The following is a 144,179-nucleotide window of genomic DNA, read 5'->3' as shown; positions in this document are numbered from 1 at the left end:
ATAATTTTTATATAAATCATTCACATAGAAAATGTTTGTCCCCTTAAAGTTCATAAAAAAATTGCAACTCTAGTAGTGCAATCCGTGATCACAATAAATATATATACATACAGACTTGCTGATGCATCACTACCAAAATTTTTTGCTCTTCCAGAAATATTGAAGAGGTAATTATGTGTAAGTGTCCAATAGCAAGTGCCAAGACTTGCACATGAAATTCCTGATTGGCCCTTTTGCTATACCTTAACTGTCAGTATTTAATTTCACATCAAGGGGTAACCTAAAAATAGCACACTTGTTTTTACTTCTCATCCTGCAGTCTTCATGGCCCCCACAAATACTTAGCTCTTCCCAGGCTTTTCAGAGGTTTCTGTGACTCTCAGGAGAGGCTCTTAATTCTTGACTAATCTTGCCTCTATGTCTCAAAGGTGCTGAAGCCTCATTTATCTTCTTTCTCACTGGAGTTGTACAACCAAGAACTGTCACACCCACCAATAAATCTAGCCATAATTGTTTTAAGAGCTGGAACTCAGCTTCAACTTCCCACGAAGTCCATTTTATTCTCACTGTCCCCTGGGGGTAAGATGAAGAGGAATGTAGTCAGGAATTTACCGAATAAGAAGCACATCAATTTTCCCTCCAAAATCATAAAATGTGAAATGCAGTTTCCAAACCCCTTATGCCTCTGATTAGAAATGAGAGATTAATAAGGATTGACATTGAAATTTTGCAAAGAATCTCTAATTATATCTGAAAAATGAACAGGAGGAAAAATAAAAAAGAAGCCAATTGACTATGATGCCAGTCAGACCTTTCTCAAAATTATACAGAAATGCTTCCCATTTCATTTTCCAAAGCTAATAAAAAATGTGCTCTGCTGGAAAGAAATTGAATGACAGTACATAAGCAGGTTTCCAATCTGCTATTTGCATTGTGACACCCACACACACTCCACTCTGATCGTGTTTTTATATTTTTGATTGGAATGAACTATTATTAAATGTGAAAAGGCTGAAATGCATGCATAATAGCTATTAATTATCACAATTTATTAAGTGAATAAAGGCAGCTGGGACCCCAGTTTGTCCCTGGCACGACATAGATGAAGCCGTAAATGAACAGTACACACAAAACGGCTATTTCTAGTTGTTTTGCAGAGCTTCTCATACATCTCAAGCTTTTACTCTTTGTTGTCATATCATGATTTTTTTTTAATCAGAACTCTCCATCCCCAGGAATCTTATCAGTGTCACATGTATAAACTAATACACACAGCTCAACTGATCTTCTGTTTCCGTTGTTTCCTCACTGAACACACTATTTAGGAGGAAAAGGGCAGTATGAGGAAAGTTGGACAGAGAAGCACAAAGCTATGCAAATGCTTCATCAATTTACTTTTTAAAAGGGCAATATTAAGTAATATCTTGAGGATCAAATTATGACAAAATGGTGGCTAAATTGGTGGCTAAAATGGTGGACACAATTTTAGGCCCTGTTATGGCAATGCTCTACGATAACTTCATAGCACCTTTGTGAGACAGGCCAGCACTTTACCACTATTTCCCTTTAGCTACCAGTCCTGACTATGAGGAAAAATAGGCATTTTACTCTGTCATTGCAATCCAGCTCATCAATTACAATGGGTGAAAAAACAGTGTGAGACACATAAAGATTGTATTTCTTTATAGGCAAGTCTCCCTGTATTGTCCGACTTAAAGTTGGAGTGGGCTTTTCTGAGAACTCTTCTACCACCATTTGTGAAGATATAGCCTGAAATTAAGTAATTCTCACCTCTGGGTTCTATCATGATGCTCAATACTTCACCTATCAGTCTGCCAATTACCATATTATTTCGTAAAAGTATCTTTTCCTAAATTTTCTATTAAATTTAGGTGTTACCTAAGATTCTGTCTCAGTATTTTTCCCATTTTGTATTGCCATCCTTCTCATTCATTTCTTTCTATTTTTTCTTTTTTTTTTTAGTTATTTTTTAATCTCAGAATATTACAGGGGTACAAATGTTTAGTTAAAAAATTGCTTTGTACAGCTTGAGTTAAAGTATGCCCATCACCCAGATAGTATACATTATACCTGTTAGGTGTGAATTTACCCATTCCCTCCTCCCCCCTCCAACCTGCTTGATTCCTGTCAAATTTTACTGGCATGTTCACATGCAAATGCAATTACACATGTATAAGTCAAATCATTGCAGTTTTTAATAGTATCAAAAGTTTAGATGGTGAAAAAATGCCTAGTAATAGAAAACATTTTATGGAATATTTATATAAAGGAATATAATGCATAAAGAAAAATCACTTTATATGCACTACTATAGAAAAATTTCCACATAATATTTCAAGTGTATAAAGCAAATTGCTGGAGTATGTATAGTATGCTACTAATTTGACATAATAAAGAAAAACTATACACATTGACAAACTATACACATTGACATACATGTGTGTTTATATATGCATATAGATACACAAAATACACACACACAAAGGAAGACATAAGAATTCACTAGTAGTAGTTGCATTTTGGCATAGGGAACTAAAAATTTAGGAAAGAGGACAGGGAGAAATACTTAATTTTTTGCTTTTTGAATTTTGTACAGTGTGCTTAATAAAAATGATTTTAAAATAAAAAGAAAAATATATCATTTATTAACTGCTATTGATATACAGCACAAAACTGGAAATTATAGCAAGCAATTTCATATACTATGCTCTCTGCTTTCCTTCCTTGTCTTAACTATTAGTTTGCCCAAAATAAATGGAAAATGAGAACTTCTATTAAGCGTTTTATGTGGGTTAGGATCTCTTGGGCTCTGCAATGTAAAAAAATACTTCCAATTTGTTTTCAAGCTTTAAAATGCTAGCCTTAACAATGAATTCTATAACTTTCCTTAAATGTCTCCTGCAAGCACTATAATAAAATCTGGGATGAAGTTTGGATAATCAATGCTTCTGGGGATTCTGTGTCCTAGTCTCATTTCTCTAAAGGAAATTGCCAGTAGCTTGTAAATCATATTTGTTTCTTTGTTTAATATTGTGCTGGGTTCATTTTCACATTATACATATATATATATATATATATACCTTTAAATGATATTACAGAATTTGGCCACAAAGTGATTTACTTCTGTATAAAAGCAACATATTTACAATTTGTTGAACACCTTTTTTGTTGTTATTAATACATGTGTTGGTTTTTAAAAACAAAAAATAAGCTTTAAACAACTCATGCTTGACATAGAAGCAGCAAAATAAATTTAAACAAATATGGTAAGAAAAAATAGCATGGCAATTTCTTTTTTACCAGGTGGAAAAAAAGACTATGCTAGAGTCTCTTTGCTATTAAAGAAGATAATTAATCCCTATGCATAGATACCTCTCCCAAAGCAGGGATAAGTTACTTAAGATATTGGAGTAACTGGTACTATTTTATTTTTGAGAGCAAGATAAGAAATGCTTCTTCCATTTATTTATAAAATACAAAGTATTTATGTTCTTTTTAAGGATTTTATTTTATATATTAATACATAGTGTGGTATGAGTCTTAAAGGTAGAATTAGAGATATTAGGGAATTTACTTATAAATACGTTGACCTTAATTTCCCTTTAACCAATATCTGCATCTGTTGCAGTACTATCTATTGACTCCTCTGAATTACAAAACTGTCTAAAGTAAATGTGATTCAATGAATGAAATCCCTGCCTATCTCCTTTGCCTTCCTAAAACAAGAGAATGGGTCAAAAAAATGATGCCTAACCTAAAAGCTTAATTAAGTCAATTAATGAATTTAAAATTTATTACATTTTTAGTTTGATACTTTTGTTTGGTTGTTTGTAATGTTAGGTGAAGGAGCAGACATTAAGGTACATAGGTCCCAACAGTTTCCATTAGGGTATTTATTGTCTTTAAGAATTAATTTTTCTAGGTACTTATATATGCATGTGCTGGGTGTGTGTGTGTGTCTGTGTGTGTGCGCGCGTGCGCGCACATGTGATGCAGCAGTCACAGCAGGGCACCAAGTGCTTTTCTAAATTAAATGAGCTCCACCTGATGAATGTGCTGGTGTGTGAAGAGAAACAGATTTGAAACAAAATGGGTTTCTTTGGGTAAGGGAGGAATTGATGGAGACTCTCACAGTGAAGTTTCAAAGAAAGTGGCCCTGTGGACAAGGGAATAAATGGAAAGACCAGATAAACTTTAGAAGAAAGGCTTCGTGAATAACCTGTAAAAAGTAATATTAGAAGCTGTTACGTTTCAGTCTGAAACCGTTGATTCTTGGCACGCCCATGGTTGAAGAATGACCAGACACGCCAAAGTTAGGCAAGCACGAAAATGAAGTTTATTGAGGAGACAAAGATAGGATTATAGGGCAAGAGCAAGATGCAGGTTTAAAGAACATGGTACACACAACACAGACAGAGATGACAACTGGACCCATTGTCACAGCAGGGAAAGCAAAAGGAAGGGCCAAGAGAGAGGGACAGAGAGAGCGCGCGCGCGCTTGGCTATGGTTTGCATCCTATTTTATAGTGTCCAAATAAAGACCTCCCTGTGGTTCAGAGGTCACCATAGAACCACTTTGTTTAGACAGCTGGGAGTCCCATGACCTGAGCCTTAACTACACATGTGGGTTCTAGGTCACTTTCTGGACTTTATGGTACCCATGTGGCTTAGCCCATGGGCTAAAGCATCCCTACATTCTTTTGCAGCTGGTGTGCCAAGTTCTGATTGGCAGATTTATAGGATATTTCCTCCTCCCCCAGGTATGAAGAATCAGGGTTGGGCATGACAGGACTAAGATGGGGGCAGTAGCACCCACTTTCATCCCTAGGAGACCCGGAATCCTTCACTATCTACCTAACATTCACTATTCCAAAGTCGCCACCCTAGCCCAAGGGCCTTTGGAAAACCCCACAGCCTTTCTGGATCGGCTCCAGGAAGCACTAGAGAAACACTACTCTTGATCTTAACTCCTATGAGGGGCGGGTGATATTAAAAGACAAATTCTTGACCCAAGCAGCAGAAGATATTTAAAAAAATTCCAGGAGCTTATCCAGGATCCTACCACCTCCCTGGGTGACATGGTGGCTGTTGCTAATTCTGTTTTCTGTAACAGAACTTATGAGCTTGAGTCTCAGGCTCAAGAGAAGGAGCAGAGGAAGGAGGCTAGGCATGCCCGGTTAATGGCAATATTAGTGCCCACATTCGGACCAATGGCCAAAGCGTTCACCAAAGGAAAGGATCTCTAGTGCCTCATCTGCTAACAGGAAGGGCATTGGGCCAAGAATTATCCCAACAGGGACAGGCCACCCAAGGCCCGTTGTCATCGGTGCCATCAAACAGGTCACTGGACCGCACTCTGTCCTTTGGGATCATCCCAGGAGGGGAGTCAGTCCCCAGACCAGATCATGGTACAACAGTGAAGGAGCCTGCTTTTCTCAGCCCCCTGGCAGATAACGGTCACAGGACTGAAGCCAAGGGTAACCCTCCTGGTGGCAGGTAGGCCAGTAAATTTCCTTCTGAACACTGGGGCTACCTACTCTGTCCTCCTCACTTACTTTGGAAAACCTAGCAGTCAATCCTGTATGGTCACTGGAGTCTCCAGGGTCCCTACCAAACAATTCTTTACTCTCCCTTTACTTTGCTTGTGGAAGGATGTGACCATTGAACATTCATTTCTGTTAATTTCCATTTGCCCCGTCAACCTGCTAGGACATGACTTACTTTCTAAACTGTGAGCATGGGTTTCTTTCTATCCTCAAGAGGAACCCAGCCTCCTGAGCTCCTCCAGGGAGGAGCAATAAACTGGATCTCAGGCAGCCGCTTATTAAAATTCCAGGCCATGTTAATAGACACCCCTGACTTAAAGATTGAGAGCTGCTCTGGACTTAACCCTGCCACTCTTATTCCAGAAGAAACAATAGGGAAATCTAGTAGGCAACTACATAATTGTGAAGAGGTTATACTCCACCATTGCCTTCCCCCGGCAGATCTATCCTCAGTCCCCATCCCTCAAGCCCATCAGTGGTTCACTGATGGCAGCAGTGTCAAGGATGGGGAATGGCATGCAGGCTACTTATTGGTGTTCACTGACATTTTTACTCACTGGGGTGAAGCTTTTCCTTGCAGGACTGAAAAGGTCCCTGAAGTTTCCGGAAGACTTCTGGAGGACATCATACTTCGTTTTGGCCCCCCCCAGTCCTTACAGGGTGATAATGGTCCTGCCTTTGCCTCACAGGAAATGGCTGGACACCGACAGACCCTTCAAGTAGCTCAGTTCTTGCAGACATTACAAGAACACAAGCTACTGCCTAGAGACCCTTTTCCCTCTAGTCATTTCTGTCAGCTGGGGAACTTAGTGCTCATCAAACAGTAGAAGGATGGGTCCCCCACATCCCAGCCAGCCCTGGTGTAGAAAGGTCCCTATCTAGTGTTACTTTCTACCCCAACTGCTATCAGGGTTCCATAGATACCCACTTGAATCCATTGTTCTCAGGTGAAGCTAAGGAAGGACCAAAATGAAATTCATCTGGCCCCCAAGGATGAGGACTCCAACACCAGAGGCAAATATTTGTGTACTCCCTAGGAGGATTTCAGGAACCTTTTTAAGCAGACTCCTCCTCCTGTGTCTCCTTCAGATAAGTAGCACAACCTGTTTATTCATTGGCAAGAGACATTTTGCCCTGGCAAACTTAAACTCCCACTTTTTGCCTTTATGGGAACAGCAGCCGCTGCTGGAGTAGCACAGGGCCTGTAGCAGTCTTTGGCTACTGAGGCAGCATGAGCTCTGCTGAAAACTAGCCATACACTCACCCTCTTACAGAAACAGTTAGATTCTTTGGCAGGAGTCTCCTTACAAAATAGGAAGATTGTGCCCTCAATCTTCTAACTGCTGCAGAAGGGGGCACCTGCTTCTTAAAAGAACAGTGCTACTTCTCTGTTAGCTAGTCAGGATGGGTTTGGGACAGCATTGATGTCATCCTAGAGTCTACTTCCAATCTCCAGACATGAGGCAAGACCTCTAATCCCTGGTGGATGTCTTTAATAATTCCCTTGGTCACCCTATTACTCTACATTCTGGGAACTCTTATATTGGGACTGATCCTCATAAATTTTCTAACTAAATTTATTTCATCCTGTCTAGAAGCCATCAAGTGGCAAATGATCCTACATTCTCTGCCAGCCCTGGCGCCTGCCTCCTCACCTACAACTACGAGGATCTGCTGAGACCATATACTGAAGTCCCCTGGAGAGACCCCCAGAGAACCTAGAAGAGGCCACCCTAATAGGAAATAACTGTCCCTTACTCAGCACGAAGCAGCCAGATGAGTCAGTGCCCCTACCCAATGCTTTGGGCCTCTAGAATAGAGAGTGAGGAATGTTAGGTAGATAGTGCATGATTCTGGGTCTCCTAGGGATGAAAGTGGATGTTATTGCCCCCATCTTGGTCCTGCCCAACCCTAATTCTCCATACCTGGGGAAGGAGGAAATACCCTATGAATCTGCCAATCAGAACTTGGCATGCCAGCTGCAAAAGAATGCAGAGGGCTCTCTAGCCCACAGACCAAGCTGCATGGGTACCATAAAGTCCAGAAAGTGACCTAGAGCCCACATGTGTAGTTAAGGCTCAGGTCATGTGACTTCCAACTGTCTAATCAAAGTGGTTCCATGGTGGCCTCTGAACCACAAGGGAGGTCCTATCCAGACACTGTAAAATAGGATGCAGACCATAGCCAAGCTCTCTCTCTTGGCCCTTCGTTTTGCTTTCCCTGCTGCGACAATGGGTCCGGTCACCATCTTCGGCTGTGGCGTGTGTACCATGTTCTGTAAACCTATATCTTGCTCTTGCCCTATAATCCTATCTTTGTCTCCTCAATAAACTTCATTTTTGTGCTTGCCTAACTTTGGCGTGTCTGGTCATTCTTCAACCACGGATGCGCTAAGAACCAACGGTTTCAGACTAAAACCTAATACAGCCAATTCTGAATGTGTTTTATAAATATGGTAATTTAAAAAATTTTTCTCTCAACTGTTCAGTAAATTTAGGTATAACCATGCCAATACAGTTGGACCTTATATCATGAAAAAGGCTTTCTGCTTTAATATTACATATAGATTTGGCATTTCATTAACTCCTTTACCCCGATTTGATTAATATACATTGTATGTCTGTATTAAAACAACATATATACCCTATAAATATATACAACTAGTACGTATCTATAGCAATTAAAATTTAAAAAAATTTAAAAAAAGAAGAAAGCTAATAGGAGAGATATAGGACAAGTACTAAAGTGGATAAATGTAAATTGATACAATTTAATTTAAACTAACACTCTTTGTGACTGAACTACCTATATATTTTGGGCAAAATAATATTTACTTTCTTATTTATTAGGCAACTCGCATCCCTCAGTTCTTCAACCACCATGATTAGAAAGACACCAATCTGAGTAAGGTGTCGTATGTGCATTATCATTATTTATGTTTTAAAGCCAAACTTAACTGAAAATAGGTTGACGTGTACCCTGCTCATAGAACTCTTATGGTGGTAGTTATATAAAAAGCCCTGAGTCAAAGAACACATTTAGTCAAAGAACACATTTTGGTAATTGTAAATCAGAAACAGCTGAAACAGAAAAATTGAAAGTTTCCTTGTAAAGCAAACTGTAAGGTACTAACACATGTACTGCTAAACAAGTGCCCCCTTTACATGGGTTAAGAAGTAGGAGAAGCTATTTTTCAGGACACAATGTTATTTATTCAATACAATTTCAACATTTTTTCAAAACTTTTATGTTTATGTTAAAATTTTGGTGTCTCTCATTCTATTTGTATTAACTATATTTTTACCACAGGAATTTAAAATTTCACCTTTAAAACTACCTTATGTATGCATTTTACACTAGCTTCCAAAAGATATCATGCTTTTTCCAGAGCATTGTGGCAGCTCTTTTCAGTGAAAAAACCTCTAGTTTTAAAATATCAGTCTAGCTGAGAACATTGCTATATTTGGCTAGTGGTTAAAACTTTACTGGTGGTCACCCAACCATTTACACTACTTACTATGGGCTACTCAAGTTAATAATTTAACAGTTTATGGTTAATAAAATACAGTTACTTTTAAGAGATAAATTATTGCTAGAACAAAGAAATTTATCTTTCAGATATTAAATATAAAAGACAGTTGTAATATAAGGTACAATGAAAAGCTATTCACCTTATAAATACCTCCTTTTTTCAATACATTTTCTTTCCCTATGATGGTAAACTACCCTTTTGAGAAACTGCTATAAATCTTGTTTCAATAGCACATTATACATATTCCTAGAAGTACAAATATGCCAGTGTATAAATATATATTTCAAGTATTTAACTCATGCCAATTATTTTTTCATAATATAGTTATGTTCATAATATAGTTTTTTTCATAATATAGTCTTCTCAAATTGTTGGTTTGTTCACAAATGAGAGGCTACAAATTCTAATAAATTTCCCCAAAATAATAACATTTAACCAAAACTATTTTAAAACTACTTTGATCATTTCTTTTTTTTTTTTTTTTTTTTTTTTTTTTTTGAGACAGAGTCTCACTCTGTTGCCCAGGCTAGAGTGAGTGCCGTGGTGTCAGCCTAGCTCACAGCAACCTCAAACTCCTAGGCTCAAGCAATCCTCCTGTCTCAGCCTCCTGAGTAGCTGGGACTACAGGCATGTACCACCATGCCCGGCTAATTTTTTCTATATATATTTTTAGCTGTCCATATAATTTCTTTCTATTTTTAGTAGAGATGGGGTCTCACTCTTGCTCAGGCTGGTCTCGAACTCCTGAGCTCAAACGATCCGCCCACCTCGGCCTCCCAGAGTGCTAGGATTACAGGCGTGAGCCACCGCGCCCGGCCTACTTTGAACATTTCTATCACACATCTACTTGCTATCTTTTAGGTTATTTTCCAATGTTCAAATGAAGTCATGTCCCTTTGTTTGTAATGTCACTGTGTCTTGACAGTTGTTTTGATTTTTTTTTTTTTTTTTTTTTTTGGCCTGGGAGACCCTATTTTCCTTTGCATTATTTTAATTGACGAAATGTGAATTCATCAATTAAAATACAATAAAAAGTAACACTTGTTATTGTCCTAGTGGTATTCTTAGGATGTAGGAATCTAAGTTCAACTCCTCCCAGTTATTATCAGCAACTCTATGTTATCATAATTTAACATACAGTAATACATAATTCTCACAATATTTACATTATAGTCTTTAATAAAACAGGATGCATATGTCTGATAGAAGGGAAAGACTTAACTACCAAGGACAGAATTTGCTAAAGCAGCAGGAATCATAATTTAGAGTGTTCTCTTTCCAGAAATATGGCCTATTAGGTATTCTGACTGACCCCAGACTATTCATCTGAGCAAAAACAAAAATTTGGTTAAACTATATCTGCTTAAAGCAGCAGTGACCTAATAAGTGAGCAATGCTTAAAGCTCAAAAATAATGAAGAAACCAAAAACTAGAACTGAAAAGAGGACTAAAGCTGATCTTTATCTTGAAATAAGTTTTAGGGCCTCACAGTGCTTAAAGAATAGGAGAAAGAGTCCAGGGCCTGCCCAAGATCTAAAATCTATAAGAAGCACCTCCTATAAACTCAATCTTCCCCCTGCTGAAAGCTATGATTCCAAAGTAGTGTGCACATGGCGTATGTTAGAAATAGAGATAAATCCAATTTATTAAACCACTGCAAGGGCAATTGCCTGGCAAATACCTTGGTGCTGGGGTAGAGGGGAAAATGGGACTCAGTATCAATATTTCTAATCACATGATGGATTAACAAATTTGTCATAGAAAATCATCTAGATGATACTAAACAAACATAAATGAAACAAAATGAACCAAACTAAAAAAAAAAAATGTCAAAACAAGCATTTAAAATGCTCAAAGGGATTCACTTCCAATATAGCTAAGTAAGTTCCTACCAGACTCATCTCTCTTGCAGGTAACAACTATTAACCAGGAAAAAATAGGCACACAGTAAATTGAGGGCCCTGAACAGTAAAGCAGAGGAAAGTTGATATTATTAAAAGGGAATGGCATGGCATGGGTTAGTTATACATTTTTACACTTTTAGCTACAGCATTCCAAAGATGGCACTGTGTGGAGAAGCCCAATTTCTGATAGAAAGCCCACCCATATTCCAGCTTACAGAACCAGAGGGCAGATTTCAGGGCAATTAGAGCCACTGGAAAGTGAAAGAAGCCCCAAATGATAAACACTGCTCAAATCTTAGGCTGGCTACTGAATCACACATATGTGAAACAGACTCAACCAAAGGAAAAAAACTTACTTGAGACTTGAGCAGCTGCCCAAGAAATGGAGTTTGCAGTCTGAATGTGACCAAATTAATTGCTTGCTGCTATAAAAGATTTTTATTTTTCAAAATATTCTTCTAAAGTGTTCTTTAGAAGTGTTCTTTAGAATATTAAAGAATCCAAAATATTTACAATTACCAAGATTAAATTTGAAATTACTCAACATATGAAAAACCAGAAAAATGTGACCTTTTAACAAGAGAAAAGACTGTCAATGGAGACCAACCACAAAATGACTCAGATGTTGAGATTGGTAGATCAGGATTTTACTGAAGTTATTTGCTATGTTGAATGATATAAAGAGAAATATGCTCACTATGAATAAAAATGTAGGAAATAGAAAAATAGATATTATAAACACAAAGCAAATAGAAATTCATTTTACTAGAAAATATTTATCTGAATTAAAATTTAAAAAGAAAATCTGGGTTTCAGTAGTAATGAATGCATCTAGCAAATAGATCTTGGTTTCTTATACCATTCTTCAATAAAAGGAGCCATAACTTCTTGGTGAAATGGCTGATACTAAGACTTGGAGCATCTTGTAGTGTCAGAGAGAAAATGTCCAGAGGGGAAAAACAAAACTCAGTGATGGGGCATGTCAAAAGGACAGAGAAGCCAACTGAAAGAGCTCCCAGTGGCTAAAGGTGGATGAATTTGGAACAACAAAACTATATAAAGCAGTATTATATTATAACCCAAAGTATAAAATAAGATCTGTGAGTTCACGAGTATACAAATAAAGAATTAAATCAATATATAAGTAAGCACAAAGACACAAATATCACATATAGAGGAATTCCAAAACTGTACATAAAGACTCCACCCTCAAGGAAGGTGAGCATAATCTCCACTCCATATTGGGGGTTGCATATAATGTCTTCCTTCTGAGAATACAGTGTGTAAATGAGGAAAAAGAAGAATAACTGTTCAATAAGGGAAACCTGACATATACTACCTCAATCAGGTGATCAGGCCAACATTCGCAATTATGTCATGTTGATAGAATATACCCTTGCTGTGATGTAATGAGAATGATACTTTACCTCTGTGTTCTTCCTCCCAAAAGCCCATTAGTTCAGTCTAGTCATGAGAAAAACATCACACAGATCCTAATAGAGGAAATCCTACAAAATATATGACCAATACTCAAAACTGTCAAAATCAAACATAAAAAAAAAAAAAGTCCTGAGACACTGTCACAGCCAACAAGAGCCTAAGAAGAGCCTAAGACATGAGCACTTAGTATATAATAGTATGGAATCAAGAATAAGATCCTGGAATAGATAAAGAACTTTATGCAAAAACTAAGGAATTATGCTGAAGTTTGTGTTCTCTGTGGGATCTTCTATGACTGCCCGAAGGTGGAGGACCATTTTCTTTCTGAAACCAAGAAGGCTTCTCATCATTCAGCAATGAGCATATGCCTGTTGTATCATTTATATATCAATCAATTTTTCTTTTCTGCAATTAAAGTGTTTGTCAGAGAGCCATGGATGAGTTATGTAACTCTTTGTACTGACGCTGTTGACCACAGTTTCTTGATTAAGGGGAAGATCTTAAATATTGTTCATAATGTTGCATCCAAAGCATAGATTTTTTAGATTAAGGAAGTATATAGCCCTGTTATTAGGCTTGATGAAACTGGCTTAAAATAGTTCTAAAGAAGACCTCTCTTAAACTCATCTTTTCATTAGAAATGGCAGGACAATATTTTTCAGTCAGGAGCTTATGTTCCACATTACTTTGTTAGTATTCCTCATTAATTCATAGTCTGTTTCTTCCAACGAGTAGGTTACAAACTCAAATATTAGCTATCTGAAAGTAGATTAGTTTTTGTAAATAAGTTGACAAATCAATGTTAGATAGTGTTAAACAAAAACAAAAATAATGGCTAACAATTTAAACATTAAAAAGATTACTGGCCCTAGGGCTATGACAAGAAAGAATCTACAGGAAAACACAATATGAATGAAATAAAAATTACCCAGAGACATAGTTAGACTGTTTTAAAGTAGGTGATATTTATTCAACCTTCTTAGGCCATGAGGAATCATTTTTCTAGCACTACTGTATATATTCATGTCCATTTCTGTACATAAAACTAAGGGCAGTGATCTAAAATGAGATCACTTTCTCCCTTAGACAATGCTAACAAAACTCACACATTTTCCAATATTCATTTCCATTTGATCTATCTCCATCCCATTTTTTTGCAATTTCCTACGTAATATTCTTATAGCAAATTTGATATGATTCCCTGTTCTTGTGAGTGTGTAGAAGGAGACCACTGTTTCCTGCTATATTCATATTGGATTCACATATCCAAAAGCAAAATTTCTTAGTCACAAGTCAAGCTATCAAAAATGAAAAAAATAAGTTTGCTCCCCAAATATAGGACTTTAAAAAAAAAAAAATCATGGCAGAATGCTGAAAGGCTGTCAATTTCAGAGATCCTCAAATGGTATCTGTGCACGTAAGGATTGCTAGCTTCTGAGTTGGCAATGTTTCTTGCTGCTATTACTAGGGATCAACAAAGAGAGAGAACAGAGACATTACTAGAAAATTAAAAAAATAATTGGAGAAAATCTAGCCTATTGTTATTCAGGAAATGAGAGGCAAAGAGGAATTTAGGGGAAGTGAAGCCATATAAATCACCTAATTTACAATTTTAATTCCAGGATCTATGATCTAATTCATACTGAGCAAAGGCCTGATCCAGAGGGTTAAAAACTTGGGCAGAATAATGTGGTTTGAATAATTTTTAATGGATCAGAACCTGACTTTCATTAGTTTGTTGAGGACCAAATGGTTAAGCTTCAGTTTGTGTAACATGACATTAATGCCCTTTTCTAGAATTTGCAAGGGATAATGCAGTAGAGTTCAACAGTTACATTTCTTAAAAACGCACAGAGTCCCACAAATCAGTTTTTAAGAAGAAAGAATGAATTTGGCAAGACAGAAGCATATGTATTCTCTTGATATGAAAATAAAATGTTAAGGAAGTTTTCGAAAATGTCCAACTCATCACAGTAACTTAAGCTCTGAAATTATCTGGCTCATTAAAAAATTAAGTCCTTTTAATGAAAGCCCACGACTAACCAAATAATCTTTACTTTGTGTCTTTATTCATTTATCTGGCATAAAATTAAAAACAAAAGGAATTTCTTTGACTAATGACCTCTGCTAATCATTTTAGTAGAATACATGATGACATTTTTTAAATTTTATTTCACTAACAAATTAAGTTTGTGTTAATCACAAATGTCACTCATATGCAAATTTTGCATAAATATTCTGAGTGATCTATATTTTATCAGTAATAACAGAAAGCTTGCCAGTCAGTGTAGGTTTAAACAAGCAATTAATGCATAAGTTATTAAACATTTTAAACAAATGGGCTGTATCAAACCTAAATTAGTAGAGTTCAAAGAAATTTCACAGCATCTTGATTGCACAGGTGTATGAACTGCTGAGAATGTCTATGTTCATAAAAGATAAAATATGTTACTTTTACATATGTTATAATCCTCTTTTCAACCCTAGTCTCTTCATAATCATTTCTGAAAACTTATTGTAACTTATGTATGTCTTTGCTGTCATCCCTCTTCTGATGTTTATATCTTCTGAGGAATTCAGGTAAATAAGGAAAGTCCAAGGGGGATCCACTTCTGAACTAGAAAGCATAAACCAGGATTCTTCAGACCTTCCAATTAAACTAGGGTTACTTCTCTTAGCTGAACCTGTAGGACTCCTGGGAGAACAGGGTTCGTTGAACGATAGCATTGTATCGGAGTCTCACAATCTGAGTTTTTATTTCTTTACAGATTCCTTTTTGTAGAAAGCTTAATTCAAAATACAAATTTCTTTTTGTTCCTTGGCAAATTTTTTTTTAAGAAATTGCTCATGTTGTAAAAAACATATAGCAGGGAATGATGATTCAGGCTTAGAAATAGCTAATTGTGACAATTTCCCTAATGGTTAGAATAGTCATATTCATTACTCCAAAATGGGACAATTTTGAGAATAAAATGGGTGTGAAAATTTTTAGGGTGAAAATAATTTTAATATATTTATTAATTGCAGTAATTATTTGTTGGCTGACAAATATATTTACATTTATTGGAGAGCCCTTAAGATGTGTCTATTCAAAATTAAATTATTTCTAAAATAATAATGATATATATGTTTACCTTTATGCTAAAATTATGAGTTGATTACACATTAAAAATTACATGAATAAAATTAAATATGTAGTTTAAGCAGTTTCTTATTTGTTTCTACTACTATATTGCTTATGTTTTTCTGATATTATTTTTAATTTTTTGAATTGCATGTTATGGTTAATGCATTGAGATTATGAACACCTTTAATGTACTTTGCTCTATATTTTAGATATGCTGAACTTCTAATTATCCATGTTTCTCCTTGATCTCCAAACTGGGAGTATCTCCTATGCCATAGCCCACTGGTTCTAACACCAATAGGCTACAGGAGGAGCTATATTAAATAATTCTCCCACCACCACTCAAAATGAGGAGTTATTTTTTCCTAACCACACCTGTCCAAAACCAATTTGCTTTATCAACAAGTGACCTTTATGTTGTTCTTGAAATGGGTGTAAGTCGTTACACATGGGAATAGTCAGAATATGAGGAAGGAGTTACTGCTTTTGGGGTTTCAGATTTAACCATATGAAACAACTTTACTTCCCTGTACATGTATTGAAATCCAAAGAAGTAAGGTCATGGCAAACATATGGAACTAAAAAGTATATGTCTATCATAATCATTCTGGATTATTTTACTATGATTGTTAACAATACTTTATTAAAAATGAAAGGAAAAAAACCAAATGCTAAGTTGGATAGGACAACAGAACAAGAACAGGAACTGGGACTCTCACAGCTAAACTGGAAGTGCCAGTTGTCCTGCAAATAGTTGTGTGGCTGTGTTTCCAATAAGCAGCTGTAGCACTTCAGAAGCATGCCTGACCTCTTTCTTTAATAACAACCCATCCTGATTGAGTGAAGATTTAGGAAAGATTATGCTACCCTACAGCAAGCAAACATCAAAAGCTGCATGTTATTTTAAATGTGTTCTCTTTTCTCATGTTTAACATCCTATATGTGCACATATCAAATTAACAAAATACCATGCCCCATTTTAACTGTGATGAAGTTGAAAAGAGATACAGATACAATTATACAAAGTCTAATTATCAAAACTTTGTTTGATATGTACGTAAGATTATCTTTTAACTTAGTAGCATTGTGTCTTAGTTTCTTCGCATGGCTATAAAAAAATACCTGAAGCTGGGTAATTTATGAAGAGAAGAGGTTTATTTGGCTCATGATTCCATAGGCTGTACAAGAAACATGCCACCGGCATCTGCTTGGCTTTTGGTGAGGGCCTCACTCTGCTTCCATTCATGGCAGAGGTGGAGGGGAACTGGCAAATGCAGAGATCACATGGAGAAAGGAAGTGAGAGAGAGTGAGAGGGGAGGGAGGTACCAGCCTCTTTTTAACAACTCTCTCTTATGGGAACTAATAGACAGGGAATTCACTCATTACCATAAGGACGGCACCAAGCCATTCATGAAAGATTTGCCACCTTTACCCAAACACCTTCCATTAGGCTCCACATCCAATATTAGGAATCAAATTTCAACATGAGATTTGTAGGAATCAAATATACAAACCAAATCAGGGTGTAATGGATTTTATATTTTATAAGTTGAATGTTTGAATTCATTATATCAGATGTAATAGGGCATGGTGTTAAGGAACTTTAATACATAAAAGGGAGGCCAGTAGAATACACTAAAGCACAGATGGCCGGATATAGATGTGTCCACATCCAAGTAGTCTTTATATATTGCAGTACATGCTATTTTGTTTTAAATGCATATGTTTTTCTTATATATTAAAGTATTAAATTGATTTGTTTAAAATTATGTGTAGTAGATTAAACTATTATGTATGAATTTCATCTCAGCATAGTAAGTGGAGGATTGCAAAATACTTGTAATATTTTGTAATCAGGGCTTTAAATCTGATATGGGCAAAAATCACTACTTTAGCCAAACTCTATTTTTTTTAATTTATCCTTTGATAGTTCCTGCTTCTCTGACTTTCCATATTTCTCTCTTTTTTTTTAACCTATTAGTCTCTTTTATTCTTTACTGTCACATTGGTATAAGCCATGTCCTACTGCTTCTTTAAGACACACTTAAATTTTTTTCATGAAGTACACTGGAAGTCACAATTTTGCTTCTGAACTCCTAAAGTTCTTTATTTGAATTTTTTACATGTATCTATCATCATCTAGTATATGTTCTAGTTATTAATGTTATTTCTTTTTAGTCCCATAAATTCTTTGATGGCTGAACGAAAGTTGTGTTTATCTTTAAATATATATCACACCTTTTTCTTGGCATGTGACAGATGCCCCAAAATTTTTCCTTTTTTTTTTTTTTTTTGAGATAGTCTCACTCTGTTGCCCTGAATAGAGTGCCCTGGAGTCAGCCTAGCTCACAGCAACCTCAAACTCTTGGACTCACGCAATTCTTCTGCCTCAGCCTCTTGAGTAGCTAGGACTATAGGCACGTGCCACGTTGCCTGGTTAATTTTTCTACTTTTAGTAGTGACAGGGTCTCATTCTTGCTCAGGCTGGTCTCAAACTCCTGAGCTCAAGCGATCCTCCACTAGGATTATACGCATGAGACACCTCACCCGGGTGATGCCCAATAATTTTGATTGAAGGAATAAAAAAAATTTATGGGATACATGTTAATTTTGAGTTATATGAAGAAAACTTGCATTGCTGAAGAAAGACAGAGGAGAGTACTCAACATAGAAACATCAGGAGGGTAAAAACATACCCACAAACAAAGAAAAATTTCTGGGCATTGGAGAGAATCTATGAGTTTAGTAATAACAGAAAACAAGATGGAAATGTGACTGTATACCAGATTGTGGAGGGCTTTGTCTGCTAACGTAACAAGTTTAAAAGATTTCTGTAAGTAGAGGGAGTCTTTGGAGGTTAGATTACAATGTACAAAGTGGACTGAAGTGGTGTAAAGTACCAATTGAGGTGACCAATTAGCAGGCAGTTATGTTAGTTCAAGTGAGAAGTAATGACCTTGGTCAGTGAGATTAGCATAAAAATGAAAAGGAGACAATAGATGTGGAAGATACTATATGATGTCGACAAACATTTATGACTATGTAGGAGGTTTAGGAAAAAAACGCATTATGAGGTTTATTGCTTCATAATGCAATGGCATTTTAAGAGAAACAGATGCTTGAGGGGAAAGAACTCTTTTAATTTTGAAAATGAAATTTCATCATGAGTTTGAGGAAACATCTAGGTGGAGCTGTCCAGCAGGCAGATAGATCTCAAAGATTAGAAGATGGATTCATCCACATAGAAGTTATTAAAGTTTTGACCATGGAGAGGAAGACAAGGAATGTGGTAGGTAAAATAATGCCCTCCCATCAAAGATATTTGAATTCTAATCCCCAGAACCTGTGAATATGTTGCCTTACATGACAGAAGAATTTAAAGTAGTAGATAAAATTGTTTGCTAATCAGCTGAGTTTAAAATAAGGACATTATTCCGGATTATCTGATGGAGTACAATATAATCACAAGGGTGCCTAAAAGTGAAAAGGGAAAGCCAAAGAATAGGAAAAGTGATGCAGACTGTGAAGGTCATGGCCTAACTCACTGACTTTGAAGATGGAGGAAGGGGATCATGATCCAAGGAAAGCAGGTGATCTCTAGAAGGTAGAAAAGGTGAGGAAATGGATTCTCCACTGGTCCATCTTTATAAGGAACATAGCCTAACACCTTGACACCCAGTGAGCCCATTTTGGATTTCTGGCCTCCAAAAAGTAAGACAATATATTTGTATTGTTTCAAATGACAAAATTTGTGGTGATATGTCATGGTAGCAATAGGAAACTAATATAAGGAAGAGCAGTAGGAATGAGAGCTAATCAGAAGCAAATACACAGAGATAAGCAAATAAAATCTGAGAATGTGTCACAGGATTTGACAATTAATATATCGATCACAGCCTTTTTGAGAAGACAGTGGGAAAAGAATCAGTGTCCTAGTAATAATTTGAAAAAACATTTTCTTGGCTTTTTCATATTCCAAAAGATGGGCTAGACTTGAACATTAATTCTCAAAACAATTTTGCCAGATAGGTATCCCAACTCTACTCATGGCCACTGTACAAGGGAAAACTGGTTTTGACAATTTCTCCATGTCCAACATGGTACCTAAAACACATAGTAGTGTTTTATCAAGTGAATAAATAGTTTTTAAGTAAATGTCTAAGACAATTTGTGGATAAGTGAATGATTCTGAATAAAGAAATGAATGACTAAATACATAAAGAAATAAATTAACTTAAGCACTCACTTTATGCTAAAATCTACGTTGACCAAAAAAGTACCTATCTCAGAGTGCATCTAGCTCATATTTAGTAATGTATAGGGACAGTCATTAGTAAGGAGATTCAGGTGGGAGAAAACTTAGTCCATTGGTTTGAACAAAATACATGAAACTTAATAAAAAGAAATGTTTGAAAGAGCAAATATCTTAATGGGAAAATGAAAATTAGGGTATGATAAATGACAATTTAGACTTCACAAAATAGATTCTGTGGAAGAGTTTATCTAGGTCTTTTTAAGCAGATGTGGTTTGCTGACTTTGTTTTCCTTATATTAAATATGTAGCATTGTCATATTCTCAGATACTTAAGAATATTGGCAGGCTTATTTCAAGTTATTAAGTGTCAGAAAAGTGTCCATGACCAACATGAGAAAACAGTCTCTTCATGCTTTTCAATGCTCAAAACATATTCAAATGTAAAAATCCAATAATTTAATTGCAATAACAAACTCAGTGATGTGTGTTTATCTTGCTTTTACACACAGGGATTTACTAGAAATCACCTTATGGAAAAGTAGTTCTATGTGCTAAAGCCCAAACTCAATGGAGCACTACACATAAAAGTTATTAAAATCAAATGGTTCTTTTAAAGTTTAAATTTAAACCCAGAGAGCTAGATAATCCAAAAGGAAATTAAGGAAAATGTCCTTCTGTAAGTAGCTGAACTACTGCATTTGGGGAAAAAAAAAATGTTAAGTGACAGGACTCCTCCTCCAAACAGAAGAAAATCCCACATTTCAATATGAGGAATTATATTTATTCATATGCATTGGAACTACACAAATACATTTGTTTTAAAAAATTAATTTAAATGCTTATATAATATACTTAACTAAGATAAATTTATTTTCCTAATGTACTATGTTTATAGCACTAATAATGTCAACTTTAACAGAAAACAATTCTGAATATCACTTCTTAAATATGATTTGATTTCTCACAATAATACATAGGAATGGTATAAAATGCCCTTTTCATACTGAATAAGTTTTCAAAAGTTTGTAGACTTTATACTTTCCATAATCTATTTTAGAAGCTTATCACTTTAGCAATTAATAACGAATAGAGTATAAAAAATAATTTAATATGATTTTCCTTCATATGTTAAATTTGATTTTTACACATTTATTTATACACATGCAGAATATTCACCATTTTAAAAAGCTTAGAATATCTTTAAAATATTATATTATGCCACTGAGCAAACCACTACCCATTCTTGAAAAAGAAGGCATTCGAAACCATAGTGTTAGCATCACAAAATAATAAAAGAAGTGAACAGGCCGGGCGTGGTGGCTCACGCCTGTAATCCTAGCACTCTGGGAGGCCGAGGTGGGCGGATCGTTTGAGCTCAGGAGTTCGAGACCAGCCTGAGCAAGAGCGAGACCCCATCTCTACTAAAAATAGAAAGAAATTATATGGACAGCTAAAAATATATATAGAAAAAATTAGCTGGGCATGGTGGCTCATGCCTGTAGTCCCAGCTACTCGGGAGGCTGAGACAGGAGGATCGCTTGAGCTCAGGAGTTTGAGGTTGCTGTGAGCTAGGCTGACACCACGGCACTCACTCTAGCCTGGGCAACAGAGTAAGACTCTGTCTCAAAAAAAAAAAAAAAAAAAAGAAGTGAACAAATAAAATCACACCACATGAATGTTAAAAGAAATTCTCAAGTAACTACAGCATCAAAGAGAAAGTCATGTACTCCCAACATTAAAATTTTGGGGAATAGGCCGGGCGCGGTGGCTCACGCCTGTAATCCTAGCACTCTGGGAGGCCGAGGTGGGCGGATCGTTTGAGCTCAGGAGTTCGAGACCAGCCTGAGCAAGAGCGAGACCCCACCTCTACTAAAAATAGAAAGAAATTATATGGACAGCTAAAAATATATACAGAAAAAATTAGCCGGGCATGGTGGCGCATGCCTGTAGTCCCAGCTACTCGGGAGGCTGAGGCAGGAGGATCGCTTGAGCCCAGGAGTTTGAGGTTGCTGTGAGCTAGGCTGAAGCCACGGCACTCACTCTAACCTGGGCAACAGAGTGAGACTCTGTCTCAAAAAAAAAAAAAAAAAAATTGGGGGGAATATATTAAACTCAGAGCATCAAGAATTATGACATTTATCCAATGCTCAGAGGTAATCCTTGGTCTTTGCCCAACTTAATAAATTGAATTTTTCAGTATTACATTTTGAGAAAATGTTAATTTATGTATATTACATATAAAGAGTAATTTATTAATAAACTAATTATTTTGAGAAAGTGTTAAACCCAAAGTCTAGTAAATTATAAATAATTATGATTATATATTTCACTTATTTGTATTGAACATAATAGGTGAGTTATATATAAAATATACATTTATAAATGGATAGTAGAATAAAATATTAATTATTCAACTTAATTAGAAAGGTATAAACATGATAATTAGATCTGATAAATGGAATCTTAAACTAGTCCTTTTGAAAAAATTCAATAACATAGACAAATATAATTAATTAACAAAAGAAAATAAATTTTAAAAATTTGAAATAAATTTGAGACTAAAATATGTATGAAAATTTTTTGGACTGTATTGTAAACTTTACCAAGATAAACTTCAAAATTAGTAGAATGGTTGTTTTTTGGGTAATGTATAAATTGCCCAAGTTACTTAAGTAAAATAAACATTCAATATGAAGATGAACTTTAAAAATTTGTGAGGAATTGACCCTCTCTTGTCCTGAATGATCCATTCATAAAGTTTTAAGAAATTATTTTTCTTAAGTAGGCAATTCATCCTCATGCTATAAAATTTTTTTGTGCATAAAAAAGTTAAAACCTGTCAAATTTATTATGGTGTTCGTCTAACCTTCTTAAAATGCTTCATAAGCAAACAAGAATAGTAAAATATTTTTTTTTAAAAAAATACGGCTTTTGGCCGGGCGCGGTGGCTCACGCCTGTAATCCTAGCACTCTGGGAGGCCGAGGTGGGCGGATCGTTTGAGCTCAGGAGTTCGAGACCAGCCTGAGCAAGAGCAAGACCCCACCTCTACTAAAAATAGAAAGAAATTATATGGACAGCTAAAAATATATATAGAAAAAATTAGCCGGGCATGGTGGCGCATGCCTGTAGTCCCAGCTACTCGGGAGGCTGAGACAGGAGGATCGCTTGAGCTCAGGAGTTTGAGGTTGCTGTGAGCGAGGCTGACGCCACGGCACTCACTCTAGCCTGGGCAACAGAGTGAGACTCTGTCTCAAAAAAAAATAAAAATAAAAATAAAAAAATAAAAAAATACGGCTTTTGTTGGTGAGAAGACAGGACAAACACCATCAAACATTCAAAAATATGTATCTAGAAGAATATTGAAAATATAAAACTGAAAAGAGTATCTACAGTGTCTACATTCCTACAATATAGAATGGAAATGCAGAAACAAATCCTACTGTTTTCAGTAATTTAGAAAAGAATGTATGACCTTAGAAAATGATCAGGAAGCAAACAACTTTTTGTCTAGCTCTCAAAGAAAAATTATTATTTGTGATCTCCACCTTACACAAAAATTCTAGATGGATTAAAATTTGAGGATCTTAAAAAAAAAACCTATAAGAACCTAAAAATAAAATATAATTGAATATTTGTCATATCATAGGATGGGTGAAGACTTCCTATCTGTCAGAGTGATGGAAGAAATCACAGAGAAAATGACAAATCATTTTTCCATGCAGTTCTTTTAAATCTCTGTGCATCAAAAACACATATTAAAAAAAAACTCATGAACAGAATCACGACAAGGAAAAAGAGAAGAAATATTTAAAACAGTATTGTCAAGAGATAAAAAAACTTTAAAATATTTTACAGTTTATATGAGTTGATAAGGATAATAGCAAGACTCCAAATATCAGTTGGCTAGAACTTACATATTTAATTTATTTAAGGGGAAGATAAATATATGAAAATATATAAATTAAATATGTGATACATAAAATAAATAAAATATAAATATGTGAAATATATAAAGTCTAATTTCATTAATAATTTAAATATTTAACTATAATCAACAGCACGAATCCATTTTTACCTAATAAGTTAAATTAGGTAACAATATGCAATCCTATATCAAGACAACAATTTGTTATGTCAATATATAAATATATAAAAATATATGTGCATTTATATGTCTATATATTTATACATCCATCCAGAGATAGACATATATATGCATATTTTATTAAACTTTTTATTTTGAAATAATTATAGGTTCACATGTGTTTGTGAGGAATAACATAGAAAGATTCTGTGTTCCCTTTACCCAGTGTCCCCCAATTGTAGAATCTGAAAAAACTATAGTACATTATCACAGCGAGGATATAGGCATTGAAACAGTCAAGTTGCAGAGTGTCCATCGCTATGTGGATTACTGAATGCTGTTCTTTCATAGGCACATACTTCCATGGCATCTGAATCACCTCCTTAACTCCTGGCTATCACTAATCTGCTTTCCATTTCTATTTTTTTTTTTTTTTTTCATTTCAAGAATGTTATACAAGTTGAGTCATATGGATATGTAATTTTTTTGAGACTGTATTTTTTTTCATTCAGCATAATTCTCTTAGATTCATTTAGGTTGTTATGAAAAGCAATCCTTTATTATAATCACATAGATCCCTGAAATTCTGTTTTTTTTTTAGTTTAGTCTATTTTCTTTCCATTGCTAAGACTGGGAAATCTTTATTGTTCTATCTTTAAATTAAGTAATTTTTTCATCTGTCATCTTTAATCTCCAGTTGAGACCATCCATTGAGTTTTTACTTTTAATTATTACTATTTTTTCAACTCTAAAATTTCTATTTGGTTCTTCTTTACTGATTTTTTTTATTTGTTTCAATCATGTCCCTAATTGCTCCTTGAAGCATTTTTTATGATGGTTCCTTTTTAATCATTGTCAAATAATTCCAACATTTCTTTAATCTTGGTGTTGACATCTATGAATTGGCCTTATTCATTCAGTTTGAGATCTTCTTTGTTCTTCGTATGATGAGTGATTTTCTACAGAAACCTGGATATTTAAGGCATTATATTATGAGACCATGAATATCGTTAAATCTTCTGTTTTATCTGCCTTCCTCTGATATGCTTTGGCAGACAAAGGGAGGTTACTACCTTGTTAGTCAGGTGGTTACAAAAGTCACAGTTCCCAACCCAGACTCCACTGATAACCCAAGAGAAGGGCTCCTCATTACTGCTGGTGGAGGTAGGAGTTCTCACTCCCCTCTAGATCTCCCCCAACACTTCCCTGGTTGGAAGTGATTGAAATTCTTTATTTCTGTTCCTCAGGTGACAGCTACTGGGCAATGGTAAACATCCTGTCTGTCCACTGTCTTCTCTGATCACACTCTAGTGGGGAAAGGAGAGGTGCCCAGTTGTTGCTGTGTGGAGATGGACCTCTAGCAGCCTATGTGGTCTCCACTGACACCACATGCTGGGGGCTCATTATCAGCAAGAGTGGATGAATGTCTTGGTTCCCTATTTTGCCTTCACCGACATCTCACTGGCAAAAGGGTTTGGGTGCCTTGTTATAGCCTGGCATGAATAGATTCCCAAATCTGGAGTATAGTGGTTATTGTCTAAAAGCTTTTGTATTGCTAGGCTGGCCATTCCTAGTTCTTTAGATAGAAAGCATGCTTTTTTTCCTCAGTCTTCTCTTATTCTTGTTTCCAAATTGACAGTTGCCAGCATCTTCAGGTCCAAGTTAGGGTCATGAGGCAAATAGACAATCCAAGAACTTACCACCATGGTATTCCTCAGGGACACAGGTTCCTGGCCAATCTGCCTCCTTTGTCTTCCCTTCAGAGATTTCATCAATTCTTTTTATCTATAGTGCCCAAGGATTTTACTTGTACTTAGCAGGACACACAGAGGAAAATATGTCTAATATATTCTTCTGAAGGTAGATCTTAAGAAAGAAAAATAATGAGTGCCTTTCTAAAACATATGCTATACTAAAGAAGGAAGTATTAGGAGGAAGTAGAGTAATCCACTGAAAGTGTATGAAACAAGGATGAAAAATCAAACATTGACCCTATTTTCTGGAAAACTTGTGTGTAATGGGAATATAAAACTAAATATCAAGCAATAGCTCATGCCTTTCAAAACTGTAAGAATATACATAATTTTTACTTGAGGGTCTTTGCTACAGAAACAAAATTGTATCTAATTTTCTAAAAATCAGATTATATAAAGTTTTAAGGATCAGATTAAAGGACTTTAATAGTCAATAAAAGAAAGTGCTTGAAGACAGAACAATGTGAATCATTGTTTCTGGTAGAGTTAATGGCAAGACGGTTTTTTTTTTTTTCTTTCTAAGTAGTATAGCTTAGAGAGTAAGAATACAGGTTTGGAGGGCACAACAGCTCCATCCTTTGATAGTCACATGACTTTGGACAATGTACTTCTTGCATTAGTCTTTTCATCTGTAAATGTAGCTACTAAGAGTATTTGCTGGGAGGATTAAATGAGCCATGTAATGTAAAGTACTTTGAACATGGCATTACACATGGTAAATACTTAGTAAATGTTTGTAATAGGTATTATTAGCCTTACCTTTAAAATAATAGCAAAACAATGGGGCCAATAGATGACACCTGTATCAGTTTACTAGGATTTCCATTAAAAAAAATACCAGAGGCTGCATGGTTTACACACCAGGAATTTATTTCTCACAGTTCTAGAGGCTGGAAGTCCCAGTTCCAGGTCCTGCAGAGTTGGGGTTCTTGGGGGGGTTCTCTTTTGGGCTTGCAGACAATCACCTTCTCACTGTGTCCTCACCTAATCTTCTTCTGGGTGCACTTACAAGACAATAAATCCTACCAGATTAGGGTCCCACCCTTATGACCTCATTTAACCTTAATAGCCTCCTAAGGGACCTGTCTATCTCCAAATACAGGCATACTTCAGAAATATTGCAAGTTCAGTTCCAAACCACCACAGTGAAGCAAATATGACAATAAGGTGAATCACACTTTTTGTTTCCCAGTTTACATAAAAGTTATGTTGACACTATACTGTAGTCTATTAAGTGTGCAGTAGCATTATGTCTAAAACAACAATATATATACTTTAATTAAAAAACACTATATTGCTAAAAAATCCCAGCAATCATCTCAGCCTTCAGTGAGTCATGATCTTTTTGCTGGTGGAGGATCTTGCCTCAGTGTTGATGGCTGTTGACCGATCAGGATGGTGGTTGATGAAGGTTGGGATGGATGTGGCAACTTCTTAAAATAAGACAACACTGCAATGAAGTTTGCTACACTGATTGACTCTTCCATTCAGGAAAGATATTTCTGCCTCATGTGATGCTTTTTAATTACCTTTTATTCACAGTAGAACTTCTTTTAAATTGGAGTAAAGTATCTGTGTGTGGTGATTTGCTCCTATAATCTTAGTAATTTGGGAGGCTAAACTGGGAGGATCATCTGAAGCCAGGAGTTTAAGACCAGCCTGGGCAACATAGTGAGACCCTGTCTCTACAAAATAAATAAATAAATAAGTAAATTTAAAAGAAAAAAGAAAATAATTTGGAGTAAATGCTTTCAAACCATGCTTCTTCTTTATTAACTAACTTTATGTAGTAATCTAAATCCTTTGTTGTCATTTCACCAATGTTCAAAGCATCTTTACTGGGGGTAGATTCCATCTCAAGAAATCACTGTTTTGCTCTACCATTAGAAGCAACTCCTCAACACTCAAGTTTTAGCTTGTGATTACAGCAATTCAGTGACATTTCAGGTTCTACTTTTAATTCTAATTTTCTTGCTATTTGCACCACAGCTATAATTACTTGCTCCAGTAATATCTTGAATACGTGAAAGTCACCCATGAGAGTTGGAATCAACTTCTAAACTCCTGTTAATACTGATATTTTGACATGCTTCCATGAATCACAAATGTTCTAATGGTATCTATAATGTTGAATCCTTTCCAGAAGGTTTTCAATTTAATTTGCCCAGATTCATCAGAGAAATCACTATCTATGGCATTTATATAGCCTTATAAAGTATATTTATTAAATAACAGATATTGATAGAATGACTCTTTGATCCATGGGCTGAAGAATGGATGTTGTGTTGGTTGGCATGAAAACAGTATACCTCCTTGTACATCTCCACCAGAACTCTTGTACAACCAGGTACATTTTCAATAAGAAGTAATATTTTGAAAGGAATCTTTTTTTCTGAGCAATAGGTCTCAACAGTGGGCTTAAAATATTCAGTTAACCATGCTGTAATCAGATGTGCTGTCATATAGGCTTTGTTATATTCCATTTATCAAGCACAGACAGGGTAGACCTAGCATAATTCTTAAGGGCTCTGGGATTTCAAAATGGTAAGTGAACATTAGCTTCAAGTTGAAGCCACCATCTGCCTTAGTCCCTAACAAGAGAATTGCCTGTCTTTCGAAGCTTTGAAGCCAGGCGTTGACTTCTCCTCTCTAATTATGAAAGTCCTAGGTGGCATCTTCTTTCAAAACAAAGTTATTTTGTCTACACTGAAAATCTGTTGTTTAGTGTATAGCCACATTCATCAACTATTTTATTTAGATTTTTATGGATAACTTGCTGTCCCTTCTACATCAGCAATTGCTGCTTCACCTTGCACTTTTATGTTATAGAAATTGCTTCTTTCCTTAAACCTCAAGAATAAAACTTGCTAGCTTCAAACTTTTCTTCTTCAGCTACCTCACTTCTCACAGGCTTTATAGAATTGAAGAGAGTTAGGGCCTTGCTCTGGATCAGGCTTTGGCTTAAGGGAATGTTGTGGCTGGTTTGTTCTTCTATTTAGACCACAAAAACTTTCTCCATCTCAGCAATGAGGCTGTTTTGTGTTATTATTCCTGTGTTCACTGGATTAGCACTTTAAATTTCCTTCAAAAACTTTTCTTTTGCATATACGACTTGGCTAATTGTTTGGTACAAGCGTCCTAGCTTTCAGCCTGTCTCAGCTTTTGACGTGGTTTCCTCCATAAGCTTAATAATTTCTAGCTTTTGATTGAAAGTGAGAGACTTGTGACTCTTCATTCCATTCGAACACTTACAGGCCATTGTAGGTTGATTAATTAGCCAAATATCAATATTATTGTGTCTCAGGGGCACATGAACACAAAGTGAGCACATGCTGTTTAAAAAATGTCACCAACAGACTTGCTCAATGCAGGGTTGCCACAAACTTTCAATTTATAAAAAATGCAGTATCTGTCAAACCCAATAAATCAGTGTGCAATTAAAGGAGGTATGCTCATACAGTTGTGTTAGAGGTTATTGCTTCAAGATATGAACTTTGGGGTGGACACAATTTCATCCACAGCAACATCTCTGTCAACCTGCATGTGTCAATGGCTGTATGATAGCAGAGCTCCCTTCAAATCCACATTGGATTTGAGGATGAGCAAAAATCAAACTATTATGTTAGAATTTAATTTTTAAAACTATCTTTTTTTACCAGATAATTGATATACTAATAGTTGCTGGTAAACAGTTTGAATGCTGTTCTTTTAGAGTTTGCATGTGCTATCATTAACACCTGTAATACACCCCAGCAAAAAACACAAAGCAATAACAAAATTTGTAATGAAAATGAAAATTTCACAGTAAAAACCAGGTAATATCTGGAAATAAACTATTTGCTTACTGAGGTGGAGACTTAAATATTGAAGAAAATTCAGAAGAAAACTAGTAAGGAGAGTTTCCACTTCATTGTTTGTCACTGATTGCAGAAAATAATTATGAAGTTGAGATGATGACCAAGGTCTGTCTTCAGACCAATCATGAAACTGAGAGGAATTGATAAGAGAGATGTCTATGGAGACATTTGAAGAGGAAGGATTTTGCTAAATCTCTAGGGAAGTGATTAATACTTCAGGATAAAAATGTTGCAAAATGGGACTTTGACTCCATTCTTATAAATTACAGTTGTAAGCTTTATGTCTAGTGCTAAAGTAATATCAGGCTATTTTTTTTTGAGGAAAAGTCATTATTGCAGCACACTAGATGTGACTCTGACACTAGATGTGACTCTGGGATGCCTCTTTTATGGCCAGCCACATCTACAATGCAACTTCTTATTGTTGATGTTCAGAATGCTTTACAAAATGTGTGACCATGATACTGATGTATGTGAAATATAGCAAGATTTATCCCAAATACTGTTTTGTTAAAAAAGTTATATTGTGTTTTAAAGATAAAAATACAAAATTTACCTCTATAAATAATGACTGAAAAACATTATAATAAAATAAATGTGCATTATATGAAGTTTTAATATTGAAAACCAGGAGATATTCTTCTGAGAAAACACTAGCTGGAAAAAACATTTCATGGGGTATGTCTTTATTCCCCTATTGTTGGATACTTAGATTGTTCCTATTATTTCATTATTGTCAGTAATATCTCAATGACTATATTTGAGGGTAGCTTTTTTTTTTTATTTTGAAGTATTTATTTAGCATTTTTCTGGAAGTGTAGAATTATTGTGCTTCAGTAAAAAGCATTCTTAGGCTTTTTTCTTTTTTAAGTCTAAATTTCTTTCCCAAGGCTTATATAATGAGACATCCTGTAGAGCCTGGCTGGAAAAACTGCCAATTTCAAAGTTATAAGCATTTTATATCATCTAAAAGGAAGATTGGAATTTACCTTTTGGAGCTAAAGGCTTCTTTATACTGGGAAAATCACTTTATCAGGTCATTTAATCAAGCAGATTTAAAGTAAATACACTCTATTGTCCTTGGGAAAGTTTTGAGTGGTTTTAAAGGAAAAGAAGTAAAGAATTTCTAAATATATTAAATGTTCTGTTTCATAATGAAAATAGATGCAAATTTATCACATATTGAAGACTCTTCAGATTACATAATAAAATAGTGCTATTCTTGTTAATCTGTATTTGAGCTGTCCTATGTCTGAAAACAGTATATTCTTAGGAGGTGTGTTATTTACTGACAGGAGATTGCAAGAGGGATGGGACTATTACAGGAAGGGTGAGTCAGGCTGACCTCTTCCTCTTCCTCTTACATAGGAGAAAATAACTAGGGCTAAATAGCACAGGGTTGGAATTGTAACAGTACATCTGATGTGATATAACACTGCATAACTCACATTCTTGAAAACTGTACTCTCTGGCTATAGTAATTATGCACTATGGGTCAAGGGGTCGGGTATTTCTTTTGGAGTACAGAGAAGGATGAATATGAAAAGAGTAAATATGTTTTCCAACTACCAGCTTTGGACAGAAATTAGATGGGTCCTGGATTAGGCAGGAAGGGAGTAGGGTACATTGAAGGGCAACAAAATAAATTTCTTCCTCCTTTGGGACCATAGGGCCAATTTTTCTAAAATCCAAAGCATTGAGATCTTTTAGAACAGTGTTTAATGAACCTAAATGTGCATCATAATCATCAGAGAGAAAAAATCTGCAAAACTCTGAAGTCTCTTTTCGTATCATAGAGTAAGGCTTTGGTATAAGGCTATGATTATAACATTTTACACTAAATTAAAAGTATGTAAATGTGTTCATTTCGTTTGCCAGATTGAGTCTTTAAAAGAAATAGAAGACAAATCCCTATCTATTCAATTTTAAAGTTTAAATCTAGTTCTGAGTTAGTGTAAAAGGTATACTATTTCTCACATAAAAAATCAATAGAGTAGGATAATACTTGATTATAATTAAATATTAGAAAATTGATAAATATAACTCTTAAACTATGTGGGACTCATTCAATTCAAACATCTCTGGGAACTTCTTATTTTTAAATTATATTGTTTTACAGACTCTACTACTCAGCCAGAGTGTCATATGGCTCTTGGTTAATAGTGATTGTAAATGTATCTCCAGAGTCACATTATTCTAGTATTGCTATTTTAGAGTATGCAAAATGATGATTAATACTGATGATAAAAATATTTCTATATTATATGGTCTTACATAGTATCACTAAGAGATGTAGAAAATTAATATTCAATAAAAGTCCAAAATGTTTTATCATTGTATTTCTTGATGAAGAGAGAGAATAATTTCTAGTCTATAACATGATATATTTCTTCTGAATGTCTGCTTTTAGGAACACATAGAATGGAAGTCTTACAACAAGATATTTAATGATTTATTAAAACTTATCCAAAAGATAGTGAATTTTTTTTTAAATGAAACCCTCTCTAGAGTGAGCACTTTCTGCAGTAGATAGAAGTGCTCCTGGATTCCATTCTACATAGTGCCATCTTTGGAGTAATAGATCATCCAAGCACCTTTTTCTCATGATGTATTACTCAAATGCATCATCAACCAGATTGGTGTTTCTAATGATTTATAAGTCCACTAAATCATTAGAGTGAGGTGCAGCAATGATATAGTATTCAAAGATGGTTTCAGGTGGACAAGGAGGATTCAGTAACAAATTTTAAAATTTGCAATGCAAAATCAGACAAACAGGAAAAGAACAGTATGCTGAATATTAGTTCCCTGATTTTTAAAGAAACATCTCTTATCTTTGATTGTATAGTGCCATACAATATGTCAGTAGTACAGCACTACTTACTGACTAATGTATTCTTTGTTTCTATCATTATTTTGTCCATCAATAAATATAGAATAATACTTTAAGGAATGATTATTTGAAATGATGAACAACAAATCTGAATGATTTTGTTATTTAAAAAGTAAAATTAAAAATAATAGAAATTAAACTACAATTTCCAAGCTTCTAGATCTAGAGACTGTTCATTACACAGTCTTAAAAATCAGAAATTATAACCTTTTGGTGAAGCATTGCTTGTACATTGAAGAAAAAGCCAGTTTGAATTATTTTTGAGACAGCCAACTTTTGAAACTACAATTTTTCTACTTTTAAAGAGGCATAATCAACATACACGTTAAAAGTAAAACAATACTCAAACAATACAAAAATATATAAATTATAAGTACAGCTTCCCTTTCAACTTTCGATTTCATTTACATGTTTAAAATAATCCTTGTAAACAGTTTTGTGTATATTGTTAGAGATCAATGCATACACTATCTATATCTTTATAAAATAACGTTATGCTATAATATTTTATGTGACATGTTTAAACATGAAATATTTCTTTATGGGGAGAGATGATACAACTCTAATATTCAAGATAACACAGATTAACTTTATAAAACCAAATATACTACATATTTCTATGTTATTATGTCATGTTAGTATGTCAGATGTTGTTATGACAAGCAATAGAAAAATATTTTATACAAAATATATCACACTTTTGGTCCCAGAGAAATGAGAACTCCTTTTTAATTTTTCCTTTCTCTTTTTCTTTCCTTCCCTTACCAAAAATCTCAGGGCCTCATCTGTGAATAATATGCCTAGCAGAGCTCGAAAACTTCTCCCATTGTCTTACCATTCATAAGCTTTATCTTTGCTAAATTGAGCTTCTCACTGAGAGCCTTCATGATTACTGGGCATAGACATTGTCCTACTCTCCTCAAGCCCACAGACACGTTGAATGGAGAAAGAATGAAGCTAGTATTGAGCAGCCTTCCTCCCTTCTGAAAGCTCACAAATTGTGCACTCATTTCAGTTTATCCAGGTCCTTCAGGTCACAGAGCTAGTACAGAACAGAGTCAGATTCCAAACCAGAACTGTCCAACTCCAAAAGGCACTTGGTCAGAAAATCCCAGTGTGGAAACAGTTTGTAAATATAAAATGTTTCCTCACTACCCAAAAGGTGGAGTCATACTACTCTGAGCGAAGGCAGCCAGGGTTGCTGCTGCTGTGGTAAACTTGGCTAAAGGATTTCGCAGAGTGTCCCAATAGTTCTTTGTAAATTATCTGGACAATCTACCCAGGCATATAAAACTATTTTTCTTCTCAGTTCCCTCATCTCCCCACCAATCAGCTTCTTGAAAGAAGGCCTGTAAGAAGTGATTTTTAAGGCTGGGCACAGTGGTTCATGCCTGTAATCCTAGCACTCTGGGAGACTTGAGGTCATGAGTTCAAGACCAACCTGAGCAAGAGAAAGACCCTGTCTCTACAAAAAAAAAAAAAAAAACCCAGAAAAATTAGTGGAGCATGGTGGTGCACACTTGTAGTCCCAGCTACTCAGGAGGTGGAAGCAGGAGGATTGTTTGAGCTCAGGAGTCTGAGGTTTCAGTGAGCTACGATGATGCCACTGCACTCTATCCTGGATGACAGAGAGAGACATTATCTAAAAAAGAAAAAAGAAAGTGATTTTTACTGACTCCATGTGTGAACATAGTAATGGGATAACATTAACAAGTAAAGAAAGACGAAAGGGATTTTTGCCAAGAATTAGGAGAAACATGGGCCAGTAATTTGGATATTTTACATGCATTATGTTACTTAATCCTCATAGCCCTGTGAGTAGTTATTACAGAAACTATTGTGCAGATGAGGAAACAGAGTCTCAGAGAAATTGAGCAATTGATCTAAGGTTTTATAGCAAGTAAGTAAGGGGGTCAAATTCTAAACTAGAACAGTCTAGCTCTAAAGGCCCTGGCTCCCCAAGCTCTACTGTAGACTTACATGCCCTTTATCAGAGGTCTTCTTCCAGATATTGCTTAAGAAATTGTCTAAACAGCAAAGTTGATTATTCTAGAGATGTTTATTGAATGTTATAAATTATATTATTTATAGTTTATAAAAGTAGACAAAGACCCGGAAAACCTCAAAGTAAAAAAGCAGACTAAGTAAAAAAGAATCATCGCATTTTTGTTTAAGAAAACACATCTTGGCATATCTTACGGTGAAAAATATTCTTTTTGACATAGAAGAAAACAATAGATAAACTCAATCTGGGAAACATTTCTCAAAGTTTACTCACTCAAAATACTAAAAATTATTGAAGACACGGGCAAGGAAAGAAGATGTACAGCCATGGATTGGAGAAGGCGAAGGAGACATGACGACTAAATGTGATGTGGTGTCTTGGTTTGCGTCCTGGAATGGAAAGTGACATTAGTGGGAAGACTCATGAAATATGCACTTGATCTTAGCCAAAAGGCCAAGGAAGTGATATGAAGTCTGAATAAAGTCTATAGATTAGTTAATAGTGCTATGACAATATTAACATATTTATTTTAATAATTATACTATGGATCATGTAAGATTTGAACCTTAGGGAAAACAGGGTAAGAGGTACAAGAGAAGCCTCTGTACTATTTTTCAGGTCTTTTATAAGCATACATTTTTTTCAAAATAAAAAGTATTAAATAAAAATTTCATTGATGAGGCCCAAATAAACAGTTTCATTTGGGAGTTACAGTTAGAAACAAGACTACTACTTGCTTTTAACTGAGGTATAGGGAAAGACAGTCAGGGTTATCATGGACTGAACTGTGTCCCCCCCAAATTCATATGTTGAAGCCCTAACCCCTGTACCTCAGAATGTGATTGTATTTGGAGATAGAACCTTTAAACAGGTAATTAAGTTAAGATCAGGCCATTAGAGTAGGCCCTAATCCAATCTGTCTGGTGTCCTGGTATCCTAAGAAGTTAGGCCACAGGAGAATCAGGGAGAGATGCCTGTACACAAAGGAAAGGTCACGTGAGGACGCAGTGAGAAAGAAGCCATCTGCTAACAAGGAAGAGGAGCCTCAGGAGAAACTGAACCTGCTAACACCTGAATCTTGGACTCTCATTATCCAGAAATATAAGAAAATACATTTATGTTGTTTAAGCCACCCAGTCTGTGGTATTTTGTTATGGCACCCCTAGCAAACTAATACAGTGAGAGTATAACCTCTTGCCCATGATGGCTGTGGTGGAATCTATGCAGGCTTGCAATAAGTTAACATCTCCAAATTTCCTATAATTTATCTAAAAATGAGGAATAGTACTTATATTTAAAGATGTTATGATTATTAATACAGCTAACAGCACTGGTTTTCTTTGTGAAGAGAGAAGCAAATTTTTTGTTGAGCATGAAAGAAGGCATTCAAGTTCAGGGCTTGAGGGGCGGAGTGAATATTTGGAAGAGATATTATGGGAAACGGAGATCAAAGTGTAGACACAAAATAAAAGATAATCCCAGTGAACTTCATGACTAAATGACATCCCCAAGTAGTTAATTTGCTTGCATCAAACCTTAATTATGAATGCCATTTCAACCATTTGCAATTCACATTTCTTTTTGTCCTTTTATGAAACTGAAATCAAATATGTAATATAGTATTTATGATAGCTTGGCCTCTTAAAGTTAGACAATGAAAGCCTTCACATATTTGACACTGAGTTATCTAATTACTGTCAGTAAAACTTAAAATATACACAATTCATGCCAGATAATATATGTGAAGAGCAAATTTCCAGAAAAAGGCAAAATTATAACTCTCATATGAAAAAGAACACATGTTAAAGATTGTATTTAACTCATGAGGGAACCAGGCAGATGTTACCACTACTTCAAAAGAGAATCTGAAAATATAAACAATTACAGCTCAAGAATATTGAAATGAATATGCAAATGGGGGAAAAACCTAGTGTTTGCACTCCATAGAAGGAAGACAACTGAACCTCCACCAGACAGGATAGAATTTATATGTCTATCAATGACATACAACTTACAAAGAGTATTAAAATCTCTCAAAGATAATGAAATACTAGAATCAGATAATCTGAACTGGTGTCCTCCAAATAGCATGTAGACATTTTTCTTTTAGAAACACAAAATTCTTTCAGCATATTTAAATAGAGATCCTAATATGCTTTTTCTTAAATGAAATGGTGGTAGTACTTCAAGGTCAGGATATTTGAGAGTACCCATAGGCCAAAGAAGTTGAAAACAGTTCCATTGTGGCACATTCCCATGACTTTTGAAGAATTCTCACAACTGGGTTCTAACTCCCTCAGAGTCATCCATGTTATATTTCTTCCTATAAAATGTATGACACAGTTTAGATATTGGTGGTATAACTTCTATAAAGTCCTCTATGACTCTTATTAAAAGATATAAAATAAGCCTAAATTTAAACATCTAAACATAAAACAATACACAAAAACTTTAATTATTCGACTAGAGAGTCAACATGTATTTTTGCTGTAATAGTAAAATTCTAAAGTGATTAAAAAAGATGCCTTGGAAAATAGAATCTAATAGAATGGTTAAAATCGTTTTGGTTTTTTGTTTTCATTTTTTGCTAAAATAAGTCTTTCAAAGATATCAAAAGGTGCACTGTAGTAAATTACTTTTCTTAGCTACAAAGGACTGGAAAATAGATCAGTTCATATTTCTTATGAAAAATGCACATTAGAGTTCATAGATATGCTGATGTTAATTTTTGAAAAGCTTACTAGAAGGAATTCTTGATATCCTTTCCTTGCTTTAGAGTCTAAAAGAGAACAAGTTCTCATTTATCTAAAGTTGCCTTAAAGTAAACAGAAAACAGGCTAAAAAGAAAAAAAAAAAAGAAAAACAAGAATCACTTGAGAAATTGTATAAATATTGCAAAGACCCATCTCAGATTATTCAGATTTAACAGGTCAGTAGTAAAGCCCTATGATTAGAATTTTTATAACAGCTTGCAGGTAGTTTTAATGTACCTTTGAATGGGATCTACTTTACAAGATATCCTCAGACTTTTTTTTCCTGACATATCATCCTATTATCCTCTTGTTTCATTTTATTTAAATAATTTTGTGCAATATAGCTTTGTGTGAACAGTGAAATGGGAAAGGTAGAAATGTACCAGTAATTCCTAGATTTTCAAGTTTCAGAAAATCAATACAACCAAAAATGCAAAATTTATATACCTGGATTAGAAGATAAAGATATCTTCACTCAGGTGCCCTCTTCTATTTTGAGTGTGCACTGCCAAATAATCTATCTACAGTCTCCCCAGACCCTGGAAATTGCCTTGGAATATTGGGACTCTGACTCTGTCTTGCTATATAATATTTTTACAATGTTTTTATTTTATTCATTAGCTTTAGCAGGTCACAATAATTTGATTTGCTACTTATAGCCCCTCAGAATTCATTCACCTACTTTGCTGAAAATGAAGTGGTTTCCTTCTGTTTTACAAATAACTATAAACATCCTGAATTTTAAATGTTTGTCTACATATCCCTTTAGTAATTTTTCCCTTTGCTTCAAGACCAATGATTTATTTCATCGTTTTAAAAAATGACAAATAACCACTGTTGTGGGTGCCATTTGATAAACAAGTTATCATAACAGATAAAAATTTTCTATCTTTGATTTTACTTAGATAGTACCTGTTTTTAAAATATAACAAGTAAATTGTTGAACTGAGAAAGTACATGTTTAATTGTAGATTTTCCCTCAATAAATGTGTTCAGGACAAAAAATTATTAAAGGGAACTAACTAAATTTTTTTAACTTAGTGAATTTGGAAGTTTTATTCTTTCCCACTGTTTGTCAGGCTCACTTAAGAAATGGAAAATAAAATAAGGCCAGAAGGACAGAAAAATTGGAAGGGAATGAACAGTTTTGGCAATAATAATAGATAAGTGTTTTGAGAAAATAGATTATAGACTTATTATTCATATTAAAGCTACAATTCAAAATAAATGGGCACAATTTACAATAATCATTTACCATAATTACATATACATAGAAAATTTTACTATCTCCAATAAGAGTGGAGGGAACTGAAGTCAACATTTAAATGAGAACAAATTTTAATATAGGGCCACACTGCCGTTGTGAATAATTTGGACTCAAATGAGATTCACTTGAGTGATTGTTACTCTATCCAGACTGAGTTCACCTCAAATCATCCCAGGAAATGCAAGATTTTTTTGGTAAAAACTGAGATCTTAGCAAAGAAAGATAAGACATCATTCTCAGAATGGCTTTCCTGGCTCTGAATTTAGTACCTTTTTTACGTGGAAGCAAAATAGATCCCAAAGTGACTACAGGCAAATCACAGTTTGAGTACTAACTCTGAAAATAGGTGAGATACTTAACCTAACTAAACCTCAGATTTCTCACATATAAAATGGAATTAACAATACATACATAATGAGTGCGATGCACACTGTCTAGGGGATGGACACGTTTGAAGCTCTGACTCTAGAGGGGGTAGGGGGCAAGGACAATATACGTAACCTAAACTTTTGTACCCCCACAATATGCTGAAATAAGAATTAAAATAAAAAAAGAAATGATAAATGCATGAGGTGATGTATAAACCAATTACCCTGATTTGATTAATACACATTATATACCTGTATCAAAACATCACATGTAAATATATACAACTATTATATACCCATAATAATTAAAAATTTAAAAATTAAAAAATACTTCGGGGAACAAATGAAAGAAGTTATACAAATAAATAAATAAAGTATTAATACTAAAAAACAAACAAACTAAAAAAAAAAAAAAACTATGCCTAGCTCAAAGGACATTAGACAACAAAATATTTAAAAACAATCACAATGAAGAAGTACCTGTACTACTAGATATTAAACTATACAACAATTTCCCCCAAATTAAGATAATGGTGGTATCAGAAAAAGAATATCAATTAAAGAATTGAATATAAAATTCCAAAACTATCATGAGAATAAAAAAATTATTATATCAGTAAGATATAATGTCAAAGCACTAGGGGGGAAAAGAGTCAAGGTGCTAGAAAATTGAAATAAAGTAAGTTTAGATCATCTTGTAATATATAAATAAAGCCTAGATGGAATAATGAGATAAAGGAAGGAAGGAAAGAGGGAAGGAGGGGAGGAAGGAAAAAAACCTTATAAATATCTAAAAGCAAATGCATATGAGTGTATATATAATATAAAAGTGTAGAGAAGGTAAAACGTTTAGTGCATAAGGAGAAAATGAATTCATACGTCTCTGAACAGTCAAGCTACTAAGATATTTAGTCCCTATTATGTAATTTTAGGAAGTTTATTCTACAATTTTAATCAGCTACACAATTTTTGTGCTACAAACATAAAAGTTACTTACTTAGCCCAACGGGGTCAGCAGAGTTAACCATCTGGAGCTAAAAATATAAGAGATTATCATGAAATATCTTACCACATACTCAAAAGTAACAGAGCACTCTAAGACTATCAGCATCAAGGGTTGTGTCAAAAGAACACATGAGCCAACTTGAAGGGGCTGCTGATGGCCAAAGATGAGGTGAGTTGAGTGTAAGCACCCATATAAATTATAATGGCAACGAACTGCAATACATTATACATATTTTAATCCATATATTACTTAAAAAACCCCAATTTTTTTTGTTACTTACAGAGAATGCTCAGGAAGCAACTCCTTATTTTAAAAGTGAGTATATATAACAAGAAGAATTTATTCTACCTTTTCTAGACAAATTCTACCTTGAGGTAACCAAATAGCTGTTCAAAAATTTGTCTGCATAGAAGTATTACAACAAATAAATGGAGAAGAAATGATTGAATTGGCATACCACCATTCTGCAATGAATAATGACTTAATGAATTACAAATGACTGTTAACATTCCCAAAAAGATATGCCTTCTGATGGAAATACACAATACTACCTATAAAGTGTTCTTTCCCAATATTTTTGCAAGTATTCATTTCAAAAGAACATAGAAACTATAGCATGAGAATGCAGTGAACAAAATTCTATGGGAAACTCTAGAACTGTAGTCCCCACCCCCTAGGCTGCAGACTGGTATGGGTCCATGGCGTGTTTGGAACCAGGCTGCACAACAGAAGGTGAGCAGCGGGGGAGCCAAGCTTCTGTTTACAGCCACTTCCCATTGCTCACATCACTGCCTGAGCTCCGCCTCCTGTCCCATCCCTGGCAGCATTAGATTCTGCATTATGGTGAGTTGTATAATTATTTCATTATATAAGTGTAATAATAATAAGGTGAGGTCCAAGATCATTTTTTTTTAATTTGTAAAGACTTAAAAAATATATATATTTAAAGATAATACATAAACTTCTGTGAAAATAATTGAGTTAAGATCATTGATTGGGAATGAAAAAATTCAACAGTGACATTGAGGAACAGAGATGCAAGAGAAGCTGCTTAACACGGCCCCTTCCAGTCCAGGTAGCGCAGTGGAGACGAGTTTATTTTATGATCCCAGATACACGCTGACAGATGACAGATGATCATCCGAAGTATCAGTCACAGGGGCGAAGGGCCCCACTCAAGACCAGGAATTAGAAATAGGTCAACTCATTATGCTTGGCTTTGTTGGTTTGGTAGTCAGACAGGGCCAAGGGCTTGTTTTCATGAGGAAGACTTTGAAACAGTCAAAAGTGTGCGAAGTTATCATCACCAACGTGAACCTTGATGAAGTGGTTGGTCCCTGCGACCACCTGCTTCTTGAACGACATAGCCTTCATGACAAGGAACTTCTTATTTTCTTTCTCTTCAAGCTAGGACCTCACCTCAATGTAATAATAATAGAAATAAAGTGAACAATAAATGTAATGCACTTGAATCATCCTGAAACCATCCTCCCCCGTCCCTTGCTCCATGGAAAAATTGTCTTCCATGTAACCGGTCCCTGGTGCCAAAAAGGTTGAGGACCGCTGCTCTAGAACAAACACCCTTGTTTCTTCAAAAAATAAAGGACAAGGAAAAATAAAAGAGACAGAGATGGAATGTGTAAATGAAGAGTCTTAAGAGACTGAGATAGTGTTCATTTGGAGCTTGAACAAATAACATTCAATTTATGAGACAATCAGGGAGATTTGAACACTAAATATTTTTTAATATGGATTATTTGTTAATTTATAGGTATGATTATATATTAGGGATATATACTGAAATATTTACAGAAGAAATAATGAAATGTCTGGATGACTTAAATAATGACTTAAAATAATTGGGAAATTATAGTTTGGGAAATGCATGGGAGTATTAATCAATTAAGTTGGTCGTGTATTGTTGATTCTTAAAGTTCTTCAAGTATAATTGGGATATGGAGGTTTGTTATTCTATTTTCTCTAAATTTTCTGTAATAAAAGTTAAAAGAAAATGCTGCTTTATAATAAATATTATATCTTTGTATTTAAAAAGGCAAAGATGAAGCAAAAGAAGTTATATGTTCAAACTACATGATAGTTTTAGTTATTCAATCTTTATTTTGAGACAGACAATAAAAGACTAATTCTCTAATGGAACTATCATTCACTAAAAAATGGTAAAAGTGAAGCTGTAAATAAGCATACCTCCCCAATGAACTGGAAGGCACAAAATGGAAACATATCATAAAACTAATGAAAATTTAAAATTTTTGAAAGTAGTGAATAAATAAATAATAGAAAATTTCCTTCTCATTTATAGCCATTTCAAAAGAGCATCTGAGACAGAAGCTGACTGTATCTAAGGAAAGAGCAATCGCATATTTTACAAGCATCTTTATTACAGTAAGAAAGGTGAAGTTGCTACTACGAGACATCATTACGAAATCTAATGCTATAGTGGATGAATATTATTTACTCTATATCTAAAATTGTTGACATGTTAAAGCTAAAGCTGATTTAAGCTATCAAATCTTAGGGAATTTATATATAAAACATTCAAATATGTTTCTCAATCCCTCTAGATCACTGGTATCAACCACGGGAGATTTTGCGTGCCCTCTTCTCTGGAGACATTTGGCAATGTCTGGAGATATTTGGCTATTTGTAGACATTTTTGTTTCTCATAACTGAGGAAGTGCTATAGGCACCTAGATGGTAGAGGGCAGGGATGCTATTTAACATCCTCTAATGCACATAGCAAACCCCCCATAGCATAGGATTATCTAATTCAAATGTCAATGATGTTTTGGTTTAGATATTATACTCTAGAAAGTACCAATATTTTTCAGAACTAATTCATGACTTTTGTCAATTACTAAGAGAAATTTTATTTTCATGCATTCAGTTTTTTGCTTATTTTTTCACACCGGGATATCTTGCCTCTAAGAATGTCTTTTATTTTCTTTTTGATTTAAGGTTAAAAAGGCAGCTTTATCCAAATTAGATGTACTCTTTAAATTTATTTTTCATAAGAAATATTTATAACAAACTAACATAAACTTAAAATTACAATTGTTACTAAATTTGTTCTAATATTTGAAGAGGCAAACAAAAATTGTTTAGAGAATCAACATAGGCTGATTGATATGGAAAATAGGAAATACTTCTATTTATCATAATTTCAATTCACCATGAACATCTTTGAAAAGACAAGAAATGTCTTTAAATAAAGAACAGTATCATAGGAAAACAAACTTCTCACAAAGAGTATTATTTTTGTTGTTTCTATATCAAAAAGCTGACATGTTTTTACTGTTTTTAATCTGAGAGAAGAAATGAGCTTTGTTTAAATTTTTTAAATTATATGCCATGCATTTGCTTCTAAATCTTAATAGATATCCCATTTCTAAAATTTTATTATCACAAAATTAATTTTTATGTTTACATGCTATTAAATAAAATATACTGAGTGAAATCTGGAACTGGAATTCTAATATTTAACTTTTAAGAATATTCAGAGCAGATTATTTTGACTAATGAAGAAATAATGGAATACTCGTGTTTTAAAGTGATAAAAATATTTTGAGGGAACAGATGTTTTTGAAATAATATTCTCTAACAAAATGGGAGATAGGAGACTTGTTTTTAAAAAATTGTGTTTTCTAGAGTTCTCAGACTGTAGTTGTCTTGATCCCAACAAGCATAATGTAATTAAGTGAATCTTATACCTTTAAATCTTAATTTAGTCCCAGAAATTAATTTTGAGGCAGGGTTAATTTTTAATCACTGACCCATATTATGGTCAATTTTTATTATGTATTTGAGAAAGAAATCTAATCAGATGAAGTAGACTTTATCATTGTATCTAAACAAAAATTCATCTTTTCAAGTAATATATTTGTATAAAAGAGAAAATGAGGTTAAAAGAAATAAAAAATGTTAAAGACATTCCAATTAAATTAGTCTGTAGCTACAAATTCCCAACTACAGGTAAGTAACTATTTAGCCAGTTAAGATTAATAAAAATTTTCCTTGTGTGACATTAATTATAAAGGATGATTGACGCTTGAAGAGAGTTTAAGCCAGTCTGATTTAAGCTATTCATTGGTCCCCTACAAATGTACAGTGGGTTTTGGCCTTGGTGAACCCGTGAACTGATTGCTCCCTAATTTATGGAAACCCTGAGCAGTTTACTGGACAAACAGCCCATGTAGTTGGCTATGGTGGGCAAATTGTTAAAGTTAAGCAAGTGACTATTCCATTGGGGATAGGATGTTGGGCCCCTAGGCCTCACACTGTGTGTGTCCCCAGTGGAGGAATATATTCTGGGTGTTGATATCCTGTGTGGCCTATCCCTAGCTATCTCCACCACTGAGTTTCGCCTCCAAGTTAGGGTAGTGAAGCCAGCGGTGCATGGCCACCCCCATCACACACCGCAGGTTTTGCCCACACCTCACAGTGTGGCACACAACCAACAGTATTTTTTGCCTGGAGGGCACAAAGAAATTTCACAAACCATATTGCAGTTGGAAAAGGCCAGCACAGTGCACCCCACTCACAGTCCATTCAGTTCGCCTGTTTGACAGGTTAAGAAATCGCATGGCACTTGGAGAATGACCGTAGACTACTGGGCGATGGACAAAGACTCCCCAACTACATGTGGCGGTGCCATCCATACTGGATCTGTTGGATTAATTGACTTTGGTGCTTGGACAGTACCAGTATGTAGTGGACATGGCCAATGCCTTTTTCTCCATAGACATAGCCATGGACAGTCAAGACCAGTTTGCCTTCATGTGGGAAGGACAGCAGTGGATATTAGTGGTGTTAATACAAGGTGACCTTCACAGCCCAACCATATGTTATGGTTTGGTGGCACAGGATTTGGCCACATGGAGTTGGCCTTCCTCAGTGTTTTTGTTTTATTCTATTCATGATATAATCTTAACCTCTGATTCCCTTACAGATCTAGAAGAAGCCGCCGCCAGTTTTCTAACCTCGTTAGAACAACCGGCTTGGGAGATGAACAACTCCAGGGTCTAGGGACCTGGCTTGTCAGTCAAATTCTTGAGTGTTGTCTGGTTGGGCAGGGTGAAGGCAGTCACTAAGGCAGTTATAGATAAGATTCAAGCCTTCCCCTGACCCACTATGATAAACAGCTATAAGTGTTTGTGGGGCTCTTGGGGTATTGGTATATGTTCATTCCCCACTTGGCCCAACTGTCAGAATCACTACATGAATTATGTAAAGAGGGGACACAGTGGGACTGGTCCCTGGAGGCAGAGGCCTCTTTTATGGCAGCCAAGAAGGTTATCATGCAAGCCCAGATGCTTCAAGTGGTTGACCGCTCACAGCCATTTGACGTTGATGTGATAATTGACTTAAGCAGGATGGGCTAAAATCTGTGACAACACCAGCATGAGAGGCGAGTCTCCATTGGGTTTTGGTCCTAGACTTGGAAGGGACCCCAAGAGCACTATTCCTTGGTGGGAAAGCAGCTGGTGGCTGTGTATGCTCCCCTTCAGGCCTGTGTAGCCATAACTGGGCAGTCTAAGGTACCAGTGTGCATCACATATCCCATAGCAGGATGGGTGAGGTCATGGATAATCAACCCACAATCAGGAATAGCCCAAATGCCCACTCTGATGAAGTGGGGAGCTTATTTGGAGCAATGAATAAAATTCAGTTCCAACCCTTTGACTGCAGAGTTGCAGACAGTACTGGGTCCTGTTGAATTTGTGTCTGAGGCTGACCCTCAGACCACAATAATACCTAGAGAAGAGAGCCTGTGCTTTGAAGGACAAGGTCCCCCTCCAGCGGAGGCATGGTATATTGGCTGACCAGTCATGGCCCCTTAGCCCAGTGTATGGCAATGGTCATCTAGTTGGATCATGATGAAATGTGATTTGAAACAGGGCAAGGGCAGAGCAGCCAGTGGGCTGAACTGTGTGCTATGTGGATTGTAGTTGTATACGAGCTGTTCCCTTTACATGTCTGCACCGATACCTGGGCCATGTTTAAGGGCCTCACCGTCTGGTTACCTACACAGAAAGCCCAATGTTGGCTAGTAGAGCATCACCCAGTTTGGGGACAGGCAATGTGGGAGAACTTACTGCAGCAAGGACACCAGAAGGAGGTCTGGGTGTATGATGTTTCAGGACATAGACCTCTAGTCAGCACTGGCAATGGTGAGGCCTATACCCTGACAAGGGTGGGATGGATCAGGTCACCCTTGCCAGCTGATAAAGCCCTGTGGTTACATTGTCATCTGGGCCATGCCAGTGTAAAGACTATGGCTCAAGTGAACCAGAGGTGGAATCTACACATACCTGTGGCAGATTATGGATGGCTTGTTGCCAATATGAGGTATGTGCCCAACAGTATCCACATTTTAGGTGTCTCCCTGCCATTCCTGAACATGTCCAAAGAGGAGACCATCCTTTGGAGAGATGGCAGGTTGACTATTTCAGTCCCCTGCCTTGGTCTAACATGGCATGTATGCCTTCACAATGGTTCATACTGCTACCAGCCTCCTTTTTGCCTACACAGTGGCCCAGGCTGACCAAACATCTACCATTCAGGCTTTGGAACATTTAACTACTCTATATGGGTGACCCCTTGCTATAGAAAGTGATCAGGGTAGTCATTTTATGGAACATGAAGTCCAACAGTGGGCACGCCAAATGGACATTGAGTGGATAGCCCTACCGGCCTCAGGCCGCTGGCATGATAGAGCAATACAATGGTTTGTTGAAGGGGAAGCTAAAAAGTGGAACTTTTCCACCATCTCTGTGGCATTGGACATGGAGGTTGGATCAGGCTGTTCAGGTGCTGAATAGGCAGCCCCAAAAGGGTGGGCCTACCCCCTTAGATTATTTAACCTACAAACAGACCACTCCCCTCTGATTGACAGATGTCGCCAAGGACCTGTTGATATGACCCCAGGAAACTCAGGATAGAACTGTTCTGCTTCTGGCCCCAACTCCCCTCAAGGAAAGAAAGACGAAAACCTGGACATGGTCAAGTACTATAATGGGCCCCGAATCCTGCTGGATTGGTCTGTTAGTCCCATGGGGGTCTGGGTTAAAGTACCTTTCCAGCGTGTCACCTGCTGTGCTCATCCCTGAGCAGCAATCAGTGACAGTTATGGTGGGCCACCATGGAAAGGGCACCCTCATGATGGGCACCTTAGTTCTTGCCCTTTGGGTAATTTCCTGGGTTCCCCTTGCCTTGGCACCTGAAACTGCCAAACCTATTATAAGTAAGACTGTGGTACCATTGCCCATGACAAAAGGCAATTCCAGCCACAATCTTGTTCCAGGATGGATAAGTAGCCTGTGTGCTGCCTGAGGGTTGTGAGTTACCCTTAGTGGTCCCCCATCTGCCCTTTCTTACTGACCACAGTAATCCAAGCTAACAGCATCACCTCCTGGCCTCACACTTACGCTCAAGTTGAGAACATTCCTCACTGCTGGGTTTGCATAGAGTTCCCGGTGGAAACCTACAGCGACCTGCCCTGGAGCATTGCCCCTGCTTCTGGGCAGAACTGGACTTTCCTGACCACATGGGAGCCCCAGGATGCTGACTACGACCCTGTTTGCAGGGTAGTCAAGAAACACCTGCAATGGACTCCGTCCCCATATCCCACTTTGGGAAACGCCATTTGGGACAGTCGGGATTGGCTATTAGGGGAATAAGTAGAACTACACCATGTGGTCCCCTTATATATAGAACAGAAAATGGGATTAAGAAACTACACTGTGGGATGGATCCCCCGAAATTTTGTGCAAACATTACTCAAAATTGTAATGCCACCTGCTGATGGAGTGAAAACCTCTGGTGGGGACTGTTCCCACTGATAGAGTGCCCTTACGATTTTTGTGGGTATATGGAAGACATAGATGGCTTTATCTTCCCGCTTTTTGCATGGAAAGATACACGTGGGGATGGCCATACATCCTGAGGAAGGTCCTCCCCACCAAAATAATTGCCAGCATGTCTTCTGCTGGGCTTCCAGGGAGGCATAAGTTAGCACACTTATGTAACCAAGATGTTATCTCCTATGTGAACCCATGTGATCATGCTTTCCCGTAGTATGCTGCCACTATTGTTCTGAACCATATGTAAGTGTTCGCCATGTTCTCTGCCATGCTCTCACCACTGCTGCATCCCCTGACAATAAAGACCATGTCTTATCTGCCCGCTGCCGCCCACCTGTTCTTTCAACTCCTGAAAGCCTGCGCTGGTGCACTTGCTAGCCACAGAGCCCACTCCCCACAGTGTCTTAACTTGAATTACCAGGTTGCAGTCCCCACAACATCTGGTTTAGCAATGTTGCTTTTCAATATCTGTTTCTTGAATCAGAATGAACAGGAGGCATTCCTAAGTTCCCTCAAAGAAATTTGATTTTAGAATTATCATACAGTAAAGACAACACATTTTCACTTTCAGATGTCAGCAAGTGGATATTCCTCAGCGGAGATTGTTAGAGTAGAACAAGCTCAAAGGGCAGTGCACACTCTTCGAGAGCCCTACTCCCTCTCTGTTGAGACCGGGTTGAGACTTCACTAAGAAGCGTGTTCCACTTTGACAGCTTAATTAGGCAAAATCCAGACAGGTGAAAATCTCTACTCTTAAAACATGTACAATATTCTGTATTTCCTAAAAGTTACTTTGCACTCATTCTTTGCAATATCCACAACCTGAAAAGTAATACATCTTACCAAGAACTGCTGCCTATGCTCCTCAGCCTAATCCACTTCTGCTCCTTGCTGCTAAATTCTTCTCCCCATGCGTATCTTTAGCTGCAATCCTTTGAATCTCAGCCCTCGCCAGTGCAGTCAGCCTAATCATTTCTACTTGGATTAGGCACTACTGAGCCATGTCTACTCAAGAGACTTCTGATAATTCTCACCTTGCTTCTCTCAGCATCACTGAGCAAAGCTGTTTCTACAGGTTGGACAGACTTATCCACCTAAAAGCAGAAGGCTTTTGGTAGGATAATCATATTTCTTCCTCTTTTAGGCTTATCACCTGATCTTTGGTAGCCCTCACTTTCATTACAATTTCAGATTTAAACCCTTAAATGTTACTGTGCTAGTAACTGCTATGTATTTCCTGTCTTTGTTTTTAAACCTCAAGTTAGGTATTAAACTATTTTTAAAAAAAATTTGTGCAAGGTAAAAATTTACTAAGCAAATATTGTATAATAAAAAAGACTTAGAGGTTAATCTAATAATTTATATGTAAAAATAACTCTCTAAGGTTCAGGCTTTATTTTCCCTGTTACAATAGTCCTCTAACTAACCTGAATTGTTTCTGGAAAACTAATTTGTAGAGTCAATCCGTAGTGTAAGAGTGTACTGATTTCCTTTACATGAATGTTGACACAAACTGAGGGTTTCTACCAAGAGAGAAAGTAGGTCATGATTATAATTTTTCCACTGAAAATTTGTATGATTAGGGAAACAATTTGCCTTTAAATTAGAAGACCTGAGTTCTAGCCTAGGTCTGACTCCAACTACTGTGGCACATTACTTAATATTTCTGGACTCAAAACTTCCTGTTTGTTAGATGAGGGGATTTAATGAAATTATTTCAAAAGTCTTTGCTGAATCTAAAATTACAGATTCCAGTTTATGGAACATTCTTATATCAGATCATTAATGCTTTATGATAATTTTCATTGGGCAATGATTCCTGCTAAGTAACTATTTGCATACCAGCAGGAGGGCAAGAATTCTGTGAAATCAGAACTAATTTTTCCCCACAATACAAAGTCAATTGCCTTTATAATTAGGTAGTTTTTATGTTATCACAAATAAAATTATCAAAAACTCTAATTTTGAACTGTACTACATTCTTGTTATGTGGTAAATAAATTAAATATGAAGTTTTTAAAAGTTTATCCTCAGATTTCTTTCTACCCTTCTTAAATCTACTCTATGCTTGACAAGCCTGATAAATATATCGGATTGGGGAAACAATATACACAGGAGAATATTTGCACATGATTGTGACTCTTGAGGCAAAGCTAAAATGATAGGATAGATTTGAAAAATGTATTACCACCACTTAAAAGTATAAAAAGTCTGTATACCTCTCTCTTCTATACAGATCTGATAAAAAGCCTCAACTTCAAAAATGGTCATGGGTATCTGTGGTCTAGATAATAACTCAAACTGATTGAGCCTTGTGTGAAGAAAGTACAGTCTTTTAATCTGCTTGGGACACAAGACACTTTAGAAATGATTAGTTAAAACTACCGTTTTAGGATATTAAGTTCTCCAAGGAAGCACTAGCAGTTCTGATGTCTAGAAATTAGAACCTTGTTATCATTTCACAACAACTTTGCCATATATGTGATACCTACTGTTTACCTAGCACAATGTTTGTTATTATCTTATTAGAGATTGAACTTTCATAACCCTTTTTATAGTTTAAAAGAGGATCATATCTTTATACTATACATTCTAATATTGTGTTCTGATATTCTGTACTTTTCAAGTTCTATTTTTATATTATATTATATGTAGTATTTATGTCAGATGATATCAACAAGGCAAACAGCATATCTTATGCTTTTATAGACTTTCTGAGTATGCACTATTGATTATGCAACAGTGCAAAATAAGGATCTAGCAGCTTTTTTTTTCCTTTTTTCTTCGTTTACCTGTTAAATAGGAAAAGTTTTACTTAAAGATAGAGCCAAGGCTTTAGGGAACTGTATCCATTTTAAGCTGCTGAATTTATCACATCTTGAAAGATGACATTTTATAATTGCTGATGAAACCGGGGATTACGTGTTATACTGATTGTCCATAAAGCTTATGATCACTACAAAGAAATGGTTTACTGCAAATGCAAGTTAGGAAACCCTTCTGAAAATTAATATTGCTTTTCTTTACATTTAACCAGCCATACATATTTGTACTATGTTAGCAAGGAAAACTCAAGCAATGATAATCTACGAGGTATTTTTTTTACCTTAGTACTACACACTCAACACAGATAAATGGCTTTATTAAAACACATACACACACTTTAAATTTCTTAATGCTTTTACATTTTTGATGCTCTTATTCATACCCTTTTGATTAAATCAAAATATGATTCTCTCAAATGTACTCTAATATGAAGAATATATTTCAAATTCTCCCAACAAAAACAGTTCAGAGAAATATTAGCAGTAGGCAAGATATATGAAACTGTAGTTTAACTTGACTATTAATATGATTTCATGGGCCTTAAGGATTGATAAATAATTGTCAGTTGTTATTGCACAGAACACTTCTATAAAACAAATCAATATTATTATCTTCTGCTAAGGAAAACACAACTAACAAAGCTATTAAGGCCATCTTAGTGAATGTCCTGAAAATTTAATGTGGGACACTTTGTACACAGAAATCGATTCCTTTAAAAATAAGAATATTATAGTGAACTATGTTTGTAGATTCACTTTTGATTCTTCTTAGAAAGCTTATAATACAATAGTTTCTTAGGATTACTGCTATAGAATGCCTAATTTGGCTCTTCCAAGAGCGTAGGGAATATCTTAGAAAATAGCTGTTAAAAGCTGTCAATGATGTTTACACTTAGCAACTTCTCTGTCAGTTTCCAACAACTACAACTGACATCAGGGGTTTAGGCTGAACTGGTAGGAGATGAATTTGTGTGCTTAACAAATTTTAATGTTTTCAAAACGTGTTACTTTGCGTTTATTTATAATGAAAACTTCTTCAGCAACAAGTTGATTGAATAGATAGCTTGCATGGAGCCACGTTTTGCTATATGTTCATGAGTTTGCAAAAATATTCAGTTGGCTAATTTAAATCTTCTAATTTCAACTATGTACAAAGCACTGTACCAGGTACTGGGGAAAATGGAAAATGGGACAATGGAAAAGAGAAAAATGTTTAAAAAAATTAGTAAAACATATTTCCTTACCGCAGCCTTTAAAACACATATTTGTTTGAATAAATGTTTATTTCAGTGTTTAATGAGACACTATTGTGAAAAAAATAAGAAAGTACATTTCAGAGTAATATTTTTTTTTCCCACACAGGATCTCTTTCTGTCGCCCAGGCTGGAGGGCAGTGGCATCATCATAGCTCACCACAACCTCAAACTCCTGGTCTCCAGTGATTCTGACTCCTCTGCCTCCCAAAGTGGTAGGATAATAGGCCTGGGACACTATGCTCAGCTCAGAGCAATATTCTAACAAATAGAACTTAATGTTATTTAAACACAATTTCTACTTGGTGCTGAGAGATCAATAATAGAGGAATAAGCTGAGTAAAAATGCTTAATAATAAAAGCTCCATGGATGAGTTCTATTTTTTCTGAAACTAATGTGAATGAAAAACAGAAACAATTTAAAATTTTTTACTTTTTGAGTCCCACTGCCACATTTTTTTCACCCACTGGAGGAAAAACCAATCCAAATAATTATCAGCATATAATCAATTTGGTTCAATATACCCATCCTTTTAGGCCACAAAAGAATGTTGTTTCTGCTCATGTTCCTATCCAAGCCATTTTATTCTACTTTCAGAAGTAGGTCATTATTTTCCTTCATCTATTGCAGATCACCTGATTGCTTTTCATTTCCTGTCATTTTCAAACACTAATATTATTTCACATCTTAAACAATCCTAGATCTGACCTCTTTTTGTGAGGGCTTTTTTTCCTAAGCCTTTTATGTTTGGCAGTTATTGAATGCAAGTCTGCAAATTAGATCATTATTATATTTTTCACAACTCTTCATTTAGACACATTTTCATGCTATAAACAATAAATCATATTTCCCAGATGATTTTACTTAAGCAGGGGGATGAGAAGAATTATGCAAGAATCTGGGATTCTGCCACATCTGACAAATTTTATTAATGATTAAGATTCTCATCAGTTTATTAAAGAGTAATCACTTATCTGCAGCTACACGGCAATCACTGGTGAAGCTAACAGGATTTTAACATCCATAATACATCTTCATTTTTTCCACTTAAAAGGAAGAAAATATTTTAAGTGAAAATTATGTCTGCTTTTAAGACTTGAGAAAATAGTGTTTGAAAATTATTCATTTCAGAAATCCCCTTTTTTAAGGCTGGGCATGGTGGCTCATACCCATAATCCCAGCACTGTGAGAGGCCAAAATGGGAAGACTGCTGAAGCCAGAAGTTTGAGACCAGCCTGTGCAATATAGCAAGATCTGGTCTCTACAAAAAAAAAAAAAAAATTGAAAATTAATTGGACATGATGGCGGGCTCCTGTAGTCCCAGCAACTTGGGAGTAAAAGGCAAAAGGACCATTTGAGCCCAGGTATTTGAGACTGCAGTGAACTATGATCATGCCACTGTACTCCAGCCTGGGCAACAGGGTGAAAACTTGTCTCTAAATAATAAAAAAGAAATGATGAGAGAAACAAGTCTTAAGGTCTCTACCCCACTCAACTTTCATAAGTTTTATGTCTAAGGGTCCTACCAGCCTCTCACTGTGAGAGGATCAGTGAAAAATCTCCTCATGCTCTGGAGACAGAGCAAGACCCTGTCTATAAAAAAAAGAAAAAAAAAAGATAGAGAGAGAGAGAGAGAAAGAAATCACCTTTCTGAGTTGGAATTAAGATTCTACAGACTTTCTGTTCTATGAATTGCAAGAGCCAGTATTTTTTTGCAAGAGCCTACCAGTTCAAAGATTTATAACTTTCCACAACATTGGAAAGGAGTTGGTGAACTCAATCCAGAAAAGAGGATGATAATAGAATGGCAAAATATAGAAAACATTTACTTGCTCTTTTTTCCCTGCTTTAATATATGGCTGACTAATCTGGCATTGATATTTATATATTAACAGAAAATATAGAGAGTAAGAATGTGCACATATGCCACAAACTTAAGCCCACCTGAGCCTACTACTAAGCATAATTTTATTCTTTTCCTTAGAAAAACTTCTGCTAGTATAAATGATTACACTTTCAAAATAAGTAAATAAGTAAACAAATAAAAAAGAGAAGTATGTCAGTTAAAATACAATAAAATTTGCATTAAAATGGTCAAATAAAATTGTCTTAGGCAATAAGAACGTTTATTTTCCCCATTGCAAGAAGCCCAAAGTTAGACAATTCCAGAGTAGAAATTTCGTGATGTTAACATGAACTCAGATGTTTCATCATCTCTCTGCCTTATAATACTCAAGATATTAATTATATCTCCTCTCATGATTGCAACATGTCACTCTCAACTCTGAAAATCACATTCTTACATACCAGTAACCAAAAGAAGGAAGAGAGTGAGAAGGAATTGTTGTTCCCATTTCACCTTTTAGCATAAAGGAAAAACTTCCTCAGTAGTCTGTTAGCAGACTTCCTTTTATTCTTATTGGTCAAAATTGGGTCATGCACTCATTTGGAAATCAATCACTGGCAAAGATGGATGGGCTGACCGTAACTGCTTATCCCAGCCAAGGCTTATCCCTGAGAGCAGAAGGAGAAGCACACATTTGGTGTGCGTGTTGCTGCCAACCTAAAACCTGAACACATTTGAGAAAAGAATAGCTGTTGGATAAACCACAAACCACTTCTGCCACCAGAGCGAAATAGTTTTAATTAAATTCTCATGGCCAACCTTGTTTGGGAAAGGTAAAAATCCGTGGGTGGAGAGTTGATGGAGGTGGTGTGAGAGGTGAATGGAATGGGAATTTTCCAAGTACATGTTGTTATAATGCTGAAATAATTCTCAGAAAATTATTTTTGGGGGGTTAAATGGCCTTTCGATCAAAGGATATCCCACACAGAAGAGTGGTTTGCATACACAGGAAAGGAGGAAATTTCAAGCCATCTTTGGGTGCAACTGTCACATCACTGAGTGCCCCTGGGTAAATGGAACCTCAACAAGTTATCCACACTTAACAACCACTCTGTTTTACTCTGTCCATCCTTTTCATCTGGCAAAACTTGAAGGCAGGCTATTTTCCTTAGCCTTTTTCCTTTCCTTAGCATTACACTTGGGCTAAGGAAAATAGCCTTAGTCTGGCCCGGACCAACACTTAGAGGTCATCTCCTGTATTACATCTGCCAATCTTTCACTTTTTTATTGTGGTAAAATATACATAATATAAAGTTTACTGTTTTAACCCTTTTTAAGTGTACAGCTCAGTGGCATTAAGTACATTTACATAGTAATACAACTATCACCACCTTCCATCTTCATAATTCTTTTCATCTTGAAAACCTGAAACTCTGTACTTATTAAACAATAACTCCCTATCCCCACTCCTCCCAGATGCTTAAAAACACTGTTCTACATTTTGTCTTTATGAATTTGACTAGATATCTCATATAAGTATAATTATGTAGATTCGCCACTTCATGACTGGCTTATTTCACTTGGCATGTCTTCAAGATTTGTTCATGTTGTAGCATATATCAGAATTTCCTTCCATTTTTAAGGCTGAATAATATTTCATTGTATGTATATACAACATTTTGCTTATCCATTCATCCAGTGATAGACACTTAGATTGCTTCTAAATTTTAGCTATTGTAAATAATACTGCCAAGAACCTGGGTATACAAATGCTATGGACTGAATTGTGTCCCCACAAAATGTATATGTTGAGACTCTAACCCCCAATGTATTTGCATTTGGAGATTGGACTTTTGGGAGATAATTAAGGTTAAAAGAGGTCAAAAGGAAAGAGTCTTAAACTGATAAGATTTATGGCCTTATAACAAGAGAAACAGAGTCTCTCTCTTTGTACCTTCCCCTCCCCCCGCCTCTGAATGCACAGAGGAAAGGCCATGCAAAAACACAGAAAATATAACAGTCTGCAAGCCAGGAGAAGAGACATCATCAGTACCAAATTGGCCCCCACCTAGATCTTGGACTTCCCAGCCTCCAGGACTATGAGAAATAAGTTTCTCTTGTTTAAATCATCCAATCAATGGTATTTTATTATGGCAGGCCAAGTGGACTAATACAACAAATATATTCAAGCCCATGCTTTCAATGTTGGAGGGGTAGATACCCAGAAATTAAATTCCTAGATCATATGATAATTCTATTTTAATTCTTTGAGTAACTTCCATGCTGTGATCCATAGCAGCTGTACCAGTTTGCATTCTCATCAGCAATTCACAAAGGTTCTAATTTCTCCACATCTTCACCAACACTTATTTGCTGGGTTTGTTGTTGTTGTTGTTGCTGCTGCTGTTGTTTGTTTAGGTTTTCCTTTTTTTATTTTTTTTGATAGCCATCCTAGGTTGTGAAGTGATATCTTTTTGTGGTTTTGATTTTCCTAATGATTAATGATGTTAAGCACCCTTCATGAGCCACCTTTCATTTTTAGCTCACTTTTATTCTTCTTATTTTCTGAATGCCTTAACATATTTTCATTTCTATTTCCTCTATGTTTAATAGAAATTGTACCTTATTTATTTAGAAAAAATGTTCAATTTTCAGTTCAAACTTATCTCCTTTGTAAAATCCTCATGAATACTATTGTCATATTAATACGTCTTTTTCTGGACATCTATTGTCTTTTTTATGCCATTATTACTGCAATTTCCACAGCTTGAAATGGGTTATAATTAGATGTATAAGGGTGTTTTTCTTCTACTTGACAGAACTTTGTTCTTATTCATCTTGTTTTTCCCAGAATCTATAAATGCCAAATTAATCCATTCACAAAGAACTTTATTTGGAATATTTCATTAATGCTTTTGTATATTACTGTGCAGTTTGGTGAGTTTGATGTATGATTATATTATGAAATATATATATTTTTTATTTTTAGGTACACTAGGTATTAGGTTGACTACCTAGGTACATTAGACATTGATGTCAGCAATAACTAATGGCTTGGGGAAGAGGATACATTATTAAAATATATCCTTTATGAATACTTGTACAGATATGTCATTGAATAGAAGTTTGGTTACTGTTTTATTCTCTTGATGTTGGTAATATGTGTATCCTTTTATTTTATTTTATTTTATTTGAGACAGAGTCTCGCTCTGTTGCCTGGGCTAGAGTGCCATGGCATTAGCCTAGCTCACAGCAACCTCAAATGCCTGGGCTCAAGCAATCCTTGTGCCTCAGCCTCCCAAGTAGTTGGGACTACAGGCATGTACCACCATGCCCGGCTACTTTTTTCTATATAGATTTTTAGCTGTACAAATCATCTCTTTCTATTTTTAGTAGAGACGGGGTCTCACTCTTGCTCAGGCTGGTCTCGGACTCCTGACCTCGAGCGATCCTCCCTCCTCGGCCTCCCAAAGTGCTAGGATTACAGGCGTGAGCCACCATGCCTGGCTTGTATATCCTTTTAGATAAACTAGATATTCAAAGGTAGAAAGCTTTCCTAAGCTTCATTTCACCTGACTTGCTAGTAAACATAAATTCAATCTCCTGTAGTATTTTCTTCTGTCAGACTCAAGTAGGACAGGCAGGGTCAGAAATTTGATTGTAAAATACTTGTAATTCATATGTTCCTATGACAATTTAGACACTGTAAAGTATTATACACTTGTACACCAAACCTTGAACCAAGGGAGGAATTACAGTAGAGCACTCTTGATAGCCATACTGCTCAATGGTGTGCCACTGTGTTTTCTTATTCCTCCTAGCAACTTAAATGGTGAGAACCATCTCATGCATCAATCTATTCATTATTCCAAAATCTACCTCACCTCCTACATTCCTTGAAGGTCTTATTCCCTTTTATCTTTTAACAGTTTAATCCTGCTTAGTGTCTAGAGATATTACAAAATGGTTTTAAGTAGATGGTACACAAATGACTATTCCGTACTATTTGATAAAATGTTACTTGTTAAATGAGTGGATTGAACTAGACAATACATCTTCCTTTACATTTCCCACAGTCTCTGACCTCAAGGGGCACATCCCTGTTGTGCGGTAGGCTTATGTTTAGCCATGCCTTATAAAGATTTTATGACATCATTAAAATTGTAATTGTGCATCATCTAATTATGTCATTAACACATACAAATTATGTGATTAGAGCTATTTACATTAAACATGCAATTAGATCAAATTATGCTATTAAGCAAATGCAAGATAATTAACTAAAATTAATTTTAAAAGCAGAAAAATTAACTCAAATAAACTACATTCAAATACCATTACATGTTCAAAAGTAAGCAAGTAAATATTCCTATTTTATCTATAGTAGGTTAGGCTCTAATCAACTTGTCTTTCTCCCTCCATCTTCCCTCTCCAGTCTAAACCCCATTTATGATAGACTTACCTATCCAAGATATAGATCCAGCATATTATTTCTCTACTTAAAAATCCACAGTGACACTCTTTCCTTGTTAGAAACAATACATATTTTTACTCATTAAGAGTAAGAGTAACCTTAACATTCATTAACTGAATCTTTCTAGTGAACCATTGAACCTGAGGGTGGTTTGGGGAAACTCCTGAACTTACAGTTGGTGTTTGAAGTGAAGATAACCTTGTGTGGACTCTTTCCTCTAATTTTTTAGTTGGACCCTGATTCTACAGTTTTATGAATTTGGTCAGATGCATAGAATCATGTAAATATCACAACAAACAAGGTACAAGACAGTCCTGTGATCCCAAAGAAGTTCCTTCAGCTAATTTTTGCAGTCAAACTTTTTTCCCACCCCTAAGCCTTACAATACATTAGTCTGTTTTCCATCCTATAGTTTTTTCCAAAATGTCTTATAAATGGAATAAGATGATATATAGCCTTTTGAGAGGCTTGCTCACTTATCATAATGCATTTGAAATTCACTCATGTTTTCATTGTAAAGCTGAGAAGCATCCACTTTTCATCCACTGTAAGGATGTACTGCATATTGTTTATCTATTCACCAATTTAAGGACATTTGAGTTGTTTCCAACTTGGGTTAGTATTGAATAAAGCTGCTAAAACTTTTGCATATGTGTTTTGGTGAACATAAGTTTTCATTTTTCTTAGCTAAAGTACTAAAAGTAGAATTTCTATATTATAGAGTAAATATGTATCTAACTATATATGAAATGATATAACTTTTTCACACTGGTTGTACCAGTTTTCTTCCTACCTGCATCATATGAGAATTCCAGTTGCTTTTTTACTCCTCATCAGCAGTGAGTACTGTCATTTTTAAAAATTCTATTCTATTGTCTTTTTTTGTTGAAATGACTACAATTCTTAGTTTATTAAGTTGTTTTATTCACTATATATTCTGAATAGAGGTCATTTGTCAAATTGTGATTTGTAAACATGTTCCTTCAGTGTCTGGCTTACCTTTCAATTTTAACTTAGTTGAAGTCCAACTTATCAACTTTTTTTCAACATATCATACTTCAGGGATTATGTCTAAGAACATTTTGCCAAACATTTTTTCCTGTTTTCTTGTAACAGCTTCATAGTTTGTGTTTTATTTTTAAGTCTATGATCCATTTTGGCATAAATTTTACAGATGTGAGATACAGACTGAGGTTCATTTCATACATGTAGATGCCCAATTTTTCCAGCATCTTTTTTGAGGAGATTATCTTTTCTCCAATTAATTGGCTATGCATCTTCATCAAAAATCAATTGATCATATTGCATTAGTCCATATGTAGATATTCTATACCATTGTATCTATATATATGTTTACCCTTTTGCCAAAACCATACCTTTAAAAATTATGTTAGCTTCTTATTTTTGAAATCAGGTGGTATGAGTATTCTGTATTTGTTCTATTTTCTTTGCCTTTTCAAATAAATTTTAAAATAAACATTAATATCTACAAAAAATTTTTCTGGGATTTTTATTGGGATAGTGTTAAATTAGGATCAGCTTGGGGATATTTGACATCTCAGTAAGTCTTTAAATATAAGCGCACAGTATATTTTTTCATTGATTCAGGTCTTTTTTGATTTAGCAGTGTTGTGTCATTTTTACCAGGCACATCTGGCATGTGTGTAAATATTTATTTAGATTTATACCTAAGTATTTTATTTTACTGGTGCTATATTAAATTATTCTAATTATTTAATTTAAATTTCAAAGACTTCTTTGCTAGTAGATAGAAATTCAATTTATTTCTATATATTGTGTTAGTTTGCCAAGGCTGCCGTATCAAATTACCACGAACTGGGCTGATAAAACAAGAGAAATGTATTGTCTCAGTTCTGGTGAGAAGTCTACAATCAAGTTATCAACAGGGTTAGTTTTTTCTAAGGGTTATAAGGGTTGAATATATTCCTGGCTTCTCTCCTCAATTTACAGATGACCATGTTTTTCCTGTGTCTTCTCACATTGTCTTTTCTCTATTCATGGCAGTGTCTGTGTTCAAATTTCCCCTTCTAATAAGGACACCAATCATGTTGGATGAGTGGACCACCCTACTCTGGTATGACCTCATTTTAACTAATTATATCTACCACAATCCTATTTCCAAATAAAGTCACAACTTAAGGTACTAGAGACTAGGATATTAACATAATATTTGAGGAAGAACACAATTTGAACCATAATAGTTTTCCTTTTATCCCCCCCAAAAAACAAATTCATTTTCTTCTCACATATAAAACATACTCACCCCATATCTATATCTCTAGAAGTCTTAATCAGCATCAACACTAAGTACAAAATTTTATCCAAATGTTTTCTATATCAGATGTAGGTGAGCCTTCAAATATGATTCATCCTGGCACAAAATTGTTTTGTCTGTGAAACTTTGAAACTGACAATTCATCTGCTTCTAAAATGCAATGGTGGCACAAACATAGAATAGACATTCCCATTCCAAAAGGGAGAAACAAGAAGAAAAAGGCATCATGGATAAAAAGCAAGTTTGAAATCTTGCAAGATAAATTCCATTAGATTTCAAGGCTTGAGCAATTATCCTCTTGCCTTGATATTCTATCCTTTGAGTCCACTCAGGAAGCTACCCTCCTCCCTCATGGACGGGCAGTGGCTCTTCCCTCTCTGCCCTGAGATATAGTCCACCCTTGGGAATCCAGGAGGTAGGCTCACCCTTAAGGTCATTTTTCCCTTTATTAAAGGATAACACATGTCTACAAGCAGATATCATTATTGACCCATTTTCTGTTTGTAGATCCTGGAAATCTGACAACCTTACTCTATTTAATATCATCTTTGTCGTTTTCAGTTCCAACTGGTGACATACCTGCTGAGATGGCTGATTGAATCCACAAGGGACACACCTAATGTCTTTAGCAACTTGTTGTCCAGTCATATCCTTGTTGTTCTTTCTCTACAGAACAAGCTTTCTCATTTTTCACAGTATGGATAGGCTAAAAGATTTCCAAATCTTCAAGTTCTGGTTCCTTTTTGTTTATCAATTCTTCTTCAGTTTAACTCTCTTTTCTCATTTTTCTGTAGGCTGCACCTTCAACCTTTTGCTTAGAAATTACTTCAATTAAATATTGAAGTTCATCATTTACAAGCTCTACTTCCCATCTCTCAGAACACAATTCTGCCAACTCCTCTGCCACTTTATAAACATGATTACCTTTGCTCCAGTGCCTTTTTATTGTTATGCTTAGACCATTTACATTTAATGTAATTTTGATATGCATAAATTTAGGTCCTTCAATTTATTTTTTGTTTTCTCTTTATTCAGTTCTTATTTCTTCTATTTCCCCTTTTGAGAATCTTTTGAATTATTATGACATTTTAAAATATTTTATTTTAATACATCTATTGTAATTTTGATTATGTCTTTTTAAAATATTGTTTTTTAATGATTGCTTCAGGGATTACAAAAACATTCTTAATTTTTAGTAAGTCATTTGTAATCAACTATTTACTATTTCACTTTTAAGGATGAAATCTTACTACCTCATATTTTGCCTTTAGTCTCTCTCCCTTTATGTTATGGTTGTCTCATCTGTTACATCAACATACATTTAGAACCCGTTTAGACAATCATAATTTTTGCTTTGAACTGAAAAACATATTTTAAAGGATGCAAGTAGATAAGAATAGGGTTTTTTTGTAATTTAGCCACACATTATATTTATTGAACCTCCTCCTTTTCTGATGTTCTACATTTTCTTCTAATATAATTTCACTTCATTTAAAAACTTCTTTTTAACAATTCATTTAGATCAATTGAGAGCAAGTATGATGGTTATGAAATTTCTTATTTTTAATTCGAATGGTAATGTTTTTATTTCTCCTTCATTCCTAAAGGATATTTTAGCTAAACAACTCTGAGGTGACAGCTATTATAACACTTTAAAAATGTACTTTTTTCTTCTGGCCTCCTTGATTTTTGATAAGAATGTATAGATAATTATATCATTGTTCTCTTATAGATAATGCATTGTTTTTCTCTCACTGCTTTCAAGATTTTTTCTTTGTTTGTACTTATGAATAGTTTGATTATCATCTGTCTGGGCATAGATAGCTTGTTGGGTTTATTCTGTTAAGGATTTTCTCAGTTTCTTGAGTCAGTAAGTGGGTATCTTTTCAACTTGTGAAATTGTCATGCAATCATTTAATTGTTTTTCTAGCTTTTCACTCTTCTCTCTTTCTGGAGATGAAACAAAGATTAGACTTTGTATTATTGAACAGGTCCTGAATTTTTTTTCATTTTTAAATACTTTTCCTCTGCAATCTAGATTAGATAGTTTTTACTGATCTGTTTTCAAGCTTACTGAAATTTTCCTTTGTTATATTCATTGTATTTTTGAGTTTACCCACTAAGTTTTCATTTGAGTTTTTAGTACAAATATTTCCATTTTATTCTTCATCTTTTATTTCTTTGCTGATATTTTCTACTTTATTCTAAGAGTGTTTGTGATTGCTGATTTAGATATTTTTATAATCATTGCTTTAAAGATTTTGTAAGAGAATTCCAACCTTTGTGTAATCTCATTTTGGGGGCCTGTTGGGTTTTTTATTGGTGAAAATTGAGATTTTCATGATTCTTCTCATTCCAAGTAACTGTGGTTTGAATACTGCCATTTCGAACATTATGTTATAAGCCTCTGAGTCTTGTATAAGTCCTATAGAGAATGTTGATAATTGTTTTTGGTTTTTTTGATGGCCAATCAACTGTGGGGTTGGGTTTGTTTTGTTTTGTTTTGTTTTTTGGACAGGCCATCCAGCTGTAAGTTCTAACTTGCCTTCTCTGTGCTGTGTTTCCAATGTCAGCTTAGTTTTCACAGACTTTCTGTGCTATTCACATTTGTACACGTGAACACAACTCAGTGGCTCATTGCGTATCTGAATAAAATCTGTGCGTTAGCTCAGTATCAAAGTCTCTGGTAAAATAGTTAGGCTCAAGTCCAAAAATGCATAGATTGGGAGTGAGCCTAGGAGTTAATTAACTTTATGGAGTTGTTTTCCTGAGCTTCTGACTTTCTGCAATCATTCTGGTAATTTCTGGTTCCCTGTATTAGTTGTCTGGCTAGAAACCATTCACTTCCTCAGTGGTGTCATGTCCAGGGCCAATGGAAGGAGGACAGAGAAAAATAAACAAAATCCACAAAAACCAGTAAGATTTTTCCCTGTCATCTTGGAATTTCAGCATCATCACATAGAGAAGGGGGTGCCATGACTTCTGAGTTTGGTGTTCTGCAGGATCCCATTGGCACCACTTTTACTGCTGTCACAGCTGCCACCAAAAATTGCCTTGGGGTTGGGGTGTGCAAGACGGTAGAAAAAAAAATAATGAAAGAAAAAAAAGAGGATTTTCCTCTACTCTCTTTTAGCTTAGGAGTGCCCTTTCCCCTCCTTGGGCTGGAACTAAACTATTTCTCGTGGAGTTTTCTCTGTACCACTGTTCTCTTTTCCATATGTCTGTGTATAAATTCAGTCTAGAAGGCACCAGAAGAAAACACTGATAAACTCAACACTGGTTCAATGGCACATCAAATTCTGATGTCCTTCCTCAATCTGCCTGCTTCTGTTTACTTTTCAGTCTTTGAATGATGATAAATAAACAAATAAATTAGTAGAGGCCGGGCGCGGTGGCTCACGCCTGTAATCCTAGCACTCTGGGAGGCCGAGGCGGGTGGATTGCTCAAGGTCAGGAGTTCGAGACCAGCCTGAGCGAGACCCCGTCTCTACTAAAAATAGAAAGACATTATATGGACAACTAAAAATCTATATAGAAAAAAAAAAAATTAGCCGGGCATAGTGGCGCATGCCTGTAGTCCCAGCTACTCGGGAGGCTGAGGCAGTAGGATCGCTTAAGCCGAGGAGTCTGAGGTTGCTGTGAGCTAAGCTGACGCCACGGCACTCACTCTAGCCTGGGCAACAAAGTGAGACTCTGTCTCAACAAAAAAAAAAAAAAAAAAAAAAAAAAAAAAAAAAAAAAAAAAAAAAAACAAAAACAAATAAATTAGTAGAATTTTAAATGACATCTAAATATAAAGCCTATAGAGATTGAGACTAATGGAATCATGACTGTTAATATGCAATTAAATTATTTCTAAGAAAATTATATGTAAAATAAGATTCCAAAATTGACTGAAAATAAATATAAAACACACAATTATCTATAACTTCTTAAGAATTTTAATCGGTAGTTTAAAATACCTCCCTAAAAACACAAGAATTTGAATATTTATAGCTATGTAGTACCAAAACGTCAACAAATGGTCCAGAATCTAAGTAGAATTGTAAGACTCCAAACCTCTCTTTACTAAGTTTACCTTATTTTAAAACCAAAATAGAACAAGGCTACAGTGCAAAATAAAAAATGTAGCCCAAATTCACCTATGCAACAGTTGCAGAAATCCCATGTAAATATTAGCAAATCAAATCCAGGATATATATAATATAAATATTTTATATTATATAACATTTTTTATAATATATAAAAGTTTATATAATATACATAATATAATGTTTAATCCTTAGACTGAAAATTATTATTTAGATGTAAAAAAATGCAATAATATAATTAATATTGTTAACAAATCAAAGAGGAAAACCATTTAATTCTTTTAAAAGATGCAGAAAAGCACTAATCATTAATAATAAAATCTTATAAAAAATAAGAAGATAATGAAACTTTAGTCTGATAATTCCAAACTATGAGTAAATGTTACATTTTAATGTAATATACTTAAAATATCCTTTAAATTCAAAAAGGAAAATATGCTTGCCATATTGTAGTTTATACCACCCATCGATTTATTACTGGTTTACATAATGAAATATTTCTGTGCACAAAAAATTTTTTTTAAATCCACTTCAAAAGTTTTCTATCCTGCCTTCAGGTTCCAGAAAAATGCTCTAGTTTCCACACAGATATTTCTCTGTTTGACCTAAGAAATAACTTTTTAGTTATATAACTGCCTGTGCTGTTTTTATAATACTGGATGGATCTCTATGTTATTTAATGAGGCATTTCTCTTCATCAATCTGAGAAGCTCTGAAATGTTTTCATGCTGTGCACAAAGATGAGAGTCTATAGAATATGTTTGACTGTAAATTTTCTCTATTTTCACCCATATATAAATTAACAGATTTGGGAAGTTGGTTATCTACTTAGTGTTTAGTTCACATCTTGCCCACAAGGATTTCGGTGAGCTACTGAGAAAAGTATTTATATACTCTTAATCAGGTTGAAAACTTATTTCAATTACATACATTCTCTTTTTTTTTCATTACTCCTCAAAAGGAAAGTATGAACAAATACACTATTATGTGTTTTGACTTTGATTTCTACACAGATTTGTGGTTTAATTTGAAATATTTTCCAAGTGGATTTTATCTATGTGATGGAAAATGTATTTGTAGGAAATGTGGGGCAGTGTAGCTATAGATTCCAGTGTCTCAAACCAGGACAAAGAAAAAGATACCCAAGCCTGACAGATAAAAGTTTTAGACTGTATACAAAACAACAAAATTAGCTCTGTTGTAATGACTATCATTCTGGGCTGAATTCCTACTAATGTGTTTCATCCATTCACAAAAGGAAACAGTGCTAGTGTAAGAACTAATGTCACTTTTGTTTCATCTTCATTTTTGCTTGTTGATGAAGCTTTATTTCACGATATTTTTATTTATCTAGTTCCATATAGCCATATAATGAAGGAGAGAGAGCACCTTCACCATCATTTCAAATGTTGGCTCTTTTATGTCTGATTCAAATGATTTCCTGAAGCATTGCTATTAAGAGCTGCGTAGGGGTAGAGTTGAGGACTGATGTCTGTAGAACACCATAAATTTTCTTATTTTCCAGTAGTGGATAGAAGTGAATTAAAATTAGACCTTTTATACATAATTTAGGCCTAATTCATCATAAAGATGAAACAATCAAAACGTAAAGGCAGATAATATTTTGGGTGCATAAAAATAGCAAACAGTGGTTTTTTTAATAGCATCCATTTTGTTAAATTTCTACTCTGTGTCTTAAACTCAGGCAATGAGATTACAACCTTAACAGTTAAGCCAAGAATGCTAGTTGTGGTCAAATGATTCACTCATCATCATTAGACGTTAGAGAACATACACAGGGAATTTGGTCATTGTGTTCCCAGCTGGCAGCTTTTACTAACATCTGGGTTATTAACATTAGAATCAGCAATCTAGAGAATTGTTCCTTCTAACATATCCAGCTAATCCTGGACCCAAATTAGTTCCCTTCTAAGCCCACCTGCAGTAAAATCCAGCAGTCAAGCAGATTACCCTTTGCACAGAGTTGCTTGAATTACATATGAGTATATTAGGATTAACTATTCCAGAAGAATCCCAGCCTGGCTTTCTATAATTTCAGCATGTTTTGGAAAGTAAAACTCAAGATGCCAACATTCTCCACTTGTCAGTAAGAAATCTCAAGGAAGATTCAGAGATTCTGACTATTACTTACCCAAAGCTATTTGAAAAAAGAGACATTTCCTCATATTTGAGACAATCACAAATATCTTTCATAAATATTTAGACAGTTTGGAACTGTTTACTTATATGAAATACACTCATAGCAGGTTAAAATGGCAGTTCTGCTAAAGTTTGAGCTTCTAGGTCCTGAAGATGCTTTCTGTCTTATTCTTTACCCAGTTTAAGGAAATTTTACAATGCACTGAAAGTGATCTAAAGTTCCTGATATTAACCTAATTATAACAGTTATCTTACTGTATTTACAAACCATTAAAATAGTTTAATGCCAGAACATTTAGAAATTATATTTTTCTCAAATGAGTTCTTAAGGTTTAGTTGATTCTCCCATCTGAAAGGTAAGCTCTCTGAGGAAAGAAACTACAACGTAACATATTCATCTGTATATAATTTGAAATTCTTGGTGATCTCATCATAAACCAGTATGGGTTTTCTTTCTAAAGCCTTGTAAAAGGGATTGCTTAGTTGTCATTTTCTGTGATTACGTATCCCTTATGCCAAAGGGATGTGCTTTCCCTCAGAATATTGATGATAGTTCAAATACACAGCTGACCAAACCCAGCTCCACACTATTTCTATTAGATTTCTATTCAGGCATCTTGTGTCTTGATCAAAAAGTTCCCACATTTTCACACGTTTTCCTTCCTCTACTCCTTTTCTTATGCTATTTCTGTTATTGAAAAATATTTATTTCCTTTTCAACACGCACGTCATAGAGTCATTAAAGGCTTAATTTGAATGCCACATCTTGTTGTTCTGTCTTTCGATAAAACATCTGGCCTGAGTTCCCACTTTTCTTTTCTTTTCTTTTTTTTTTTTTTGTATAATTTGAATTATTTTTCTGTTTGTGTGAAATTGTCAGATCTCCCCAGCCTACTATACAATTCCTCAGGGAAGTAGCCTCACATTAAGAGTTATTCAGAAGAAAAGGTAATTACTATTTGATTTAGCATTTCACCCCGTATTTGATTTGGGTCCCCTCCCATCAGCTCACCCCAGCGTACGTTTTTTAGGACCTCAGCTTAAGCCACAATTTAGGTATTATTCTGATATATACTCTTGACTTCATAGCTACATATCTTTTGATAAGTGTTGATTTAAAAATCAGCTAAGAAAGTTTCTGTTGTTGTTTTTGTGATTAATACAGATATCAGGGCCCAAACTACAGAATCCATGGCCTTAGTACTGAGAGCCATGGAATCTATATTTTAGCAACTTCCTCTCCTCCTGCCTTCCATTGTGAGTCTTATGCAATTAGTCAGCTTCTGATCAACAGGCATCTGAAAATCTCTGAGACATACATTTGTTTGGAGAAGAGTAAAGCACAAGTTATTTAAACCTATATTAAACTTATAGTGCACAAACATCTGACAATTTGTGAAATGAGATTTACTTTTTTGACCTGTATTTCAAAGAGTATATTGTAATCCTTAATATTTTTGCAGAATATCTTAAGGCTTGACGCTGTTAATAAGTGTTAAATGAAAAAAAAGCAAAAGTTTCTAAAATCAAATAAATTTGGTAAATTCCCCTACCAATATTCCTGTCTATGAGACGTATAAAACCTTATGTCCATCTTGAGACCATGAAGTTTCAAAAAAAAATCCAATGAAAAATCCATATTTTAAAAATTTGATACAAAATCCTTTTCTGGTATAACACCAAGTCTTAGACTTTTAATACACAAAAGGACTTTACAAATCAATAGGAAACTACACATCAATAGAAAATGGAGCAAAGATATATAAAAACAACTTTTAAAGAAAAAAATGCAATATCTCTCCCCAGTAGTAATTAAGAAATAAAAGTTGGAGGGAGCCAAGATGACAAACTAGAAATAGCTTACCCTCACCGCTCTCAAGGAGAGGATCAAAGGTTGTGGGTAAAGGTTCACCCATGGATGGACCACCTCAGAGACAGCGTTATGAATCATCAGAGAAGCAACTGGAGACACACAAAGTGGAGTAGAGAGAGGCAGGGTGATAAGCTCAGCAAGATCAGAAGGTACTTCGTGGAGGTATCCACACATGGGGCAGGGGCAGGGGAAAGACCTCCAGGACTTTGCACACCCCCAGCAGATACTGCAATCCAAGCTTGAGGGGTCTCCCACACCATAACAGATCAGGGAGCTGCTTGGAGACTGTGCAGTACCATTGCACCAGAGAGCGGGCACAGTGGGTTCCCACCAGCTTCTTATCCTAGGTTTCTGCAACAGACACCATTCTGCAATCTCAGCCCCAGAGCGCCTGTGCAGCAGAGGGTTCTGCTCCACTGAGGCTGCCTCCTCATTATCCCTGCCAGTCCAGGGAGGGGGTGGAGAGGGCAGATGCTCTCACATGCTGTGACTGGGTGCCATTCACCCCCCAAACCCCACATGCTGCCTCCCAGGATGTGAGCAGATCAGGCTCCCACCAATCCCCAGTATCTTCCACCACCAACTCTCAATAGTGCTACCACTGCCACCTGAGTAACACTGCAGCAGCTGCCACAGTTGGACCTGGGCAGAGAGGGGGCCTCAGGCACCACAACCCCCCGGCAGGATGCCACATGTCTCCCCAGCCCCAGTAGCCATGGGTAGCCCAGCCACTGCAGCCTGAGAAGCCACTCCACTGCTGGCCATGGTCTCTTGACCTATTCAGGCCCTGGCCAAGACCTCCCAACCTGTCCAGGCAACTACCAAGGTCCCTCACCCTGCATAGGCAAATGCTCTGGTCCCACAACCAATGCAGACACCTGCCAAGGTCCTGTAACCCACCAGGCACTGGCCAAGAAATCACAAAGTGCCCAGGCACCTGCCCAAGGTCCTGTAACCAGCCTAGGAACCCACCAAAGTACTGTGATCTGCTCAGGCACCCATCTACATCCCATCACTCTCATAGGCTCCAGCCAAGGCCCTCCAACCTGACCAAGAGCCTGTCAATGTCCCATGACCTGGCCAGTTGCCAGCCAAGGTCTCATGATACATCCACCTGTTTCAGCCCCATGCATCATGCACCCCAATGGCCTTGTGTGCCACGAGCTGAGTAGCACAACACACTGTGCACATTGGTGACCCTGACCATACTCTACACTGCACAGCCACTGTGACACTGTACATTGCCTTGCCCATTGCCATAGCCACAAACCTACTCACCTGAAACCACATCCCCCTGTATCCTGCTGTCCCTGGAACTGAGTGGAGCAAATGCTCACAGCCCTGACATCTGGGACCATTGCCTAAATAGCCTAACCAGCCAAAACAGAGCAAACTCCCATGCCACTGGCATCTGTGGAGAGGCACTCACCCAGACCCCTTCCCGAGCTTCCAGCAGTGGCCTGGGGACCAACAAAACACTCTTGGAAAATATCTTTCAACATTGGCCATGAATATGACAACTTCAGGGGAACAGGATGACACAGGAGAACAGCTGTGTTACAAGCACTCAGTGCATCCGCCCCTCTCTTGCCAGGTTAATCCTCCAGAGTAGGACACAAAAGTGCTATCTAGGAACTTCTCCTTCTTCTCACTAAGTAGGAGACTTCCCAGCAAGGGAACACAAGTGCGCTGCAAATCTATCTGCTGTGAATAGAGAGAAGAGGTTTCAGATGAGAAGAAACCAGAAAAAGAATTCTGGCAACATGAAAAAACAGACTAGTTCAACACCCCCAAAGGATCACAATAGATTGATAGCAGTGGAATCCAATCAAAAGGAAATTGTTGAAATGTCAGAAATGGAATTCAGAATATGGATGGAAAATAATATTAATGAGATTGAAGAGAAAGTTGAAAACCAGCACAAAGAAGGCAAAAAAAAAAAAAAAAAATTCAGAGCATAAGTGAGAAAAATGAAAAACTTACTAAAGACTTAGATAACATAACAAAGGATATAAAATAACTTAAAGAAACGAAAGAGTCATTTATATAATTGGAAAATAAAGCAAAAATCTTCAACAACAGGCTAGAATAAGCAGAAGAAAGAATCTCAGAGCTTGAGGACAAATCTTTTGAAATAGCCCAGTCAGTCAAGAAAAAAGAATAAAGAAGAATGAAGAATCACTCATAGAAATACAAGACTATGTAAAGAAAGTCAATATATGAAATATAAGTATCTCTGAGGAAGAAGAAGAAAAAGCAAAAAAAAAAAAACATGAAAAACTTAAAATTTATTTGAGGGAATTATTGAGGAGAACTTCCCTGGTATCAGCTGAGATTCTGATATATAGATACAAGGTTGCCATCAAACACTGGGAAGATTCATAGTAAATAGGACATCCCCAAGACACAGAGTCATCAACCAGGCCAAAGTCAAAATGAAGGAGAAAATTCTACAAGCTGCAGGATGAAAGCAAAAACTAACTTACAAAGGAAAGTCCATCAGGCTAACAGCAAACTTCTCAGTGGAGATCTTACAAGCCAGAGGACATTGGGGCCTCACTTTTAGTCTTCTTAAATAGAACAACTGCCAACCAAGAATTTTCTATCCTGCACAACTGTCATAAATGATGGAAAAATAAAGACTTTTCCAGACAAGCAAACACTAAGGGAATTTGTCACTTCTGGATCTGCCTTTCAAGAAATGCTCAAAAGTACATTATGCTTGCAACAGCACAAAAGTTATCCACCAGTATAAAAACACCTAAAAGTTAAAGCTTATGATTCCCATAAAACAATTGCACAAGAGTGTAAACAACAAGAAGGTATCATCCAACATGACGAACAGAAGAGCATCCTACATACCAATACTAACACTGAACCTGAACGATCTGAATGACCCACTTAAAAGACATAGATTGACTCAATGGATGTGCGGGGAGGGTGGCACACCACAACTCCACAGGGACAGAAGCTCCTGCACTCAAGACCCTTCCAGACCTCACCCTGTTGACCTCTTCTCCTGGCTGTTCATGTGTACCCTTTTTAATAAATATTCTTTATAATAAACAGTAAATGTAAAAAAAGAAAAAAGAAAAAGAATGTAAAATTAAAACAATCTTAGTCCTTTTCTACAATGAAAGGTTTTAAAAAATATGTGTGAATGTATGGGGAAACTTGTAAGCTAGTAGTGGAGTTGAAAATTGGTTTACCTTTCTAACAGGCTAGTTGGCCATACATAACTGTGTTTAAAATATACATGCTATTTTACTTGTTAAATCTCTTTTAAAGTATTTATCTTATCAAAACAGTAAAAAATGTACTAAATGCTTTCTTCAAGGTTGTTCACTGCAGTAGGATAAAATAGAAAGAATCTAAATGTCTCAGAAAATAAGATTAGCTAAATAAATTATAGTATATCTGTATCATAAAATTCTAGTTATTCATTAGAAAATCACATCAAGTGTTTTTATATGGAAGTATGATCAAGAAAAATTATAAAGCAAGAATGCAAAGTATTAAATAGTAAACGGAGCATATTTGTGTGTATATTCCTATGATTGTGTTGTATAAAATGTGTATATACACATATACATATAATTCTCTCCACATACACATATGCACATATTACATTATATGTGTGTGAATGAACGTGTGTGTATATAGATAGATAAATAGATACAAATAGATATTTTTCACTGACAAGAAGTATAATAACATATTTTGTCAATAATTACCTTTGAGTGGTGGGATCTTGGATGTTTAATTTTATCTCTTACCTTAATTACCTTTCCAAAATTTTCTCTAATGGGATTAATTCTTGAAGTATCAAGATAAAGTCATTTAATTTCTTTAAGTTACTTCATCTTGCAAGAGTTTTTGTGACTTTTTCAAGCAGAGTTAAAGATCTTTCTTCCATGCTACAAATGCACACCGTTCACTCGCCAGATTCATATAAATATACGTTTCTTTGATTAATTCTATCACCAGATTTTGAGCCTCTGAAGAGTGGGGCTGTGATCAGATCATTTCTCTATTCTCTCTTATTAGCACAGTGCTTAACTCATAATAGCACTAATAATAGTTTGGGGAATGAATGAACGAATAAATCATTAAGTAAGTTTGACCAAAAGCATAAAAAGAGAATTGAAATTGTTCTGATTAGTTCTAATTATCAAAAGTACTTCAAGCTAAATGCCACAGGTATTTAATGCATTTCTACCTTCTAAATTAAAATAGCTCATCCAGAACCATGCACACTGTGAGCCCTCAATTATTAATAGTATTGATTGAGATAATTCTATGAGAGGCATGAGTTAAGCTAGTAAATGACACAGAGAATCTCAATTCAAATCATGCTTCTAAATGATAACCAAAGCTTCAAGTGAAGCTGTTAGGTGGCAATTCTATTTAGAGAAGATAATTAGGGCTAGGCTTTTAAGTTATTTTTTAAATGCCAGTTTAAATTAAGAAAATATGCAGCATACTTTAGTTTGAAACATGTTTATGTTTCATCCCAGCATCATAACACAAAACCATAGGACATTTGTATATACTTAAAATAACAGCAATAATAATTATAATATGGCATATTAGATAACCTAATCACAAATATTTATACATATTGAAAGTCGAAAATAGAATGAAATAATTTCTTTCCCATTTTTTATGAAGCCTAATCCTGGAAAATATAAAAATAATAATAGCAAATATTTACTATCTTCATCAATTTGTTTGACTAGGACCATGCTAACTAACTTACATATTCTTGTGATCATCTTAATAACTTTATAAGTTGCTATTATAATTCTGCACATTTTACAGATGAGAAAACTGTGATATAAGAAGTATAATTTCTCTGGGGTCATACAAATAGTATATTATAGGCCTGAGCCTTGCTAATATCAGAAACTGTGTTTTTAAATGCAACCTTAAAGTGAGAAAAATTATCATCACCAGAAGAAATCTCCACTTAATAGAAAATATTCAATCTTGTATGTTACATGTCAACTAGTAAATTTTTTTATATATTTAAAAAATTAATTCTCTAGGTTTCAAACATTATTTATTTGCTTTGAAATGACTTCTAGAAGATAATATTATAGAACAGTTAAATTAAGGGTGTTTTTGATTCCTTGTGAAAAATTAACATATAAAATGTGAAAGATAGTATATTGAAATGCTTATTTCAAAAAGTAGACTATACATAAAAGTTTAAGAGCATATACTTTTTCTGGATATCAAGATAATGCATACACTAAAAAAAATTAAAAAGTATATATTAACAATTCTGAAATTTTAAAAAAAATCTCCACACTATCATATTCAGAACATTTGGGCTCACTATAGTCTCTGAAAGAGATAGACAATAACTATCACAGGACATTAATTTTTAAAATGAGATAAAATTCATCCTGGCAAAGGAGCCTAAGATACAAAGGCAAGATCAAAGGCACTATTATTACTTTTCTAAAATAAAGCAAAACAAGCCGCAATCAGGAATCTTTCACATCTTAGAAGAAAGCTGAACAGAAATCTCAGGAACTAGATGTGGAACTATATTCATCCAGCTCCCACGATAGAACCTTAATGTTCATACTCAGCATCAAAGAATGTTAAACCATTCCAGCTGCTCGCTTCATCAGGTTCTGACAAATGCAACAGTAGTCCTTGTCTAAAATCTTCAAAAGGGAGCTATGTATATTTTCATAATGCTTTTAAATACTCCTGGATAGAATAGATTTCTAGGTAAGTCTCAAAGTTGACAATTATCTTGTTTGTTTGAGTGACTGCTAGTCTCCCATGCCAACATGTATAGGCATTAGTCTCTTAAAATTTATTTCTGAAAGAGCTGTAAGCCAAGTCAAGTTTAACTTCATGTACCGCAATAACACAACCTGTAATCTGGTGAAAATTTTCAGAAACCTGAGAACAACTCCCTTTCTCAAATGAAAACATTTCAGATATTTCAAGAAAATTATCTTTTGCATCCGATTTCTTTTTTCATTTAAATACATCCACTAGGGCCTTATTAACATAGTAAGAGTGAGAAATGAGTTTAAGATCTCCAACTAGGGGAAGTGTGAAAATAAGCACTGTACATACGTATACTAAAAATCTATGCAGCCTATATAAATCTGTCTAAAATAATTAATGGCATGGGAAAATGCTTATCAAATTAACCTTTTAAATAAAATATCATGTAATTTTTTTAGACATTTTGAATTTCATCCTCACTGCTAGCATTTAGCCTTGCCGTTATGGTCAATGAACAATGTATATAATGCTCTAGAAGATGAAGAAGATAGCAAAGAGGGACTAAGATGTGAATTTTGAACATTTACTCAGCTCATTTACAAAATTTCTAAATCATGCACACCCTCCTTCAAGTAGGTACTCTTTAAATGCACATCTCAGCTAAATTATAAATTTTCATTAGTGGTGGACTTTCAAGTTTGCTAACAAATGTATGAATGTGAAAAACTTATATTTAATAAATGCTTTTACTATTAAATATACGAAAATTATTCCTCAATGCCTTCTCTAAGTCTACAGGAAATTTTTTTCTTCAATTATTTTTTTGTTGCACAATTTCTAATGGGGTAAAAAAGAAATGTATATTAACGTAGATCAATGCCACGCAGGAAGATGATAACTAGTCACAAAAAATTCAGCATTGTCAAAATCTTACTTTCAGCCTAGCAAGTCTGGTGCTTGATTTTGCTAGTGTTTTAGAGCAAAGGCTGATTCGGGTTCACAAAGTTCCTAAGACACTAATACTTAAAACCAGGGTTAACAAATGTATTACAAGAGAAATAAAAGTCCCAGATGGATTGGATATTTGTTTTATTCTGAGTAGTGGATTGTGTCTCTTTGGAACAAGTTGAGTAGGAATCTTATTTATTAGGAGATGGCTTGGTGAGCCTGCAATGACTATCAGAACAAAGAGAGCAGTTCTCTGATTCAGTAAATAATGACTCCAGCTCAGCTGGCTCCAAGAGCCTAGTTCCTCCTTGTCACTAACAGGAATGCAGCTGAGAGGAAGACCTCAAGACATAGGCTTTAACTCGAACATCCTCCATGTGCTTTGCTTTGAAGGATGAGCATAACCAGAATGGTTTATCTGGCTTCCTTCTTTTCCCCTTATTTTTCTTTGCTAATCAACTGCCTGCCAAAAAACACTCACAATATTTTTTTGGAAATCTTTCTTGAAATATGTTAATATCATCAGTCCATTTTTCACACATTTCTGTTTTGAGTCATTAAGTATTTATTTTTTAACTCAGTTCTTTAGAAAGCAAATTCTCGCTCTGCCCACAAGTTATACTAGTACAGATTAAGTATCCCTTATTCAAAATGTTTGGGACCAAAGTATTTCATATTTCTTTTTTTTTTTTGAGACAGAGTCTCACTTTGTTGCCCAGGCTAGAGTGAGTGCCATGGCATCAGCCTAGCTCACAGCAACCTCAAACTTCTGGGCTTAAGCGATTCTACTGCCTTAGCCTCCTGAGTAGCTGGGACGACAGGCATGCGCCACCATGCCTGGCTACTTTTTTCTATATAGATTTTTAGCTGTTCAAATCATCTCTTTCTAGTTTTAGTAGAGACGGGGTCTCGCTCTTGCTCAGGCTGTTCTCGAACTTCTGACTTTGAGTGATTCACCCACCTCAGCCTCCCAGAGTGCTAGGATTACAGGCGTGAGCCACCACACCCGGCCAGTATTTCATATTTCTAATTTTTTTTTCAGATTTTGGAATTTTGCATGTACATAATAAGACATTTGAGGATGAGACCCAAATCTAAACATGAAATTCATTTATGTTTAATATACTCCTTATATACACAAATTTAATGTAATTTTATACAATATGTTAAATAGATTTGTTCATGAGACAAAGTTTATGCACATTGAACCATCAGAAAGAAAAGAATTCAAGTGTGGGATTTTCTACCTGTGGCATCATGTTGTCACTCAAAATGCTTCAGATTTTGGATGGATTTTGAATTTTTGGATTAGGGATGCTCAACATGTATTTCATATTTTGACAATTTTTATAAGGGATAATATTAGTATATTTATATTTATAATCAGAAAATAGTCATATTTTAGAAAGAAAATGTTTACAAAGAAAACGTGTCCTAATTGAAGACTAAAATTAATAGTGCATAGTATCTGAAGTTGAGTAAGCTACTTTCTATAAGTTCTTGCCTATTGAGTAATCAAGGTTATCCTTCTCTAGGATCATCTTATGTTTATCTTAATATTGCCTAAATTTTTAAATAATTTTTTATTTCAGAATATTATAGGGGTACAAATACTTTGGTTACGTATCGCCTAAATTTTTATTTCATTTTTGTTCTGTATGTCTTGTTCTTTCACTCATTTTCATTAATAAAATCATTTATTCTTTCACTCTACAGATTTATAAAAATTATTTCAAATTACTCCTCCACAGCCTCAAATCTGCTTGTTATTTTGCTAATTCTCCTTTGTAATACTGAGTTCTATGTGAATATAATGGGATTTTTAGCTCAGGATTGAGCCACAATTGGGCACTGATGTAATTGCACTGTGCTCAAAATGAATTAACTGTGCCATTTGAGCCCTGTTCATCCTGAAGCCTGATTCTCAATTCTGGCATGCCAATGGTGCCTCTTTTGCTTACTGCCAGGGCTTGTTGTCAGCTAGAATTTAAGATAGAGATTACACTTCAGAGAAAGGGAGAGCTGTATAACAATTATATTACAATTGTACCACGGAGGTATCTAATTACCTTTTCATCTGAGAATTTCAAACTAACATGCTAACTGTGGTTAATGAAGCCTTGGGTTTCCCCAGGAAGATCTGAATTTGGAATGTGTGCCTTTGAGTACTATTGATGAGGCAGAATTAGGATTCACTCTGTTTCACTTCAACCTAACACTTGTGTCAAATACTGGGAATCTTTATAAGTCAGCATAGCTACTCAGACACCATGGAAGAAATTAAATCATGAAATCCTCGTGTGAACAGGAATGGGGAGACCCATGTCTTAAGGACTTAGGGTGAAATACAAAACTACTAAAAAACTATATCAAACTGAATTTGATACTTCTCCACTCAACAAGAAACTGTCTTCCTACTGTGTCCACTACCACTTTGAGATGCGTGATGATATCAAGAGCTGACAAAAGAACATTTGTTTTTTCCTGTCTAACTCAGTGATTAAATGATCCGTTACAAGACTGCCTTTTATTCTCTTGCAGCAGGTGTTTAGGACTCAAATAATGAGCCTTATGGTGTAGGCTTTGCATCTTTAATTCCAGCTAAAAACTGGACTCCCACCCATTTGGGTAGAAGAGTGAATATGGTAATTGACTAGTGACTGAGACAAGACAAAGGACATGTGACTCATCTGTGACTTAAGCCCAGGTTCTTATAATTTTAAGAGAACAGTCTATGAGGAGGGTACTCCTGCTGGTGTTGAAATGGCACTTCAGATAGTAAAATAAAGATTTTGACTATTTGTGTACAACTCCAAAATATCTGAATGGAAAGGAAAACATTCAGCTATCAATCACTTCTGGTCTTCTATGCAGAAAGCATCCAGATAAAATGTGTTTCACTCTTCATCTGAGTGATCTGAGTGTAGAGGTATTGTAGGGTACTGCTTTTCTGAATAAGAGATTTCCTAAAATCTTATTAGGATGGGATGTAGAACTTTTATGAGAAAACTTTCCATTAAATTATGTAACTATTATATATTTTTTAGGAGATTTAAAAGAGAATGATTCAGAGAATTTGAAAATTCCTGGAATAAAATGGCAGGAAAACTCATGTGGATTACGTAAACATATCTTCGGGTAATATATGGCATTACAGGAGGAGGAGGAGAAGGGAGAGAAGTGGGGAGGGGGAGGAGCAGGGGGATGGGGAGGACTTTCCTAACAGACATAACACAAAATGACTAAATATACTAAGACAAAATGAAAAATATTACCTATAAGCAAACCTTTCACAGCAAAAAGCATGGCAGCTGAAGGGTAAAACAAGAAATTAAGACAGAGGAAGAAAGAAGTATGGAATAAATAACTATGTTTCTGATATTTCTTTAAAGCAATTTATGAATTGATTTTTGTTGTTAAACCTCCAAAATGTTTTCACAGTATTTTTATGGAGTTCTGACATCTCTTTTTCTTCATAGCAGAAAACACAAACTTATAAAAGGAAGCTAGAAAATGACTTCTCCATTCTGAGGAGCTTGGAAATTCTTAGGGACAGATTTTGTGTCTCTGGGAAAACAAGTAGATTGACATATATGAAATCACTAAGATAATGCAATAAGTTTAAGGTTCAAGTAGTAAAAACATCAAAAGTTGTAAAATGTAGACTGTGGATCATTCTGATTACAGAGAAAAGACTTGGTTTAATTTAAATGAAGGGTATCTCTATGATGAATATTCTGAAGTGAATGTCAAGTTTCTATTAATATAAACATGTTCCTGTACTTCAGAAAATCTAAGGATCAAGTCATATAAACATGAACTTCTAACCTAATTTTGCTGAATTGCCTTTTTTCTTCCATAATTCTTCAAATAAAATTACCTGAGTTGTAGTCATAAAATATTGTGTTCTATGGGCATTTTAGTATGAATAAACCATGGCTTTTATTTTTTTGTTGTTATAAATAATTTTAATATTCTTTTTTTTAATTTTCAGAATGATTTATTTATTTATTTATTTTCCCAGCATATTATGGAGATATGAATGTTTAGGTTACATATATTGTCTTTGCCCCACCTGAGTCAGAGCTTCAAGTGTGTCCATCTCCCAAATGGCATGCACTGCACCCATTAGGTATGAATATATCCATCTCCTCCACTCCCTTCCCACCTGCCCAACACCAGATGAATGTTACTACTATATGAGCACTTAAGTGTTGGTCAGTTAAGTCAGCTAAAACAAATTTAATGATGAGTACATATGGTGCTTGTTTTTCCATTCTTGTGATACTTCACTTAGTAGAATGGGCTCCAGCTCAATCTAGAATAATAAAAGAGGTGCTAGGCCACCATTGTTTTTTGTGGCTGAGTAGAACTCCATGGTATGTATATACCACATTTTATTAATCCACTCATGTATTGATGGGCACTTGGTTTGCTGTCTTCAGGAAACTCATCTAACCCACAAGGATTTATTCAGACTCAAGGTGAAGGGATGGAAAACAGTATTCCATCCAAATGGAAGCCAAAAGAAAGCTGGCATAGCAGTTCTGATTTCAGGTACCTTAGTTTTCAAATCAACAAAAGTAATGAAAGACAAAGATGATCACTATGTAATAGTGAAGGGTACAATTCAACAAGAAGACACAGTAATTCTAAATATTTATGCACCTAACTCAGGTGTACCCAGATTCATAAAGTAAATCCCACTTCGTCTAAATGAAATGTTAAATAGGAGCATTATTATAGCTGGGGACTTAAACACCCATCTGACAAAACAGGACACATCCTCCAAACAGAAAATAAATAAAGAAACAATGGACATAAACAGAACTCTAGAATAAATGGGCCTGACTGACATTTATAGAACATTCTACCCAAAAAACACTGAATATACATTTTTCTCATCAGCTCATGGGACATTCTCTAAGATTGACCATATCCTAGTCCACAAGGCATGTATCAACAAATTTAAAAAAATTGAAATTATACCATGCATCTTCTCAGACCACAGTGGAATAAAGTTAGAAATCAACTGAACAGAAACTCTCATCTCTACACAACGTCATGGAAACTAAACAATCTTCTGGTGAACAATTATTGTGTTAAGGAGGAAATTAAGATAGAAATCAAAAGATTCTTTGAACTAAATGGCATAGGAGACACAAGTTATCAAAATCCATGGGACACAGCTAAAGTAGTCCTGAGAGGAAAATTTATATGGATAAATGCCTACATCCAAAAGACAGAAAGATCATAAATCAACAATCTAATGAATCATCTCAAAGAACTGGAAAAAGAAGAGCAAACCAACCCCACACCCAGCAGAAGAAAAGAAATAATAAAGATTAGAGCAGAACTAAATGAAATAAAAAAAAAATACAGAAGTTTAGTAAAACAGAAAGTTAATTCTTTGAAAAAATAAACAACATTGACACACCTCTTGCTAGATTAATGAGAAGCAGGAAAAAAAGGACTCTAATAAGCTGAATAAGAAAAGAAAAAAGAGAAATTACAACTGATATGACAGAAATACAAAATATCATCTTGAATACTACAAGAACCTCTATGCACATAAACTTGAAAACGAGGAGAAAATGGACAAATTCCTAGAAACACACAGTCTCCCTAGGCTCAATCAGGAAGAAATAGAATGCGTGACCAGATCAATATCAAGTACCAAAATTGAAGCAGCAATAAAAAACCTTCCCAAAAAGAAAAGTCCCAGACCAGATTGTTTCACACCTGAATTTTACCAGACCTACAAAGAACTGGTGCCTATCCTGCAGAAATTATTCCACAAGATTGAGAAGGAAGGAATCCTCCCTAACATGTTTTATGAAGCTAACATCATTCTGATACCAAAATCAGGAAAGGATGCAACAAAAAAAGAAAACTACAGCCCAATATCTCTTATGAATATAGATGTAAAAATTCTCAATAAAATCCTAACAAGCTGGATTCAGGTGCTTACCCAAAAAAATAATCCATCATGACCAAGTGGGCTTCATCTTAGAGATGGAGGGATGGTTCAACATATGCAAATCTATAAATGTAATTCACCACATAAATAGAAGTAAAAACAAAGACCATATGCTTCTCTCAATAGACACAGAAAAAGCTTTCGACAAAATTCACAATAAGAATGCTTTTCAATGATATGAACGCTTAACAAAATAGGCATAGATGGGACTTACCTAAAAATGATTAAAACCATATATAACAAACCGATGGCCAACATCATACTGACTGGGGAAAAATTGAAAGCATTACCGCTTAGACCTGGAACTTAGAACATTCTGCTTAGAACCGGAACCAGACAAAGTTGTCCTCTGTCATGGCTTCTAATCAGCATAGTGCTAGAAGTCCTAGCCAGAGTAATCAGACAAGAGAAGGAAATCCAGAGCATCCAAATGGGAGCAGAAGAAGTCAAACTATCACTTTTTGCTGATGATATGGTTTTATATCTAGAAAACCCCAAGGATTCCACCATGAGACTACTGGAATTGATACATAATTTTCTTATCAGAAAAATAAATATTTATCAAGACCTAGATTTCAGATAAAAGCCAATATTACTCAGGAGATGCTTATTTTAATATCAATAGCATAGTTCACTTTACAACTTTTTATACAATAAATTAACAATAGTGCATATGTTAAACTTTGATTCCTCCAGAAAAATCTGTAAAAATCTTTATGATGGAAATTTCAAATAATATTTGTCTTGCACTAAGGCCCCAATAATCTTAGTTATGAGACAAAAAATTTATGCAAAATAGTAGTGACTTTTATTCCTTTAGTAACAGTAATTTTTAATTTTCACCAGTTAATATTTTTACACAATCTTTGGCTATGTGCCTAGGAATAAACCAATGAATAGTATATCATATTATAGGACACTGAAAAATTAGTAAAAGTTGTATAATATTAACAATTTCTATTTTGTTCTAAATATTCATTTGAAAATAAGTATCATATCCTTTTCTTATTTCTTGTTCTTTAACATGTATTTTTATTGTGTATATTTAAGGTATATAATGTGTTTTGATAGACATATACATAGTGGAATGATTGCCAGAGCCAAGCCAATAAACATATCCATAATCTCACATAATTACCTCTTTTTTTTGTAGTCAGAGCATCTAAAGTCAACTCTGAACAAATTTCTAGTATACAACACAGTATTATTAACTATAGTCCTCATGCTCTGCATTAGATCTCTAAACTTACTCATATTACATAACCACAAGTTGGTACTCTTTGACTTATATCTATTTTCCCCATCTCCTCCCCACCAAAATTCACCATTCTACTCTCTATTTCTATGTATTTAACTATTTCTATATTCTTCATATAAGTGAGATCACCTAATATTTTTCTTTCGTGTCTGGCTTATTTCACTCAGCCTAATGTATTCTAGATTCGTCCATTCTGTTGAAAATGACAGGATTTACTTTTTATTTAAGGCTTAATATTAATAAAATTTCATTGTTTTTATATTACAGTTTATTTATTCATCCATTTCCAGACCCTTGGGTTATTTCCATATCTTTGATAGGGTGAACAATGATTCAATGAACATGGAAGTACAGACACAAGGTTCTGATTTTATTCTCTTTGATATGTACCCAGAGACAAATTGCTGGGTCACACTGTAGTTCTATTTTTAATTTTTGGAGGAAACTCCATACTATATTCCATAATGACTATACCAATTTTCCTTCCCCAACAGTGTAAAAGGGTTCCTGCTTCTCCATACCCTTGCCAACACTTGTTTTGTCATGTCTTTTTGGTAATAGTCATCCGAACAGGTATGAGGTAATACCTCATTGTGGTTTTGATTTGTACTTCCCTTACAATGATAGAGGTTGAAGACCTTTTCACATACCAGTTGGCCATTTGTAAGTCTTGAGAAATAGACATTTATCAAAAGAAGACACATAAAATATCTGATCCTTTGGACATTTTTTTTTATAAATTTATTTTGGTTTTTGCTATCAACTTGTCTGAGTTTAATATGTATTTTGAATATTAACCCCTTATCAGATATATGGTTTACAAACCATTTCTCTTAATCTACCAGCTGCTTTTTTCTTTTGTTGATTGTTTCCTTTGCTGTGCAGAGCCTTTATGTTTGATGTAGTCCTACTTGTTTAGTTTTGCTTTTGTTGCTTGTACTTGTTGCTTCTGGGCTTATGTGCAGAAAATCATTGTCAATGTCATGGAGCATTTGCCCTATGTTCTCATCTTGAACTCTTATGTTTAGGTCTTTAATCCATTTTGAGTTGATTTTTATGTATGGTATAAAATAAAAGTCCAATTTAATTCTTTTGCATATGGATATCCAGTTTTCCTCACACCAATTATTAAAGAGACTATTCTTTCATCATTGTGTTTTCTTGGTGCCTTTGTTGAAAAGTACTTGACCATATATGCTTGGGTTTATTTCTGGGCTAGATTCTGATCCTTTGGTCTATGTGTTTTTATGCCAGAGTCATACTGTTTTGATTTCTGTAGCTTTGTAGTAGATTTTGAAATCAGGAAGTGTGATTCCTACAGCTTTTTTTTTTTTTTCCCAAGATTACTTTGACTATTCAGGGTCTTTGGTGGTTCCATATAAATTTTAGGATTATTTTTTCTATTTCTGTGAAAAATGTCCTTGGAATTTTGATAGAAATAGGACTAAATTTGTAGGTCACTTTGAGGAGCATGGACATCTTAACAATATTAATTTTTTCAGTCAGGTAACACAGGATATCCTCCATTTATTTGTGTCTTTTTCAATTGCTTTTATCAATATTTTATAGATTTCAGTGTACAGATTTTTCATCTCCTTGAATAAAGTTATTCCTAAATGTTTTATTCTTCTTGATACTAGTGTAAAATGGATTGTTTTATTGATTTAGTTTTCAGATAGCTCATTACTGGTATAAAGAAATGCAACTGTCTTTGTATGTTGAGTTTGTATCCTGCAACATTATTGAGTTCACTTGTTAGTTATAATATTTTTGTATGCATGGAGTCTTTAGGGTTTTCTACATATAGGAACATGTGATCTCCAAGCAGGGATGATTTTACTTCTTCTTTTCTAATTTTGATGGCTTTTATGCTTTTTTTTCCTGTGATTTCTCTTCTAGTACTTCCAGTACTACATTGAATAGAAGTAACAAGAGTGGCCTATAGTTATTTTTAATGCTTGTTTTAGCCTTTATACTAGAGTTATCAGTGATTTACATACCACCACTGTAGTGATAGGATATACTGAATTTGACTACATATATTTTATTAGTGAGTTAAAATTTCATATGTTTTTATGTTATTAGTTAGTGGTATTTTTCAACTTGAAGAATTCCCTTTAGCATTTCATGTAAGATAAATCTAGCAGTGATGGCCTCCCTCTACTCTTGTTTATCTAGGATAATCTTGCCTCATAGACTTGGGATCTGTAGAGTAAATGCATCTCCCTTTGTTTCCCAGAGAGATGGTCCTAAGATATAGTTCACAAGGCTTCTCAGAAAGTTGCATAGTGTAGAGGAGCCGATTTCCTATAGTAACAGCCGGCTCTGTCCCTCATCGTTGATTTGGCCTCACAGTCTCCCAGCCCCCGCTTGACTCCCACTGTCCCTCCCTCTCCAGTAAGGACTCACACATGATTTGCTTTAGGTCTACTTTCAGGGGAAGCCAAGCACAGCAGTGGCTTGATCAATACAACCTGTTACAACCAGAATCCCAATAGCCAATAAAAACTGTAATAATAACAGTGTTCCTGTTTTTATAAATTCTATTAACAAAGCCTTGCCACTTTTAGAATGTTCTTTTTCTTTCATTGCAATGAAATCCATAATCTTACTCTGTCGTGTATAAGATTCATCTGACTTATAAAAATTAGTTGTACCGGGTTTTGACAGTTTATTTATTAAGTAAAACTATAATACAGATTTTATTTCTCTCTTTAGATATAATCAATATAAACATAGTAAGAAAAGATTAGTTGAACATAAGTTAGTGTGGATGAGGATTATACATTGACCTAGTCCTCACATTCTAAATTATTTTTCTTTAAAGTTCTTTATTAAGGAATGCAGGGGACGGGGGATATAGAGAAGTAAAGAGAGAGAACAATAATTAAAAGATAATGTTAGAGATTGAGAAGAGGCATCACATCACTTTTTAAAAAAAATGCTTACTATTAGATAAATCATATATAATACTCTTTATACAACATATGTGTGTAATTTAAAGCACAATGAAAACATAAAAAACTTGTTAACTTACTACTTTACTTACTAAAACATAAAGCATCAGAAATTCCTGAGGTGCTCATATAGACAAACATGTTTAAGGCAAAGAAGACAAACACTATGGAATTTCCTGGTAGCCCCAATACCAATAATATTAATAATACAATACTAATACAGGTGACCTTAAAGAGAAGCATCTTTCCTTTTAGGCCTTTTTTTTTTTTTTTTTGTGGGAGGATGTGGCACAGATAATAGTACCTCACATGTCAACTTTAGAGAGGTTTTTCATAGTTTTGTTTGTTTGTTGTTTCATTTTAAAGATATTTATTTGTGAAAGTAACTAAATTATCATGTCTCTCCTTTCACTATTTCCTTAAATAATGGAAATAAATATGCAAAAGACATTTTAAACCTGTCTTGAATTAAAAGAGACTGTGAAAGGTGCCATCGGATTGTCTGTCTTTTGGAAATAGTAGTCAATCTGGTGATATTCTTATTATCCCAGATATAAAAATCAACCATTTTCAGAACCTTAGGAAATTTGAAGCAGTTGATTACATGCTACAATAGTTCACAATAATCTCTAAAATATGTGAAATTGGAATAAAAGAGAAGTTCAAAAATAATCCATAGTTTAAATTTGTTTTTTCAAAATTTTATATTCATATTTCATAAAGCCTGTCTCTAATTTAAGGAAAGGAATACTTTTTTTTTCAAAAGCTGCCTCTATTTTATAAACATATTTATTGTGTCAAGGAAAAAATAAAACCTAAAATTTTATTTGTAATCTCATTTGTTTTAATATAGTTTTTGTGTCTCTAGATCTTGATTCAATTGCAACTTGTGCCACTTCACGGGCAATTTGCCTGGATAATGCCTGTCCCCATTTCCCCTTCCATTAGCTGAGGGGGTGACTTGGATTCGGACAGTCAGAAGTTATCACTCAGTAGGGTGCCAGTTCCTTATGTCACTCTTCCCGCCTCCCTGCCACTACATTACTTGTGGTTAGTTTCATGCTGAGAACATTTTCTTCCACATTAATACTCAGTTATTTTTCAAGTGGCTTTGCAGAACAGATGTTCATATGTGAGTTCCCATCTTTCTTCTTTCTCCTGACATATTTTTCACAAAAGACTCCTTTGCTATTCTTCGTTTAATCCAGAGGGGAGAAAAAAAAAGAGAAAATAAAGACTCATCCTAAGGATCCTAAAGCACTTGTTTCTTAGGTAGCTCCCTGTATAATTTGTACATACCTACTTCTTCTAATATATACCTTTGTTGAAAAGAAATTTGCTTCCAGGTTTTCTGTCTACTCCTATGCATAATTTTTGCCTGAAAATATGTGTAGATAGCTAGTACACAGCATTTGTCCACATATTACGCATATATTGCTTTTATTTCATTTTTATCCAGATCTAAGCCAGTGATCATGAGTTAATTTTGAAGAGAGTCAGCTTCCTGTATCCCTTTCCAACTCTTTGTTAATCCTGATTTAAAGTTTAAATGTCATATGTCCCCACCTTTGCTCTAAACTTGTTATAGGTGACTTGTATTTTGTCTGCAAGTTTAAATAATTAAAAATATTTTAAATATCCCTATTTCTGAAATCTGAAATTCATTCACTTGGGAAAGACACCACAACCATTGAAAGCAAATGAAAAGTTCTTTCTCTTACTTCTTCAAGAATAAAATAGAAGCTTTTGGATCAAAAGATCCAGAAACAGTTGGATCTCTGGCCTTCTCTGCCTGTTAGTAATCTCGTAGGCAATGATTCCCGTATATAATGAAGTATACACATATTGATTTTCTAAATAGAGCTGGAGTCAACCGAATTTTTCAGGACTAAAAATATTTAGAAATCAAGCATTTTTTTTTTAAAATAACATTTACTGAGGATCTATTTATTTCAAATACTTTGTTATTATTTATCTTATGGGTAGACATTCTTCTTTTGATGAGAGTATTTTGAATCCTATTCCACCTTTTATTTGTTCCATATGCCCTTGAACCAAACTCTTGACAGAGGATGTGCAGGTTGTAATCTGGCTAGGGAGAAGATTGAATGTTAAATCGAGAGACAATTAAAAAATTGATCAATTATGGTTCAATTCACAGATCTCTCTCTCTCTCTCTAAGGATTTGTAAAAAGGGAATAAAAGGCTTCTGAATAGTTCCACAATAGCAGATTGTAAACTTTAATTATTCTTTCTCAAAAACTTTTTTTAAAGGAAAGAGAAATAGAAATCTTTCCCAAGTGTATTATAATTCCAAACCCCTATTACATAAGTATTTAAACATTTTTCATTAATAATAGTAATTTGGAATCCTAGAGTTTCCTGTTGCTTTGAAATGTCAATTTATAAGAAAAAGACGGAAAGGAAATCCCAATCCCCTATAGCCTTCCATTAAGCCCAACTCCTTTCATGCCTGAAACATGCCAACAGCCATCTCTCCCAGAGAAGGGGAGAAGCATGCTGTTAATGCATAGCTGTCACTCACACACATGGCTGGTGGGCAGCTGGAAAAAGAAAGGAACCATTAGTCTGTAATTCTTAAAATTTACATCCTCTGTAATTTTCAGCAAAGGCTTTGCTTTTTTGGCATCTAAAATAGACTAAACCACAACTACTGCTACTAGTTCATGGCATTTTCCTAGAGTGAAGGCAGACAGCCCAGTTAGCTATTTCAAGACCAAAAAAAGAGGCAATTTTGTTTTCCATCTTGACTTCCGAGTAGCGGTCAAATAACAGAAATTTGTTTATCCCATCTGCCTTCTTTAATGATCATGAACAGTGACAGATCGCAGAGAGAATGTACACTTTCTGGTTTCTAGAGCTCAGTGTTATTCTCTCTCCAAAAAAAAAAAAAAAAAAAAATTTACAAGATGGCTTTCCTGTTTGTAAAGTTCAATTCCCAGAATAGTAGTTTATAAATAGTAATTACCATAAAATACCACACATCCAAATGTTGTTCCAAGGAAAAGACCTGATGTTTTGGAACTGATTTTTCCTATCTTGTTTCTGAAAATACACAAATGCAACAGTAGTAGCTCCTCACTCTACTCTGTATTTTAGGGAGTTCATTCATACGTAGGTTATTTTGCCTAAGAAATGGAAGGAAACAAAGCACTGGCTGAATTCTCATGCAGCAGGTGTGAGAACAAACTACTTCTCAGGAATTATCCTCTCCTCGTTCAACACAGCACACAAGCTAAGAGAAATGAAGTTAGATTCATGTGACCTGGGTTCTAAATTCAAGCTCTGACCAGGGTAGTTAGGACAAGTTGCACAAATCCTCTAAGCCTAGATTTTCTCATTTTTTAAATGAGTTTAGAGCTGATAATCTCTAAGTGTAAATTCTAATAGCCTTTGACACATTTGAAGCCAACAAGAAGACATGGGAGATAGCAGAACTTGAGTTTTCACTTTGGGATTCTTCTTCCAAGTTATCTGTTCTATTCTGAATAGCTCAGAAACACAGGGCAAGCTACTTGGCTCATGAAGCCTTGGTTTCCTCATTTGTAAAACATAGAGGATAATCCCGCCCTATTGCCCATGTTGGCCTGAGGATCCCTGCAGAATGGTACAGCAGTGTGCCAAGCCAAGGTAAGGCATCTATGAATGGTGACGGTTGTTATTATTTCAGAAAATCAATAATAGCACTGGGAGTCATTTGTTTTGCTTCCTTTACTCTGGCAACTTCTTTCTAGGAGAAGAGATCCTCCCTGTTCCTGGTGTAATAGCTTAAAGTATGACTAGTTACCCTATTGCTGTACCTATGTGACAAATGCACAGCAAACTCAGAAGCATTCATTATTGACAAAACAAGAGTCACATACATTAATCATAATAATAAAAGGAAAAGAGCAGCATAGTCAGTTCTGTTGTCATACAGCATATGTGTTCCTATACAAAACTGTGCAATAAAGAACACAGGCTTATGGGAAAAGGAGGTTAGGAGGACAACACTCAAGAAAACTTCATCAGTGACACATGAAGGACACTTGATGATATCATAAAATCAGTAGCACAGTTAAATGATTAAGGAATGCATAAGTACTACAATAAATATGCAACTTTACCTTGGAGATGATGTGAGGTTGCAGTCGGAAGGGTTGCAACTTGTGAGTTATTGTGGAGTCACGGAAGAGGATTAGCTGAAATCGGAAGGAGAGTTCTAACACCAGATGTGGGTGGTTGTGGCTCATAACATGTGTGATGAACTGAGGTCGCTGGGAGATAGTTGAGGTGTGTGTGTGTTTTGTGTATTCCTATTGGGCTCAGTTCAGCTGAGTGCAGCTTTCTGCTTTCATTTGGTATTTCTTGCTGAAAAAAATCAGGCATAATCACACATGAAATTTGCATTATGCTCACATTGTTCCTTAATATATCAATCATTTTGGAGCAAATTCTCATTTGCAAAACAAACCTTACAGCAGAAATAACTATATGTAGATTTCAAGTAGTATTTATCCTCAAATCTATTCTATAAAAACAGACTATGTGTATATGCATGTGAACATCTCTGTATTTATAACATTGATGGTGAAAAAATAGAGTTCAGTGAATTATGATTTTTCTAAGCTATGTCCATAGTAAAATTATTCATGATTGTGTACCCTTGCATAGTGCTGCATTTTCCTCTCCACATCAAAAGATATTATTTGTTTTAAAAAAAATCTCCAAATACTAAAAAAAAAGAAAAAAAAAATACAGCTTGCAAAATCCGTATAAGCACTCTTTCGATTTGAACCCTTTTTCAAGTTCCATATGTGTCTCAATTTCCAGCTTCAGTGACAAGAGAGAAGGTGGTGGGGAAGGAGAGATACAGAGGAGAAGAGAATCGGGTAACGGAAATTCAGTTTAAAATGCAGACAAATCTGCCGTTTCTGCTTGATAGCCTGTAACATTTCCATGTAGTGCACTTTGCATGGCAGAATAGCTGCTAGTAATAGAATTCTCTCACAGTGGAGGTTAATTACTTTTCAGCTACAGCAAAATAAATTTCCTGTCAAGCTCATGGACAGGAATGTGCCAGTGTCCCCATTTTTACCTGCAGTTTTAATTCAACGTTAATATCTGACACTTGCTTGCATTTAGTGGGTTGTTCCTCTGAACAGTAGGAGCCCCAAAGGAATATGGAGGGACTGTCAGCGATGTAGTATCAAAGTACATGTTAAAAAAGTGGTTCGCCTCTCCTGGAGCGCACTGCAAAGATTAACTGACCTGCCTCTCACTTTGGAAAACAGGGGTGACCCTCCTGGCGATGTGGAAAGGTGTAGTTTAATGCAAGACGAGGAGCTAGGGAAGTCCATTCTCCCAGTCCTAAACTTCTGTTGCTTCTCACTGATTGTAGGGAGGCTTTCACAGTCATTCACTGCCATCCATTTCCTATTTAATAAGGCCAAGCCCACTGTGCAATGTGCTAGACTTTATAGGATAATGTACCAACTGCTTCTTTTAATTATCCAGTTTGGTAGCACACTTTCTTTTCCCACAAATGAAATCTCTTGTCTCTGATGATAGCCATGTCCTGTCATTGGGACAGGCACTGTCATAGTCACTTAATTAATCAATGACAACTTTAGCAATTCTGAAGGACAGATGGAATAAAGACACGAGCCTATAGTACTTCCTACTGCATGGACAGCTGTTCAGAGGAACAGACACACAGAATAAAGAAGCAGAGTGCTATTCCATCAAAAAGACAAGATTTTATAGCTAAAATATTTCTGATTGTCAATAAGAAAAGAACGGATATGGGAAGATATTTTCACAAGTTTTCTTCTGTCTGAAACGTAGCTCTTCATTTTTAAAATTCCCTACTCTACATTCTCTTCCTATCAAAATGTTTAAAATTCTATATATCTGAGTAGTCATCACATAAAACCTTTCTTGATTTGGTTAATCTCACTTTCCTTTGAAATGCTATAGCATTCCATTTTATACTTTCCTGTGGCACTTGTTATACTCTCTCATATAATAGCTTTAATGTAATTTTTAACTATTCTCTTTTTCCAATTAGATTGCAAGTATCTTATGACTCAATGTTTTATTTTACTTTTAATTTAATGCATTCCTTAGCATGATGCCTTACATCTAATGAATCTTCAAAGAGTTATTTGTTGAGTTGACTTTCCTTGAAGTTTAATCCTTTTCTGGTACAAAGAAAATTGAAGGAAGAGATCCTTAATGCATTAGATGCTTTTATTTTTCTATCTTTGACACTGTATATGGAATTCATTTGAAATTCAGAATTCCTGTGGAAAATAATATTTGAGGGTGGATTTCTGAGTGTAAAAGTATTGTAAGATGATAAGTCAAATATTCATGTATGTATTGTTGGAAGTTGGAAAGCCAAACATCAATACCCCTCTTTACTCTCCCAAGGTTAGAACTAAACTGAAAATATGGTACTTGAGGCAGATTGATGGAGATCAAGCTATCATTTTTAGTAAGCATAAATGTGATAGGAGGATGTGGCTCAGATGCCATGGTTAAATCAAGTTCCCTGATACTTCACCCCTGGACAACTTTGTGTATTGTTCACAAAAGCAAAAGATACCGTCCAAGCAAATTGTGTGATGGGTTGGATGGGAGAGTAGACAGGACTGGGCCCGCTCTGCAGACAGTGGAGCAGAGCCCAGCACATTTAGGTTTGCCTTTAAACTCACCAATGAAAATGATTACTCTCTCTCTGGTGAGGTGCAAAAAGGAGGTTGGGGAGGGGAAAGAGAAGCTTCAGAGAGAAACTGGGAGCATACAAGAATACTGCAAATGCTTTTCTCTAATAAAAAGTAGAGAAAAATGTCTAAGGACAGGATGACTGGGGAGTTAGCATTCCTGCCTGACAGTAATTATTATGTTCATTCCCATTAACTGTCTTTGATGATGATAGACATAATATTTGCTATTAATGGTAAGTGTAAGTAGTAAATGATATTACTTTTAGAGAAAAACAATTAACAATCAGTGAAAAACATTTGTGAAAGTGAAGGAAAGACCTTCAGACAGGTGGGAAAGGATCAGTCTATGTCTGTAACTACATGCACTGGACGATGGTTATTTGAAGAGGAAAAGCTCCAACAGGCTACAGAAAAATGGAACATGTTCCTGAATATTCTTTTACCTTGGAATTGAAGATAATTGTTCAATCATTTGTTTAACAGTCTAGAAAAATTGCTCATCCGAGAGTGTCTGAACTTTGAAGATAAAAGTTCCTCTCCTTCATCCCATTTCTATTTAAAGTTAGGGAGGAAGTACGGAAAAGGAAGAATAAACAACTCTTTAATAAGTTTCAAGTCCTCTTGAGGTAAAACAATTTGTTATCAAGAAAAAAAAAAAAAAACAGAGTTCACCATGGCAGAAATATTAGTAGTTGTTTCTTTCCTAACTACTTAACTCTACTGTTATAGTTTACAAGCAGCCATAGAAGTGTAAATAAATAAGCATCACTGTTCTAATAAAACTTTACTTATGAATACTGATATTTGAACTTCATATGACTTTTATGTGCCACAAAATATTATTCTTCTTTTGATTTTGTCAAGCATTCTCAGCTCTCAGGTCATACAAGGGACTGGATTTGATCTGTGGACTGTAGTTTGCAGACCCCTGAAAGAAACATTAATTAGAATTTACTGAAATTTTAATTCAATATTATCAGTCACCTACCCTGACTACACCTAGAAAAAAAGTACTGATAATTAGCATTTTTCTATTCTAGCATCTTTAACTTAAGTTGTGAACTTAAGTTTCTTCCCCACTACCATCAAAAATTTGCAAATGCTAATATCCATGGGATTTTTTTTTTAATCTACAAAAGGAAAGAAGATGCTGATTATGCATTGTGATTCTTGGGAAACCAACATTTCATTGTACATTTGGACAGGCCTTAAGCTAACGGATTTGGAACGGAAACAGAAAAGGTCAGAGAAGAAGGCTGCTTAAATATAGGACTTAAGGATCAATCTAATTTAGGGGTACAGGATAGGGACTTAGAAGCCCTATGAGGGGTACCCAATTACACAGAAAAATGTTAAGCAAAGGCAAACTGGTGACATTTCCCTTCCTTCTTATTTCATGAAAGGGCAAAGTGCACTTCTACTAGGCAGCTTCACTGTTTTCTGTGGGGAATAAAATTGGAAGTTTCTAGGTGCATAACACTAGCTAAAGCTACATTTATCTGACAGCTCTCTGTGAGGTCCACTGGAAGAGTATGGGCAGGACAGACACCTGCCATTCATTCAGTAGCTCAACATATCCATTTCCTTCTGTCTTTCCATGCCACAAGCTGCATTACGGTGTCCGAACCTCCAAATTTTCTTTTCCTCTTTCCCAGGTTTTGCTCTTGGAATCAGTTTCACTATGAAGTAAACACAGAAGATTTTAAATAAGGAGCAACACCTTGTATCTTCACCTCTTCTTTTTATTCTCCTTCCCCTGGAATAAAAGCTGCTAACAGTGTGTTGTGTACACTGATACATATTTTAAGTATGAATATATACATATGTGAGAGTAGCCACACGGAGTTATTTTAATTTTAATTGGTTTTACAGTAATGGCATTATACTGTATATTTTTGCACTTTCTAAAACTTTTTGTTTACTTTTTCAATGCTATTTTACTGTTCTCCATCATAAATATATAATGGAAATCTTTCAAATTCAATACATACTTATTTTTTCTTGCTTTTTTCCCCTGCATAGATTTTCATGTATTTATACTTTTTGATATGATATGATATCATACCATGCCATCTGATTTCCTTTATATATATTTTTTTTTACATAAAAGAAAGAAAAAGTGTAAATCTTTTCATAGCTTACCCACTTGAGGCAGACTACATACATCTTTCCAATTCTAAATTTCTGTGATTCTCTGAATGCCTTTCTATTACATTTTGTCCAATACTCTACCAATGCTAGAGATAGCCCCTGTACCGTACATCAGTTTTAAAAAAGAGAAAATGTCTATAATATGTGATATTAGTTATAATAATAATCTGTAAAAGGTTCTATAATAGATTTATTTTTATGTTCTGATTATTAGAAAATCTAAATAATTAATAAAAAGTAATAAACAAAATCTAGGTTAGACAGGAATACAATTTACATGTTATTCAAGCACATATTTTATTTTTTAAAGGAAATCGCTATTTTAAAATTTTATAGGAAACTTTCATCTGTCCCTAAGTCTTTCTGGTGAGAAGTTTATTTCAAGAGATGGAGAAGGAAGGGTAACAAAATGTTAACATCCATAAAATAAACTGAACTCAACTCCTCACCAATATATTGTAGGCTGAATGAAATTTAAAGTACATGTAAGAGCCTTTAAATGGCCCAGGTTCTGTGTCTCTGGGCAGAAGATACCCTATAATAAAGCCAAAGCAGTTGTTGCTGGAAAAGAATGTTGTGGTTTATGCATTGCTACTCTGCTCATAATTTATCTAGGGTTTGTAATTTACAGAGTATGTTGTTCACCTCATTTATCACCGTGAGACACCAAGGAGAGGAAAGCTGTACACACAAAAATTAAAAATCTATTTGTTGCCCTTGGCATGCTTTCATTTCCTATTCTACTCATTTTGTTGTGTTTAACTCTTATTCCTTTATTCTGAACTCCACAAAAGAAAAATGAGTCTGGTTGGTTGACCTACAGAAACTGCCTCCCAGAGAGTCTCTGGTTTCCCTTGTCATTTTATATCCTTATTAATAATACTAAAACGTTGAATTGGTGTGGGCTGAAAAAAAAAATTACAATATTCTACCAGATTTCCTATTTGGCATTTATATTTAAAGCATTTACTCTGGGCCGGGCGCGGTGGCTCACGCCTGTAATCCTAGCACTCTGGGAGGCCGAGGTGGGCGGATCGTTTGAGCTCAGGAGTTCGAGACCAGCCTGAGCAAGAGTGAGACCCCATCTCTACTAAAAATAGAAAGAAGTTATATGGACAGTTAAAAATATATATAGAAAAAATTAGCCGGGCATGGTGGCGCATGCCTGTAGTCCCAGCTACTCGGGAGGCTGAGACAGGAGGATCGCTTGAGCTCAGGAGTTTGAGGTTGCTGTGAGCTAGGCTAACGCCACGGCACTCACTCTAGCCTGGGCAACAGAGTGAGACTCTGTCTCAAAAAAAAAAAAAAAAAAAACAAAAACAAAATAAAAAAAAAAAAAAAAAAAAAAAAAAAAAGCATTTACTCTGTTTTAGAAATTATTTGAAATAAATATAACAACCAAAATTCTCTCTCCCTTTTGCCAATAATTTGCTACAGAGAAGCAGGGTGATGTACTTTTTAAAAGCTAGGACTCTGAAGCCAGATTACCTGGATTCAAAGCTAAACTCAATCCCTTTTGTTTGAGTGACTTTAAGCAAGTTATTTAAGACTATCCAGGCCTCACTTTTTTATTTATAAACGAGGGTAATAATAAGGCCCCTAACTCCTAGAGGAATCCTGAGGATTAGTGAAATCATCATTTATAAAATACTTAGGACAGTTCATGTTACACACCACAAAAGTAGTAGCAATTATTACAAATCTTCTGGAGTCATTTAGTTATTCCACTTGTTATGGACTGAACATTTGTGCCCTCTCCATGCATATGTTGAAGCTCAAGCAGCAGTGCAGCTGTATCTGGAGCTGGGGCCTCTATGGAAGTAATTAAGGTTAAATGAGATCCTAAGGATGGGGCTTTGATCTGATAGGATCGGTGTCCTTAGAATAAGAGATATCAGAGAACTTTCCATCTCTCCATGTGACCATGCTCTACAAAGTCCATTGAGCACAAAGCAAGATAAGGCCATCTGCAACCCGAGAGGAGAGCCTTCACTAGACATCAACCCTGCCTGCACCTTAATCTTAAACTGCCAATCTCCAGAACTGTTAGAAAATAAATTTCTGTTATTTGAGCCTCCAGTCTTATGGCAGCCTGAGCTGACTACTACACCATATTTACTCTCTAACATGATCGATAAATTTAGCTGAAAACATTTACTTTTGCCCACTGAAATTTTTATTTCAGGGTTTTATCTTCCACTTTTTCTTTAGTTTTTCATTTTTCACCAATGAACATAGTTTCTGTTCTTACCTAAATTTCTAATTAAGTAGACATATAAAAGGTATATTCCCCCAGCAGAATCAGGGACCTTAAATTAGGCAAAGAGCTGAGCCAAGCCTGTACATTCAAAATAAAAAGAAGCATTGAACTATAGGTTAATCAAATTTCCATCAAAATCTCAGCAAGGGTTTTTGTAGACATATAATAAAAGCATATTCTAAAACATATATGAAAAGACATAGGCCCTAGGATAGCTAAAACAATCTTGAAAAAGGAGAGTAAAGTGGAAGAATCAGTCTATCTCTATTAAGGTTTACACAGAGATCTAGTAATGGAGATAGGGGGATATAGGTGGAGAGATAGACACAGAGATTAATGGACCAGTATAGAGAATTCAGAAATAAATTCACATACATATGCCCAACTGATTTTTTACAAAGTTACAAAATCAGTTTAATGGATTCAATTCAATGAATTCATTTTTAATCAGTGATACTGGAGCAATAAGCATAAAAGTGAATCTTGATGTAAACCTCACACCTTGTCCAAAAATTAACCCAAAATGTTTCATGGGCTTAAATGTAAAACTACAAAACTTTTTCAAAAAAAATAAAAGAAAATCTTCAGTAACTAGGGCTAAGCAAAGAATATTTAGACTTGACACCAAAATCATAATCCATAAAATGAGAAATTGATAGATTGAACCTCCTTGAAATTAAAATCTTTTGCTGTATGAAATGAAATGGCACCATTTTCTCTCTGCAGAGTATGAAAAGATGTCACATTCAGAGAAAGTATTTTCAAATCATGTATTCAATAAAGGACTAGTATCTGGAACCAGTGTCTAGAACTTGCACACTCAACAGTGAAAAAACAAACCATCCAATTAGAAAATGGGGGAATAAAATGAACAGTCATTTCACAGAAGAAGATATAAAGATGGCAAATAAGCACATAAAATCCATTATGGAAATGCAAATTTAAACTACAATGAGTGGTCAGGTGTGGTGGCTCATGCCTGTAATCCCAGCACTTTGGGAGGCCAAGGCAGAAGGATTGCTTGAGGTCAGGAGCTCGGGACCAGCCTAGGCAACATAGCAAGACAATAAGTAAACAAACAAACTATAATGAAATTACTGCACACCTATTAGAATAGCCAAAATTTTTAAAAATGACACCACTAAATGCTGGAGAAGATGTGGAAAAACTGGTTCATTCATACATTGCTGATAGGAATGTAAAATGATACAACCACTCTGAAAAGTAGTTTGACAAATTCTCACAAACTAAACATGTAATTACCATATGGTCCAGCAATTGCACTGAGCATTTATCCCAGACAAATGAAAACATTTTTTAAAAAATGTTTTTATTTTCAATTATTATGGGTACATAATAGCTGTATATTTTTATAGGGTACGTATGATGTTTTTATACAGGCATACAATATGAATTAATCAAATTGGGGTAATTGTGGTATCCATCATCTCAGGCATTTAACAAAAGTATGTACACAACAACATGTACATAAATGTTCCTAGCAAGTCTACTTGTAATAGCACAAAATGTAAAAAAAAAAATGAAATGCCCTTCAATAGATAAATTGTTAAACAAACTGTGATGAATCCATGTCATACTACTCACCTACAAAACGAAAGGAACCATTGGTACTTCCAACAACTTGGATAAATATTCAGAAAATTGTGCTGAGTAAAAAATGCCAATTCCAAAAGGTTACATATTGTATTATTCCATTTGTACAACATTCTTGAAATGCAGTTATGTAGATGAAGACCATATTAGTGGTGTCCAGGGCTTAGGGATGGGGGAGAGGATGGAAGGAGATAATGTGGTTATAAAGAGGCAGCACAATAGATTCTAGTGGTGATGCAATTGTTCTTCATCTTGACTATGGTTGTGAGTACAGAAAGGAGTGCATGTAAAACTAGTGAAAGTTGAGTAAGATAGGTGGATTGAATCAATGCCAATATCCTGTACAATAGTCATGCAAATTTTATTATGGAGGAGAATTGGGTAAAGGGTATATAGGATCTTCTCTGTTATTTCTTACCTACACTGAATCACAATTATCTCAAAAGTTTAATTAAAAAGTTAATGGGATCAAAATTAAAAAAATAAAATGGATAGTATAAATTGATTCCTTAATTTTTGCAATTTTATTATCCCCAAGTGATCTAGGCATTGTGAGTACCTGACTGAAAAATCTGTGTAATATGGTATCTAGAGCATATACAGTTTGTACATTTATTTGTTCTCTTAATAATGTAGTTTTCAGGTCCTCGAAAACTCTAATTTGCATAAGGACTTGATAAAATAATTAAGAATACAGGAATTATTATGCAGAGCATGAGTTTCAAGTCCCCCAGTAAAAGAAAAGTTGAACTTCTGACATGGATATAAAGCAGGCCCAGAAGGCTGCTGTTTGGCATAGTTTGATTCTTGGATTTAATTTCTAAGCACTATGAAGTCATTTTATGCCACTTGACTCAAATCATTGATCTCAGTGAAAATTTGTTAGTTAAATGTCAGCTCCTTGATGTTAGTCTATAGGACTTCACAGAGAGAACCAAGGCTGTCTAGCACTGTTTAAAAGGACATCTCTAGCTCAGGCAGCATGCCTAAGCAACAGAGGAAGCCTTCTACTCTAGAGGATCCTGGCTGTAGGATAGGTTGGCTATCAGTAAATGACCAAGAAGAAATAAATACCACTTTTAACACGCTAAATGAATTGTAATGAAATTCTTGCTGAGAAGAAAATCTTCTTGGTTTTTAAAAATATTTTAACATTCTTTCTTTCCCATTTCCACTAATATGGTGATTCAGAAGTAGCTATTACTCTCATTTGTAAAAGCCATAACAGGAATTCGCTGCTTTGAATAACCCTGTGCACATGCTTTAGGCTGTCTACTTTGAAGGTACCATCTTGTTCTCCCTGGTTTCAAAAACAGCTTCTATAGTGACTGGTGTGTCAACAGAATCAGTCTGAATCATATCCAGGCAGGAATAATTACAATTAAATCTAAAGAAATGAAATGATTGTTTTCAAACTGAAGTTAGTTTCGGTTATCTAATAGGTAACAGCATATTATAGTTGAAGATTAGTGTATTGAAGAGGATGTAGGTAGTATTTTTAAAGAGTCAATATTTCACATGCTCTTTTAAGAACAAAAAAACCCTCTTTCCTTTGAAAAATATAGGAAGTGAATATATATTTAGTCTTATCATAAGATCATGTGTAGTTATCAAGATAGCATTACTTTTAATCAAAATAATTGCTAGATATCAACATAACCCATGATGAAACAAGCTATTCTTTATCATACTATCACTGAGTAGCAGGACAATTAACATGTGTCATCATTTTTATTTCATTGCCTCATAGTTTTAATTATTACAATAAATATATGTTGTCTGCATTAAGAAAATTTTAAAAATTAGTAAGTCTTTTGATACAGTAGGCAACTGAAAATTCAGGTACATGACAGCTTATTTTGCGAGAAGTGGAAATAGGAGAAAGGAAATTAACTTTTATAGTTCTGACAATAAGGAAATCAAGGTTAAAAAAATAACTTTAGCTTAGACAATATCTTTCAAAACCAATAGTAGCTCTTTTGTCATTCTCTGCATGCTCAGATTCCTTCCATCTAATACACAATTATTATCAAAAACTCTATCATCTAATCTTGGCTGCCTTAAAAACATTAGCAGGGGCCATTTATCATCATATTTCTTATTAAAGCTTGGAAGAAACACCACACAGCAGTGTATCTTGGAAGTTGGAACTGTGAAGATAATCACTCTGTTATTTTCTCACTGATTGTGGCTAATGTTAAAAATAATTACTATTACAAAATTTGCCTGTACTTTAATTGCCAATTTTCACACATCCAGTGACTTAAAATTCATTCCATGTATGTAGAATTATTCATAGTTGTCCTTTGTTCCCCCTTTATTTGGATGTCTCAGAATTATTCAGGAGACTGTTTTGAGTTTCCCTTCGTAGCTGTCCTGGGAAAATCAGTTCTCTAATGAAGATACATGGAATGACCACTGGGCACAGCAAAAATATGTTAAAACACATTAAAAACAAAAACAAAAAAGTTTGATTTGTGCAGGTTGACAACACAATAAAAAATCTGATGTGTTCCTTCATTTGTAATTTATTCCTTTTCCCTTGAAGGACACTTTTCAGCAAATAATTGATCATTCCTCTCATTCCATAAAGAGCTGGCATTTGCTTTCCATTCTGAAGCTTAGTGGAACTGAAATCAAACATTCTCCTTTCAGTGGTCTGAATCTTTCTAGAGCTTTCTTATTCCATAAAAGCATAAAGAACATGCACAGAGATACTTATTTTCCCTTTTTCCAGTATCAAGATTAGCATGTTATAGACCACTGATCAGCACCTTAATTTTTTCATTTAGTAATATATCTTGGAGATGGTTCTTTAATGAAACATAGAGTGCATCTCTATTCATTTTACAGATACATATAGATGCATCAAAATTTAGCCAATGCTTATTAGTTAATATTATGGTTGTTCAAAGTTTTTTTTTTTTTTTTTTTTTTTTTGCTATGACATGTTGTGCCTCATTGATTCATTGAATAACCATTGAATAATCCTGAGTACATAGCATTTATTTGCCACTGGAGGATAAATTCCTGGGTGTGATGGTTATGCTATGTATAGTACATAATATTTAAGCAATATTATAAAATTACAATCTAGGGCAAGGTTTCTCAACAGCAACACCATTGACCTTTTGGGCCAGATAATTCTTTGTTGTGGAAGGCTATCCTGGGCATTGTAGGATGTCAAGCAGCATCCTTGGCCTTTACCCAATATATGCCTGTAGCAACCCTCTTCTAGGTGCGACATCCAAAAATGACTACAGATATTGCTAAATGTTACCTGGAGGGAGAGAATAGCCCTCATTCAGAAACTCTACTCTAGGTTGTTTTAATAATTGATAGCTTTGCCAGCTGGGTGAGATTATCTATTTTTCTTCCAACAAGGTATGATATCAAACTTTAGATTTTTTGTCAGTTTTATGGGGAAGGGAATGGAATCTCTGTATCATTTCAGTTTTCATTTCTCTCATTATAAGGGAATGAACTTCTTGTCATTTTTTTTTTTTTTTGGCCCTTTCTACATATGTCCTTTTACACTTTCTATTTATTGGTCTATTTGCACTTTCTATTTAATTAATTATCTTTTCTTATAAATTTCTATAGGACTTTCATATCTTAGAGATAATACTTCTTTGCAGTATAAATTGAATATGTTTTTAAAGTTTGTCATTTGTTTTCTGATATTTATTATGGCACATATATATCAGAATACTTTGGGGATACAAATGTTTTGATTACATGGATTGCTTTTGTACTGCTTGAGTCAAAGTTATAAGTGTGCCCATTACCCAGATAGTGTACATTGTACCTGTCAGGTATGATTTCACCCATCCCCCCCCATCTGCATGATTTCTGTTGAGTTTTAGTTCCATCTATGCATATGAGTGCTGATTGATTACTTCCAATTTAATAGTGAGTACATGTGGTGTTTGTTTTTCCATTCTTACAATACTTCACCTAGGAGAATGGTCTCTAGTTCCATCCAGATTGTTGCAAAAGGTATTCATTCATTTTTAATGGCTGAGTAGTACTCCATGGTATACATATACCACATTTTATTAATCCACTCATGAATTGATGGGTACTTGGGTTGATTCCACATCTTTACGACTGTAAATTGTGTTCCAATAAATATTCAAGTGCAAGTGTCTTTTTGGTCAAATGACTTTTTTTTCCTTTGGATAAACACCCAGTAGTGGGATTGCTGGATCAAATAGTAAGTCTACTTGTAGTTCTTTGAGGAATCGCCACACTATTTTTCATAGAGGTTGCACTAGTTTGCAGTCCCTCTGACAGTGTATAAATGTTACTTTCTCTCCACATTCACACCAGCATCTATTGTTTTGGGACTTTTTAATAAAAGCCATTCTCGTTGTGGTTAGGTGATATCTCATTGTGGTTTTGATTTGCATTTCTCTGATGATTAGTGACATTGAGCATTTTTTCATATATTTATTGGTCATTAGTGTATATTCTTTTGGAAAGCTTCTCTTCATGTTTTTTGCCCAATTTTTAATGAGATTATTTGACTTTTTTCTTGCTGATTTACTTGAATTCGTTATAGATTCTGGTTTTTAGCATTTTATCAGATATATATGACTTCTGAATTTTGAGTCTTAATTAAAAAGGCTTTCCATTTCCTGATTTTCAGGGAGTTTGCACACATTTTTGTCTAGTACATTTATATCTTAGTTTTTTATATAAATATTACCTTGTACTTGAAATTTATCTGGCATTCAGTGTATTATCTTATTTTTCCAGAATTCTTTATGACATTTTTAAAATTACAATATTCTTTTATAGACTATTTCCTCTTAGCTAGCAAAAACACATATCTAATCAAAATACCATTGATTTAGAGGCCACTTCAGGTAGAGTCTAAGATTACATTCTAGTCTTTTATATGAATTTTAGATTCTATTTCATACTCTGTGAAGAGGGTCTGGTTAGTAGTATCAGTATTCTGGTTTTAAATTTAAAGTTTTTCAATATTTTTTAATAGTAAAATTTCATTTTTAACTTTTTTTTGCAATAAGTCATAATCAAGAATTTCAAATGGAGATTTCTCTCCTAAGAAAAAAAATTATTACTGTCATATTTTAAACCTCTGAGATAATATGTGCAAACTCTCTTCTGGAGCTTATTTGATTCTAATATGAGAAGTATAAAGTGTATTCTGTGAAGATGTGCCTGTGCCTTTAAAAAAAAATTCTTTTATAATAAGAATCGGTGCATATGGAAAAAAACTTCCTCCTGAACCAGGTTTATTTTTAGGTAAAAACACAGAATCTAATCAGGTTTCCTGTTATAATGTAAAGTGGAAATATAAAGATGCCTGATTATTTTGTGTTAGGACCAACCATTTCATTCTATCATCTGTCTTTTTCTATCACCTCCAGTGTGATATCCTGGAATGGGGCTCCTGACACATAATAGAAAGCTTCAGAGGAAACATTAATATGTTCCTTAGTTCAAGTAGTCCATGTTATCACAGAAGCAAATGAAAAGTTTCTTGACCTTTTCATTTACTTCTACGACAACATGCTCTGAGAGGAAAGATTTTTGCCAGCTGTTTTAGTTTTAAATTACAGTGCCATGATTGGTTTCATTTCTGGGTCACCCATAGCAACCATTACATGCAAGTGCAAGATGAGCAATGGATGCATGTGAAATTCTCAAGAATTTCAATACTTGAGAGGTCAAATACTCTGAATAATTATCAAGAAGGTTTTTTTAGTTTGGATCTGATGAGGTAGGGGGAATTTACATCATTTGTTCCTTAGTTTCCAGCTTCTTTTCTTTTTGATTTTTTTAAAAAGCCATGTCCTTTAAAAAATATTAATTCTTTATGCATAACCCTCCCCACATTAGAAATATCTTTCACATGTGTTTTGAGAATGTTTACCTAATAGGCTTTGTGGATGAAGCAAGAAAATAAAGTGAAGATCAAGATTTTACACCTGCTACCACCTTCCGCTCTTTAGAACTTCATATTAAAAGTGATAGGTTTTAATTCCTGCTGGTATTTTTTTCTACTTCTTCTTCTTTTTTTTTTTTTTCTTACTTGTTATTTTTCTCCACCTAATTTGTTCTTTCCCAGTTCTTCTTAGGAGCCTAGGAGCCCTAATGAATATAGAGCCTTGGCGTTGGCGTTCCCCACATGTCTGCATATTTGACTCCAGACTGACACTTGATAGCATCTTGGAGGAAGCAGTTCCCCTAATGTGTAAATTTCTACTTCCTAAAGTCCCTTCTTTTTTCTAATTCAATGGTACTATAAAATACACTTTGATAATGATTTAAGTTAGGAGTTGGCAAATTTAATTATGAATTGCCAGATAGCAAATATGTATTGGGCTCTGTATGCCCTATGACTCCTCAATTCTGGCATGGTAGTGTGAAGGTAGTCATAGACGACACATAAGCAAATGAATATGGCTGTATTCTGATAAAACTTTATACACAATGAAATCTGAATTTCTTATAATTTGGAAGAGTTATAAAATATTACTCTCCTTCTGATTTATTTTTTCAATCAGTAAAATAATGTGAAAACCATTCTTAGGTTGAAGGCATACAAAAACCAGGAGGCGGGCCAGATTTAGCCCACAGGCCAGTTTACCAACTTTTGCCATGGGCAGAGATTCTCAAACTTGGATGTGCACTAGAATCACTGGAAGACTAGTTAAAACAGACTGCTGGCTCTACCTCCAAAAGTTCTGACACTGCAGTTCTGTGTGGGGCCTATGAATTTGTATGTCTAAGAAATTCCCAGGTAATGCTAATGTTACTGTTCTGGGGACCACTCTACGAGAACCACATGTCTAGATCAGGGATTGACAAGCATTTTCTCTAAAAAGGGCCAGATAATAAGTATTTTCAGCTTTTCAGACTATGCAGCCTCTCCTGTAACTACTAAACTCTGCCAGTGTAGCACAAAAGCGGCAATAGACAATATGTCTATTATGTAAATGAATGGATATGCTATTTATGTAAATGAATGTATATGCTGTGTTCTAATAAAATTCTGTCTACAAAAACAGGCAGTAGGCTGGATTTGGTCTGCAAGTGTAATTTGCTGACCCATGATCTACAAGACTCCCTCTCTTATTTCATATGATGAATTTAGAGATATTTTAACATTATTTTGGTGAATAAAGACTATCTTTACGTAACTTTATGAGCATATAATGAGAAAATCATTTCAAAAACTGAAGTTTTAAATTAATAGCTTATCAACATTTAATTTGCTAGATCTCTGTCATACTTCACTGCTAATACTGCGAAATGATCAATGGTTGGAGAAAATCAGCTAACCGATGAAATGTGCATGCAAAAAATTTTTTTTAAAAGATTATTCTTTTTGTTCTTTACTGCTCTACTAAGAAGTTGGTTTAATTATTTTCAAATATAGATATTTATCAAATTAGCTTTAGCTATAGTATTACAAAAAATACCCTCTAAATTATAAGTTTTGCTCAATTTTATCACTCTGTTTAATTATACATTCTGAGACAGTACTTTGGTTTTACCTTCCAAGATTTTACTAAGTTTTGCATCATATATATTTTGATATTATATGTTTTTAGATGCATAATCTTATCAAATACCTCAGAGAATTCCAGAGGCTATCTGTGTATGTGTATGTGAATGCATGCCTGCATGCATGCATGTTTAAAACTCTACTCCTTCCTATGCTAGCTCAATTTTCTGTGGGCCATTTTTCCTGTGTGGTAAAGTAATATTTTTCATCCATTTCTCAGATATCTAGTGATTTGCCTTTCCATTCATAGTTTAAAACGAGAGGATAGGGACATTGATGCAGGTCTGCACATACGTGGGTTGATGACTTTACATTAGAATGAATAGGTGGGTAGACACACATTATGCTGGGGGTACCCTAATTAACAGAATTAGAAGGCTTTACTCTGAGGTACAACACTAACACTAACTGCCCTAATTTTCCCAAGTCCCACACTCCACCCCACCAAGTTCATTGGGGTATTTTGCCTGGTGTAAATGCCTGTTTGCAGATGCAGTTTTTCCTAGCATAGAGTTTCAATTAACAACCTTGTTTGTACTCATACCTCTCCCTGGTCCCCAACAGACTCACTGTCTGAATACTTTCAAGCTGATATATAACATCATATTTCTATACATTTATATATAGACATCTTCGTATTTGGTTTGCAGAAAACTCAATAACAATGACTCATACATTCTGGAAAATAAGAAAAAGAAAAAAACAGGATCCTAGAACTGAAAAGTATTGACTAATGTGAGTAAGTTCATATCAAAGAAATAGTCCCTTAAAATTAGTTGATCAATAAACACAGCCATTTGTAGTCAATAAACTTTATAACTGAGACTAAGTTAGCAAGCTGTTTATTGCTAATATTTTGGAGGTGAAAATTACTTGACTTCTAGAAATCCAGAATTGTTTTCTTAATTCAGTCTAGACTATCAGGCTTTACTAACATTAAAGCCACATTACTCCCTGAAAACCTCTGCTCTCCTCACATTAGAGCCACATTACTCCCTGAAAACCTCTGCTCTCCTCACATTAGAGCCACATTACTCCCTGAAAACCTCTTAAATCCATGCTTGTTATTGTCTCATCAAGCTACAGGGACAGTGGAATATGTTTCCGTAGAAGAAATGTCACGTAACTGCTTTATTTCAAACATTCCTTTAATTTCCTGTATTGGTAAATTTTTCATCCAAACTGCAAGTGGATTACAAGTGTGGTAAAATGCCTCTGGTTTGATAGGGCATGACGGCACATGTCAAAGTCAGTTGCAGTCAAATCCAATTTATTATTTTATTGAAAAGTCGGACATCTTGAAGTCCAGCTTAATTGAGATTGCTCATTATACAGTATCTTCCCAGAATGGAAATATAAAGCGAATGCCACTTTAAGCACAGGAGGAAAAAGTTTCAGCAATAATGTAAAAATAGCATCTGATGAGCAGATAAGGATCCTATGTAAGGCACACTATTATCAGCAAGCACAACTGTTCCTACTGTAGCAGTTCTGTAGCACAAGCTCTGGAAAAGAAGCCAAAGTAATCATAAGCATTTTTATAGCAAGGCTGTTCATGCTTTTATAGCATTCATTGTGTCAGCACTTTAATTATAAAAATCTCTTTTGTAAGAGTTTATAGCAAAGCTGTAATCTTGCCAAATTTATTTTTTAAAAACTCACTTGTGTTTAATATAAAATAATTTAAGAATAATTTTAAAACACTCATCAGAGTTGTCCACGTATCAAATAGCAAACACATTAATTAGTATGTGTAATAGTAAGGCTCCTACAAAAGTAGATGACCAATAAAAACAAAATTAAGCAATTCAGAAATGTTTGGAAATATCTATTATAATATTCACAGACATGATATAAATGGAAAAGTATTAAAAAATATAAATATTTTGTTTTAATGTTTTTAAACAATAGGTTAGAGCCTGCATTATAGATTCTACAGCGTTCCTATATGTTTAGTTCATAACATTTACATAAATTGCAATTAGGTAAACACCATTACATGCTTTTCAAAATATGTCTGTCATAAGACAAATCAAGGGAGACAAGAATCACATCTCTCTTTTTTTCCCAGTTATGTACATCAATTTGTGCCCGTCATATACGATTAAGTTGAATAAAGAATAAACATATGAAAATCATACATATAGATAAAAAATAACTTATTGGCCAACAATGCACACTCATATTATCACTTTATTATAGTCACTCTTTTATCCCATGATTTCAGTTTCTGAGATATCATATAATCTTTGATATATGAATAAAATCATATTTATAAATATATTTTATATTAATACATATGGATATCTTTATTTTACTTAAATAATTTTCCTATCTTTAAGCAATTTGTTTCTTGCATGTCTACAGGAAAATAAACTTTGTTCTGAAGATGGTTTACCTACTGTATCCAGATATGGATCCAATTGCTAAGGAAAACATTCAGCCCCATCTTTTGAAAACATTGATGTGATCTTTTACTTTAAAATAGGTTCTAACAGTTAAGTTTCCATGCAAGAACATCCCGATCTTCACCAACACAGCTAAATCATCATTTGTGTTCTAGACTGCAGAGTCAAGACTACAGCATAGGATTTCCTCTTATTATTACATAGGGGGCAATAATGCTGTGGCTGGGGAATGGGGAAAGGGAGAAAAGAGTATTTTCATTCTCGCCAGTGGTACTATAATACAAAATTCTATTATGATTAATATATTTTAATTTATAGTTTACTAAATTTAATGCCCTTAAAAGTTAATCAAATAAAGGCAATACTGAAAATGTCAAAAGCATTTTCATCTGAACTAAGGAACTGAATTTGTAAGCGTTATTTGTTGTTTTTATATGAAGTCATGATGAAATAATGCTAGTGTAAAAAATAAAACAATGGTTTAAAACCTTCCCGTCTGTGCATTTATGAAAACTGATCAAACGCTAGAACCTCACATTAAATCTGACACAGTTTTTTCCCCTGGTACAACTTTTTTTTTATTCCCCTCATGTCATGAATTGAGAATGGTGCTTACTTCAGTTTTAGAGCCAATGGCTGTTGTCAGATTGTGTCACAACATTAAAATTTGTAACTATGAAGTGCTTTTTATAGTAACTTTTCTATAACACGATATATAAAAACATGTCTGTAGTTTGCCTGACAGAGCATCTTAAAGATGAGTAGTTGTTCAGAATGGATAAAGAAAGTGAAAAAATTTTATGCAAAGGAGGCATTCCAAGACTGTAAAGTTGGTGAATTTCAAATATCACAGCATATTGAGTCATTATAATGATGGATCGACTTTAGTATCTTCAAATAACATACATCTGCTTGTCTGGAATAGTGAACTTGCTATGTTATGATTGGTAGTGTGGGAGAACACTAATCACACTAGCCTTCAATAAAGAAATGTACCACACATTTTGACATCAAGAGATATATTGAATATGGCATAAAGTTATTATATCAGACTTAAATTGCACATTTCTACTGGATATTACATGTTAGATTGTTTTATATGCTATATGTTAGGTTAAGGTCTACTTCTATCACCGTTACAACTTTGTTTCAGATTTCCCTTCAGAAAGCTGCTATTCAGCAGCCACTAACCATTGTTTATATATTGTTTTCTACATCTATTTCAAGGTATCATTACTGATGATAATTCTTTTCTATATGTGGTAACATGTCTAAGTCTGTTAATTTTGCTGTCATGTACATGCAAATGTCACCTTTTAATTTATTTAAAGAAGTTAGAGGGGGGCAAGGCCAATATACATAACCTAAACTTTTGTACCCCCACCAATATGCTGAAATAAGAATAAAAAAAAGTAGATTGTTCCTCAAAAAAAAAAAAAGAATTGAATGAGCTAAATAATTGTATCTGAGTTTTGTGTTCTAAAATTATTAAAGATAATTGTATGAGCAGTAAAGTTGCAATTTCTGGGAATGCCTAAGGAAAAGTAACCATAATTTGTAAAGTTATTTTTGCTTTAGCAGAGATATACAGACTAGACACTATTTCTTTGGATTTTTCTAACAGTTCTGACTCCTTTATACCAGGTTGGCCACTTGCTATTAACATTTACTGGGAAAACACATTGCATGGTTTGCAAATATGCCAAAGTTATCTCAAAGCATGCATATTTCTCTAACTCTGTATGTCACCTGTGTTGGTAGGCTGGTAATCATGATAGACAAGATTCCCACAATATTTCAGGAGTCCACCATATTAATGTTAAATATTGTGTTATTCGCTTAGAAATATAGCATAACTACATATATTATTTACTCTTAAAATTTTTTAACTTTATATTAGATATATATATAAATAAGTCCAAATTTGCTTAGTATAATGAAAATAGGAGGCTTGCTTATTATCATTCACATCAAATTGTTGAGTTGATTTTGAGTTGGGCAATATTCAATGGATCCAGTTACTTGAAACTTCTCAGTACAGTTCAGACATACTACTAAGTGATTTTCAATATATTTATGCATGTAAAAGTGTTTTTAAAGAAAAATTGTATATATTTAAAGTATACAACACGTTTGGATCTACATATACCTGGTGAAGTGATTACTACAGTTAAACAAATGTGTGTGTGTGTGTGTGTGTGTGGTGAGAGCACTTGAAATCTACTCTGTTAGCCAATTTCCAGTATATAATACAGGATTATTAACTATATCCATAAAGCTGTACATTAGCTCTCTAGACATTCATCTTACATTACTGCAACTTTGTACTCTTTGTTCTAAGGTTCATCCATGTTATTGCAAATGGCAGGATATAAGATATTTCATATTTTATTATAAGGCTGAAAAACATTTCATATTTTAATGTGTGTATACATATATATAGCACTTTTTTATTCCTTCATCCATCGATGGACACTAAAGTTGTTTCCATATCTTGGCTGTTTGAATAACGCTGCAATGCAGATGGAAATATAAATATCTTTCTGAGGTACTGATTTTATTTCCTTTGGGTATATACCCAGAAGTGGAATTGCTGAATCATAGGGTAATTTCATTTTAAATTCTTTGATGAACCTCTAAACTGTCCTCAGTAAAACTGTACCAATTTACATTCCCAATAGCATATAAGTGTTCCCTTTTTCCACACCCTCACCAATATTGGCTATCTCTTGTCTTTTTGATAATAGCTATCCTAACAGGCATGGGTACTATCTCATTGTGGTTTTAATTTGCATTGCCCTGATAATTAATGATGTTGACGTTGTATACCTATTGGCCATTTGTATATTTTTTGAGAAATATCTATTCAAGTCCTTTGCCCATTCTTAATTGGGCTATTGGGATGGGGTTGCTACTGAGTTTTGTCTGTTCCTTACATATTTTGAATATTAAACTTTTGTATCAGATGACTTTGATAACTGAATTCTATCAAACATTCAAAGAATAATTATACTAACACTTCTTAAACTCTTCCAACAAGTAGAAGTAAAGGGATTATTTCAAAACACATTTAATAAAGCCAGCATCACCCTGATACCAAAGCTAGAAAAAGATTCATTCCATAAGAAAAAATAAAACTGTAAGCCAATATCTTTGATGAACATAGATGCAAAAGTCTTCAATAAAATGCTAGCCAGCTGAATTAACAACACATCAAAAAGATGACATATCATAATCAGGTGGGATTTATAGCTGGGATGTAAGGCTGGTTTAACAAATGCAAATCAATCAGTGTGATACACCACATTAAAAGAATGAAAGATAAAAAGCACATGATGATCTCAAAAGATGCAAAAAAATATTTGACAATTTTGTATCCATTCTTGATAAAAGATCTTAACAAAAAGGTATAGAGTACATTAATTCAACACAATAAAGGCCATTTATGAAAACCCACAGGTAACATCATAACCCAATGGAAAAAACTGAAAGCTTTTCCTCTAAGATCCCTCACAAGACAAGAATGCCCACTTTCATCACTTTCATCCAACATAATACTGGAATTACTAGCAGGAACAATCAAACAAGAAAATAAAAGCCTTCCAAAATGGAAAGGAAGAAGCAAAATTATCCTTGTTTTCAGATCACGTGATTCTATGTGTAGAAAATCCTAAAAACTCTACATACAAAAAAAATCTGTTTAATAAAAAAATTTAGTAAAATTACAGAACAAAATATCAACATACAGAAAGCAGTTACTTTCACTCTAGATTCAGACATTTGATGTATTTTTTTCCTCTTCTCTTATTTTTCAGGCTTATAGATAACTTTGACTACTGCTGTAGAGAGAATGCCATTTAACAATTGTCATAGACCTCAGGCATCCAATCAGCCAAAGACAGTTTGAAGTCATAGACCATAGTGTGGGGAAAACACTTTTCTTTTTAAAAAAGAGAAAAAGAGGAGGAGGGGGAGTACAGCTTAATGAACTACTTAACTCAGCTCCCTCTTCTTGGAAACAATTGTATTTTCTCCCAATAAAGAAATTTCTTTTTAAATCTATCTCCTGTTTAACATCAACCAGACTGAGAAACAATTGACCGGAACATGTTTTGTTTAATTCAAGAACACAACTATCGTGTCCTCTCAGATCATTGTCATTCAAAACACAAATCAAGGACATAGAGAAGATACAGATCACTTACAACTTCAAGGTTTATGGAGGCAATTGAAGACTTTATTGATCCATTCTGATGAATTAAGGTTTTGAAGTTTCATAGAACTTTCTCTTCGTGGTCTGTTGTTATTAAGTGCAGTGTAGTCTTGAGAATCATAGTTTCAGTATAATTCTATTCATGACGTAGAATCATGGAAACATAGAATCTTGAAATTGGAGGGGAAGTTAAAGATTTATGATTCCATTTTTAAAATAATTTCACATATGTAAAGATGGACTTTCCAATGCAGATTGAATGTTTTGAACAATAGTGCCTTCATTACCTCAGAAATTATCTTGTAATAAGAAGAGCAGAGAGGAAGAGGATAAATAGACCTATTCTTGGGAACCTCTGGGGTGTCTCCCTAGGACTGGTAGGTAATTGGTCTAGATATCTGAGGAGGGCTGAGGTGGTACATAAGCAGGTATGGGCAATGAGAAATTAAGAATCTGATTTGGTTCTTACTCATAGGCTGGTAAGAAGTGAGAACATGAAGGTCACCCCAGACAGCCGTCTGGTGCTGGAACTGCTCTTTGGCAGGTCACCCCTCGCCACCTCCTAATTCTTTCACCTAACTTTCTTTGCACTCCTACTAACAGTGTGCTCAATAACAGACCCAGACTCATATCTTATAACAGTAACGTATATTTAAGATCAGGCTATAATGTTTAACCGAAGTTCACTATTACTTTGGGTATTTTAATCAAATAATATTTCAAAGCTTTAAAAAACTAAGAAACAAACCAATAGACACAAACTTTAAAATTTCATATGAATTTCCCTGCAACAATAAGCCATAGTCCTCTGCGGGTCAGTGGCATATTCTTCAGCAGTTGCATGTTTTCCAAGCCAAAAGTATACTGTTCTTTTTTTTTTTTTTTTTTTACCCCCATTATCTAAGCAGTCACCATAAAATGACAATGTTTACCAAAAAAGTATCTCTCATCTATCTTGTCTTCTCCATTTCAATAAGATTGTTTATGCTAAAAATTTTACTACCACACACTGGATATACAAGCATCTTTTATTTAAAAATGAGAGATTTTCTCTCACATACCAAAATTTATTATTCAGCTAACGTAATTAAGAAAATACAGTAATGGTGCAAGGAAAGACAAACAAATCAATTTAACAGAGTAAAGAGAACAAAGTCAGGCTTGTGCATATATTTACACTTGATTTAAGTTATAATGGCATTGAAATGTAATGAGAAATGTGTCAGTAGTGTGTGGAAACTGTTGGATTTGGGAAATGATGTTTTCAGTAAGTAATGCTGGACAATTATATATCCATATGGAAACAAAAGCCCCTGTTATTTCAAGCATCTCAAAAAACATATTTTCTAGTAGATTGTATAGCTAAAATTGATCAAACAAAATAAGCTTTCAGACGATAATACAGGAGATTATCTTTATGACTTTGGATAGATTTCTTAAATAGAGTACCAAAAAAACTCTAAAGGAAGGCATTGATAAATCAGACTACAATAAATTTACAAACAGCGAAGCACAAGAATAAGAAACTAAAATCCCTAGCCACAGAATGGTTCCTTTGTATTGTCTTGTAGATAAGATAGAGCAATAAACCAATACTGAAGATGGCATGAGTGAAACTTAAGAGTAAATGAGCCAGTAAGAGAGAAGTCTTCATGTAACAACTTTAGGGGAAAGGACCAGTCCAAAACTGACCCTGCTCTAATATTCAAAAGAAAGGTAGCATAGAACCATTAAAGGATTTGATCTTTGGCACAAACTGAGACTCCTGTGTTTGGTACACCTTCCTGTTCAGATAATGCTATGACTTCATCTAAGCCCTTCAACACTCTCAAGGAAAGAATCCTTCGCAAGTTTTCAGTATCATAAAATAATGATTGACTAAAAATATGTTATAAATCTGTTCTCTTTTAAAGGGAAGAATTTTGAAACCATGAACTTTTTATGCCATAGAACCAGAAGAAAAAAATAAGGCAAATAGTTAGTTGATGGTATTTCCTTCTTTGATACTGTCTAAAACTTAACCACCCTTCCCTGCTCACTTTGTACCCTCAATTCCTTTACATATCCAGGAGTGAGTATTCTGTTAACCTGTAATACAATTCAAACTTCCTCTAAATCATTGAGAAGCCATTTTAGAACAGTTCTTTATATCAGTTGTTATTTTTTCACATTATTTTAATTTTTAAAATTTTATTCTCAAAATCCAGAGAAAAACTTCAAGTTTAACCTCCACATCACTTATTTTATTATTTTTCATTTCTGTTATCTGTTAGTGGTCTCTAATGCATATTTCAATTTTTATTATATTTCAAATTCCATTATAATTTTTTTCAACTCCTTCATATACATTCCTCTCTCATCATATTTCTCTTTATCTGATCCTATTCTCTGGTTATGTTCTTTTTCACTAGAGTTTACTTAGAACATACTAAGTATGACAAATCATTTTTTTTTTTAATTTATAGTCCCTATAGTAAACCATTTCTGACAATTTGTTCTTTCTCTAAGTAATTAGAATAATGTTCTCTTTTTTGTTGTTGTGTTTGCAAAATTATTCTATTGGTCTTGTGAAGTTGTTTTATTTTATTTTAAATTATTCTTAAATAACAGTAATTATTATAATAGCTCAAATTTTAAATGTCAGCTATGTACCAAATGCTATACATAACTTTGGAATTCCTCAAAAATTACACAAGTAAATAGAAAAGCTGGAATTTCCATCCAGATTTGTCTAATTTCAATGCTACCATACCATATCATTCTAGCCCTCCTTGAAGGAGAAGAGGTCTATCCATAAAGACCTAAACTTATCTCATAGCCCCTCTTTTTGGATAGCCTTTGATCTCTTCTCTGTCTACCTGGTAAAATTATTTTATCATATCTAAAACAAAATAGCAGGTTGATATATAGTTTTTAATTCTATGTTCAGACTCTAGTATAATTTCATCTAATCATCTCTATAGGTCTATTTTAGAATGTCCTTTTCTACCTACTACTGTTTTAATGCATGTATAGATGAACTGTGTGAAAAACTGTTGTATTACTCTTGAGGTCCTCCAGATAGGCCCTCCCTTTCTCGTATAAAACACCTTCTTTCCAGAAAACATGCCAATGGAATGCAATACTGAATGATAGGTATCCTCCATGTCTTGCTTATGTGGTTTCCAGGAATTGTAGCTTTTGAATGGTTGTTGAGGAAGAGATACTGTTGGAGGAGATGGATGAGTCATGTAATGCACTTGAATCATCCTTAAACCATCTTCCCCCACCAGTCTGTGGAAAAATTGTCTTCCATGAAACTGGCCCCTGGTGCCAAAAAGGTTGGGGACTGCTGCTATAAAGCATTGGACTTATAACCAACAGCACTGTACTGTACACTTAGAAATGTGTTAAGAGGACTGACTTAATGTTAAGTGTTCTTATCCCACAATAAAATAAAAATTTTTAAATGAGTACATAAATTTCACATGGAAAAATGACCCCTATATTGATAAATGAATTATTCAATTCTTAGTTCTCCTGGTACTTAACCAATCAAAGCATTTGACAGAGTTGTTAACTATCTCCTCATTTTAATACAGTATCGCTTCAGTTTGTTTCTAGGCTACCACAATTTTCTCCTCCCTCACTAATCCCATGCACTAGTCTTTGCTTTAGTGTTCAATTCTTGATCTTCTCTTCCATTCATTTAATTATATCTTCAAGTATTCTTCTTTAAGTGTCATGTGTGGGTCAATTACTTCAAATATGTATCTCTAAACCAGATCTCTCTAAACGCTAGACTCATATATCCAACTGTCTACAGGCTTTCCACATAAAGATTACTAATTTCACAATGGCTCATCTTGAACTTCTCATTTTCTCTCTATTCCACACACAAATATGCACCACCCACTGTCTCTCTCATTTCAGTTGATGGCAATTCCAACCTTATAGTTGCTCATTTAAAAACCTTTGGTGCATTCACAATGACTTTCTTTCTTTCACAGCCTGTATCCAACCTATTAGAAAATTCTGCTGATTTTATTTATTAAATATATACATAAACTGAAATTCCTTAGGACTAGAAGATAAAGAACTACTGAAAATGAAAAAGTCCACCTTTTCAATAGAACACAGAAATCTATTTTTGGTAGAAAGAAAAATTTCATAATTGCATTAATATTTTGCATTTTTACTTCTTTTTCTTAATAGAGGTTAAAAAGCCAAAAGATATTTCATATTAATATTATTTGCAACAGCATGGGGCTTTGCATTTTAACAGCTTCTATCTAGCAAAAACTGTGCTGCAAATACATATTTGTGAACTTGTTATTTTAGTTAATTATATACTTGATTAGACACTATGGTAGAAACTGGTAGTTATGACTACAAATAAATGTTTATTTTTGCAGTTCTAGGTTTTATAACACAATAACCAAACAAGAGCTAAGAAAATTTAACCATTAGCCTTTGTGAGTAATCTAATGCTATATCTTTTAATAGCATTCCTTGTTTGACAATTTTAATAAACATAGTTAGGTTCAAGAAGCTGAAAAATTTCTTGCAAGCCCCATATATTAGATTTTTTTTAAAAGTGTAATTGTGTGTATTTGCTCATTTACATATGACAAACGCAATGAGTGTTATTACCTTAAAAATAAAGTTTCCCTATAAAAATAAAAGTGGAAAAGATAATTTTCAGAGCTATCAACAGTTGAAAGTTAAAATATTTTTCTTTATTTATAGCTGAAAAACAAGCCATAAAATTAACATTTCTTATAAAAGATTATAAGATAACAATAAATACTAGAAAAAATAGTATGTATAACAAAAGCTCTAAATTCAACAGGATTATATTTTAAATGCCCAGCATACTTCCTGCATATAGTATGTAATCAACTTTTTTATGATAAAGCTTATGAATGCCATTCTCTTTCTCCATGACACTATGAAAAAAAAGAGTAATTTAATTCTGCCCATCTCCCAGAGTACAATTATCAAAAAGAGCATCCTGAGTGCTCCTAGAAATTTAAACAACTACTTATTTAAAAATTATTCTGGTATTGTAAGCTGAGAATATTTGCCATAATCAGGTCTGTACTATACAAAACTATATTTTAAAGGAGGTTCTTCAAGTTTGAGTGAAGAGATATCACATAGTATTTTGGGTATATACAAAGGAATGAAGAATTGCTAGAAACAGCTAATGGGTGATTTTTAAAAATCTGTTTTATTCACCTTAATTTTATTAAAGGATAATTCACTACCAAAGTAGTAATAATGTATCGTGCAATTTACAACATATGCAGAGGCAAATAAATAAGAACAATGACATAAACGAAAGGAAGTATAAATACAATTATACTCTGTAAGGTTATTACATTATATGTGAGGTGGTTTAACTTTATTTCAATGTAGACAGTGATAAGTCAAAAAAGCATATTCTAATCTCTAAAGAAAAATACTAAAATAAAAATGAATAATTAATAGTTATAACTAAAAAGTTATTAGAAGAGATAAAACACCAAAAATACTCAATTAATAAAAAAAAGAAAGGAGAAAAATGATAGAAAGAACAAATAGAGAACAAAGAGCAAGATGGTATATCCAAAAATATAAATAACCAAACTAAATATAAACTAAATGCTTTAATGAGAAGGCAGAGATTATTGAGTAGATTTAAAATATAGAAACAAAATAAATGATAGTTATATGAGATAGATTTTTAAATAGGAAGATTTCAAGAGAAAAATTATTAAAAATGATATTTTATACTAACAAAGTTTCATCCATCAAAAAGAGAGCGATCTTAAATTTATATGCAACTAATCACAGAACTGAAAATACATTGAGCAAAACTGATAAAACTAAAGAGAGAAACAACAATTTGAAAATAATGATTGAAAATTTCAATGACCTTTCCTCTTAAATTCATGAAACAGTAGACAAAAACAATCAGTCATGTAAGGTTATAGATTATTTAAAGAAAATCATCAAATCAACTTTACTTAATTAACATTTAGAGAATACTACAACCAAATACTACAAATAAAATAATTATCAATGTATATAAAACAAGCCTCAACAAATTTCAAATATTTTATATCATACAAAGTATATTCTGTAATTATAATAAATACAAACTAAATTAGAAATCAATTTAAAAATTCATTGGGAAATAACCAATTATTTGAAAATTAACCCATATTTTACTAAATAAGCTTTAAGTAAAAAAAAAAAAAACCTCACAAGGGAAATTAGACATTGGTTTAAATTGAATGAAAACTAAATCACAACAAATAAACATTCTTGACAAAAAAGAAAAACAGAAAAAAAAGGCCCACTGTTTTCCCAAAGGGGAAGAGGAGAAAAACCTGGGGATATCTGTGGGTTTTTCTTTTCACATTTATGGCTAAAAACTTAAACAGATAAACTCATTTCTTTTGCTTACATCAAATTCTTGGTATAATGGCCTTTTTCCCCCCTCTTTTCCTTCTCCCTTCCTTCCTTCCTTCCTTTTTTTCTTCCTTTACTTTTTCCTTCCTTTACTTTTTCCTTCCTTCCTCCTTCCACTTTTTTCTTTTTTCTTGACTTCCTTCTTATTTAAGCTCACCCAGTATTTTTTTTTTATTTTTTTTTATTTTTTTTATTTAATTTTACAGAATCAAAGAGTCTAACAGTATATCTTGTTAGATACAGTATGTCCTCATAATGTATACATTATTTCTTGTACAATGATATGAAATAATATGGGAAATATTCATGATAAATTATTAAGTGAACAGTGCAAGTTAAAAACAATAGTTTCATATTTTTTTCCCCGCCCCCCCTTTCCCGAGTCAGCACCTTCAAGTGTTACCACTCCCCAAACGGTGCGCAATGCACTCATTGTGTAGGCATACCCCCATCCCCTCCCCCACCCCCCACCTCAGTCTGATGTCCAATTGGTGTCGTTTCCAGATTTGTATTTAGGTGATGATCAAGGAAACCAATTTTCTGGTGAGTACATGTGATGCTTGTTTTTCCATTCTTGGGATACTTCACTTAATATAATGGGTTCCAACTCTCTCCAGGAGAACCATAGAGATGTTGTATCTTCATCATTCCTTATAGCTGAGTAGTATTCCATGGTATACATATACCACAGTTTACTAATCCAATCATGTATTGATGGGCATTTGGGTTGTTTCCACATCTTTGCTATTGTGAATTGTGCTGCTATAAACATTTGGGTACACGTGCCTTTGTTACAGAATGACCTTTTTTCCTTTGGGTATATGCCCAGTAATGGGATTGCTGGGTCAAATGGCAGGTCTACTTGAATCTGTTTAAGATACCTCCATAATGCTTTCCACAGAGGTTGCACTAGTTTGCAGTCCCACCAGCAGTGTATGAGTGTTCCTGTCTCTCCACACCCACGCCAACATGTGTTGTTTTGGGTTTTTTTGATAAAGGCCATTCTCACTGGGGTTAAGTGATATCTCATTGTGGTTTTGATTTGCATTTCCCTGATGATTAGAGATGTTGAACACTTTTTCATATGTTTGTTAGCCATTTTTATATCTTCTTTTGAAAAATTTCTATTCATGTCCTTTGCCCACTTTTTGATAGGGTTGCTTGATTTTTTCTTGCTGATTTTCCTGAGTTCTAAATAGATTCTTGTTATCAGTCCTTTATCTGATGTGTAGTATGCAAAAATTTTTTCCCATTCTGTAGGTGGTCTGTTTATTCTCTGGACTGTTTCTTTGGCTGTGCAGAAGCTTTTTAATTTAATCATGTCCCATTCATTTATTTTTGTTGCTGCTGTGATTGCCTTGGGGGTCTTCTTCATAAATTCTTTGCCTAGGCCAATGTCTGTAAGAGTCTTTCCTACATTTTCTTCTAGAATTCTGATTGTATCACGCCTAAGGTTTAATCACCCAGTATTTTTATAGTGATTATCCAAAATTAACTTTTATTTTGAGTGCTTTTCCTTTTCAAGTTACTTACGCTTTTCTTTTTCCACCTGATTTTTAGATTTTTTTTTTACCTTTCAGGTATACTTTTTCACATCTGTTTTCCTGAATGCAATTACACAACTGTCAGATATAATACAGGAATTGAGCACATTTATACAGCACTCAACTCTTTATGAATTACATTTCCAGTAATACCTTTCCTGGTGACTCAAAAGGGCCCCTGTGTTGCATATACCTCTGATCATCTAGAAGTAATAAATACTCCCCTGGCCCAGCTTTGCCAGTTTTCTGCCCTATTCTTATGTTAGTCATCATTTGAGACTTTCAACCTACCTACCGCAATGAAAAGGATTGTGAGAGAAATAGAACTTGAATGGACAAATAAATTGGTAGATGAAATACAAAGTAAAAACCCCACACTGAGAGGGAGAATAAGGAATAGGACTTAACTGGTGTTGAAAAGAGAGAAGAAAAAAGTAGATAGATTCAAGGAAAGAAAGGGAAACAAAAACAATATTTGTAACATAGACTCTTCATTTATTTCTACTTACATAACTATGAAATTACACTGATGAAATTAGTCAATATGAGCATTTGCAAAAGTATTCAACTCTTCATAAAATATCAGTTATGTTTTCATCATAATGGAAATTTATATAGTAGACTTCATAGACAGAAATATACATGTGAAAAAGTCAAGCATTTAGCCAAATAGAAGAAATGAATGCCTAAATCCATATTTAAAAATCCCATGATCTTTATAAAAGTAAAGGTTGTGGAGAAATCAAGAGCATCTATTGTTAACAGGTTAATATTCTTATTTCTGAATATGTTATTGATCATAGCTTAGTTTAACTACAAAAAATAACTGAACTCAACTGAAAAATAGTTGAAATCAATGCAAAACTAGAGAAAAAATATATAGAGAGTTTTCATAATTTTTCTTATTTTTTTCTTTTTCTTGTTTCTAACAAATATTACATGATATTTTATCTACTGAATAATCCATCTCTTCAGTAAAAAATGTTATTAAGGTACTGTCATGTTATTTGCAAAAGCAACAATAACAAATGAAAACTAAAATTCAGCTTTAGGGGAATGATTAAATTATGATGCAGACAATGATGAGACATTATTGCAAACATTAAGAATTATGTTACAAAAACCTGTCTGAAATAAGGAAATAAAACTTGTCTTTTCATCATCATTTGCCACAGCTACAGTGCCATCTTGAATACTTCACTTGACTTCTGGAATACCATACTCCTATGGTTCTTCTCCTTGGTAATCTTTGTTGAATTCTCTCCCTCTACAAGTTGAAGAGCCTCAGGGCTCAGTCGTCATCCTCTTCATTTCTCTATCAAAACTCACTCTTTAGTGACCCTGTGCTTTCATGGCTTTAAATATATCCATACATAGAAGACCACCAAAATTATATCTCCATATTGAACATGGCCCTTCCATTCCAAATGTTTATCTAAAAATGCAGACCTCTACTTAGATGCTCATTAGGTACCTCGAACTTCTTATGCCCCAAATAAAGGTTAATTTATGTCTTCCTTAGTGTTCTGCATCTCAGTATATGGCTCCACCATCTACCTATTTGCTGAAGTTCATAATTCTCATCTCCTTTCTTTTTTTTTTTTTTAAATATCCTACCACATCTATTCCATTATCAAATTCTCTTGGCTATATCTTCAAAATATATCTCCAATGTAACTATTTACACTTCTGCTGCTACTATCCTATCAAGACGTATATTCTCTTCCATGTATTCTTTTAACAGCCTCCCATCTGATTTCCTGCTTCTACTCTTACCCCCATTAACATGTCAGATTATATCACTCTCCTGATCTAATATGCTCCAAAGGAAGAAATTCAAAGAGATCAATAGAGCCTTTTTGATAAATTACTTTTAATCTGGCCTTAATATTTATTTCTAGAGTTATATATGTTCTGAATTTTCTATAATAATCATGTAAACATTTATTGCTTATAAAAAAGAAAGAATACAAATATTATATATCTCCTATTTTCAATAGATTAGAATAAACTGATTTGACAAAATAAGATGATAAAAACAATTAGCACTATTATAAAAATAAAAGAACAGTTAGAGGAGATAAAGAAAATGAGAAACAGTTTGTTCCATTGCAATATATGGATATTTTATTTCATTTATAGAGAAGTGAAATTAATAAGATTGTACAGAAATAATGTCAGAATACCTATTATCTTTTATTGTACATAAAAATAATTTCTAAGTTACATGGTTTACTTCAAAATATCCAAAAGCATAATAAATTCCTTGTATTTGCATTCATAATATTAAAAAGGTAGAAGATATATCTAGTAAAATCACTACATAGAAGGACCACGTTGAAAACCCACATTGAAAATAAAAGCTAAATTATCATGTTATTAAACTGATAATATGTAGTTTAAAATTAATGCATCTATAGAACTTAGTATTTTTGCTTTCCTGGTTATCTTGAGTAAATAGAAATTATGGATAAAATTTTGAGATCATGTGTGTATTATATCCACATATATTTACCATAAGCTCATAGAATGTTAGAGATTTAAAGAAACTTAGAGCCCACCTGGAAATTCTTTCATGTCACATAAGGAAACTGAGACTCAGAGAGCAGAAAGCCACTTTTCTAATGTTGAACAGCCAGGAATTAACAAAAAAAAATGTTTCAAGTTAGTACTCCTAACACTTCTGCTGTTGATTACTGCATAATTCATAACACTAAATTTCTCTACATTATTGCCACACACACTTTGGCTAAATTATTCTTATATAAGCAGGAATTCTGACGCTAGCATTGTAACCTCAGGGATCCAAAAGAAGTGAATACAAGATGACGAAGACAGCCATTGGTGTGGGGATAAGGAGAGGCCATTGATCATCACTCTCTTCTTTTATGCTTACTTCCAGATTCCACTTCTAGATTGGCAGTTGCCAAAACAGTGCATTGTCTCAACTGTCTCAGTATTTTTACAAGTTATGAGAATAGACACAAACAAAAGGGGGATGATATCAGAATTAGGCAGGGCATCCATTTATTTTCTAGTCAGAGCTACCATATTATTGTGGAATATCAAAGTAGGAAGGGATCTTAAAGAACCCTGGATGAAATTTTACAACAAACGCGTGTGAATCTCTACAGAGTGCTTGTCAAATGCTTCTGTAGGTTATGATCAAACATATTTTTGTTCAAATAAAAGAGTTATCTCTTAAGAAACTTGTAATATTTTTGAATAATTCTGTTGTAAATTTTAAAAGGGTTTATGTTCCAATGAATTTCTCCCAGTGATCCTGATTTATGATTTTTTTCTTTTTTTACTAAATATACACAGATATACAAAGGTGTTTGTGTTCGTGTAAGAGTTAAATCACCCTCCCCAAGTTGAAATCCAAATAGGACAGAGTCTTAATTACCACCTTCACAATAAAAATAATAATTTTTTTATATTTAAGAGCTATGAAAATTTGCTTTGTGTCAGACTTTGTGAAAAAATATTTTACATACATTATTTCATGCTACTGTACAATAAATTTATGAGGTAATATTATTAATCCAGTTTCTGAGACTTAGCGAGGTTAAATAACTTGCCCATGGTCACATACCTAGTCATGGTAGAAGAATTTGATTTTATAGTCCTTGTACTCTGCTATTTCGCAATATTAATACAATATTAATGCAAACTGAAAATGAATTTACTTTTTTTGTTAGGTACTGCACACCACATTCTTATACTGAGCTTACTGCTGATTATAAAACAAAAGCAAAATAAAACAACAGAAAATGAAACTATCTAATAACCTATGGCTTGGAATATTTATGTTTTAAAAAGTAGGCTTATTTAAGATATATAAAATTCTTTACTCCTGTAGACTGTCTATGTCTGTTATTATTGTTGTTGTTGTCATTACAGAGATATTCCCAATCTCACAAATTGGGAGTGTCAGAATAACTTCTCAAATAAAAATGATATTGGCAAATAAACTTGAGCTAATTTTTGCCTAAAACTTTAAATTAATTTTTCATTCGAGAAATGATGACATATAGTTTTGGTACTCCTTTTGTAAAAGAAAAATCTACTCTTCTCCAAAACAAAATTGAATGGTTCATTGATCTTCAGCCATTACTTCAGTTTGCTCCTAAAATCATAGCAAAATGCCAGCTACAAAATCCAGTGTTCCTCCTAGTTGTGAATTTTGAATTCAATGCCATGTAATTAGTTTCTTCAATTAATCTGGTTATCTTTTTAAAACATCTTATTTGGTATCATGGCAATTTGAGTTGCTATGTTGCAGAACATGCACATTTTCTTTGGAAAAAACAATTATTCCTATATGAGCCCATTGTTTAAAAAAAAAAAAAAAAAGCTTGTTCTAAACAGTTTTCATTTGTGTTATACTTGAAAGTTAAGGAGATCTACCTTTAATTGTATGCTATCTTTACGATTCCACCAAAGATAAGCAAAATATGTACTTTGAATTATTTCCATTTTTAATGGGTACATATAAAAGACAAAGTAGAAGAAGGAAATGATTTTTCCCATTTAAAACGTCAAAGTATTAAATTTGGGATAATTTTGTATATGTGATTTTCATTTTGTCTAATTCTCTACTTAACAAAAATACCATAAAGCATTTGCAAATATTAAAGGCAGAAAAATCTTCCATCTACCTTTCATTAAGAGTAGTGATGGCATCTCCCTTCATGGTCAAAGTATTCTAGGCTGACACTGTCCCGCAACAGAACTTAACTGTATATCACAAATTATTCAACGTTGGTTGCTCTAATGTCCAGTCTAGAACAAGTGGAAAACTCACACAAATTTTTAGGTTTTCTGTAAAAGTAATATGTTTTTTTATCCAGTCACTTATGTTGGAAATTTTATTCTAATTTTTAAAAATGCTATCATTTAGCACATCTTACAGCTATGTTTGAATATTTATAGAGGTTAAATTTGTATATTTAACCTCCTACTTGAAACCCTAGAGTAACATCAATCAGTTATAATTAAAGGAGTAAGGAATGTATAATAACAATTAGACTTAAAACATTTTCAGTTATTTGAAATTTTTGATTACTTTGTATTGTTTGATATTATACTTAGAGTCTCCAGACAAAAGATAATTTTAATTTCCTACATATACAAAACAATAATTTGACTTTTTTGCTGAAATTAAAAACAGAACACTTTAATACATATTTTCTACTAGTTCTGTGGCCTCCGGATGATAACTATTGCTCTTAATCTCTCTTGTCTATCTCATGTATCATCTATACCATTTGATTATTGTGCCCTGAAGTTTTTCTTTTATCTGTTGTGATTAAAATCCAACTATTATTATGTCCCATGTTGTATAACAAGGTTATTTGAGTATAGCAGTGATTTATTTCTTTTTCCACTAAGGATATGTGATATTTACCTATTGAACTTATGTAACAGTAAAACTTAATAGAATGTTAAGAGCAGAGAAGGGATGGAAATTTATGTAGCTAAAATACGATCTCTTTTACAAAAGATCAAAATAACGGAAGAATTTGCTATTTCCTGAAAAGATATACTTTTGTTTGGTTTCGTTTTTTTGAACTTTTATAAAGTAAAACAATAATTACTCATTAGGAAATTTATGAGAACATAATCTAAAGCATGTTTTAAAAAGACAATTTCCACTTTCTTTAAACTGGCAACAAGTTAGATATTTTCTCCAGACTTGGAGGTCAGTGAAGAAGTTAAAAAAACAAAACAAACAAACAAAAAAACACTGTCCCAATAGCAGGTCATTTTGCTAAATATATGTAAGTGAAAGTAATGACTTCCAAAAAGAAAAACCACAGACAGTAGGTAGCAAAATTTCTAGGTAATGTCATTTACTTTCCCAACCTAATTAAAGCTAAACGTTTCTGATAACGTTTCTTAACCTTGATTTACTGTTTCTAAAAGTCTCTTGCTTCACTGCTCCCACTTGTAACCCTAGAGTAACAACAAAGGGTTCCTGATTCTTCTCAGTGAATTATGAATGTTAGGGATTTAAGCAAATATTTCATTGGCTATATTACAAAATGCATATGTAGATTCACATTTTCATATTTTGCTGATTTTCTTTTAATTTTTTTAAAAGCATAGTGTTAAGGCCGGGCGCGGTGGCTCATGCCTGTAATCCTAGCACTCTGGGAGGCCGAGGCGGGTGGCTCTCTCGAGGTCAGGAGTTGGAGACCAGCCTGAGCAAGAGTGAGACCCCCATCTCTACTAAAAATAGAAAGAAATTATCTGGCCAACTAAAATATATATATAAAAAAAAAAAATTAGCATGCCTGTAGTCCCAGCTACCCGGGAGGCTGAGGCAGGAGGATCGCTTAAGCCCAGGAGTTTGAGATTGCTGTGAGCTAGGCTGACGCCATGGCACTCTAGCCCAGGCAACAAAGCAAGACTCTGCCTCAAAAAAAAAAAAAAAAAAAAAGCATACTGTTAAAAGCTGTTTGAACTTATGAAGTCTATATAAATTGTTCTTCCTGTCGATGCCTTTTAGACATGCAATTATCTTTAATGACAGATTAAATATTTATCATTTCACTCAGATCTACCAGTGCTAAAGTAAGGCTCCTTAGGTTTATCTGAAGTATTTTCAGTTTCTGTTAATGTAATGGCTAACATTGTGCAAAGATGTAAGTAGAATGAAGAGAGTCAACCCACAAGTAAAGAAAATTTTTTCTTCTTCTTCTTTATTTATTTTTTTTTTTTGCTTTTCTTATGGAGACCTGATTTTATGGTGTTCATTTATACTGATAGTCATTTGAAAATGATCAAAGACAGGCTTTAATGATATTGATAAGCCTTCTCAACTCTTAGTATTAATATAACTGCAAAAAGTACAGCCTACTATTGACTTGTATTTCTTGAAGTAGATACCCAGTATCAGGACTGCTGGATTAAATGGTAGGTCTACTTTTAGTTCTTTGAGGAATCTCCATACTGTTTTCCATAGAAGCTGTACTAATTTACAGTCTCACCAACAGGGTATGAGTGTTCCTTTTTCACTGCATCCATGCCAACATCTATTGTTTTTGATTGTTTAGTAATAGCCATTCTGAGAGGGGTAATGTGGTATTTCATTGTGGCTTTAATTTACACTTCCCTGAAGATTAGTGATATTGAGCATATTTTCATAGGGTTATTGGCCATTTGCCTATCTTCTTTTGAAAAAAATCCATTTATGTTTTTCACCCACTTTGTGATGGGATCATTTGGGGTTTTTGTGTGTGTGTGTTTGTGTGTGCTGATTTGTTTCAAGTTTTTTGTATATTCTGGACAGTAGTCCTTTGTCAGATGTATAGTTTGTAAATATTTTCATCCATTCTGTAGATTGCCTACTTGCTCTGTTAATTTTTCTTTCACTGTGCATAAACTTTGTAGTTTAATTAAGTCCCATTTATTTATTTTTGTCATTGCTGTATTTGCTTCTTGGGTCTTAGTAATAAATTCATTGCCTAGGCCAATGCCCAGAAGAGTTTTCTCCATGTTCTCTTCTAGAATTTTTATGATTTCCGGTCTCACATTTAAGTCTTTAATCCATCTTGCATTCATTTTTGTATATGGTGAAAATAAAAATATAGTTTTATTCTTCTGCATGTGACTATCCAATTTTCCCAGCACCATTTATTGAATAGGACATCCTTTCCCAGTGTATGTTTTTGTCTGCTTTGTCAAAAATCAGTTGATTGCAACTATACAACTTTATTTCGGCATTCTCTATTCTGTTCTATTGGTCTATGTGTCTGCATTTTTACCAGCATCATGTTGTTTTGGTTACTATAGATTTGTAGTATAACTTCAAGTCAGGTAATGGGATGACTCCAGAATTGTTTTCTTAGGATTGCTTTGGCTATTTGGACTGTTTTGACCTCCATATGAAATTTGGGACTGTAATTTCTAGATATGTGAAAAATGATGTTAGTATTTTGATGGAAATTGCATTGAACCTATAAGTCACTTTGGGCAGCATGGACATTTTAACAACAAGTGATTCTTCTAATCTATGAACATAGAATATTTTTTCATTTGTTTGTGTTGTATATGATTACTTTCAACAATGTTTTGCAGTTCTCCTTGCAGAGATCTTTCACCTCCTTGGTTAGATATATTCCTAGGTATTTTATTTTCTTTGTAGCTATTGTAAATGGTATTGAGTTCTTGATTTGACTCTTGGCTTGACTGTTATTAGCGCATAGAAATGCTACTGGTTTGCATACATTTATTTTGTATGCTGAGACTTAACTGAATTTATTTATCAGTTATAGAAATCTTTTGGAGGAATCTTTAGGGTTCTCTAGACATAAGATCATATCATTAACAAACAAGGATAGTTTGACCTCCTCTTTCCTCTTTCCTGATTAGATGCCCTTCATTTCTTTGTCTTGCCTGATTGTTCTGGCTAAGACTTCCAGTACTATGTTGAATAGAAATGGTGACAGTGGGCATCCTTGTCTTTTTCCAGTTTTTAGGGGGAATGCTTTCAACTTTTCCCCATTCAGTATAATGTTGGCTGTTGGTTTGTCATATATGGCTTTTATTATTTTAAAGTATGTTCCTTCTATGCCTAGTTTGTTGAGGGTTTTCATCATGAAATGGTACTAGAATTTATTGAATGCTTTTTTTGCATCTATTTTAGGTGATCATATAGGTTTTTTTTTGTTCTTAATTCTGTTTATGTGGTGAGTCACATTTATTGATTTGTGTATGTTGAACCACCCTTGAGTCTCTGGAATGAAGCCCACTTGATTATGGCAAATTATCCTTTTGATGTACTGGTGGATTTGGTTTGCTAATATTTTCCAGAGGAATTTTGCATTTATGTTCATGAGGGCTGTTATTCTCTAGTCTTTTAACTTACTACTGAGTTGAATGAATAAAAGTAGGAGAGCAATTAAGTTTGGCAGCAGTTAAGTCAATGGTCAAGGAAGTTATTCCAAAATCCAGAAAATTATCCATGGAAAACTACACAATTATGTGACATAAAGCTGCTGTTTATTCTTAAAATTGTTTGTGTCCAGAAAAGCTGGAGAATACATGGCAAGGCCTTTTCAGTACCCCTTTCCAGTAGAAAATGTCATAAAAAGACAAATTCAAATAACTCAATGAAGGATCCATCACTCCTATTAACACATTCTTTATAGGGATAAAAACAAACTATATTTGTTTGTGTCATTTGTTAATTAAAATTAATATTGTGTTATTAAAATATCTTACAGAAAAATATATAAGGGAGCTCTACTAGCCTCCTTGTAATTCCTTCCTCACTGAGGGACTCTGATGCTTCTAGGCTTTTCACTAGCATTTTCCTGTTTTGGGGGCTCTCTTCCCACAGATTGTCACTTCATTAAGTTTCTCACTCTGCTCAAATGTCAAGTCTTCATAAAAGACAATTCCTAAAATAGGAGAACCTTGTTACTCTCTGTCCCTCTTATCCAGCTCGATTTATGCATAGCACTTAACATAGTTCAATGAATCCATGATACTATAACATCTAAGAAAAACCATTAGTTTATTTACTACATTGTGGTTTTGAAATATGTACATATATTCCCCGACCCTCCTTCCTTCAAAAAGGTAAGACCAATATCTAAACAACTGCTAATTAATAGAATGTGGCAGAGGTGGCAATGAGTCTAAGTCTCTTGAGTGGTGTGCTCTGAGGAAAACTAGCCACCATGGATACTCCTGAAGCTGTATAGAGCCCCTTGTGGGAAACACATGAGGCTTCCTGCTAACTATCAGTACCAACTTGCCAGACATGTGAGCCACCTTGGAAGCAACTCATTTGACTCTAGTCAACTTTCCGATGACTCCAGCCCCAGGGAATGTTTTGACTACAATGTTATAAAAGATCACAAGCCAAAACTGCCCAACAAAGGAACTCTAATTCCTGCTGTTGTTACAAATCAATAAATAGGCAACACCACTAATGAAAAAAGACTGCCAATTTTACTAAATAAATCCTCTGTTGTCACTTAAAATTTCCATTTTATATTTAGTGAAAGATATCTTTGAAACTAATTTAGACCCAGATTTTAATCATATATCAATCTCTTGCATACTCATAAAGGAAAATGCAGGTGAAATAAATTAAAACTTCTTCACATTTAATATTCAGTTATTCTACCTATATTTTCAATTCGGTATTATCAGCATCTGTGTTTGTCTTTCTGCACCGTTGGTTTTCATTATGCAAGTTTTGTTGCTAATACTTTCTCTATCTTACCAAGTTTTCGTAGAATAAAAATTATATTACTCTTATTTCTGGATCAATAGTGATTATAAGATACATTTGCATTCAGACATAGAAGTGTCAAAAATACATTTTAAAATTAATGAAATAGAGTACATATGAATATGTCTGCTTATTAATTGCAATTATACTTGCCAGAATGTAAAGACCAGTGACTTTGTCATATGCCACAATTGCCTGGGACATAGTAGGTGTGGAATAAATATTTATCAAATGACTGAGTGAATTCATACATGCATACATAAAATTAATGGATCATATATACTAAATGGAAGCATTCTCTTGTTTGCTATCTATGTAAACTAAAAATTTTAACTAAATGTTATAGAAAATTTTGTTTACAAATTTAAGGAGTTTAAGATCAAATATCATTAATATTACCTTAAGGTAGCTTAAGATCATTATTTGATTTGATATATTATTTATTATTTGACATTCCTATTTCTATCAGTTTTATGGGAAACACTCAAATGCTGTAGTTCATGAAATCTTCAATAGAACTTTTAAAGCAATCCTAAAGCTCTGCATTTGAACTTACACTAATTTTTAGAGTCTGGCATATTAATCAATTTCTGTAAGTGTTTAAACAAGATATTATCTCACTTTAAAATTGTGCAAGTTTTAGGTGTGGGTTATATAGGGAACTTCTACTTTTCAGTATTTTCCATTTTGCTTTCATACAGCAGCACCTCATGTATGACTATTTTCACCTCTATATAAACCAACTGTTTTCCTTGTCTCTATTCTAGACACCCTGTAAGAAAGTCAGAACTCTTTATGTCACATATTTTCCAGGAACTGTATCTATCTTTCAGAGAAATTTGTTCTTATCACCTCAAGGATGACTATGCAGTCAGAAAATAAGCCCAGTCCCCAATAAGTAATATCTACCAAAGAGCTTTCCCATGTAAGAATGACCACAATTAATAATAGTTTTCCAATTCCATAAAGCTCAAGACAAAAATGAATAAAATGAACAGGCTTCCTTTTAAAAGACAAGTAAGAGGTATATTGGTTGAGTGGAATGTTAATATATTAATGAAATTGATGACATTAGTGATTTATTTCTTTGACAGAATTGAGAATTAGATTCATTTATCATTATCTGCTACTCATCCATCAGTAGTATTGCCCCAAGCATTTAGCCTCTTATTACCAATTTAAGTTTTCTTTGTAGTAATTATATTGGAGAAAGAATACTTTATGATGATGGTTCACATAATCATGAATAAAATATAAATAAAATTCATGTTTTGTAGGAAATAATTTTTTATAATTTTCTAATGATAGTTCTATTATTTTGTTTTACTTATTTTTTATTTCTCTATCTTCCATCCTCCCCAAATTACCTAGTTAAGAAAGGCAATTAATTTTAATTCTATGGTAATACTCTTCTCTTCAAAAGGAAGGAGGATAATAAAACCCCTGGTAAAAATGAATAAATTTCAAATAATCTTCACTGGATATGTAAGATGTCCAAGGTTTAATCAGATAACATCAATAAATCTCTAATGAGTGCACATGAATGTGTGCATACACAGAGACACAAGTCAGAGATATCAAGTGAGTGTAACTACAGACTGGTCTGAAAACTTTTACTTCTTCAAAGTACAGGCTCCGGCCGGGCGCGGTGGCTCACGCCTGTAATCCTAGCACTCTGGGAGGCCGAGGTGGGCGGATCGTTTGAGCTCAGGAGTTCGAGACCAGCCTGAGCAAGAGCGAGACCCCATCTCTACTAAAAATAGAAAGAAATTATATGGACAGCTAAAAATATATATAGAAAAAATTAGCCGGGCATGGTGGCACATGCCTGTAATCCCAGCTACTTGGGAGGCTGAGACAGGAGGATCGCTTAAGCCCAGGAGTTTGAGGTTGCTGTGAGCTAGGCTGACACCACGGCACTCACTCTAGCCTGGGCAACAAAGTGAGACTCTGTCTCAAAAAAAAAAAAACTAAAAAAAAAAAAACAAAACAAAGTACAGGCTCCTAGAAGACCCAGGTTGGAGTTCAAACGGCTCAGTGAGAGCATGGCACCAGCAGAGTCAGATTAGAATGTAAAATCATAGAAGAGCAGCCTCTGGAAAACTGGCCAGAATTTATGACATTTATATCAAATCCTGATGACATGCATGACTAAAAAAAGGAATATAAATTGTATGATAGAAGGCACATGGATGAGTGTGGAGAGAATATAGAGTACATAGAGGGGAACCTATTTAGAGAAGTTGTGATGAGAACACGAAGATGATGTGAATGTTACAATGGAGTTTTGATTTTATCTTTCAAGCAATGGAATAGTGACCAAACCGTCTTATGCTGGGAAAGAAATGATCAAGTGTGAAAATTAAAGAGAGATTACCCTGACAGCTATATGAATAATAGCCAGGAAACCAGAGGTGGTTAGGACATCAAAATAGTTCAGGCAAAACTTGTATATTTCCCACAAGCTTCAAGATCCAAAGGGATAATTGTAGATTTTAGTTTTTATTACTTGAAAAGTAATAAAGATTATATCTAGTTGTTTTTGGATTGCAACTTATTAAATTATTGCTAGATAGTCTATTAACAGAAAAATACAATGGTGATATCAAAACACACGTAATTCAACAAACTAACCAAAAGCATGTTAGCTTTTCAACCTATGAGCTTGACACTAGAATTGTGACTACACATTTCAAAGCCAACACATTTTTAAAATAAGCATTTCTGAATGCTACTGTGCTTAAGGCCCTGTGTTAGATGCTGAATCATTATATTATGTATAATATAATATAATTTCAGATACCAGGGCATTATGTTAGATGCAAGGCAGGGGAGGAAATGGAATAAAAATCATGAAGTAAAGTTGGAAAAAATATGGCTACTGATGGGCATGAATTAACCTTTGTGGTTCCACTTTTAGTTCTTCGATAGTTTCATTGCTTTTCTAACCATTTAAAAATATATTACTTTAGTATAATTTGGAAGGAGAAATAATTTTAGAACCCAAGTGCTGTTGGTCTTAGTGACAAAGGGCCTCTGAGAGGTGAGAATGAAAGGAATCAGAAAATATTTTTGTGCTGATCTACTTGACCTGACTGCCTCACATCTCACTAACTGATTAAATCAGTTCCTGGTGCTACTGGAGTTTAAAATAATGGCTGAGAAAATTAGAACGAGTCTTAAATTTACTGATAATTTTGGCAAATGTTGAAATCTGGTCTGTGTGCAGCTTAGCCTATTGTGCTTCAGTGGTTTTTAATGTACAATGTACTTTTAAGATTTTTTTTTCCTCAGCTAGAAATTGTCTGCCTTACCTTCAGAGAAATTGTATCCCCAATGAAAGATCAGATTAAATGGAATAAGTGCAATGCTTATAAATTCGGATTAAGAGAACACAGCTGAAAATATTTAAATGCTTAAAATGTATCTTTAAACCTAAGTGCAAAATTTCCATATATACCTTGAAATATGTATTGGGGTATTAAATGTGCTCAGTAAGCTAAGCAATGTGTTGGATAATTAATAAACATTTAACAGCATTGATTTTTATAGCCTACTTTATTGAACTTCTTATCAGTATTGAGCAGATGGGTCATAACTATGAAAAATTATATTTTAAACATGATTACTATATGTGGATTATATTTGAAAAATACTGTTCAGTGAAGCATTTACAAATGCAATTTAATGCACAGAGCAAGACCCCAAAGTTAAGGAATTTTTCCTGCATTAAATACAAAGGTACTTAACTGATACATAGAAAACATTATGGAGTTGTTTAAAAATAATTTTAAATGAATAAACAATCTGCTATATGAAATAATAAAGTAGTATGTACTATGTTATTAGAAGTAAACAATTTGAGTGACATTTATTTTTACTAGTGTATAATAAATCCATTCACATTACCTTTTAATATCATCTTTAATATTAATTAAGAATTATGTTTGAAATGTTTTATTACTACTATAGAAATTGGTATAACTAAATTAATAATCTTTTGGAATAACAGCCATTGTTTTGTAAGTCTTAAATTTCAGTAAACACACACACACACACACACACACACACACACAGATGAATGAAACATTAATTGAATCCTGACACAGGACTAAGAAAATGTGAAAAGAACTAATAAATGAATTTATTTGTTAATATTTACATATTTTAGTTACTGACTTATGACACACACATATTTAAGATAAAAGAACACTGTAAAGCACAGGTTATATTTTTTAGAAAGAATGGTTAAGACCAAAACAAATTATAATTGGACATATCATAACTTCCAAGAAAGGTAAGCAGTCTCCTGCATGTTCCCCAATAAGCCACATTTTCTTTTTCTCAAACCTTTGTGTAGTTCCTGCCTACCACATTGCACCAGGGTTGCTCAATGTGACCAATAGCATGTGACAGAAGCAATAGTATGTTGCTTTTCAAATTTGATTATAAAAAGTGAATAGCTTAAGTCTTGGACTCTTGTCTCTCTCTCTCTCTGTCTGATTATTCCTTCTGAGAAAGCCAGATTCCATGCCAAGCTGTTCTAGAAGAGGCCATTCTGGCAAAGAATTGCAGTCTTTTACTAATAGCTGGCAGAAAAACTTAGGCCTGTCAATAACCAAGACAGTAAGTCTGGAAGTAGATCCTTTTCTAATCAGGTGTTCAGATAACATTGGAGCCACAGCTGACCTCATGAGAGATCTTGAGTCACAACCGCTCAGCTAAGACGCTTCTAGATTTTTGATCCGAAGAAACTATGAGATAATAAATATTTATTTTAAGCTCCTAAATTTGGGGATAATTTGTGAGGTAGCAATGCATAAATATACCAGATTACATATCTAGCCACTAATAACAGAGAGGCATAATGCTTCATAGTATGAGGTATGCATAAAAGAATGGGTCATCAAGCATGTGAGTGCTTAGCGCATTTACAATCCATTTTTTAAAAATTAAAATACATACAAATAACATATGCCAGTACAGAAAAAATTGTGTACAAATATGTACTAAATAATAACAAGGGAATGACATTGAGTCACATGGATAAGAGTCACTTTTATTGAGAATGTACATAAAGCCTTATAGAAAATCTAGAAATGAACTGATGTGTGACTAATGACTATGATTTAGACAGGTTGAGGCATTCCAGGCTGAAGACAAAGTTTGCACAAATGCATTAAAGTTGGAAAGGGCAGAGTGTATAGGAAATAAAAAATAGCCTAGTTGACTAATTACATGGTAGCATTTATAATACACTATAAAAGTAAGACTTATTCATGAGATGTAGAATGGGTTAATATTTAAGATCTAGCATAAATTAGACAATTTGGGGCTTACAGTCTCTCTAAGCTTTGGTATATAATTTTGTAAAATGAAAATAATATTTCCACAAACCCACTTTTTCTGACTTGAAGCCTAATGTTCCTTACTCTGAAACAAATCCACCTTCATGGTCTGACACTGGACTTTACAGTGGACTGGCAACAGAACAGGTTTTGCTTCACTCCCATATCAACTCATTCTCATCTGAATCTATTGTGCATTTTACATTGATTTATTCTGACAAGAGATTTTACATTGCTAACTTAAAAGAAAGAATCAAGAATGCTAAGATCACCAGCTGAATAGAACTTTTCTATGTAAAAGGGGATGGTCAAGGACCTGAGGTTGTATAATTTTTACAGAAATATCCAGTTACAAAATAAGCTTTATTGATATTTTCAAGCCTGTTCCTAAAGTGTTAGACATTGTGATATATTCATGGTTTTACAAAACATCTATACTGTAGGTTAGGATGTCCTTGCAATGCTATTTTGCGGATGATCTATTACTGACAATCAAATGAACACATGCACAAAGAGAAAAAAAATTGTCTCTGGGAAACAAAAATAAAATTGAAAAAGTCCATAATATCTTAGAGTTTATATTCTAGCTCAGTCATGGATATTAGGTTACGTTTAGCAATCCAACTCGGGTAAATTGGTAATAATTGCCTGGATATCTCTGTTGAAGATGAACATAAGGCTATATCTGGGTTTAATGGGAAATTATGCCATGTTTATCTTGGAGTATATGCCATTGCAAAAAGAGAAGAAAGTGGTGACACTTTTGCATGCTATTTGCCATAGCTATATCTGGCAGAAAAGGTAAAACATACACAAGAAAATATAACTATAATGTGGATATGATAGCCTGAACTATGATACATTTACATTCAATAATTGTTATTGGAATTGTTGAAAAGATCAAAAATATTAATCTTTGATTATAATAGAAGACTTTAGAAGAATGGAACTCATTCAGCATTAGAGCATAAGTTGTATATTGTTAGAAATTTAAGTTGTAATGTTTCATTCGTTTATTCTTATTCAACTTGGTTTTACTATATTATTTTGTGGAGTTGTCTCAGGATTCTATCAGCATCATGGATCAACTTATTTTAAGTGTTATATTTTGTTAGTGCTGTTTCACTCTCAGCAATAATACATTCAATACCATCTACATAAGTAAAAAACTAAGCCTATCAGTTAAGAATGCATTAATAGATAACTGGCTAATTGTTAGTTGAACACAGAGTGTTCCTTTGTCTCACATATGAAGAAATCCATAGGTATACAGTTGCTGACATTCCTTCTACTTCCAAGGGATGCCATAGTAGCCCCATCTATTTCTATCTCCTTTACCCACTAAAAGGATATTAGACCCTCACTTTACACTTATTGACTTCTGGATACAATGGTTCAAGTAACAATTTAGTAAGCTTTCTATTTCTCTTCCAGGAACACCATGATAAAGTAGCCAATACCATAAATCTGTGTTGAGTCAGACTGTTCTTATTGCTGCCTTGTCTCTGGTGTTTATTATGGCAACCATGCCCACTTTACCCTAGGCAGTTGAGACCACTATTTGGCCCCTGCTATCACCCCAGGATCTAATTATTCTCATTGCATTTAGATTTCCCAATTCAGTGACTTCAATTCTCACTGTGAGATCTGATTTACAGAGAAGAGTGATCACAGAGCTCTTCAAGGATGTTGGGGTCTCTCTCACAATTTATGCCTCAGAGTATGGGTGAAAGTTGTATCTTTTAGACTCCTCCAGTGTGGGTGAGTGAGTCTTCAATGATAAATCCACTCTAAACTTCCATTTTCTCTAAGCTTTTGAATGGCTTCTTCTGTAGTAAACCAAGACAGGTCCAGCATTTATAATCCACTCACTGTGGGCCAGCATTTTGTCCATGTGTCAGTGGACTAACCAAACTGTGAGAGCCTTTTCTAACTCCCCAAGCTGCACATTAAATATAGAATCTCTGCTTAGTGGGCCCATATCAATAAATTTGGCCTGATTCAGCTGTATATTCCTTTAATCGTTACCTTACACCCTTAATATCCATTCCCACATATGTTCCCTGGATTTTGTCTATATAAATTTAAAAAATTGATTAATTCTTTTGGAGTTTAGTGTACTTTCTCATTGGTCACACTTTGTACCTCATCTTTAAGGACCTGTGGGACTTGAGTCTAGTTATAGGTTGAGAAGAAAAGAAGGGCAATGTGGGTAGATCCAGAGAATCAGCATTCCCTTGCAGGGCAACTGCCTTAGAACACCATTACAGTTTCCTCAGGCAGTGCAGGGCTAACCCCCTCAGACAGGTGTGAACAAGCTGAGAGTGGGCAATCAGAAGCCACTGACAGTAGAGAGTCTCTTCCACTGGAATGAGGAGGCCAATTCTACTGGGGATTGAAAGATCACTCCCACTGGCAAAGGAGACTCATCAGAATTCAGAGGTTTGATGCACCCTGCTTCATCATGGCCTTCTACACAGTCTCATCCAAACTTACAGGATTCATTATTTTCTAATCAATGACCTCACTTTAACAGTAAGCATACTGCAAGGGCAGGAGTCCAACTTGCATTGTAATTCAGCCAGTCCCAGGATGAGATTCTGCACTTGATTTTTAGCAATCTAAACCCTGAGGTGACAAGACATAAGGCTCTCCTTCAGAGCACACATAGGCTTCATATCATTTATGCAGCACTTAAGCTGTGAGTTTTTGAATCCCTGAGCTAGCTCATCCTTTTCTTGCACCATTTTGACCAGTGATATTAAGAGCAACTAGCCAACCTCTTTATATTAATAAGTTTTCCAAAAAGTGTTAAGTATCATACAGATAGTCATTCACCTCATTGCTTCCTATAAATGGCTGATTAGAGGTATCCAATACAGACATTTTGTGTATCTATATTACCAGTTCATGCATGGAATGTCAGTGATTTCGTTATTACTGGAAAAAGAGTCATTAGTATCTTTAAATCTAATCAGATTAGAGAGCCAATTCCGGAAATCCAAGACACAATTTAGAAAAATTATCCCTAGCATCCTATTTCTCTAGACCCACTCTCAGTATCAAAATATGTGTTAGTCAGGGTTCCCCAGAAAAAAAGAACCAATTAAACAATTGTTTATATATTTAAATCAATTTTACACACACACACACACACACACACACACACATATATATATATAAAATCATGAGGAATTGGCTCTGGTAATTCTGGAGACTAAGAAGTTCCACGACCTATTGTTGGCAAATTGGATCCCCCAGGAAAGCAGGTAGAATGGTTCAGTCCAAGTCCAAAGGTTTGGCAAAGATGGGAGCCAATGATGAAAGTCTCATTCCAAGGTCAGAAGATTGACTTCCCAGCTCAGGAAGTCAAGCATAAAGGGCAAATTTTCCCTTCTTCCACCTCTTGTTCTATTAATACCTTCAACAATTTGGATGATGCCCACTTAATTTGAGGAGGGAAATATGCTTTACTGAGTTCACCAATTAAAATGCTAATCTCATCGAGAAACACCCTCACAGGCATACTCAAAAATAACATTTAGTGGAATACAGTCATGTGCCACATAATGATGTTTCAGTCAATTAATGATCATATACACTTTGGTGATTGCATAAGATTATAATAGAATGGAAAAATTCCTATAGCTTTGTGACATTGTAGCCAGTGTTAAGCCATAGAGAAATTACTAATTTTTTATTAATTCCATGCAGTCTAAGTGTGCAGTGTTTATAATGTTTGTGGTAGTGTACAGTAATGTCTTAGTCCTTCACAGTCACACACTACTCACTCACTGACTCATCCAGAGCAACTTTCAGTCCTTCAAGCTCCATTCCTGGTAAGTGCCCTTTATAGATATACCTTTTTTATCTTTTATACCATATTTTTCTATGTTTATATACAAAAATATTTTTCACTGTGTTATAATTGCCTGCAGTATTCAGTACAGTAACTTTCAGTACAGATTTGTAGTCTAGGAGCAATAGTCTATACCTTATAGCTTAGGTGTGTGTTAATAGTAGGCTATACCATCTAGGTTTGTGTCAGTGCACTCTATGATGTTCACACAAATTGCCTAAGAATGCATTTCTCACAGCACCTCCCCATCCTTAAGCAACACATGACTGTATCTGAGTACTCTATGTAGCAGTCACAATTAACCATCACACTTGTTTTGGTTTAGTTGATAATAGTAACTGTGTGAGTATACACTGATAAAAATTTTCCAGTTGAGAAGAACTGATGGTAGGTAGAGGAAGAAAAATTGAGACTCAAAGAAAATGTTGGTCAACCAAAATGGAACAAGTGATGATATCATTAGCAAATTAGAAAAACTTGCAAATCAGTAAAACAAAGATGGACACTTAGTAGAAAAATGGGCAAAGAAAACAAATGGCCAATTAGTAAATGCAGAAATGAAAACATTATTAAAAGGTGTTAATATTTTCTACTCATCAAAAAAATTAAAGTAATAATTAAAATATGTAAGCATCTTTCACCTGTCAAACTAATAAGAAATGAAATTAAAATAAAATCACTACTAATAAATATTTGTCAATATTTTCTAACATGAGAATATACAATCCTATATTTATGAATTTTCTCTAAGAGAAACCTTGGAAAAGTTTGCAAAGCTTTATTTCTGCAGATGTTAAAGGAGCCATGATTAGCAATTGTGACAAACAGACAAGCCAAGCGTCCATCAATAAAGGCTTGGTTACATAAATTATGACACATCTTTAGTATAGAATATAAATTAGCCATTAAAATTATTGTATTGATCTCCATATTGATAAAAATATCACCAAGACTTTATTAAGTAGGTGACAATAGAGTACGATGCCATTTTTCTTAAACTGAGGAAGTAAGCAAAGAAAAAAAGCTAAGGAGATATTCCAAAATGCAAGGTTTTATTTCTGAAATATGCAATTATGGGTGATTTTCACTATATAAATATGTCTGTATCTATATTATGCTTAGTTTTCACATAAAGAATGTGATATTGTTCAAAAATATTAAAGTTATATAAGAAATGAAAATATCTCTAAAAAATTTGAAATTAAAAACAAAAGAAAATCTCTTTTAAATTCAAAATAAGATATACGCTATCAATAAGAGACCCAACTTCTAAGTTCATAATGATTGAAATCATCAAAAAGAACCAATCCTTGTAATTTACTGCAATTCTTTCACTGACAAGAACAATATCAACCACCTCCATCTCAGGGAATAACACCATTACTTTTTTTCAGAAACCAGTCTACTTTATTAAAAAATCCAATCTCTCTTCATTACTGACACCTGAGCAAGATGTCTATATAGTCAATTTTCCAGGCCAAGAAAAAACAAGAGTTCCATAGTTCACTCTAAATCTCAAAATCCCAAATGATTATTTCAAATAGATGAGGTCCAAAATTGAGACTTTTCAGGGAGTAGTAAAAGCCATTTTGCCTCCAAGGTGCCTGTGCTTTTAGAGCTAAGTGATGCAAACTTCCATAAAACTCTTTGTCACTGGAGATTTGTAAGATTTGGTCTCCCTTGGGGCTGAAGATTGCTCAATGTCTTTTTGTATCATGATGCCAGACTCATCAGGTTTTTTATTATTATCTTCAATGACTAAACTGAAGCTTTGAAAATTGAGTCATTCTGTTTTTATTGCCTTAGGATAAGTAATGCTTAATGATTATATAGAAAGTAAACTTTGGTAAACATTTTCACCAAAGAAGCCCCGAAAGTGACAAGTGATCATTGACCTTCAGTGGGATATTTGATTCTTGCCTCTTGTAATGGATACTTTTGCCCTCCTTTTTAATCTTTACACAAAAGACTTAATTATTCCAAGAGTTTAAAAGTCATTATTGTCCTATTGAAGCCAATTTAAGAATCACTTTACAGGTAAAAACCATTCTGTTACAAATTTAATATTTAAAATGTCTTTCATACTTTATAAAAGTATAAATTCTAGATTGAGTTTTCAGTTGTGTAAAGAACACCTCACTTTATACCAATCTTCCCGATAGTATTAAGTAGAATAACAAGATATAAATTTGCAATAACTGATATGGTTAAAAAATTAAAATAAACAATTCCGTTCTTCTTTAGATATGTACACAAGAAATTAAAACTTCTACCTTATTTCTTTTTAACATAATTACAAAAGGAAAGGGAAACAATTATTATTAATAAAGTACCTTAAAATATTAGCTGCTTTGCATTATGTATATAGGTTAATATTTTACATGATATTTATATATACCCCTGAATGCTAAATATTTTATAGATAAGGGAATAATTTTTAGAGAAATTCCATTAATTTTTCAGAACATACAATTTGTAGGTGGTAAATCTGAATTCCAAATCTATTCTACTTCCCTCTAAGCCCTTCTTTAATTTTGCTTGTTATGTAAAAAAACTTGATGATGTGACATTCAAAATCCCTTTGCCACAGCATCATGATGCTAATAATTATAATTGTCAATACTATGAAATAAGTTTAAATTTAAGTTATATTCAAAGAATGCTAACTCAGTAATGTTTTTATTAAATATAGTCACTTAAAATAAATTTAGATAAAAATATATTATAAAGTATATTTTCCTATTCAGTTAATCAAACCTATAGAAAGTGACATTGTAAGAACATAGGCTTTGAAATTAAATATATACATAGATTTTTTTCAAATTTCAGCTCCTGCATTTACCAGTTTACTCACATTAGACAATTTTCTTAACCTCTATATGCTTCAGTATGTTTACCTGAAAATGAATATTCTAATTGTAGCAGACTTTTTGACATTTTTCTAGGTTTTTCTGTACCATTTTCTGCTTTTCCTAGTGGTACTCAATTTATCATTAAGCAAATTCTCTGTAGCGTTGGCAAGAACATACCTCTAGGTGCCTTCCTCTCTCTGCTCACTCTTGCAAATCTAACTTAAGGGGATAGATCTTTTCTCTTCCTGCACCTGAGAATGAACATGACGGGACCATGTCTCCAAAGCTTGACCAATCAGAGGCTGACCCCAGGACTTTAAATCTAGAGGGAGTGACAAAAGTGGGGAAGATGTTGAGGCCAAATTCATCACAGGAAAGGGGACTGTGTGGAGGAGAGATGAGTACAAGGGCCACAGCATAATCCTGACTCTGATTACTACTGCTTAAGCTCAAAAGTTTAAGCCTTTTTTTCTCCTATTTTCTCAAACTTGTTCTCTAAACTTGTCAATTCTTTGAGCATTTCACACTAATTTTTCCTAAGCAATTTTTTTAATTAAATAAGATTTTTTTCTGCTGCTTGTAAGCCAAAATCTGACTTACACAATAATAATCAAAATGAGACAATATAATTCATATGAAAGTCTTAGAAAACCAGACACATTGTACATAATTTAGCAGTGATAGGTGTTTTATGATGTTTATTACTTTTTTATGATTTTTTTTTCACAAAGGATTTGTGAATCCTGGAATTGTTTAAATGTGCTCTGTACATGCTCCTCTGGAAGGACTCTCCTATACACAAAACACATTGCTGAGCACCTAGAATAAAATGCCTCAGTCTTACTGAGCTTTCTCTTACAGGTTCTTAGAATGGGCTTTATGCATAGGGGTGCTCAATAAATATTGTTGGATAAATGAATTAATAAAAACCTGAATGAACATATGAATGAATTTGTAAAGATGTTCTTCCTATTCACTTACTTTGCTCTATCTTTAAAATATGATGAGGAGACAATGAGATAATGGGAATAGGAAAAGGTATAGTTACTAGCAAATTTCAATATTGTTCATAGAAGTGAAGAAAGAAAAGAAGTGGGGCTATGGTTATAATATAACCATTAGAAAAAAGGCAACAAATATTCCTATATACTAAATAATTTGCAGGTAAAGGAAATTTTTTTTTAAATGTACATACAGTTGAGCAGATAAAATTTTATGGAAGGGACAGAAATAGAAACTGGACTTGTTATAATATACTTTGATTTACAAATGTAAGTTTGGGAACATGCACTTCATATAATTTAAAATTTAACACCTAGTTGGGCTGACTTGAAGATGGTTGAACAGAGACACCAGCTGCCAGAGCATCACAGTAAGAAGGAAAAGTTTTACATGAAAGAGAAACAAACAAACAAACATTGATCAGGTGTAATTCTGAGGGAAGGGTGCCAGAACCTGCAAGAGACTCTATGGATTTTGAATCAGAACAAGAGGAAGAAAAATATTGGCAAAGGCCAACCTAAGAAGCTTGGCGTCCAGTGAGAAGTGTAGATGGA

This window comes from Eulemur rufifrons, chromosome 29 (genome assembly GCF_041146395.1).
Source record: "Eulemur rufifrons isolate Redbay chromosome 29, OSU_ERuf_1, whole genome shotgun sequence".
NCBI lineage: Eukaryota > Metazoa > Chordata > Mammalia > Primates > Lemuridae > Eulemur > Eulemur rufifrons.
The sequence above is the reverse complement of the archived record's forward strand: the minus strand, read 5'-3'. Positions refer to the sequence as shown.